General features: G+C 40.7%; 4 protein-coding genes and 2 long non-coding RNA genes across 13 annotated transcripts; 5 read left to right on the top strand and 1 right to left on the bottom strand.

The window, feature by feature from the left end:
* The first annotated feature begins 16,032 nt into the window (after window positions 1–16,032).
* On the top strand, window positions 16,033–74,467 carry LOC124279776 (AT-rich interactive domain-containing protein 1A-like). Its single transcript, XM_046715656.1, is given in 21 exon segments — window positions 16,033–17,305; window positions 26,159–26,347; window positions 27,072–27,374; window positions 32,356–32,421; window positions 46,298–46,442; window positions 55,390–55,482; window positions 55,966–56,131; window positions 57,647–58,698; window positions 58,701–59,039; window positions 59,844–60,013; window positions 60,811–60,906; window positions 62,433–62,630; window positions 63,144–63,363; window positions 64,032–65,142; window positions 65,463–65,821; window positions 66,425–66,529; window positions 68,567–68,769; window positions 69,655–69,729; window positions 70,464–70,529; window positions 70,531–70,594; window positions 71,269–74,467. Coding segments are annotated over 21 exon segments (8,037 nt in total). The 5' UTR covers window positions 16,033–16,543; the 3' UTR covers window positions 73,524–74,467.
* A 5,988-nt stretch (window positions 74,468–80,455) lies between these two features.
* On the top strand, window positions 80,456–122,051 carry LOC124279740 (zinc finger protein 879-like). Of its 5 annotated transcripts, XR_006899464.1 has the most exons (3): window positions 101,873–101,983; window positions 105,418–106,785; window positions 121,402–122,051. XR_006899464.1 is itself a non-coding variant. In XM_046715603.1 (2 exons), exon 2 carries the CDS (start codon window positions 105,584–105,586, stop codon window positions 106,622–106,624), a length of 1,041 nt encoding a protein of 346 aa, XP_046571559.1. In that variant the 5' UTR covers window positions 80,456–80,516; window positions 105,418–105,583; the 3' UTR covers window positions 106,625–107,356. The 5 variants fall into 5 exon arrangements, 4 of the variants coding, with proteins under 4 accessions (XP_046571559.1, XP_046571560.1, XP_046571558.1 ...); XM_046715603.1 differs by lacking the exons at window positions 101,873–101,983; window positions 121,402–122,051 and adding an exon at window positions 80,456–80,516 and having other exon boundaries at window positions 105,418–107,356; XM_046715604.1 differs by lacking the exons at window positions 101,873–101,983; window positions 121,402–122,051 and adding an exon at window positions 101,186–101,196 and having other exon boundaries at window positions 105,418–107,356.
* On the top strand, window positions 108,358–121,386 carry LOC124279742 (zinc finger protein 546-like). Of its 2 annotated transcripts, none has more exons than XM_046715609.1 (2): window positions 108,358–108,392; window positions 120,127–121,386. In XM_046715609.1, exon 2 carries the CDS (start codon window positions 120,293–120,295, stop codon window positions 121,331–121,333), a length of 1,041 nt encoding a protein of 346 aa, XP_046571565.1. In that variant the 5' UTR covers window positions 108,358–108,392; window positions 120,127–120,292; the 3' UTR covers window positions 121,334–121,386. The 2 variants fall into 2 exon arrangements, with proteins under 2 accessions (XP_046571565.1, XP_046571564.1); XM_046715608.1 differs by lacking the exon at window positions 108,358–108,392 and adding an exon at window positions 112,789–113,052.
* Window positions 121,455–142,458, bottom strand: LOC124279744. The gene is made up of 2 exons (XR_006899468.1): window positions 142,347–142,458; window positions 121,455–121,486 (listed from the first exon to the last, which is right to left on the bottom strand). It is a non-coding gene; the product is annotated as an uncharacterized LOC124279744 (long non-coding RNA).
* LOC124279743 lies at window positions 122,564–143,823 on the top strand. The gene is made up of 2 exons (XR_006899467.1): window positions 122,564–122,607; window positions 143,168–143,823. It is a non-coding gene; the product is annotated as an uncharacterized LOC124279743 (long non-coding RNA).
* On the top strand, window positions 139,203–142,532 carry LOC124279741 (zinc finger protein 267-like). 3 transcript variants are annotated; one of them, XM_046715605.1, is made up of 2 exons: window positions 139,203–139,341; window positions 141,080–142,532. In XM_046715605.1, exon 2 carries the CDS (start codon window positions 141,246–141,248, stop codon window positions 142,284–142,286), a length of 1,041 nt encoding a protein of 346 aa, XP_046571561.1. In that variant the 5' UTR covers window positions 139,203–139,341; window positions 141,080–141,245; the 3' UTR covers window positions 142,287–142,532. The 3 variants fall into 3 exon arrangements, with proteins under 3 accessions (XP_046571561.1, XP_046571562.1, XP_046571563.1); XM_046715606.1 differs by having other exon boundaries at window positions 139,203–139,365; XM_046715607.1 differs by having other exon boundaries at window positions 139,203–139,469.
* Window positions 143,824–144,179: the final 356 nt, after the last annotated feature.

The raw sequence follows: 144,179 nt of genomic DNA, 5'->3' as shown, positions 1-144,179 counted from the left end.
TGAGCGTTCATGATGAATATAACGATTTATCAGATTTTAAACATGTGATGTTTAAGCTCTTGAAAAGGTAACAGAGAGCCAGCATTAAAATGTTGTATTCCCTAATACCTGCCAGCTTCGCTTTCGTATTTCATCGATCGATTATTGGGATTGTTTTTATTAATTGTCTGAGATGTTCTGCGGGTTAATCGTACTGAAATATTGGTCGGCTATCAACATATTCGTTAACCTACTGAAAAATTAATCCAAACATTGTGTACATCTCAATCATAGGTACACACAGAGTGGTTCAGGTGGGGATGTCTTAACGCTAATTCATTACTTATTATAATTGTTATCGATTGTGGCTGATGGACACGTGGGGTACTGGCCCAGCACAGTTCGACTGGGATGGATAATATATACTGCTCACACTTTGCTAAGGATCACAAAAATTCACAACTTTACTTAAATGTAGATTCATAATTTGAAATTGTATTGATTTAAAACTAGATAAATAGAGGATATATATATGAGTGCCCATGTCATACTATGTTTACGACACGAGTGTCTAAATGTGTATTTCCCGAGCTAGAGCGAGGGATATACCGATATAGAGGCACGAGTGTCGTAAACATAGTATGATATGGGCACGAATATAATATTCTGTTTATTACCGAAGTCGTCAAATTGAGGAAAATAAACCTAAATCTCCTTTCAAACACAGGCTGGCTACCCGCCGTCGCCGCATGTAGAACGCAACGTCACAGAAGAAACGAGACGTCATAGCATTGTTCATGACGTCACGTCACATGACAAAGTGATTTTTGCCCTAGGGCATCGTATGAAAAATATATACCCCGATATTTTCGCCCTCGTAGGTAATAAATAACAATATGTTAACCCCTCTTTAGGCAAACAGTCACTTTAATCTAACCTTATGCTCTTGATACATGAGTAACCATAAAAATGGTTTTCTTGTCACCAATCAACCATTTTGCAAATCATGGAACGAGTCATTGACAAGTACACAACACCTGTCAGTAGCAGGTGTGGGTTCCACAAGATGAAAGGACATACTGGAACCTAGGGTCCATGCTTACAATAAGCTTAGATATTTAAACCAAATTAGACCCCACATCATAGTTTTCTGTTGAATCCATGATTTGATCCTTAGCAAAGTGTGAATAGTATATATGGCCTATACGTGGACAAAAGTCAGTTCTTATTCTTGTGTGGCCCAAAAGAGATGTCTCTGGATGCGGAATACATATGGTCTATACGTGGACAAAAGTCCGTTCTTATTCTTGTGTGGCCCAAAAGAAATGTCTCTGGATGCGGAATACATATGGCCTATTCGTGGACAAAAGTCAGTTCTTATTCTTGTGTGGCCGAAAAGAGATGTCTCTGGATGCGGGATACATATGGTCTATACGTGGACATAAGTCAGCTCTTATTCTTGTGTGGCCCAAAAGAGATGTCTCTGGATGCGGAATACACATGGTCTATACGTGGACATTCGATTCGTATTCTTGAGTAGGTCTACGGTGACCGAGATGTCGAAGAATGGGTAATAGGCATGGCTAATATTTGAATGTAAGTCAGTTGATATTCTGATATTCAGGCATCTCAGATGGCGACATGAGACGTCCTTTCTCAACGGATTCAGTACACTACCTAGCATGCCAGTGTCAACTGACAGTGTCGCACGCACGCACGCACACACACACACACACACACACACACACACTCAGAGGCCAGGTTCTGCTTTCCCAGAAACGTTGGCAACGAAGAAAGTATCAGCTCATTTGGTTCCAAACCTTCTGACATCAGATCTATAACGCACTGCTCACAACACGACTTGCCATAAATCAGACCTGTTTGATGATAATCCAGAAAGGTTCTTGCAACTGTTTGTTACTATGGGTGAAACCTGTGCTTGTAACTTCCAGTCTGTCCAAACAGTGGAAGCATTTGACATCACCACCACCAGGAAGGCCTAGACTGCCCCGTCAGCTGCAAAGGCTATGGCCTCATGCTGAGTTGTCAGGGTGTACCATTTTCCCAAATGTTGACTTTTGATGCAATTGCTGAATGAAATCAAACCCTAAAGACTCGTGAGGAAGAAAACAAAACGTTTAGAGTCGCATCAGGACAAGGAACTATGCACAGACACGTCGCTGCCAACGGAAACAACTCACGGATATTCCTAGACTTGCACAAGTCTCTACGGTAAAAATTAATAATTTAAATGATAATTTCTAAAAAATAATAAATAACAGACTGGGGTCCTTAGACTGTACTGTCCGCTTATCTAGACTTGCCTCTTTGAAGGGCTCAACATTCAGTACAGCCTTGGAGCAAGGCTAGGATATTCCGTATGAGACGTGTAAGTAAACTGCGGGCCATTACATAAACCCAACGATATGTGTGGTGGTGAGCTTGTTTCGCATCTACTATTCTTACTTTAATCCCACTCAGCATCAATGCACTTAGCTGCCCCCTCCTATGTTCCACGCATCTTGCTGACAGATCATCTTGACTGTGTTCAGGAGACGACAGAAAATAACCCAAGCCTACGTATTGAAGAAAATATATCTTTTAACTAAAAAGTAATAGCTGTCGTCAAAAGATGTATTTACTACGGGAATTGGGTTACGCATCGCCTGTTATATATTTCTAAATAAAATACTTTTTTTGTGAATCATTCGATTTTCTGTGGATTTGTTTTTGTTTTTACAAGGGCATGCTCATGTTAAAAAATATAAACAGATCGATTATATAGACATATGTTTTGTACACTTTCAGGCTTTCAGCTGCATCCTCTTTCCATTCCTACATTATGTCTCTGTTACAAAATAAGGTAATCTGATTCAATATTCCGAACTCTGTTGCAATGTTGTAATAACGAGTCCATGCACTCTTCACTACTGTTGACATGATGCAAAGATCTGCTGACTCAACCGTGATATTTTGTAATGTGACAGAAATAACTTTATAATTGCTAGTGTACTCCGGTACAGTGGCACAAGTAAAATCACTTGCCCTGATAATTTTTCCACTAGACCGGCCGTTTTCTTGTTGATTTTTTAAATAAACAACATAATTAACATTGGAATATCAACTGGACACCGCTACAGTGTGATATACAAATTTGCTTGCCCGACAGATAAAAACACTGGACTCGGACGTCGGGCAATGGGTTATTTCCACCCCTGAGACTGATTATGTCATGTGTAATGACGTCACAGTGATAGTACCATTACATCATACCATTGAAGGACGCATACATTTAATTATTAATTAGCCGCACTGTTTTCAATATAGAATATATAACATTTATATCATTACGCGCTGTTGATATAGCAGTTGTATTATGAGGTGTGGTTTGACATAACAGTTATACCATGAGGTGTTATTTGACATAACAGTTATACCATGAGGTGTTATTTGATATAACAGTTACACATGAGGTGTTATTTGACATAACAGTTATATCATGATGTGTTATTTGATATAACAGTTATACCATGAGGTGTTATTTGATATAACAGTTATATCATGAGGTGTGGTTTGACATATCAGTTATACAATGAGGTGTTATTTGATATACCAGTTATACCATGAGGTGTGGTTTGACATATCAGTTATACCATGAGGTGTTATTTGACATAACAGTTATACAACGAGGTGTTATTTGACATAACAGTTATACCATGAGGTGTTATTTGATATAACAGTTATACCATGAGGTGTTATTTGATATAAGTTATACCCTGAGTGTATTTGATCATGAGGTGTGGTTTGACATAACAGTTATACCATGAGGTGTTATTTGATATACCAGTTATACCATGAGGTGTGGTTTGACATAACAGTTATACCATGAGGTGTTATTTGACATAACAGTTATACAATGAGGTGTTATTTGACATAACAGTTATACCATGAGGTGTTATTTGATATAACAGTTATACCATGAGGTGTTATTTGATATAACAGTTATACCATGAGGTGTTATTTGATATAACAGTTATACCATGAGGTGTTATTTGACATAACAGTTATACCATGAGGTGTTATTTGACATAACAGTTATACCATGAGGTGTTATTTGATATAACAGTTGTATCATGAGGTGTTAAATGGCATACGGTTTAACTCCGTGTTCAAGATTAATGAACAAATAGCGATGCTGTAGAATTGGGCGTATACATTAAACTCAAGCAGTGGTATATATCACACTATTATACCAGTGATCGATAGCACGAACAACTTCCTATCCGGCCGGGATACGAAGACAAGGAGTCAGCCTTTCAAGCCCACACCTGACAAACAACTCACTTAGTTTCCCGTTTAGTATTGGTTGTTGGGAACATATTGTAGGCCTTACCTCCGGAGGGTTGGTACCATAGTGAAGGACACTCTCACTATAACAGAAACATTTAGACAATCGGGTAATCTTCACACAAGAAAAATAACTTTGAATTACCTCTGACACTGGCAATACACTATACATTGTATATATAATTCTGAACAAACTAATGTTTCAAACAATATATTAAGCCTCCCTCTCTCTCTCTCTCTCTCTCTCTCTCTCTCTCTCTTTCTCTCTCTCTCTCTCTCTCTCTCTCTCTCTCTCTCTCAAGAATTGTTCAGGTATATTATCATGTAAATCTCTCGCTCTCTCTCTCTTGCTCTCTCTCTCACACACACACTCACTCACTCAATCGGGGTTTTTGGTGACATCGGAACACAGGATGATACCACGGTGGTCACCGTAACGCGTTGACAGTGAAACGACGGTCTATAAATATATACGATATATATAACAGTATACTAAATGAACAGACACAGACAACATTTGACACATGGGCTTGGTTATCTGAGCTCGAGGCCGATATTCGTAGCATTCAAGATGTACTTTTGAAACTGACAGTGTATATTCAGTGCAGTGAAAATGTAGTCCACGTGTGACAAATTTGTAACGCGAAGAAAATAATCTAGAAATCAATAGCATCTACAGCCCTAAACAGATTGCAAATAGAATCCTTTGGGAAATTCATTTAATAAACAGGATATTAAACTATCGTGTCGAGATATCCAAACATCTGTTGCTTATAGACATGAGACCGGGTACTCCGTGCAGACGCTAAATCTAAATAAAGATAGTTTAATAAAGTGTCTTTGCGCCTGTTTTTGTAACAATTTTTCATAATAAAAGGCAATTATTCTAAGCAGAGTTGATTTTGGCTTGTGGGTGAATGAGTGGATTAAACGCCGAATTCAGCGGTATTTCAATTATATCACAATCTCTCAGTTCCATGCAGCCCGTGACGTTTACCGCTATATGGTAAGACCCACGAGGACGGATGTGGTACCGATAAGGTCCAATCAGGGAGAGTCTGAGCTTCGACCAAGTACAGGATCCTGACATGGCAAAAGGAAGACAAATATAAACGACCAGGTTTCCTGGTCACCCTGGTAAAACAGTTTGACTTTATGTTGGTCTCTCAGACCTCAGAGCATATGTCTGATGAACCAATCACCCCACGCCCGTCCTCATCCCATCCTTGTGCCCTTCTCCATTTCTTAACCATCACCAGCAACCTATACCCTTCCCTTCCATCTCTAGTATGATACACCCTCCCCCTTCCCATCTCTAGCAGCCTATACCCTTCCCTTCCCATCTCTAGCAGCCTATACCCTTCCCTTCCCATCTCTAGCAGCCTATACCCTTCCCTTCCCATCTCTAGCAGCCTATACCCTTCCCTTCCCATCTCTAGCAGCCTATACTCTTTCCCTTCCCATCTCTAGCAGCCTATACCCTTCCCTTCCCATCTTTAGCAGCCTATACTTTTCTTTCCCTTCCCATCTCTTGCAGCCTATACCATTCCCTTCCCATTTCTAGCAGCCTATACCCTTCCTCCCATCTCTAGCAGCCTATACCATTCCCTTCCCATCTCTAGCAGCCTATACCCCTTCCCTCCCATCTCTAGCAGCCTATACCCTTCCCTTCCCTCTCTAGCAGCCTATACCCTTCCCTTCCCATCTCTAGCAGCCTATACCCTTCCCTTCCCATCTCTAGCAGCCTATACCCTTCCCTTCCCATCTCCAGCAGCCTATACCCTTCCCTTCCCATCTCTAGCAGCCTATACCCTTCCCTTCCCATCTCTAGCAGCCTATACCCTTCCCTCCTCCAGCCTCTTCTAGCAGCCTATACCCTTTTCCCTTCCCATCTCTAGCAGCCTATACCATTCCCTTCCCATCTCTAGCAGCCTATACCCTTCCCCTTCCCCTATCTCTAGCAGCCTATACCCTTCCCTTCCCATCTCTAGCAGCCTATACCCTTCCCTCTCCAGCATCCTATACTCTAGCAGCCTATACCATTTCCCTTCCCATCTCTAGCAGCCTATACCCTTCCCATCTCTAGCAGCCTATACCCTTCCCTTCCCCATCTCCCATCTCTAGCAGCCTATACCATTCCCTTCCCATCTCTAGCAGCCTATACCTTCCCTCCCCATCTCTAGCAGCCTATACCCTTCCCTTCCCATCTCTAGCAGCCTATACCCTTCCCTTCCCATCTCCCTTCCAGCAGCCTATACCCTTTTCCCTTCCCATCTCTAGCAGCCTATATCTCTAGCCCTTCCCCTTCCCATCTCTAGTAGCCTAGCCTATACTCATTCCCTTCCCATTTCTAAACAGCCTATACCCTTCTTCCCTCCCATCTCTAGCAGCCTATACCATTCTAGTAGCCTTCTTCCCATCTCTAGCAGCCTATACCCTTTCCCCTCCCATCTCTAGCAAGCAGCCTATACCCTTCCCTTCCCATCTCTAGCAGCCTATACCCTTCCCTTCCCTCTCCAGCCTTATCCCTTTTCCCTTCTATACCCTTCCCTTCCCATCTCCAGCAGCCTATACCCATTCCCTTCCCATCTCTAGCAGCCTATACCATTCCCCTTCCTATCTCTAGCAGCCTATACCCTTCCCTTCCCATCTCTAGCAGCCTATACCCTTCCCTTCCCATCTCTAGCAGCCTATACCCTTCCCTTCCCATCTCTAGCAGCCTATACCCTCTCCCCTTCCCATTTCTAGCAGCCTATACCTCCTTCCCTTCCCATCTCTAGCAGCCTATACCCTTCCCCTTCCCATCTCTAGCAGCCTATACCCTTCCCTTCCCATCTCTAGCAGCCTATACCCTTCCCTTCCCATCTCTAGCAGCCTATACCCTTCCCTTCCCATCTCTAGCAGCCTATACCCTTCCCTTCCCATCTCTAGCAGCCTATACCCTTCCCCTCCCATCTCTAGCAGCCTATACTCTTCCCCTTCCCATCTCTAGCAGCCTATACCCTTCCCTTCCCATCTCTAGCAGCCTATACTCTTCCCTTCCCATCTCTAGCAGCCTATACCCTTCCCTTCCCATCTCTAGCAGCCTATACTCTTCCCTTCCCATCTCTAGCATGCCTATACCCTTCCCTTCCCATCTCTAGCAGCCTATACCCTTCCCTTCCCATCTCTAGCAGCCTATACCCTTCCCTTCCCATCTCTAGCAGCCTATACCCCTTCCCTTCCCATCTCCTAGCAGCCTATACCCTTCCCTTCCCATCTCTAGCAGCCTATACCCTTCCCTCCCATTCTAGCAGCCTATACCCTCTAGCAGCCCTTCCCATTCTAGCAGCCTATACCTTCCCTTCCCATCTCTAGCAGCCTATACCCTTCCCTTCCCATCTCTAGCAGCCTATACCCTTTCCCCTTCCCATCTCTAGCAGCCTATACCCTTCCCTTCCCATCTCTAGCAGCCTATACTCTTCCCTTCCCATCTCTAGCAGCCTATACTCTTCCTTCCTTCCCATCTCTAGCAGCCTATACCCTTCCCTTCCCATCTCTAGCAGCCTATACTCTTCCCTTCCCATCTCTAGCAGCCTATACCCTTCCCTTCCCATCTCTAGCAGCCTATACCCTTCCCTTCCCATCTCTAGCAGCCTATACCCTTCCCTTCCCATCTCTAGCAGCCTATACCCTTCCCCTTCCCATCTCTAGCAGCCTATACCCTTCCCTTCCCATCTCTAGCAGCCTATACCCTTCCCTTCCCATCTCTAGCAGCCTATACCCTTCCCTTCCCATCTCTAGCAGCCTATACCCTTCCCTTCTGCAGCCTATCCCATCTCTAGCAGCCTATACCCCTTCCCTTCCCATCTCTAGCAGCCTATACCCTTCCCTTCCCATCTCTAGCAGCCTATACCCTTCCCTTCCCATCTCTAGCAGCCTATACCCTTCCCTTCCCATCTCTAGCAGCCTATACCCTTCCCTTCCCATCTCTAGCAGCCTATACCCTTCCCTTCCCATCTCTAGCAGCCTATACCCTTTCCCTTCCCATCTCTAGCAGCCTATACCCTTCCCTTCCCATCTCTAGCAGCCTATACCCTTCCCTTCCCATCTCTAGCAGCCTATACCCTTCCCTTCCCATCTCTAGCAGCCTATACTGATGAAACCCATGACAAAGGACATTTCGAATCCACAATTACCGGATCCTGTCATGACAAAGGCCCTTTAGGGCCACATGTGTTACGAACGTAACAATACAACATAACTACATCATATGTATCAAAACTATAAATTGTAGAGTGGAGTAATGAGGAACTATACTTTTACCTTGCTACATGCACGCCTTATATTTTTGTATAATTTTGTCTGAGTCTGACAAATCCATGCACATCTCCCTGGTTATGTCCAGATTACTGTTTCAATGTAGTTTTCTTCCACTCGCACAAATACATTAGCATCATATTAACACCGTTGTATAACTCTGGTGCAACCAAAGTAGTCTAGAGATAACCGTTTGTCGGGACGTTCTTTGTTGAATCCCTTACGTCTGGTTAAGCGAGGGTAACGTATAAGGTTATCAAATACTTTTCCTTGCTAAGGCCATATATATAAAAATGTTCTTGTTTCTCATCAAATTACCGCCCGACCCAAAATTTCAACCCGACCCTAAGATTTTATATATATATTTTTACTCTATAGAAAATGCAACTCTGACTCTCAAAATGTGCTTGGATATTTCACATTTCTAAGTTTGTATATTCTATCGGAGAAAAGGTGTAAATTTCCACAGAAATCAATTGGTTTGGGACATAAAATAAAATAAAATGTAAAAATAAAATCCACCCGCTCGACTCATATTCATTTGAAAAAGTGACGAGAAACACGAATATTTTTTATGTGGCCTAACAACGATCATTACAGGTTTGATAGATTAACATTAAGAAAATGCATGGTTAACACGTTACAAGTGATCAGCGGAGAACTATGAATAAAAATACAAAATTGTAAACCTGCGTCCGCCTTCCTGTGCTTTGACAACTCGTTAAAGAACACCCCCGACCCAGCTAGATGCCATTTTTGTGTCGGAAATTACTCTTAATGTGATGACGCTAACAGATGTCACACAGCAGCATTCTTTGGTCTTTAATTTGAAAAATTCATTTTGGTTTTTACCATCTTGACGCAGCTACGAAACAAATAACTGAAAATCACAGATCGATAATATACATGAACAAGTATATTTTATGACAGTTAAACTCAACTTTGGTGATATTGTACGGTTTTATCAAAATGACGTCATGCATACGTGAGAGAATCACTGATTATCCGAGACGCCATTGCTCTGGCCAGCTAATTGCGGCGCCTCACGGCTACATGCCCCACGTAGTACACATATACTGGTGAGGCATTGACGCACTCAACCTTCTGTTTTTAAACATAACAACAATTCGCCCACGACCCTGACAGAAAACAGATTCGTGTTCAGAAAGAAACAAGTGTTGTAAGTGGCTGGATATATTGGGGAGCATTTACCACAAGAAAACGCAGTATGTAGATCTGCACTTGCTTATGACTAACCAACAAACATGGCACCAATTCGAGTCTTTTAGTTGTAAGCCGGTTTAATAGATAATTAAAACACATTTTGTTTCAAATGGGGCCAGTCGTAAATACCCCAAAAGCGTGAACCAAACACAAAAATAACATGTTTATTTTTAATGTACGACTCACCATGGGGATAACTTGGGTGTCAATGTCGGGGTAAATTCGCCTAGTTGTTTGAAGATGTTGTACGAAGAGGATGGAGTTAGTGCTGAGCCTGACGCATGTTCACCTTCATTTCAAACAACAATAAACAAAAGTAAATATTTACACTCTCTCGACTCTCGTAAGCGTGGGAACTAGCACAATATCCCCACCAGGAATTGGGTGGATGGATGGGTTGGTGGATGGATCATGGATGAATGAATGGTTAGGTGGATGGATGGATGGATGGATGGATGACGCCGCACTCAGCAATCTACCAGATATATGTCTTTAAATTATCGAGTATGGACCGTGGAAGGATAACAATACATGTATATGGATGAACAACTTCTTAATTGCTGTGAGAGCGACGTTTCGGTGTAGGTTCTAACACCGTTATCAAGCAAGTATTCGCAGACATTCTCAGCTCAGGACAAAAAATTACATTAAAAATAACCCGGCATCTTCATAACCATGACAATTCACCTCTACAACTGACCACGCATTGATGCATGCAGGTATTCTGATTTCTCAACTAAACGTCGACTAATGGATACAAAATCATATCATATTGCATATGCGATGTATATCGTGTAGTTATATAATTAAACCGCCTCCGTGGTGTAGTGGTTAGAGCGTCCGCCCGGAGAGCGGAAGGTCGCGGGTTCGATCCCCGACCCCGTCATACCCAAAGACGTTAAAATATGGTACTTGTTGGTCCCTGCCTGGCGCTCGGCATTAATGGGTACAACAAGGACTGGTCGGCTCGGAGTCAATATAATGTGTCTGAGTGGGGTATTCGTGCTTCACTGCGGCATGGTATCTCAGTGGGCTAGCACTATAAAGCAAACTTCAGTCTGGGCTAGTACAAGCAGCCGCACATACACATACACATGCATGCACGTCGTCATATGAGCGAAATATTCTCAAGTACGACGTTAAACCCAATTTCACATCACACACATATATAATTAAAGTTGATCCCCACCCAATCCCAACCCGTTGTGATCCCGACCATGGTGCCATATGTGTGCAAAACAACCTTATAATTCATGGTACACGAAAGTTGTAACATTTAGACAGATTAAATAAGGCAGCTTGGCGTTGACCTTGTACGAGTCTAATTAATTTATACATATAGGTTTCCGGTAATACAAATCATCCAAATATCGTTGGTTGTATATATTGTATTTAGGACAAATAAAGTCAATACGACATCCATCTTCAACATCGTCTACACAAACGCAGTGGATACAAATTGCGTTAGTGCTACTGTCCCGGAAACAATGACCTTACTAGCTATTACAAACTAACATAGACCCCAGAATGTTATGTAAAAAGGTTAAATATAACTAGCTCTATAAATAATTACATCATGAAGGAATCCCCGCGAGATGAAAAAACAAAGTTTAGAATGGGCTATTAAAGCTGAGAATAGGTTAATATTTTCTGGAATACACGACTTGTTTTATCTACACGACAGGAGGGGTATAACACCATATTGGAAATGATTGCACTGATTGCACGTAAGTCTCAAAGAGGGACTGGTCTGCCGAAATTGCTACCTCTTAAAAATATAAAGCAATAACACGGCACTGATTTAGCGACGTGTGTGTGTGTGTGCGTGCGTGTGGGTGGGGGCGGAGGGGTGGGGGCTTTATGGAGGCAGCTCACTGATATACTTCACGCAAGGTGAGGTGAGGTGAAATGAGATTTAACGTCGTACTTAAGACTATTTCGCTCAGATGACGACGTGCATGCGTATGCATGTATGGCTGCTTGTACTAGCCCAGACTTAAACTGGTTTTATAGTGCTAGATCACTGAGGTACCATGCCGCAGTTAAGGATGAATACCCCACTCAGACACATTATACTGACTCCCAGCCAACCAGTTCTTGTTGTACCCATTAATGCCGAGCGCCAGGCAGGGACCAACAAGTACCACATTTCAACGTCTTTCGGTATGACGCGACGAGGATCGAACCTGCGACCTTCCGCTCTCCGGGCGGATACTTCACTCAAACAAGGGGCAGTGGGGTAGCCTATAGTGGTTTAAGCGTCCGCACGGGTTCAATTCCCCACATGGGTACAATGTAAAGCCCATTTCTGGTGTCCCCCGTTTTCATATTGCTGGAATATTGCTAAAGGTGGTTAAAAACCATACTTACTCACTCACTAAGACACAGTTGTCAATCAATATGTTTTATTCCCATAATGCAGTGCGCCATGCACCTTAGTCTGTCTCACAGTCCCTGAACCACATTATTTTCCCTACTGCCAAGCCTTCTCTGCAGTGCTAAAGCCCTAAATATAGCAAGTCTAGATTTCCTCTGAATCTCTGGTCTCCTTAGGGATCCATTTCAATTTAGATGGGCTTGTTTGTTACTATCAAAATTATATATAGTCAGAGACTAAGCATTAGTCTACATGCACCTTTAAACGTCTTTTAGTATAGCGGGTCACGACCATTGGCTCCCCTAGCTGATGTCTAACCCACAAGACCAAGGAGGCGGTCTGTAAGAGAGGATGCCACTAGTGCAGTAGTGCCAAGGCAGAATTATCAATGTTCATCGCCGCTATAAAATATTCCAGCAAATATCAATGCACGGGAAACCATAAATGCATGGGCATCACATAAAGGTGCCCAAACGGGGAATCGAACCCAGGCCTTCGGCGTGACGAGCATACGTCACTGGGCAAGTCCAAGTAGAAGACAAGTAGCAACACACTCTCTCTCCTACTTAAGAAATACACCAATTTACGAAGAATGTATATGAGTGAGTATGGTTTTACGCCGCTTTTAGCAATATTACAGCAATATCACGGCGGGGGACTGAATGTATATGAAAATGAATATGTATATATATAACATGTACGTAGTACCCTAACCTGGCACTGAACCATCACCTTTGTGCACCTGCCTTGTTAAACTTAAGCACGGCCAAAACTATCTATTTTTGCATCCTAAGAAAACCCATTGAAACTGAGCAAATGTCAGCTGTCCCAAACACCTCGTCATGACGCAAACCCATCTTGAGCATCACATACAATTGCCACTTGGTCATCACTGTCTCTGTTCGCAACAAGCTAACGAGCGTGCAGTGCACGCCCAGTCCATTCAACATGCATTAACACGTGAGCAGGTGCGCGAAATATATCACTACGGCGGATACGTTTCTAATGACCAAGCTGTGAGATGTGTCGCTGACAGCTCGTGCTGGCCAGCAAGAAGCTGTCTGAGTGTCCACACTGACTTGTAATTGTCAGAGTAGAAATACCCGAATGTTGGATTCCACAGTGAGGTGAGATTATTTCCACGTTAGGCTGTCTCTCAGCCCCTGAACCATATTATGTTCCCTTCCGTCCAGTCGTTTTGGTGTGCCAAAGCCCTAAATGAAGCAAATCTAGATTTTCTCAGGTTCTGAATCCCCTATCTTACTGTGGCTCCTTTTCATTTATCAAGAATTATATGTTTCTGTCGAAATTGTATGTATTCAGAGACTAAGGGACCGTTCATAATTTATGGCTAGGGGGGTGATGATGATTTTTATGGAGAAGCATGTACAATGTAAATGCCCCCCAAAAAAAAAAAAATAAAAAAAAAAAAAAAATAAATAAATAAAATAAAATGAAATTATGTACAAAATAAGTGACCCCCTGCATGTCATGTACAAAATCAATAAAAAAACCTCCCCTTCCAATAATTTCTTAGCACAACTTTAAATATAATTTTATGTACAAAATTGCTGACACTCCCCACCCCTAATACGTGTGTACAAAATTGACGACCCCCCGAACAAACTGGGTGATCCTCTCCCTAACATCACCATATCTTTCTTTTCCCCCCAAAAAAATAATAACAAATAAATAAATTAAAAAATCCATAAATTATTAACAGTCCCTGAGCGTTAGTCTACATCCATGTGAACTCTAGCACCCCCAAACGGTTCGGTTTGAGGGTAATGACTACAGTTGACTTTCTTTCAAGAGTTACTTTCATATAAACTGACATTTATTTTGGACATTTTCTGAGTAAATCGAAGTAAACATATATTTTATATCGCATCCGTGTATGTTGGTATAGTTCAAGTCAATGCATATGTTCTAGGGTGTATAATAAATTCATGTTGGAACTATTTTTAAAACAACCATGATTTAAATAAAGAAAACAAAAATGCCTGCCTAGGATTACCTCCCTTGTCATATCCGAAACGCATGGTCGGATATTGATAGTAGGCCGGAAAAGCGAGGTAAAATATGCTTATGATAACATACAAGCACTTTCACCAATGGAGACGCATGCCGTTGGACAAATTATTTTATCAACTGATCAAAATTCACCATCAGAGAATTCCCAGTTACATATGTTGAAGATTTTAAATAATTCACTCAATATTGAATTCATATCAGTGGCATATACACTGACGCGTCGGCTGCTGTTGGTTGTTATATTTTCACAAATATATTCACATTCGTGTTCTTTCTAATGAACGCAGCTATACATGTGCTGATCTGAGCATAACGTACGTCAGTATGTGCTACTTCAAGCCCCCTGCAAGTCTAGAAGGCGGAGACGACTGTATATACGCGATATTACCGCGAGTAAACATGTCCTGATTTACAGTCTGGGGTATTAGAGAACGTCAAGGAAATAGAAACGCTGACTTATATACCACGTCCTAAATCTCCGCACGTTAACACCATGCTAAGCTAATAAAATATTATTTAAACTGAAACGCTTTATTTGAAAAGTATCATACCTGAATTTGATATAAAATATGGGAAATTATTCAGTATAGAATGTACCGAAATATACATATGTTTTAATAGAACGCATCTCTCTGAAAATACCAATTGTTGGTCAAGGCAGTTTAAAATAAACGTATATATACCTCTGATATTTGCGTCGAATTGATTTTGGAAACTGCGAATACACAAATTGGTAAAAAGCCTCTATTTATTTTTCATGTCAACGCCACAGTTAATTTTCAAATACCAAGTCGCTGTTAAAGGAATCCGCGCGACCTCCTAAATAAAATAATTCAGCCCATCACAAAGCCTTCCAATTGCGATAACGATATTTTTCTTCTGAGATAATGAAATAAACAATACATGAGCTCTTTTTCTCATAGAATAACACAGATATAGCCGACTGTAGCGAATATCTACTGATCAATGTTTCTCGTTTATAACGCGACCCTATTTTCCTCGAGCGCTGCACGTGGTTCGCACGGAATAACAAATCAAGAAAAATCGTCTGCTTTCATTTCCCCAATAACCTCTTCACATCAATATAAATGCGCGTAAATTCTATCCACGCTACCATGATTACCTCCCTTGTTAGTTCCATTTCTAACGTGCCTACCGACCTTTCCTCTTGCTTTGCACAGTTGAGCTAGATTCGCTCGCTGTTATCGACGTTACGAGGGGAGACGTTTTATAACGGGAACAGCCTCGATATCTTTGACTCGTGTACTTGCTTATTTCACCAACTTACAGGATTTTTTTCCTGAATTTTCTTTCTGTTTTAGATATATAAATTTTTAGTGTATGTAATGCGTTGAATAAACGCCCAGTATCGGCTGCAGTATCTCCCTCACGACCGGCGTCAAGAAAAAATGAATAACAACAATTGCGTGCCCAATAATATGAGACTTGGCCTCCGGTTGACGTCAGTGCGAAAGCCCTTTGGCAACTCTGGCTGGTGTAGTCACCTCCCCTGGAACTCAGAAATAAATACGCGCCTCGCCAAGAATAGTCATTTTGTACTTTTCTTTACTATACTTTGCCTTTTTAGGTAGAATAAAACAGAAAACCTCTGCAAAAAATGAGAATAACCTTTTTGCAAGTATTTTCTTTGGTTTTATCTGGTATTACTCATCCGAGGGAGGTGAAAAGATCAGCTAATTGAAACGGCAGAATTGAAAAGAATGCCTCGGACGCGTCACAACTCGAAATTTGTGGTCATCCGCTCAGTAGAGGGAGAGTAGAAAAGAATTCTAAGGTACTTTTCAGCGGATGCTGCGTGCCAAAACCGCGCGATATAGTCTACTTTATTACAGATGTTTGACAGGGCCAATATGAGTCGAGTAAAAGGAAAGGAGAAATAGCGCGTTATGTTTTGTCCGGAAACACGCCATTGCGCATGAATCTATTGGCAAAATCTCTCCTATTCCCGCTTATTGAAGTGTACCATATAATAGCCGAGTGTATGATAAGACCATGCTGCTATCCGAGACTGTTTTCCCCTACTGTTTCCAAACCTCATCTTCACACACGTGTGTAACATAAACTTGAGGTAGGGACAGGAGGGGACCAACATCATAAGCGTTCATCTGCAACAAGATTGGAGTCTGTTCCCGTGAATTTCGACTCAGGGTGTGTGCTCTTGGCATTATGCTTGATCAAGTTTGCAGCGTGAACAAAAAAGGCAGGGATATAGGACTATCCGAATCACCGGGGTTGGTACCAACGAATCGGTGAGTACCTACTATGGATAATATTTCTCCCGATGATGGCGGAGACAGAATGATCGTGAATAATAAGCTGCGTTCTCCCAACCAGATGAGTGAACCAAACACAATGGACTCTTTTCAAGATGGAGGCCAGCAAAACATGAACAACTCCGAACAGAGTGAATATCCTCCGATGGAGGGGGCTCACATGAACACCGATATGAATAATTTCCCACCAACATCAGGAGAACATGGAATGGGCCCTGAGAACTATAGCAGAATGAATGATAATATGCACCATGGTCAGATGCAAAACTACCCTTATAACAGAGGGGGCTATGGCCTGGGTTCGGAACAACATGGCGGTATGCCGGCATTGGCAGGAAGTACTGAATTTGGGACTCAGGGTTCACAATTTCATGGACAGTATTCACAATCACAGGTGAGACCAGGGTATCCAGGAATGGATAAACCTGGTATGAGTCCATCCAGACCGGGTATGGCACCCCCTGGAATGGCAATGATGTCGCCCCCTGGATACAACCCTAGTGCTCAAAGAATGATGTCTGGACAAAGTATATCTCAGCAAGGTGGTCCCACACCTACACTAAATCAGTTGCTACAGACTCCTAACTCTACCCAAAGATACCCTAATAATTACAGTGAATATCCAGGGGGGTCGGGCAAGGGAAATGACTTGGGATCTGGGAACATGCCATACAATATGCAAGGTCCTTGGAACGCAAGAGCTTCATATCCCCCTGGGCCTATGGGAGGGACATCTCCTTACAGAAATCAAGTGAGTGTCTGGATATTGTTGTGAAATAAATTTTACATATAGTTCTGAAATTTCTTTTCAGAAATGTTACATTTGTTTTGTTTTGATTGATTGTTTTGATAAGCCCAAGCCTTGCCTTGTGGGTGTAATGCTATTGATCTAGGACATGATTCATTGGAAAACTGATAGAAAAAGATTGCTGTGCATTAGACTAGCCAGAAAGGTGCTGGAAAGCAAAATTTAGTGACCAGAAACCAAATACTACTGCTGTCAGTCATTCATAAGTCATGCATGCATCCAGCATGGTGACTGACTGATATTTAAATTTGGAGGCAAAATTAGCGCTTCACAAGACAGCTGGATGAATGTGGCATTGCCCTGAGATGATTGGTTGATGGCCTTTGTCAAACAATCAATTAATCATGCGTCGCATAATGATAGCACTTTACTTCCAGCAGCCTATCATAGTATTTGCCATGCTTTCATTGATTACTTTTTTCACAGCCAAAGCTTCCCCTGTTGCCATGGAGAACATAAACTGAAATTGTGTCAGCTGAAAAGCAGATGTGTGTATTGCGTATACACACCAGTTCAGGGTCATGTCACAGTGCCAGATCACTTCATGCAGCCTAAAGCTTTATTTTTCTCTGTTGATGTCCTACCTTGGCCTTCACATTCCTTACTAGTAAACATGAAATCGTGTTAATTTTTTTTTTTATTATACTTTTAAGGTAACTTAAACACATGTGAATAACTGTTTTTTTTACAAGTTTTCCACGTTCTGCAGATGGTGCATGGAGGAACATGTTAATGCATAATTACTTTTCTCTCAAATATTGCAATTTGGGTTACCAAATTAAGTTGATATTGAAATATGGACATTGGTTTTCAGCAATGGTGGAGAATACATGATGGGTTTGAAGCTTTCATTTTTTGATGCTTCATGTACCTTATCTTTATCCTGCTCCCTCCCCCTTTCTTCAACTGTAATGAAATTAATTTGATTAATCCCTTTCCCTTCAACCATTTGAATCCAAGGATTGCAGACAATTACGCATATATTTTAACAGCATAAACATAGCTTAAACAGCATAACATTCATTGTTCCACTAAACGATTTTTACATAATACCATGAGCAACTGTTTCCGAGTTGTATGAGTTGATTCGTAATGAAGTGATACTGGTCAGATCCCTTCATCAGTGTACCACTAGAGGAAGTGTAGGAAATGCTGGTTATCAGTAAATGATGAGTTGAAATGCACCCCAGTCATGATTTTGATTTGTATCAAAAAAGATTTAGTGTTGGGAGGGGAGAGTATAGGATAGGTTTGGGTTACAGGAAATGGAAATATTTAATTTTTTTTTTGCCTAATGTTAAAGAAAATGTGCTTCTGACCTTCAGAATGTTTTGACTTCAAATTTTGGTATTTCATGTCAATAGCTTAGATGACAAAGCAGCTGAAATTTTTTCCTCTTAATCCAGGAATTTCACTAACTGTTGTGAAGATAACAATCTGATAATTAACATGCGTCTTTGTGAATTCCCAACTCCCTAAGTAGTTAGTGATTTATCATGTTTATAGAGGTGAAATTATCTAAATTAATCCCTTCAATCTAAATATTGCATTATCTAAATTATCCCTTCAATTTTTAGTCAAATTGTAACATTAAATTCTTGCTAATGGGTAATTTCAATTTGTTAATGTCGACAGATAGGTATGTCACTTACAAAGAATGTTGTTGTTTTTTTGTGATTATTTGCCAAACGTAGAGTAAATGTACATGACCACTAGTAAGATGTTAACATAGATCCAAGATCACTGAATTATGTTCCAGGTATCGTTAGGTCAAGACACCAAATTGAGCAGGTTGAATATTGGGGTTTAATCTGTGTAAGCCTGGATTACCCGTAGAACTGTGAACTCAGTTTTGTCTAAAATGGGGGAGTGGGGGGTAGCCTAGTGGTTAAAGCGTTGGCTCGTCATGATGAAGACCCGGGTTCGAATCCCCACATGGGTACAATGTGTGAAGCCCATTTCTGGTGTCCCCCGCCGTGATATTGCTGGAATATTGCTAAAAGCGTCGTAAAACCAAACTCAGTCAGTCTAAAATGGGGGTCTATATGTTGTTGTTTTTTTCAGTTGTATTTTAACGCTGAATACATTGAAAATGATAATAATCATTAGTGCCATCGACCAGGCCATGGGTTGAACTTTATTAACATAAATATGAAATTGTTGGTTCAAATTTGTGAAAATATTGTAACAATTGCTGAAGATGGCCTATGGTGGTTTAGATAAATTCCTCAGAGTTGAAGTAAGCTACTATTTATAATTTCTTTGTTCAACATGTATGTTGTGTCTGAAGAAACCCTAGTTTGAAGGCTAGATTGTTGAGATGCGAGGGGGCAGTTGGGTAGGATAGTGGTTAAAATGTTCGCTCATCACGCCCAAGGCCCGGGTTCAATTCCCTCGTGCACAATATGTGAAGCCCATTTCTTGGGCTTCCATCGCGATATTGCTGGAATATTGCTAAAAGCGGCTTAAAACCCAACTCGCTCACCCTTAGAGGCGAGTGGGTGGATGGATATCTATATCATTGTGGACATGTTCCTGTTCTTTGACAAGTAATCCAGTGGCTGACAGGAGCAATGCTCCCCATACCAGCAGGTTTCAATGAGTGTCACAAATTGTGACCCCACTGGACAGTGAGGTGGTCATTTATACATGACTATGTTTCAGTTCAGTAGTCTGTGACTTCAGCTGCTTGTCTGAAACCCGAGTTTGGTAAAATTCTGTTTGTTCAAGTAAGCTTAGGTGATGAATGTCGATATCAAGATTTCCAGAAATTAATGCAATGAACAGAGTTTGGGCAAGTAGATTTTGAAGTTTTTGTCATGCGATGTTTTGGTTGTTCATGTGTTCACTGTGGTTTATGATAAGTTTGTAGGTCATCACATTGGCAGCACAAATACTGGACATCAAATTTCAGCTGTACATATCAATTTATGATTTTATTAGTGTTATTTTCCATGCATGAACAGCTTTGTCTGCTTGCTGATGCTCACCATACACACTAGTCTTGTGATACAGCCCAGATAATATGAATAATATGGAGATTTTCCCTTTCCCCAAGTTCCTTAGTTAGACCTACATCTGTATGACTTCTTTATTAAGAAAATTCACCTGTGTAAGAAAATTGTGGGGTCAGACTCTGGTTAGGTGGACACCCTGGTGTGTGATGTTGCTCATGACATCAGTGACTGTTTGATCGAGCCCACACTTGCTTATCGAAATGCAGATGTTGTGGTGTTGCACATGACATCAGTGACTAGTTCATCGAGCCCACACTTTCTTATCGAAATGTAGGTGTTGTGGTGTTGCACATGACATCAGTGACTAGTTCATCGAGCCCACACTTGCTTATCGAAATGCAGATGTTGTGGTGTTGCACATGACATCAGTGACTGTTTGATCGAGCCCACACTTGCTTATCGAAATGCAGATGTTGTGGTGTTGCACATGACATCAGTGACTGTTTGATCGAGCCCACACTTGCTTATCGAAATGCAGATGTTGTGGTGTTGCACATGACATCAGTGACTGTTTGATCGAGCCCACACTTGCTTATCGAAATGCAGATGTTGTGGTGTTGCTCATGACATTAGTGACTGTTTGATCGAGCCCACACTTGCTTATCGAAATGCAGATGTTGTGGTGTTGCACATGACATCAGTGACTGTTTCGAGCCCACACTTGCTTATCGAAATGCAGATGTTGTGGTGTTGCACATGACATCAGTGACTGTTTGATCGAGCCCACACTTGCTTATCGAAATGCAGATGTTGTGGTGTTGCACATGACATCAGTGACTGTTTGATCGGTTCCACTTACTTATCGAAATGCAGATGTTGTGGTGTTGCACATGACATCAGTGACTGTTTGATCGAGCCCACACTTGCTTATCGAAATGCAGATGTTGTGGTGTTGCACATGACATTAGTGACTGTTTGATCGAGCCCACACTTGCTTATCGAAATGCAGATGTTGTGGTGTTGCTCATGACATTAGTGACTGTTTGATCGAGCCCACACTTGCCTATCGAAATGCAGATGTTGTGGTGTTGCTCATGACATTAGTGACTGTTTGATCGAACACTTGCATCGATGCAGATGTTGTGGTGTTGCTCATGACATTAGTGACTGTTTGATCGAGCCCACACTTGCTTATCGAAATGCAGATGTTGTGGTGTTGCACATGACATCAGTGACTGTTTGATCGAGCCCACACTTGCCTATCGAAATGCAGATGTTACTGTAATGATGCAGAATGTTGCAGAAAACAAAGCAAAGAAAAATACTTAAAAGTATGAAAATATGAAGAAGTGAAATAATTTCACAACCTCAGTGATATGTCAGGTTATAATAGTTTTTTTCGATTGGATAATTAACTTTTAGCAGCAACTTCCAAAAAATCAAATCCTTCAGAGACAGTGCAAAATGTTTTTGTTTCTTGAATTAGTGATCTCATCCTCTTTATTGCTTAGGGGAAAAAATATGACCTTAAGCTTTTTCTACAAGGCTCCTTTTGGCATTGAAATGACCATTATTAGAGCAAGCATTTCTTCTGATTTTGCCTGTATAATCAGGGACAATTACTTCAGATGCGTGGACATTTTTTATCAGAATTACTTTAGCGTCAGTAGGCTGTCACAGTGGATATCCTTGGTAATTGGCTAGTGCAGCAGCCTATGCAGGACTCAAGAGGTGGCTTAATGGATCAGGTGGTCAAGCTTGGTTTCGTGGTTGTGGAACTTTGCTTCCATTATCAATCACTGGATTGTCTGGTCCTGACTCATTTCTTTGTGGATTACCATCATATATCTTGCATATTGCTGAATGTGGTGCGTAACAATTAAACAAAATATTATTGTTGACTTGGAGGGTATTTCTTTGGAAATTACAACTGTAATAAAATAAGTTTGAGCATTGGCTCACTGAGAGATCTTAGTTTGTAGTTTGTCCATATTTCAGTTTTTTGTTCTGTCTCATGTAGGCATACATACTTTAAGAACCATGGGGACCGTTTTCATGCTTACAAATGCACTCTTACATAGAGAACCTTTAGTTTTCCGTCATCTCATCATAAATCTGATATTTAGGTATTTTTAATGGAAACTTTGAAAAATGTGTACAATAAGTCCAGGCTTTCCGATATGTTGATTTTGTTTGATATTGACTGAATGAGTCTTAAAATTTCAAGAGATTTGTTTTCAGATTTGATACTGAGGAATGTCTGATCAATTGATAAAATTATGAAAATGTGCAAATGCTATTTATTAGCTGTATCACTGCATTTTAGTCAAAAAGCCAGGTGTGGAGAGCCAAGAGCTTGTTCATGCCAAAGACCCAGGTTAGATTCTCTTCATGGGTACAATGTGAGAAGCCAAATCCTGGTGTCCCCTGTAATCATAATGCTGGAATATTATGTGAATCAGTGTAAAATCATGCTTCTTCATTAACCAGCTCAGGTAGTAAATTGCAATATATGCTTAGTGGTTGGTTCTATCCCTTGACTCTTGTTCTGTGGAACTTAGTAATTCTCCTTTATATCTAGGTTGTGACACGTGGCTGACTCTATAATTGTGTACACAAGTAAATCATTAGTAAGCAATCTGCAGCTTTTATCAATAGTTGAAGCCAGTCAGTAAAATCATGTTTATCTTGTAAGCCTTAGCAAGTAACCATCCACATAATAACACTGAAACCTACTGAAGATGATAAAAGCCATATTTGTGAGAACAGACTCGAAAGCCTGTGACCAAGACTGGATAACGTTGGTGAATGTTTTGGAACTTGCACACAGCCGTTGTGAATGGTTCACTTTTGTGATCATTGGTTGAGTTTCATCTCAGCTGTCATACATATGGGTCAATTCCTGAATTCCAGAAAGCCATTTGGAGAACCCTTTTCCCAAACTGGAAGTGAGAAACGTCAAACTCTATATTGGGAGATAACGAGATATAATGGCACACTTACTGGTAATAATGTTTCTATCAGTATTCAGAAAGATATGAATTTTCATCTTTTACTCTTGCAGCACTGATTTTACAGGGGTAGAAATAACTTTAAAATTGCTAGTGTACTCCGGTACTGTGGCACATGTAAAATCACTTGCCCTGATAATTTTTCCACTATACCGGACTATTTTCTTGTCGATTTCTTAAATAAACAGCATAATTAACATTGGAAAGTCAACTGGACACCGGTACAGCATGATATACAAATTTGCTTGCCTGACAGAAAAATACACTGGACTCGGATGTTGGGCAATGGGTTATTTCCACCCCTGTTTTAATATTTTAACTTTGGAAAATATGAAATCTGTTGGACGTCCATAATGAACACCTAACATTATGGTGGCCACATGTTTGAAAGGAAGAAAAATACCTGAGAATTTTAGTGGACATGGATAATTCTTGAGATTTCTTTGTTAGAGCGGACATTACTCAGAGTTATGGTTTCATCTTAAGCTGGTCGTTTTGAAAATGTTTTAAAGAAATTTTTATGTTGATCTGAAGATGATAAAGATGTCCTCACCTTCCAGATCAGAAACTAACCATGAAAAAGTTGAAGAATAATTGTGGAGAGGTAACAATTGCAGATAAAGGTCAATAATACACAAAACTTGAGATAAATTTTCAAGCAGAAATCATGGAAATAGCTGTAGAAAGGTATGGCTTGTAGTCCCTTTCTATTCTTGTTAATGTTGCATTTGTTGGTATGGTGGTGTAACTTGTACTAGTTGTAGCTATTAATAGTGTAAACCCTCAATTGTGAGGGGAACTCGGGCACCTGGGGTCAGCAGTCTATCTATCTCCCATGTTTCAGCCATGTGCCAATGTTTACTCATTATGCTGATTAGCCATGTGCTGTTTTGGCGCCTTCCCCTGTCAGTGACACTGTAAACAGAAGGTGGAAATCTCCCAGTTGAGCCTGTTGTTGGGAGTGTGTAGAGGCAGGAATAATGCCTTCTCGCGTCAGCTGGGGACCCCTCTGTCGAGGAATGGGATTGCTTTACATGGACTCCTTACAAGTTGATCCTTGCCTTTGTCATCGAGAGAACCAACTGCCTGAGGATGTGTCGTGGCCTTTTGATTGCCCAATCATAGCTTTATGAATGAAATAAGCTGCAGACACCTTTGACATTTCTTGCGTGGTAGTAATTCCTTTCACTCAATCACATTGAAGAGAATACGATTTCAGTTCAAGATTACCGACAGTCAAGTGTTATACTCAGCTTCCATGTTTGTGATATGATATATTTCTTTGTTTCTCCTGTCAGTGTAAATGATTTATAATTTGACTGGTTTCAATCTGTGCCTCATTTACAAGCAAATAATCTTGATATGCTTTTTAGAATTAATTTTTTAAGAGCTTTTCTTATAAAATGTTAAGTAGGATTTTAAGACATTAATGAAGATTGAAAAGTCAACAGCATGCTGACATTTAATGGGGTTGTAAATTTGTCAAATGCGGAATATATTGATTTTTATTTCAAATTTTTCTCCATATCAGAACTGTGATAAGCTGAGAACTTCACTGAGATCTGTGTTTAACTGATGGCTAGCAATCTCACAATGGGCTGCAACTGATTGACAATGCTATTATAATAGATATTACCCTCAATTTGTGTTATTAGAAATTCAATACATTTTCAAATAATGCAGTGATACTCTTTCCCATTTATTGTAATATCTGTTATATAAATATATTTTTATGGGAGGGATCGTCTAAATCATTAATAAAGTTAAGTGGTCTTGTCACAACATTGATGTATTTGTTGTCAATATTACTTGTGATTACCAGTAATAGTGGGAGTTTTTCACTAAATATTTAAAGGGCATGAATGTATATGTTAGGTACTACAGAATTCTCACTTCAAATGTCACATGGGCACTTTATTTGGTTGCAAAGAGCATCTTATTTGAATGATAATATCTGTAGTAAAGATAAACTGAAGAGACATTTGATGAAACTATTTCATTACAATCTTAAAACGTATGGCTATCCTTCAAAATCCAATTGTATGTAATTGTAAATGCATCTGTTTCAATACCAAGCATTGAGGTGTGTTTGTCACTCCATTCTGCTTGTCAACAGTGATAATGTATGTGAGGAGCAGGTGCTTTCTACAACAGCTGATGAAAAATGATACTTTGTTAACAGTAGAAAGAACTCTTGTGTGATCAGTTTCTGCAAAGGCATTGTTCATACTTCAGTTGTAATAGGGGGCGGTGGGGTAGCCTAGTGGTTAAAGCATTGGCTCGTCACGCCGAAGACCTGGGTTTGAATCTCCACATGGGCACAATGTGTGAAGCCCATTTCTGGTGTCCCCCTGCCGTGATGTTGCTGGAATATTGCTAAAAGCGGCGTAAAACCAAACTCAGTCAGTCAGTCACTTGTAATAGACTGTTTTCTCTCGATATCTAGTTGTGTTACGTCTACAACTGGTCTCAAACGAGACACCTACCAGTTAGATATGACCAGTGGTATCCCTTTTGCCGATGATCATTTGCCTTGTTCATATTGGTTCAAATTATCCAAGATTTGTGATTGGATCATTGGAAACTTTGAATGTACCACTGTTATCATCGCTGACTGTTTTGTATTGCTTTTGATTCTTTTGCATTTTGCTATGAAAGTAGCATTTGCTGGTTGGTATGTAAACCAATTTCATTTATATAACAGATTTTTTTCTGTTATTTTCAGGTTGAGTAGCTATTGGCAAGCACCTGTTCTAGTTTGGTCCTCTGCATTAGTCCCTGTCTTTTGTATGTGACCATCTTGTAAGTTCCTTTATTTTTTGTTTTAGACTGGTTCAATACCAGGGGAGATGAACCAGCCACGCCGTCCGACATCCATGTCCCCATCCAACTACCAGAATGCTCCTGGGCAGTACGTGGGCGGGCCCCACCAGTTCTCCCCAGGCTCACAGAGGTATGGCAGGAGCCCAGGGGCACAGATGGCTGGTGGCATGGGCAGCACCCCTTATAATCCACAGGTAGGCCCTTGGACAATTTAATCAAGATATTATCTTGAACTTCACTGGAGAGTTTGTAGTTTTCGGTTTGTTCCATTTGTTTGGTGTCTTGTGTTTAGAAAAATATTCATTGTTTTGGTATTCATGAAAAAAGCTTTTATTTCTCCTTACCTCGGTGTGATAACTGCTGTGCAATTGATTTGGTATTCTTTCTTACACGTTTATCCTCAAAATAAGTGTTGTGCTTGTGGTTACATGGGCAGAAAGATGATTTGTAATGACAAAATGCTGTGATATCTTTAAGAACACAGTTGTGCCTCATTAGTATATTAGTCAGTTTAGCACTTGTAACCAGAACATTTATTTGATTCCTTTCTTTTCCAATAATGTATAATTTTGGTCCACTTTCAGTGTTGTGTGCAGTGACCATTCGGAATTCGACATTCTTTGTTTTAGACCTATTATGACATGAAATAATGCTTTGCTTACGTAAATGATTAATCAGTATACCATACAGAAAGGGCTGTAGGGTAGACTATGATTGCAAGTTCACTGCAAAGAAAGCCCAAGTTTTATACTCCACATCAGTACAATTTGTGAAGCCCAACTATGATGTCCCTTGTAAAACCCTTCTCACCTGTTCCAACTGAAACTTTTGCCTCTAAATTGTGGAATATGCTGTTCCTTAAATTTCCTTTAGACTATTTCAGTCAGTAGTCCTTTGAGGCTGACTTGACCATTTCAGATGCATCCACACTTTAGCCAACAACAGCAGCAGCAGCAGCAACAACAACATCCAGCTAGCAACGCAAACAGCCCAGTGCCCGGATACAGTCAGAGCATGCCCTCTTCTCAACAGCAAACTTTCCTATCTCAACAGCTTCAGCCGTCATCACAGCCCCAGCCCCCAGGGCCGTCCCCTCCCTGTCCGCCGGCCAGTCAGTCCTCGCCCCTACACACCCCCACTACCCCTATTCAGGCTCTCCAACATCAAACATCACAGATGAAGGGGTCCCCAGTCCACAACAACTCCGAACAATCACAACAGGTCAGTGAGCTACAGTTTTTGTTTGCTTCTGACAATTTTTCCTTTATATGCTTCTGATCTTGCGACACATTTAGTAAAGTAAAGGGCGGTTGGGTAACCTTGTGGTTAAAGCATTCGCTTGTCATGCTGAAGACCAGGTTCAATCCCCCACATCGCCTCCGTGGTGTAGTGGTTAGAGCGTCCACCCAGAGAGCGGAAGGTCGCAGGTTCGATCCCCGACCGCGTCATACCAAAAGACGTTAAAATATGGTACTTGTTGGTCCCTGCCTGGCGCTCGGCATTCATGGGTACAAGGACTGGTCGGCTCGGAGTCAGTATACTGTGTCTTAGTGGGGTATTCATGCTTCACTGCAGCATGGTATCTCAGTGGGCTAGCACTATAAAACCAGCTTAAGTCTGGGCTGGTACAAGCAGTCGCACATACACATACTCACGCATGCACGTCGTCATATGAGCGAAATATTCTCAAGCACAAGGTTAAACCCAATTTCACCTCACCTCACCTCAATTCCCCACATGGGTACTATTTCTGGTGTTACCGCTGTGATATTCCTGGAATATTGCTAAAAAGCGGCATAAAACCATGCTCACTTACTCAGTAGTGAGGTGAGGTGAAATTGGGTTTAACGTCGTACTTGAGAATATTTTGCTCATATGACGATGTGCATGCGTGTGTATGTGTATGTGCGGCTGCTTGTACTATGTTTTATAGTGCTAGCACACTGAGATACCATGCCGCAGTGAAGCATGAATACCCCACTCAGACACATTATGCTGACTCCGAGCTGACCAGTCCTTGACCTTGTACCCATCAATGCCGGGCGACCAGGCAGGGACCAAAAAGTACCATATTTTAACGTCTTTTGGTACGACGCGGTCGGGACTCGGTAGTGAAGTGAAAAGGGCCAGCATTTAGTTAGATAGTGGGTCAATAGAGTCCTTTAACCTCCAAGAAATCTGGTTATGTACATTCATTTTCAAAGAGATGAAATTGAAGCTGATCAATTTGTGTATTTATAAACCCTTGATTTGTATGTAAAATGTTTTAGTTTATTTTGTTGTTGAAGGGATTAAAATTTCTAAAATCTTTCATTGTATCATGCTTGAAATGGAACAGTTTTATCAGAAGTTCAAGCAAGGATGATAGTTGATAACTGTTGATTGTATACTCAAGTTCTATTTTATGAGGGGCGGTGGGGTAGTCTAGTGGTTAAAGCGTTGGCTTGTCACGCCGAAGACCTGGGTTCGAATCCCCACATGGGTACAATGAGTGAATCCCATTTCTGGTGTCCCCCGCCGTGATATTGCTGGAATATTGCTAAAAGCGGCGTAAAACCAAACTCACTCAGTCTGTTTTATGAAGGATTAAAATAGTAGAATAAGTGCATCACAGTTAGTTTTTATGACATACCTATTGTGACAAAATTGTATTTGGAATGTGACATCTTGTGCAAAACGTAATATTTAAAACTGTAGTTTCTACAGCAGATAAGGATATATGATATGTTGTATTTTCACCTAAGATCAGTGATTTATAAATCATGCCATTACATCCCAGCTATAGATAGAGAGATACTCCGTCCTGTATTACACCTACGTATTACACTCTTATATCAGTAATGTATGTTATTCATGCAATCCCAGTGTTGATGCCTTAAATATTGAAACTTGCCATGCTGATGCAGTCTCAGGTATTGTAAACTGACAAACACTGACAAAGACTTGCACTCATTTGCAACACTTTCAGATGTAGATTCATGATTGGTAATCTCAATAGAATTACAGCTGCTGTGATGCATCATGTTGAACTGCAGAGAGTGAACTTGGTAGTGCTTTGTTTTTCTTAAGTTATTTTCAAGGAAGGCATTCAATAAAAAAAATTTAAACAAAAGCAATTGAAAACATGGATAGAATTCATTTATTTGAAAGGTCACTTCTATGCATATGTGAACAAGGTGGGATTGATATTACCTTTAAAATATTATTTTTAAATATTTGAGTGTTATTTGTTTGTCTAGATTTGAAGTTTTTGGCACGTAAAACTTTGGTGGACAAGTGGAGTTTCCTAATTATAACATGACACAAAGATTTAGGACAAAATGAAACCAAATATGCTCTTTTCTTTAATCAGATACAATTAGGATGAGATGAATTTGATATTTTGGTAAGCTTGTACATGCAGAGTTTTGTCAGAAACTCATAAAATGATATACTTGTAGTGCTGAATATTGCGAGGCTATGTAAATCCCAATACAAACAGTGCACACTGTTCTGTTGAAAGTAGTTCCGGCAGCATGCTTCAAGCTTGAGAGATCTATATATTTCAGCTACACATAAAGTAGTCCTCAGCATAGAAAAAGTTTATGGCACTAAGAATCACTGAATTGATTCAAAGTTTTTGTTTAAATTTTATGCAACTACAGTGATTTTGACACTTACATAAACAACTGGATCAGGACATATATTATGAGAAAGTAGTTCCGGCATGTAGCAGTCAACCATATGAATGCCCAGTGAGCGTTACAGCTGTATTTTCATCAAAGAGATATGTATGTTACATAGTGTGTAAGTAATAAATGGAAAGTGTTTTCAGTAACTAGTTCAATGGTTTGAAACAATTAAATTTTATTTTATTTTTATAAAAAAAAAAATTCCCCATTCATGTCCAAGAAATCTAAAGTGAGGGGTTTTGAAAGTTTGTTTGTGAAAGGCAGTTGATGTTAAAGTTTTATGTTGAAATAAATATTTAACTCAAAAAGATCCCCCCTCTCTCTTCTTTCTTTCCCCCTCCTCTCATCTCTCCCTCCCCCCCTTGCTACATTTTAGGCTATTTCACTTTTTAGTTTTTTCCCATAAAAGTAGACATTGTTTCATATGCAGTGGTTAAAATGTTATGACTGAACAGGATTTGTGTACATTGTCGAATGCACAAACTCAGAATAGCATTCATCTGTCCAAACATTTGCTGCCTGAATTACTAGTTATTAATATGTAAAATGTCAAGTGTATATCTGAATTATTTTTAATGCAAAAATTAGAAGAAATCTGAAACAGATATTGGAGTAAATCAAATATCGTGCTATTGTTGTTGCAGTCTTTGATTTTTATATTATATATAGAACAGTTTGATGATAAACCATATTTGTGGCTTCCCATATTTTGAGTTTTTCAATTGTAAAACAATATATTGACCTAACAAAGTAAACAACAAGTATGACATATGACTTTTATTGGGTCAATTTTGGGCATTTGTAATATATAAGATTTGTTTTAAGTAATATCCGATATCTGATACTGTTTGCTGTCAATAACATTCAGTTCTGTGATCTTAATGGTTTATGCATAATTTCACTAAATTAAAATTGTGGTTGATAATAAAGTAATTGAATTTAAGAAATGGATTACAGGCATGAGGCGAGATACACTATGATCATTAACTGTTTCCAGATAGTTTATTGGCAGGCTCCCCTTGCTTAGTTCTGTTAGGATTAGTTGTTAAATTAATTGTGGTAATCAACTCATTGTGTGTGTAATGGCCCCCTCAAGATGTTAGCCACAAGTCTTTTTCTTTCCTTTAATTTTACATTGCTTAAGAAAATATGGTTATTAAATTTATGGAAAATTGGAGTGTAAAATTAGAAAATTGAAAAAGTTCCAAGCAGATTTGTATAATCTTTACAAAAATGGAAATGGATCCTTTTACCTGATCAAGTCAGTTTTAGTTCCTTAAGGTCAAAGCAACACAAATTCAAAATGCATGTGGGTTCAGTGCAGATATTTACCAAAAATAAATTAATTGTTAATAACAGATTCTTGTGGCTGATGTCACTAAGATGAATCTATTTTGTATCCATTTGAGGCCATATGGTTGATATTTGAGTGCATATACGTCACTGTCATTGTATGAAGGTTTTACATACTATGAGACATTTGAAGGTTCCAATCTTCAAACTGCATTTACTCATGGTTATGCAGACATTTGTTTTCGCATCCACATTTGTCTGTTTACATATTTCTAAAGGTTCTAATGTTTTTGGTCGCCGTGTTTGTGAAAATATAACTTATGAAAAAGAAAAATAGACAAATGGCTTCTTCAGCATGCCAGGTTCGCTCAGTATATGTCAATTCACTTAAATTCACGATATAACCTCAGTATATAACAATTCACTTTGATTTTCTAAACAATAGACTTCACCAAAGAAGTAAAGTCTGAGACCTGTGCCAACGAAGTGATTGTAATATTAAGGTGGTCCTAACTTCATACTTCACCATAGGCTTGTGACATCCATAATGTAATTATCACGTTGTGGAACTGGTCAATTATGGCTTTACTCCCACATGACGTGCCGGGATATAACTAGAGTTCTGTTTGTAGTGACTATTGTATATCAATTGTTATAGCCCTGTGACTACATAATGGAATATACTTCAGGAAATGAAGTATGAACTTTTTCTTCATGTCAGAACTTACTTATCATGGGAGGCAGTGGGGTAGCCTAGTGGTTAAAGCATTCGCTCGTTACGCCGAATACCCAGGGTCGATTCCTTACATGGGTACGATGTATGAAGCCCATTTCTGGTGTTCTTCGCCGTGATATTGCTGGAATATTGCTAAAAGCGGCATAATAGAAAACTTACTATCATTGTTACAAATCTTTTCTTCACCTGGTAATGATCTTTGACACCATACCCATGTGGAATACCTGGTTTTGTTTTAGTACGTGTCCCTACCATCCACTACATGGCTCAATTCCATGAAAATTATTAGCGCTGAGATAATTGTACCTTGCTTACTTTACAATAATAATAAAATCGCTGTAATGGCATTTAACTTGAATCTGGTATGATCATGTTTCACATGCTGATGGCACAGATTGTTGCTCATGTAACCAATGCTTTGATTTTTATAGCTTTGAAATGGGGCTCACTTGTACGGATATAGTTAGACTTGTCAAATAAGTATATTATTGTTATTTTGCAGGGTATAACAGAAAACAACAGAACGAGTCAAAATAAGAGGTCAGAAAGCGAAGAGGAGTCAAAAGGGGTAAGTAATAACAGTCTCTATGTGTTTAAAAATGTGTTCCACATGTGGTGGCCAGTAAGTGTCAGCCAATTGGGTTCACTTGTCAAGCTTGGTGGGGCAGTCTAGTGGCTGAAGCGTCTGCTCGTCATGCTGAAGACCAGGGTTCGATTCCCCACATGGGCACAATTTATGAAGCCCATTTCTGGTGTCCCCGTCGTGATATTGCTGGAATATTGCTAGAAGCGGCGTTAAACCAAACTGAATCACACTCACTCACTTGTCAAGCTTGGTGACTTGATCAGTGTAATGTTATTATACCCCTACAGCATTGGCTGATGTTGATAATATCAGTCGCTGGTTTGATCCACACAAATTGCCATGTTGGAGCTTGCACATTGCTGAGTAGTTAGTTTGAAACATCAAACAAACTTGATCCTGTGTGCTACATCTGGATACAGCTGAAACTGATCTTTTCAAACAGATGGTGGAGCCTGAGAATTAAGTGATAAAGTTTAAGAGTAGAGTTTGAAACAGGATCATATCTCAGATCATCGAGTGTCTTAATGAACTTTGTTTTTGTGTTTATCATCTACAACCAATGCAGGGGCAGGGGGGTAGCCCAGTGGTGAAAGTGTTCGCTGATCACGCTGAAGACCTGGGTTCGATTTGAAACATGGGTACAATGTGTGAAGCCCATTTCTGGTGTCCCCCACCTTAATATTGCTGGAATATTGCTAAAAGCGACAGAAAACCATACTCACTCACACTACAATCTATGCGTGATAAGAGAAAGCTTACTGGAGTTGTGATTAAGCTTTGTGACAGCATCTGCTGAAAGGGTGTGAACATTCATGTTATCAATCACTGGATTGACTGGTCCAGGTCAGCACAATATTACTGAAATATTGCTTATTACAGTGAAAATCAGGACTTTTAAAAGGGTGGTTGGATATCTAAGACTTTGTCTTGTGTATATGACATGTTTGTATGGAAGATGCATGAATGCATTAACGCTTCCAAAGTATAATGAGACTGTGTTATTACTCCGTGTAACCTAAGTTGCTCGCATGTATTGTCTTACAAATCTATATTTACTGATTGAATGCACGTATCACATGCATGAACAGTGAATAATGCACAGAGGTGTGTTAAATGCAACACAGACATATACAGTAGCAAGTTTATGCAACCAAGAACACAACTAGGCGATCACATGAACAGATGCATATAAGAAGTCACTTAAAACTGCATTTAAAGCAGAATTATTCATTCTTTTAATGTCTACTGTTTGGTTTATATAATACAGGAATGAAAATATGTTGTCTACTGGATGAAATGTAAATGCCCATTAAAAATGATATCATGTGAAAAAGCTAAATGGCTCTAAAGATCATCTGGTGTTCTGGTATTTATGTTGATTTGTTTTTCTCCCACTTTCAACTTTTCACGATAATGTTAAGTGAAATATTAAGTAATTTGAAAGTCAAAAACAAATTCTTTTGATTGTCAATGTTAATCAGTAAAACAGAGCATATTACTGATGACTCAGCAGATCTCCCTGTCCAGTCAGAACACAGTTCAATCAGAACCCATTAGATCCTGTTTAATGTTCAGGGCAAGTGTAGATTGAATGTCAATTTTAAAAAGTAGCCAAAGTTCTTCATGTCTGAAATGTGAATTGACATTAAATTTATTGAAAGACAGTACCTCCTCAGCTGTGAATAAAAATCAATGATGATTTGTCCCGGTACACAGAAAGATACTTGGACAATTGAATTACTCGTTTTGCCTTGTTTTATCTGATATGTGATTACTGAAGGGATACTGGAGTAATGGGGCACAGGTCACAAATATTGTTTTTCTCTTCACGAAGTAATCAACATTTAACGATCTTATGCTGAAGATTACATATGCAGATATTGATATTTTGAAGCTTTTGCAAGCATAAAATATACTTGACAAAAATAGTTAGGGATATATGTAAATTTTGAAATTATGAACAATGGTCTAGTTATTCATTGACACACTGATAAAATATCAATCATAAAAATACCAATATACCTAACTTATTTTGTCCAGTATATATAATTTAAAGCTCTATATTGCATTTGAGGTTGACAATTTTTTCTTCATTCTACTCGACCGCCTCCGTGGTGTAGTGGTAAGAGCGTCTGCCCGAGAGCGGAGAGTCTCGGGTTCGATCCCCGACCGCGTCATACCAAAAGACGTTTAAAATATGGTACTTGTTGGTCCCTGCCTGGCACTCGGCTCGGAGTCAGTATAATGCGTCTGAGTGGGGTATTCATGCTTCACTGCGTCATCGTATCTCAGTGGGCTAGCACTATTAAACCAGCTTAAGTCTGGGCTAGTACAAGCAGCCGTACATACACATACACACGCATGCACGTCGTCATATGAGTGAAATATTCTCAAGCACGACGTTGAACCCAATTTCACCTCACCTCACCTCATCTTCTACTCGAATATTATTGTCCCCGATGAATACAGCTGGTTCAAAACTTGCAGTACCCTTTGGAAACAGTTCAGTTTACTGTTTATTAGTCAGTTGTAGCTGTTTTGACCAGCAACTGCGATTTCACATCAGTCTTGAACAATCCATCTGCATGAAATTTGTGAATACTATATGATGAATGTTGAAAATATGAACACTGTTGACCTACCATATCTGATGGGTTTATGTCAGCTTAAACAAGTATTTTTATTCAATTTGGCCTGATGTATAGGCATATAGTTTTGGTAGCATTGAAATCCACACTGTATCAGCATTCAACTTTTTGATTTTGCTAGAAACAAACACAATTGACTTAATCCTGATTTTGTAGTCTGTCTATATACTGAATTTGAAAAGTATCTTTAAGACATTTGGGATGACAGTTTCCTATGAAGTGATAAGACCTGAAACCCTGACTTCTACACTTGATGCTGTTGTACAATAATGAAGGCATAATCTCTCCAAGTTATATATATATATATATATATATATATATATTATACTTTAGATTACTGTGGTTTATATAGGTTTGTTAGGGTTATTACACATAAGACTAATGCAGGAAAATATGAATATTTTTGTCTATTGAATGATTCATGAAAATATGAAGGGAAAAAACAAATGAAAGCAACTCTTTACATTAACTGGCTTTCGCCATTAGTTTTCCAAACATTTAATAGATTTTGTTGTATATGCATTACACCCCTGCCCACAAAAAGTACCGTATATTGGCATGGTTTTTGTAGCTAGAATTTGAGTTTGAAGGGGTCGCCTTATGCACTAGGTTAAATAGTGATAGAGCATGGTTTTACGCCACCTTTAGCAATAATTCTTACAGTCACCAATTTTGGTATCGCACTGTGTCAACATAAAATGGTGCCATGTGCTTGATTTCTATGCCGCATATTAAAAATACTAGAACACAAACATGTTTTTATTAAAAATCTAATGACGTGATGTACTTTGTGCAAAAATAGATATAAATAAACCTTGATTTTGTCACGTTTACATTGGGGTCGCTATATATTTGGCAATGTACAGTAATACTCAATATTGTTGTTTTCATCATAGTATGTAGTAGGGGTGTCGCGATACGCGAATGTATCGATGCATCGATACATTTTTACATTTTTACTGACGATACGATACGCGATACATGCTTGCGTGTATTGATTCCTATTTTAAAACTTTATCGATTCAAATTTTTATGCTATATCCATCTCCTTCAAAGTCTTGATAGTAAAATTATACGAGACCGCTCCGATAAATAGATGTAGCTAGCTTTACTTAAAAAATAGGTTGGAAACTAACAGCTTTTGTGATTGGCTAGACTATTTTGATGGACCAATCAGCGAGCGCGTACGTTGCCGGTAAGGTAATGCTATGAAAAGGCGCGAAAATTATGCATCGCGATACGTATCGTATCGTGACCTTAAAATTGTGATACGTATCGTATCGTGAGATTGGTGTATCGTGACACCCCTAGTATGTAGTAGTAGTGGCCGAGTGGATTAGGCGGCTGATTTTGTGTGCTGGCGATTAGGTGATTGACTCTGAGTGTGGGTTTGAATCCAGGATTGGACTCGACCCAACAAAAGTACTAGAATCTGTACTTTACTGAGAAAGTGTAATCCCAAATAGAACATATTTTACATTTGACCACTTTCTAAATTGCATTGTGTATTCATAGTATGTAGTAGTTAATTCTTCCCAAAATGGTTTCCTGCGACATATGAAAAATGAGCGTTGTAATACAGGAGTTACTTGAAACTGTTTGGAGCATCTGTCTGACATCTTACCAGAGACTGTCTTGGCTTAGATTTATGTTCTTGGTGGCTCTTTGTAGATGACGTTTGCCTGATGACATGCTGTATATAATATCTGTCATACATACAGTAACGTGTGAAAGAACAGCTACGTATTGTATTAAATCAAAGGTTACATCAACACAGAGATAGACCTTACAGTTGACTGCACATCTTCAGTTCCAGTTCCAGAGAAATATGTTGCCACTGAAACAAGAAATCAGAGAAAAGATAAAAACTTTGAAAGGTGTGGCATCATTTTAAGGTGATAAATGAACAGCCCTTAGACTGGCCGCCGTATAACTCAGAGCAGAAAAAAAAATTTTATTTTGTAAAAACTAAAAAAATTGTCTTTGTAAACTGGTAAGCTTTCTTTTAAATACCACTGTTTTAGAATTTTATATCCACAATATAAATTACACAGAAGTTGAAGAACACTGTTTCATATCACATGACATGTGTTCTTAAGCTATGTGGAATAGTACATATTTGTCCTTTTGTTTTTCCAACAAAAGTTTCGAACAAAAGTATTATCATTGATGGTAATATTACATTCCTAATCTTGGGTCAGAACTATTACAATGTTTTGAACCATTTTTCCAACACAATTATCTGTAATTTTGGATTTAACAAATGATTCAAAACTATTAATATTGCTCTCATTATTTTGAGAAATTGTATTAAAAATCAAATTTTATAGTTTCATGGGATCTGAGATAAGATGTGCTACTAAAATACAATCTTAGTGGTATATTTTTATCTTAGTACAATTTATGGCATGTAAAGCATGCCATATTGTCACTTACACAGGCAACCATCAATTGTGAATTGTAGTAGGTGTACATTTTAACTTAAATGTTTTGGGTTATTTTAGCCAATATACTGGTTCTCTGACAAATATTTCAATAGGTATTGTTTGACAATCATTGTGGTATACCGGGAATACTGTGCAGTCCTAATACTTCCAGCAAGGCTCCATGTTTGATTCAGGGGATTGAACATCTCATGATGATCTTGTGTGTGATGCTAAACACAAGGAGTCACGCGTCCACTGTATATTTACAATGGCAAGGTTTTTGCTCAAGCCAACAGCATGCAAATTCTATCATTAATTTTAGTATCTTGCCAGTTCCCTTGACAGCTTAAATTGACAAGTTCCCAGAATGAGGACACCCAACCTGACATATGTTAGATCCTCAATAATTCTAATGCAAATCTTTATGTTGAGAAATCGCAGCTATTAATAATTGGTGTTCACTTAGTGAGTGCTACTTGTTCCTTGAAAGGTTACTGAAAAGGCGTGTATTTGTTACGGTTGGAAACATTGCTTGGGAAAGAGTGAAAACATAGGTCTTTGAGTGGCATTTGTTGTGGTTTATTAACTAAGAAACAAGAATCTAGACTAATCTAGTCACACAAGGTGACTCCCATACACCTCCATGTGATTTATATCTCATCATGACTGTTACCTATGTGAGATTAAGACAGCAATCATGAGATATTTACAGCGACATCACTAGAAATGGCCTTGTTTAATGGACTTTCTTTGCCATTGTTTCTGAAAGAAAATCAGATTTGAAAAATTTAGGACATGGGAAGAAAGCAGTATAGCAATTTATCTAAGTTGTTTGAGGTTCCCTCTTTTGTTAAAAGAATATTTTCAATATACAGCCCTCCTAACAATGCTTATTGTTTTGCTTGAGATGAATGTCACCAGGTCATGTTTTAAGAAGTCAGCACATTTTTATAGGACAGAGAATCTCACCGGAGTGTCTTTTGATATCAAATATATCACCACGAGTTGATAAAGTTACAAATACCCGAGGCTTGCCGACTTCTAAGACACACGTCATCGGTTCCCAATTTCGCAGATCTTTGCTCAAGCTGTTGATCACTGGATTGTCTGGTCCAGACTTGATTGTTTACAGACCGCCGCCATATAGCTGGAATATTGCTGAGTGCGGTGTAAAACTAAACTCACTCCCATTCACTCTCTTTATACCATTATGGAGCATCCATTTGATTTGTATTGCAAGTGGAAGTGTATTCAAACAATATATGTCTTGCACAGGCCTTTTCCAGCAAACTGTTTTATATAGTGAGCACCATCTAACTATGTGTTCATTTTCTGCATTAACACTAACGTTTTGACATTGTTTTTTTTCCACACAAATTATTCATTTGATCCTGCACTGGCAACAAAATATTCATTTTAAATATATTTCTGAAGAAAACAATCATTTTAAACCTATTAAACCTTTCTCCCTCTCCATTCAGTGGAAATATAGTAGTGTAATTATCCCTATTGTCATTACTTGACTGGAGAAAATCAAAGTATCTTACACATACCATTAACATTTGACTAACTCACTGAATGTGACCATGAGATGTATCACAGTGTTCAAACTTCAGGATAATAGTCCAGGGGTTCTTATGTTGAATCTTCATATAACATGACAGTAGATCATTCTTCAGTGACAACAGGTTCTTTCTAAATTTTATGTATTCTCCCATTTCAGTCTGGATAAAACTGTTTATTGTGGAAAACTTATTCAGTGAAATGGTCCCAATAGTTAATAGTGTTTCCAATTTACTTGTTTGGTTAGATATTGATTCATTAATTTCCACATTTAAAGAATGTTAGTAACATAAAAAATTGTGCAATCATTGTTTTTAATTTTGAAAGGAAAACAATTCTAATGTAATTAAATTGATCAGGTTGATGCATGATAATATCATTCCTTTGCTTAATAAGTCTGAGCAGTTGGGAAATTATTCACTTTACAGAAAAAAAAGGAGGTACTTTTTATTTGAACTATACAGAAATTAATCATTGATGAAACAATGCATGTTTTGACAATGCAAAAGGATTATCCATAGAAATACATATTCCATGTAGACTGAATTAGAATAAATAAATTATATTATTCAGATGATAATGGAACTATTGTAGTTGCTAATTGAAGCGATAATGAATTGCCTTGGGGACATAGGTGTTGTAAAATAGGTAAATAATTGAATGTTCCTTGTGACATGGTGTAGACCCCCACTAACATGAAGAGGGTTTTCTTTATTATCCTACTACGTCATTATAGATGGAGTTCTGCCTTGATGGAATCCCCTTCAGAGCGAATACTCCTTTGTTGCGATAGAAAAATCGCCTCTATTTATAGCCAGGACACATGTAGAGCCAAGCCAAGCTGGAGCGAGATTCTACACTGCATCTGGTCTAAGTTTCCACTGCCTATAGCCTGTTTCAACAAGCATGATTGCTTACTTTATGAATTATGTATTTGGTGGCGTTTCTTTGTTGACGCTCAGGCCAGATGTGCACTTTTTGTTCGTTGGAATTACAGGATAGGTATGGGTGTATTGAGGAATGTTTGTTCTAAGGTTTTTTTTAATATTCAAGGATTTTCTTTTGTTGGTCCAGTTTTCTGTTTGGTTAATTGTTATTTTAGGTTTACTATGGAGGTTTTGGTGATTATCGACGTAATACTCACAAGCTTTATAATATCAATTTCAGTACCCAGTGTTGTCCATTAAGGATGAAAGTGTAAAAGAAAATAATGATATCTGCGTGGTTTCAAGTGACACTGCATATATATGATTTGAATATCCCTCATGTTCATGAAATTACTTATTGTTATTAGAAAAAATTTCCCCATGTATCTGTATATTTTGTTTTCAGTAATCAAATTTAAGCAGAGATATAAATTAACTTGACTGTCAATATCTGTCACATGATACTTGTTGTAATTATTGCATTTTCTATTTATTAGACTTTAAAGATCTCAAATGTCAGTTATTGATCAAACTATTGGGAAAATTCCATAGTGAGGAAATTTTTCCTGAAGTGATCATTTTGCAGATAAAATATCAATAGTTAATAGTTCTAAGTGGAGTTTGGTGTTCAAATCAATAATTTATATTACTGAAAAAATATCAGAAGTGAAGATCCAACTTGTGAAAACTATTATAAAATATGTGTATGTAATTTATTGTAGCATTAAGGATAAAATGTGTGCAAAAACAATCTAGTATGACAGAGAATATCTGTACAATATTGAAACAGACTATAACTTTGTGGAGAGATAAGCACCCTAGCTCCAAGCCTGTATTGATTTTCGGCTATAGCTATAGATTACACTCAGTAGAAAGACTGGGAGATCGGGTCGGAGTTGACAAGCGAGTGAGCCAGCCAGCCACAGCGCAGAGAAAATAACCACACAAGAGTGGCCTATAAACCACACCACTTTGCTTAAAAACTTGAGAAAAAATATTCACACACTTGTGTTGATATAAAACACTTTTGGAAAAAAGGTTGTGAGAATATTAGACTATTATAAAATGAAGCTTATATGAAGTTAGTTTGCCTTGCTTTGTGGAGCCATTACGGTTGCCGGGACTACTTTATGCAAATATGGCCGCCGTATAAATAAACCATTATATGGGCTAGTGAAATGGAACATGTTACAATGAGAGCATACAGAGAGATCCAAATTCAATTAAATGAAGGAGATTGAAAACCTTAGGTGTAGGGTCCTTGTGTTGAAAAAAATCGGGGAGGGGAAGTATATTTTAGGGAGAAATCCTCTGTTGAATATTCGAGTCTAGTAGTGCAGCCAGTGAGACAGCAGCCAGCTAGCAAGCGGGAGCGGAGCGCTAGTCAGATAGCTTAACTGCTGCGTAGGCTACACCAGGCTGTGTAGGCCTGACATAGCTTGATAAATGGGCACTGCTGTATTGTCCCTTACAGCTTATTCAACCATGGGCAGAATGTAAATTGGACCAGTCTATTTGTGAAAGGATAGGGAGAGGAGCAAGCAGGCTTCAATTAGGAGGCTTTTCCCTTGAACCCACTAAGTGGAACATGTTGTAAAAGCAACTGAAGAGTGGGGACAGGCAAGGGGAATCTTTGAGCCCGAGAAAAAGCAAACTTGTGCTAGTTGAGCGAGCGGAGGCTTGACTAAGGGGGTTTTCACATTGGTATATCCTGTTTCTGTTCTCAACCGGGGATATTTTTAGTGGCTTTAGCTGAACTGTGAGAGACAGCCTGACTGCCTGTTCATCTGAGGGCTGATTGTTCAGAGATTCACCCAAGTAAGTAGTAGCAGTAGATACTGGAAACAAAGGGAATTAATTCTTTTGTGTTGAGAGACTGGCCTATTCAACCAGGAAGGATAATTAAGGTGGAGTGGATAGCACAGCTTGTAGATATATTTAGCACAGCCAGGTCTGAGCTGGTGGAAGCGAACTAGTTCATTTAACCTTCCTATTTAACTAGTTTTCTCAACTGGTTTCAGTGTTTTATAACAAAATAATGTTTGAGTAATATGTGTTTACGTTGAAAGAATTCATCAAGGTGTGCACACAAGGTAATGCTTGTGTTATCTAGGAAGACCGGTGACCTTTGCTTTGTTTGAACATTGAGCGGTCAGGCAAAACCTTTGTTTGCTGGTAGGAAGGAAAAAAGATTCAAGTGAAATAGACAGGGGACGGACAAATGAAGGCTGTACTAGGTACGCTAGTGTTGTAATAGGTGAGCATTGTATGGCAAGGCCTTCGTTACGTGAGTATCCTGCTTGTGGGAGAGCAGGCCCATCCAGCACATAGTGCTATGTGAATATGGCTGCCTTCCTTTAGCTTGCTAGGCTGTGTTGTACTTGGAGTCCTCCGTTTGCTAGCTCTCTGTTCACAGACGAATAAATGGAATTTTGTTTAGAGGAGTTTGAGCCTGGGTTTTATTTGTAGTTTGAATTAAGGATTTTGGGCGTAACAGTTTGATATTTTTTATATTGATTGTTTGAAACATTTTTGTTTGGATTGATTTTTGTAGCTTGGTGAAACATCTGTTTGAAAACTTGACTGAAACTTGTTAAGCTGTTGTTTTTCCACCCCATTTTTGTTAAGACATTAATATTATTTTTAAGTAATGTGAAATGTAAATACAAGTGTTCTGAAAAATGATCATGGAATGTTGGAATGTGTTACCTCAAAATAACACACTGATTATATTACCATTTTCCAGTGTACACTTTTTCTCTCCTGTATTTTGTTCCAATTAATTTCACTTTAATTTGCAATTTATTGCTCATATTTTTCTGTTAATGTTCTTGCTGATGTCAATAAACGTTTTTGAGATTTGTCGAGATTTACTTTAAGTTCCATTTGTTTATGTCTTGAATAATTGTGGGGATATTTAGTAAAATGAGATACAGAAAATAAAATGTGTTCTGGATTATTTACATCTAAATGTAAGTCCTTTAAAACATTGAGAATGTTAACTTAAATAACACAAATACAGCTCTGTTTGATAATAAATTTGAAACTGAAATAGCAGTTTCAGTATTGTTAATTGTATTTAATTCCTCTCCCCGAGGCATTGGAGGATTATTTGACATAATATTGATCTATGATAAGTACGAAATGCAAGTGCAATAATTGATTTTTCATGACAATTAGAAGGTTCCCCCAGATCAACTAGTGTCATTGATAGCATCCATCACATTGTGTTTATACAAGTCATCATTCTCCATTTCAAATTCATTTTAGTGATAAAGGAGTCACTCTGTATTAACACACTTCATGCTAAATGGTTCTTTTATTCAATTATTTTTCCATATTAGTTTTCATGATTGGTAAAGGCGACATTTAGAGTTGTCTACAGAATAAAATGCAGACTGTCCTATATGCTGTAAGTAAAGGAAATTTATTTAGGCACATTAAAGATGGAACATCAACAAATCAGAGGCCCAGATAAGCTGCGTATCCGGGTAAAATACCCATAGAAAATTTCAAATTACGCTTTGAAAATAATTTGTTGCATACCAATTACAGCATTTAAGATGTTAGATAGGCAAAAAGTTTAAAACAAATGGGTACGGAATATATTTATAAAAATCGCTTGCGTAATGAAAAAGACATCGATTGCTATCAAGTTGTACTGTTAGTATAGGACAAGTGTACTGTCAGTATAGGATGAGTGATTTTTTATGAAATCATTTCCATTATGTTTAAGTTGGTTTTGATTAGGTATGACATAAGGCAGAACATACCTGTTTAGTAAACTTACTCAATGACATAATACTTAGGTGAGTAAAATGACTGAAATACGCACATATTTGAAAGCAGTGGGTAACGGAAAATGAAATACTCCACTCAACATTCATAATACCCAAAATACAGTGGGTACAGTACCCACATGAGCTAAATCTTATCTGGAGCTCTGACAAAGCTTTCATAATTTACATATAATTTGTAGGAATACTCTGTGTACCACTGTCACCCTGATATCAGCTCTATGTACATAGCAGCCTCGAAATATAATATTGCTGAAAGTCATGGATACAGTAATACCAAGTTGTTTTTGTCATTTTTACTTTTCAGTGACTAAACTTCACTCGCAGAATAAGTAGAAGGGAGTGAAGCAATACTTTTATGAACTGTCGTTGGTCTTAATGTAACAATATGATACACAACACTTATTCTGTATCGATTCACTTCCTACAGTGGATTACTTGCTTCTCTTGCATGACTCCACCCAGAATATGAAATACAAAGTGTGACACATGTCATCGTTATCCAATTACGCATCTTGATGCTCATGCTGTTGATCACTGGATTGTCAGGTCAAGACTCGATTATTTACAGACCTCCGCCATATAGCGGGAATATTGTTGAGTGTGGCGTAAAACTAAACTCACTCACTCACTAAAATAATAATTGTGGGCAGTTTACTCACTGAAGATGTTTGATTGTTGTTATTAACTAATAATGGTGAGATGCGAAAAGAAATGTCGTTCTGTACAATTGTAGCTTCCATCTGCTGTAATATGCTCAAATAATTTTCCTGTGATTGAGATATTTTATTCACATGGAATGCTTGATTATAATTGACTAATTGCTGGAAGATGCTTGTTTACCAATCAAAGTAGTGTAGGGTAAATGTTATCAATTGATTTTAGGACGTGCTTACTTTTTTCATCAACACCTGGTGTTGTCCATACAAATACGTTTCAGTGCTATTTCTTTTTATGCCCAATTGAAAAACCAAGACTGCTTATTGTCTTGGGGTGACATTTTATGTTTGCTGGGCTAAAATGCTACGTAAATTGCATGTTAACATCTGTTTGTAATGAAAATTGTTCCAGGTTGCCTCCCTTGTGTTATAAAAACCAAGTAATGAAGACTGATGTATGAACACGGCGTATCACATACCTAATCAGATGAAAGAAAACTAGGGCAGTGTTACACAATGTACAATAACCTTGTCAGCATATGCTGTTATGTAACCAAACAGGAGGCCGTGATATGTGATATAATAGATTAAAAGAGTGTGGGAGACCTCTATTGTCAGTATATGTCACATGGGACTATATTTCACACTTCATTACTTCCTCTGGAATGTTAGTGCAATTGTTGCGTATTTGTTCAACTGAAGTGAATGAACCTACTTGTATGTACTTAGCTTGCTTTCATAGTGTCATCAACCTTCAGGTTTTCAAGGAACTAGATCTGTTTATCCAGGACTAGCTGAAGGTAGTCCAGTGTTAGAATGAAATGAAGTACCCTTGAAATATATAAACTGCATTGATGTCCTAATGGTCATTATTCTCTTCTTGTGGCTGTGGCTTGCAATGGAAGTTTTTGTGATATGTGGGCTACTACAGTCTTTGTCCTAGCCAGAATGTGTCTTGTCAGGTTTGTTTTGTCGTTGGATCTGTCTGCCTGACAAAGTTATGTCAGTTCATTAAAAGTGTTGGCTTCTGACGTAATGACCAGTCGGATACCTAGTCAGATATAGGGACTAGTTTTTTACTGTGACATGATCAACTGGTTTAAGTCAATGAAGAAAATGTTATGAGTTTTAACACAACTAATTGTCGAGGACTTGTCAAATAGATAGATTTTTAATAGTTGTGTTTACTACAGAATGCAATTTTAACATAGTGTTAAACCACCTCTGAAATGTTCACAATATAAGAATCTTTAAAGTAAAATCCCAATTTTTTAACAAAATAACCCTGAGTAACCATTGAACTTTGAAGAGCTGATTACTGTGACATTGCTGTCCATGGCAAGAGGCAATATGCATTCACTATCATTAGTATGAGGGGTTCATGTTTCAGTAAAGTAATGTTTATTGTAATGAATAGGGTAGTATATTAAAAGATGGAGTACATTGATTGTTGCAGTGTCAACAGAATAAGCGTTTCCTGATGGTGTAGAAGTCGGCATGTTAGACCGATGTCATGAGGGATAGCAGCTTGCTCAGTTATTATCCTGACTAGACAAGTTCACGTGGCATTTTAGTACGGTGCAAGCATGCAAATGTTATGATTATCAATTCAGAGGATTCAGATTGATTCAAATAGGAGGACATGGACCAATTGTTATCCACGATCACAAAGTTTCGCAAAATGTCCTTAGGGGCACAGACAGTGTGTGAAGCATATTCTTGGTATTACTGCTGAAAAAATAATGAATAATGTTTATAAGTGGCACTGCTCTTGCATTCACTCTTGATTTAAACTGTGATGATGATGATGATGATGATGATGGTGGTTTTATATTTCAGGAACAAGGAGGAGGTGACGATACTGATTCGCGGACAACGCCAACATCTACTGGGGTGCCACACCCGGCAGTCTCCTCCCTCCGCCCGGTGCCATCACCCTCGGGGTCAGCAGGGTCAAGGTCAAACACGCCAGCCTCTCTTCCAGGTAGGCCAACAAGACAGTACTCGTGTATGATTGTTGCAGTGATGGCAATCCATAACAGTTTCTGCTGGAGCAGTAGCAAGGTCATTCAGTGATCATTGGGTACAACAGAAAACAATTATTCTGCCTGTTTGGGTTTTTTTTCCTCCAATTTTGCCCAAATAGTTCATTTCGCATATTTTCCTCAATTGTTGGAAGAATAAAAGGATAATGATTGGCAATGTTTGATGCATTTGTGTGCTGCTGGTTTGAGAATAGATTGAAAATGGTGAATACATCAGTGTGGATGTTGTGTGTAGCGATTGTCCAAGAGCTTAAAATAACAACATGCATATTGTAATATTTACTTTACCAATACATTTTATTATCCTCACTCCTGTGGAGATCAACCTGTTTAAGTGTGATCCAGTTTGGAAATCTTAATTGCAATTAACTGGAATTCTCACTTAATGTTCAAGACTCGGGTTCAGATTTTGTAGGTGTCCTTGTTTTACGTGGGGCGGTGGGGAAGCCTCGTGGTTAAAGCGGTTGCTTGTCTCGCTGATTCGTATGTTCGATTCTCCACATGAGTACAGTGTGTGAAGCCCATTTCTGGTGTCCCCTGCCGTGATGTTGCTGGAATATTGCTAAAAGCGATGTAAAACCATACTCACTCACTCTTGTTTTACGTGACATATGATAGTTGATTTAACAGACTTCAGGGAAATGATTGTCATTGATTCCCTCTACATACCTTAAAGACCATGCTGACAAGGCATTTGCTCCTTTTAGCAGTAATGTAGCAATGTAGAGAACACAGCTACAACCTGCACAAATTGTATCCATGTGGGGAATTAACTTTGGTCTTTCTGCTTTCATTAGAGGAAACTAACCAATTTGCTATCCTCTGTCTCTTGCTTAGTCAATATAATAACATTATTTTTTGTCATTATTGCTGGGATTTACCTGAAAAAATTCAAGTATTTGATAATGTCGAGTCTTCTCTTTGTATTATGTCCTCAGTCACACATTAGCGAAATTGAGACTTCCCTGTGAAGAACTTTATCCTTTGAATATATTGTACAAAATTTGAGCAGTACACAAAAAGCTATTTATTCATTTTATTAGGTTCACAAATTAGCAATTTATTTCACTTTCCAGAGATGTCATTATTTTGATGTGTGCACTAAGCCAACTGTTAAACAGACTGATGGAGTTATAAATGATTTAGGTTTTTTAAGTTGACAATCAAACGTAATTTTACTACTCCTAAAATAATTCATAACAAGTTGTATGAAGAAGGAAGTTACAAGCAAAAATTGTTTTGCATTCAATAAATGAATAATGACTATTAAATGGATTATATTAAGGGGACACATTTCACCTTATTGAAATTTCAGCCAATATTTGAGAAAACTATTAAGTTTGTTATTGAATTGAGTACAACTGAAGCTTAATATTTTCATCTACTTTCAACATTACAGTTTCTAATGAAATATCTCCTTTCGGGCATGGAACGTTTAATGGATATAGATGCATGGTTGGTTGAACACAGGAGAACCTTGTTTGAATTAAAGAATGCTCTGTGGATTCAAAAAGTAATCAATTAGAAAGCATCTTCCTGTGGCTAGCCTGGAACCGTGTCATGTTCAACTTCTGCATGACATGATCAACATGGGCTTCATTCGACGGGATGATGGTTTATGAATCCTAATGAGAGATAAGCCACTATGTGTAAAAAAAACCTGTTGCTTGATGGCTCAGAACATTGTATAGTGCCATTTAATTTGTTTATGTTTAGAAAATCCTGCAAAATTCCATATATATTTTTTATGTCGTTACGGGAAAATCCAGTTTTGTTGAATTAATCTCTTTAGAAAATATGGAAGTTATTCAGCTGTGTGTGCATTGATACACAATCAGAATAGGCTGAAATTGTTCAATGTTCAATATTTGTCACTTTGGAGGTGTAACCCCAATAGTCGTGAATGACAATGGAGCACTCTGTGACAAGAAAACCTGATGAATATTTGGTTGTCACACATTCAATGTCATACAAAATGCTGTGTGTCTTAAACCTTTAAAAAGGATGGGTAGCCGAGTGGTTAAAGCATTCACTCGTCATGCCAAAGGCCCGGGTTCGATGCCCCATATGGGTACAATGTGTGAAGCCCATATCTAGTGTCCCCTGCCATGATATTGCTGGAATATTGCTAAATGCGGCATGAAAACTCAACTCACGCACTATACGTTTAAAAACAATCTCAGTAGATGCAGTGTTGCTACACGAAATCAGTACCATGGAAACCACTTGCACATTTCGCATGATTTTTGTTTCGTAAACAATTTATCTGTGTAAGTCGATTTTTGTGTGAACACGTCCTAATGACAGGCAGTGGAGAGGCAGTATAGCATGTTCTGAACAAATAAATCCTGTTTGATTTGCTTCTGCCTTGAAATACAACAAGTGCAGGAATCCTGTACATTTGACACTATCTGACGAAGTCAAACTTGCTGCATCATTCATGAAGCAAATACGGTTGTGTGGAAATGTGAATAGTGTTTTATGCCTCTTACTTTAGTAACTGCACAGAGTAAACCCAGCAGGTTGCATCGGCGGAAGTGTTCTGCTAAAATCTTGGCTCCATTTTGCAATAGAATTTTCTCCGAATATATTTGTGGAAGTTTTACTTGTAAAAGCTTTTGATATATTTACTCGATTCTGATGTCAGACAAGTGAATATAGTTGTGCAATGCTCTCACAATATCACAAATTTCTCGTGACAAAGTCACAGAATTGTCTTGTCAATCCTTGACTTGCTTCAGCTATTAGAACTTGCCTGGGTGCTTAGGGTCTGTAAAGAATAGAACATGGATTTGAAAAAAGCCACTATGATATCACAATGCCTGTGCGGTCTATGTGTCTATTTGAGAAAACCTTTGAGGTGATGTTGATATATGATCTAGTAGCCCTTATAACATGAAGGTAGTGTTGACATGTACAATTTGGCTATGGCTGCCATTGCTCCTATAGGACATGCTTCTGTTCAAACAAGCCATTCTTATCAGCCTAGTATCAATGCTCAAGCAAATATTAGTGGAGCATATGAATTACTGCTAATCGACAAGTCAGATGGCATCATAATGAGGTCGGCATGTGATCCGGACCTACGCTGATCTTTGAAATACAAGCAGTAATTATTCTGTCAGGCTTGTGTTGAAATTTAAGGGCATTTGAATAAAAAAATTACAAAAGAAATTCCCGGCCAAGGTGTAAGCTCACACTGGCAGATGCTAGGGGTAGTTGAAGAATTATCACCACATGGACGACACATGCTTCTCCTTACGTTTTCATAAAGAGCATGAATGATATTCACAGCGTGTTTGCCATTATGATGTAATAGTGTAATGGCTTTGTTTATCTGTGTCGGGGAAAAAGCCTAGCGGGGAAAGAAAGGGGAAAACCCACTCTGGAACCACCTTGAAGCATTGCATACTTGCAATTACACAAGTGGCTTTGCAAATGGGGAGTGTGAAGACATTCATTTTGCTTCATTGCACCGTCGTCAGCTGGTCAATTACTGGGGAGGCTCGCTACCATGCGTTGTCAAGAGTGGAGGGCACCACAAACTGAAATCTATATGGTGCTTAGAGAAAGTATAAATAAAACAGGATGTCCATACATTAATAAAAAACCCAGCTAAATTTCAAATTTGTGTATTTATTACGAAAAACAAAATGCATGTATATTTTATGAGTGCCCAAGGAACTGAAAAATGATATGCCTTCATTTAAGTAAAATATTGAGTAGATTAAAGAAAGGTAGCAAACTTTAATTTTCACATTCAGTAAGATTTTCAAGATTTTCCATTTCTGCTGTAAAATAGTTTTACGTGTTTTCAGATGAGATCATATTTTTAATGGAAATGGTTAAAGTGAAAACAGATCAAACCTGTTCCAGTCCAATAAAAAATATATAAGATACATTTTGTTGTCCATACAAACTTCTGGGGTCCCCCACCATATTGCTGGAATAATGCTAAAAGCGTCGAAATATTTTAACTCATTCAGTGTCACCTATTGTTACACAAACCAACTTGGTCCCAGGTGCAAAAACTTACTATACTTTATGAAATTTAGCAGTATCGTAATAAAGAAATAATGTCCAAAGTATATATAAACAGCACTGTGGTGTGTACATAGAACTGATGGACTGGTTTAGTGTAAACACAATTATATCTACTGAGCAAGATTTGCCCAACGGCTGTGGTATGCAAGTAGGTGTGCTAGTTGCATTCATTGCCAGGAAGGTAGATTGGTTATTGCATAAACATATTTACAGAAGTGACATCTGGTCCAAATGACATTTTATGGAGGGGATTTCCCAAGATGAGTGGTTTTGAGCCTCTCACCACAAGGGGTTTTCCATGCTCAGCAGCTTAATCTCGGGTCACTAATTATAGCCATCAAATTGCTTCTCAACAAGAGGAATGAGCATCGGACACCTGGTGGGAGATATTTATTGCAGCTGCCCCTCTATAACACCTTGCCTGGGGATAGCCTTCAGATTCATTGTTTTGGCGTGGGAGGGAAATTGCCACGGCAAGATACAATGTTGATAAGTCATTAGCACATAGTGTGGCAGTAGGTCAGAGGAGTACAGTGTCACCTATTGTTACACAATGTTGCCAATCACTGTGCTATAGGAGGGACATGACCTTTGTTGGAAGGCAGAGTGGTGAGGAAGTAGGTCTGTCTGCCAATCATCTTTTATCCATGCCCTTTTTGTTTGGCTGTGTTCATTGAGAGTGCCTCTCCTGGAGGGGGATGAGTAGGGTGGGGGGGGTTGAGCAGAGATGTGATATCCATCACAGAGGTTTACATTTGGAGCAATGCTTGCACTGAATGACCTTATCGACAAGTGTTAAAGACGGCAGAGTATATAGACGGAGGGATTGTCTTGTTACAGCAGTAGTGATGAGCAGGCTAGCCCTGCAGACCCTCAGGTCAATAGCTTATCCCCCAAGTCCTCATGTATTGATAGTATTCTATCTATGTCTTCCCCATTCAAAGCTTAACTCTACGCCATTGCAAAGTAGGGGTTTTCCAAACTAGATCTTAAAATACAATTGCCCAAAGTGCACTTGCGTAGCATTTCTGTTTTTGATGTGCCACTCAATTTCATTTCATTTTGCAGTGGGAAGATATAGAGGTTGAGCCAGGATTTTACGAGCCTCCTGTTCAATTATTTTTGGCTCTTTTATCTGAGCTTTTAAGGAAATATTTCTGTGAATAAGCCATGTTCCATTAGTTACAGATGCTAACATAATTTCCAATGGTTCAAATTTAGCTGTTCATTTTAAAGGCCATCAATAAATATCACTAACTTCTTTATGTGGTGAAGCTAAGTGGAGTTTTACCCTTTTATACCCTTTAAAAATTGTTAGGCACTTTTTTTGTACCTTGGCCCTGCACATATAATGAGAACTGTCATCACAAGCCATTTAATCTTTTGTAGTTGTATGTAAGTTGTCATTTGGAAACACATTAAATCATTCTTTCAATTCCCCTTACCGCAACATTGTCATTGATAACATGGTAGCCAGTTCTTTTTATATTCTCTCTTTGAATACATTTACTTGTGAGTGTAGCTGGCCGTGAGCAGTCCAGTGATACACTTATTGTTGAATGAGAAGTTAAGTGAGTCAGTTTCTTTTATTATACTCAACTAGGTTTATTTACATTGCGGTTGCTCTTGACCCAGTCTCTTATCTACTTGCATTTGGCACAAGAAGATAGCCATCTCTTGTTATACCATAACAGTGTATTAAAAATAATCCCCGCTGGAGAATCTCACCCGAGTGTCTTTTGATATCAAATACATCACCACGAGTTGATAAAGTTACAAATATCCCACGCTTGCTGAGTATATTTTTACTTTTATCAAGGAGTGTTGATATATTTAATATCAGAAGACACGAGGATGAGATTCTATTTAAGATAAAAAATCACTCTTCATTAGTTTTCAATGAAAAATGTACATCTCTGAACACAGTACTGCCATTAGACTTGCAGTGCAGCCAAGTCATAGCATTATGACGTCATCAGGATTTTGACGTCGTAGCATTGTGAGTCATGTAAATGATGTCAGGGCATTGTTCAAAATATACTTTCAAAAAGATCTCTCCTTGGAGATATCGTTTGATCTCACACAAGCAATATGTCCTGTGGAACACAGTTTTTAATGATAAAGTGTAATATTGTCGTTGCATAAAAAGTACAGATATTTTAGATGATCTAAGCTAAACAAATAAATCACCACATATTTATAATTTCCCCAAAGTAGAATGTGTCACTTGAATGGTTCTGTGAAACCTGTTAAAAATAGCATGCAAAATTATCCCTTGTCAGGCTGCCCCCAGTTGAATTCTCTTGTATAATGGATTGAAATATATCACCTCATTCTGATTTTAATGTTCCTTGATTATTTGTCTTAAAAGTTCAGATCACATAATGCAACATTTCGATCCAGCCTCAAGTGTTTTGAAATATTTTATGTATGACCTCACACTTGTCATACCCATTCCTATGTTGCAATTTCCAATGATGGTCATTATGTTTATTCTTTATTCGGTACATATGTAGGTCATCGCCCCCGCGATACAGCTTATTACATGATGATGATCATTATTACAATAAGAGCAGTAAACACGTTTTTCTTCAACAGGTGACATGGCCATGTTTTGTATCAAAGAATTTGACCTCAATTTGAGAATAATTGACTGTCTAAAACCTCTGTAACAGAAAGATGAAAATTGAGTTGTCGGACAGGTTAATGGTAATGATGACAATCAGAGACTGGCTGCACAAACTCTGCTAAGGTGCCTATTGATGGATATAATCCATTCAGAAGTAAAGCGGGAAAAATTTCCAAGCCAACCACCGATTTTCCATTACCTTGCCTGGCTCACCTGCAGTTTGAGAGACGGCCATGGCTCGAGCTGACTCACTGGTTCTCTTGCTTCTGTGCGATCAATGGCACAAATCTTGATAAGAGAATATTCCTAGTTCAGGCTCCAACATGCCACCACCAATCCTTCTCTCTGTCAGAAGAGTGCAGGACATTTTTCTCTTTTTGTAAACTGGTCCTGAATTTCATATTGAATGTGTCAATAGGACCTGTAAAATTGATATTTAGCTTTGAGAATATTCTTTGTGATCGAAAATATTTATGGATTTGACCTGCTTTTTCAAGTTGATAAATATTTCATGAAATAATTTTGCATTAAATTAAGTTTGTGTCACTGAATAGGCCAATTCTGTTTAGCCAGTTTCCAGTTGGGTTAGATTCTCAAGTGTGGAAAAATTATGTTCAATCACGTTTTAATCAAAAGTGGATCCAGGGTATCAATATGGTATCACTTGTTTCTATTCCCTGTACTTCATCAAAGTTATATATAATAAATACTATATGTCACATTAAAACATTAATGAATGCTATTGAATTATCAGTAAACCTCTGGTATTCTGAGAGAGCAGTGACAGCTGTTAGCCCAGTTGGGAGTATATTCAATAATATGTGTAAGTTTCTATTTTTGTAGATTTATGTAGTCTCAGGCATGAATAATGATGTCAAAAGTTTTATTCCATTCATTTAAAATATTTATCCCTCATATTTCCTTATTGAAATATCACACTAAACAAATAAACTGGTTTGTTATTTCATCTTCACTTCAGCAAGGCAATAAATGAAACTGAAAGTGACACATTTTTTACAGCCATTGTGAAACAAGAACAGTTATTACTTCGAGGGGAAAACAAAGGGACAGGGGAGCATATAACCTATATTGTACGTCCGGATGGTTGTTTACGCTGCAATAATTCCCTACACAGAATAGGTGCATGGAATCCCTCCCCTCGGGAGCCTCTCCAGCAATGTGTTGCTACGCCATTGATCATCTCTACAACATGTGTTCCCCTCCCTCGAGAAGCCTACTGTGATCAATTGCACAACATAGTAGTACATTTACTGAATCATTTATTGCCATTCAACTCAGCTGATTCTAATTGTCATCACTTGAAACCATGCTACACTTCTCTTCTCTTTTACACATACATTAAACAATGGCTGAAAGGACCGATAAAAATGAGCTTTTTCTTCTTTGGTGCAGTTATAAAAGATGTGTTAAGCGTTTTCCTTGTTTAGATAACTGATTAAAATGGAAAGAGTCAATCTAGTACGTATTGTTTTTGAGTATTTGTCAGTTGAGCAGAATGTTTGGGACAGGTGAAATGTTCAGCTGCATTCCATGATAGAAAGCAACTCACGGTTTAAAACTTTTGTTCTGTTTCATCTGCTGTAAAGTAACATCTATTAGTGGAAGTACTTCAGGAAAATGTTGTTAGCCCTGTTGTTAATATTGCAAACCTAGTCAGGTGCGTGTCTTTTTATTGTGTGCAGTAACTGTTTAAGAAGACATAACTCTTTATAATCTGATGCCAAAGGTGCTTCCTAAAAGAAACAAAAACGTGTGAATTGCAAGGTTTAGTTCCTGTTGACAGTGCAGGAAGCACCAAAAGGCTAATGCTGCAGTATCGAAATGAGTAGCCTGAAATGTTTTCAATACCTCACCCACTATGAGCATCAAGGCTCAGGGCCAAATATGTGATGAAATTGGCTGCTGTGATACCTACTCATCATTCTGCTGAGGATTCATGATGTATTTCATGGTGTGATATTTATGGAATGATATAATACTTTTTTCTGATTATCTCTACATGTAAACTGATCACAGCCTGAAAGTCTTTCTCAGAATACTTATCTACAGGTCAGGTTTCATGTTTGTGGAGAATATTTGGTTTCATCTGTAAATGCATTTTTGTGATACTGCAGAAATGAATCAGCTGGAATCCCAGTAGAAACCTGTGCTTGATTCTGAATTTTCCTGACAAGATGTTGATTATTTTTCAGGAAATCAAGCTGGCAGTCCTATGCCTCCACGACCGCCGTCCAGTCAGTTGGAAGGTCAAGGTCGCATGAGTCAGTCACCAATGGCAACGCAAGGTATGAATGTGCAGTATGATGAGAAAGGATGGAGAAAAATACTTTGCAATGTGTAAATTGTCACACTAAAATATCCCTATCATAAACAAGAATCATTTTTAGCTTTGAGTACCTGAATTATGATGTTGAAAGGTATTGTTATAAAGAATAATAATTAACGTTTCCAACTTTACAAAGTCATTACTTGGCAGAAATAACATTCCTGTTTCCTTGATGCAAAATTACACAATATCCATTTAATGTGCAGAAAACCCAAAACAGTTCCAATAGTTATAAGGAAAGTGATTTCTCTTGGCAAGATCATATTGCTGGCCACTGTTTCCTGCAGTGCAAGGGAGGCAACTGCTGAATGACTATGGGTTGTAGATCCCATTGGATCCCAGCAGTTTGTTCAAGCAGGTTTGTTTGGTATTGCACAGGTTTAACTGTGAATTTTTATTAAATATTTATTATTTCATTCTGTGTTTGCTTAACTTGATTCAGGCTACAACCAACAAATGATGCCGCCACCTATCGGGCCTAACCAAATGGGGTTTGTGCCTGGGGGGAACAAGATGGGAGGGGCACCAGGACAAATGGGGCCCGGGCAACTCGGTCACTATGGTCAGTACAACAACCAGTATCCTCCCGGTCCCGGCCCAGGCCCAGGTGAGACCATCTATCCCTTTAGTATCGTGTCTGCACAACCTTCTGAATGCAAACAGCTCTACCTATTGTACTACATACATGTTTGAAAAGTTGTGATGTGAGAACATTTACAAAAGCTTTTTGTGACTACATCAATTTAGGAAAAATTGGCAATTAATTTCACAAAATCCACAAGAATATTTGATTTAAATGTTAGATGTTTTGAAATTTAGCATTAGAAGGTTGTGCAATTGTAGTGCTTCTATTGTCTCTCTCTGTTCTATCCAGGTTTGTTATATGTTGTTCTTGTTGTTTTGTTGTTGTGTTGAGCAACCCTGCATTAACCGTTGTTCCCATCTCCCCAGCTTCTGACTGATTTGTAGTATGTAGTTGTAGACTTACTGTTGTCAAACCACACAAATATAGTGACGAAAGGAATGTTTTGAGAGGATGTAAATTTCATTGCAACGAAAGTATAATGTAGTTGTGAAATAGTGCATGGATGTCTCTGGAAGCTTCAGACATTTATGCTTGCTGATACAAGTACAATGGTGATGAATGAACTGATTTTTGTTTAGAAATTTAAAAAAAATAAATTCTTTTTCTTTTTTGATTCTTTTTTTAAAGGGTATACAATATGTTTTGATCTTATTGTGAATATTGTATCATGTCAATGTTAAAAATCGATAATTGCATGAAGAATTGTAGCCCATATGTAGGTTTAATGTGCAGTTGGTACTTAAATGTGTCGGTATGCATGCTGTGAATATGTCTAACCAAAATAAAATACAAATCTAGTTTTAGTATTTCGGTCTGCATGCTGTATTTGGTTTGACTAAATTATTTTGTGCATAATGTAAAACTGAAGTGGTAAAGTGAATGTCATTTTTGAAGTTGATTTTGAGTTAAGTATTTTTGGTTTATATTGTTGCATTTGACACTACTGTGCAAATCCGCAACCAAACCTTGTCTTTATGACAGGGCTGCCAAATTATTCACCAGTCAATCCAAACCATAGAATCGCAACAGAATCCAGCTTGATGGCTACCTGACAATACTGAAGTGAACATAACTGATAGGAAAGGCCTGCATTGGCATTGAACTAGAAATCTGACAAGTCTTTCTTTAGATGTAGTTTGTAGTTGCAATTTAATTGCTTCACTTTCATAAATTTGAATTAACCTTTGGATAATTAATTAATCATAGTGTTCTTGTAGTCGGTGATGAATGAAGAAAAGTTTGGTTTGAAAACTATAAAAATGCATTGGTTTACTACTAGTGAAATTGCTCCCGTAGCTTTAACACTGACTTTAGACATAGCCTATGTAAGTAGGACTGTATCGTGTGTTAAGCGGTAAAGGAGTTTCCAACCCATGTTATCCTGTTCCACCACCTATGTTGGCTTTTCCTGATCACAGTCTCTGTCACTTCATGGTGAACGGCAATTGGGCAGCCCTGTCAATCATGTACTTCACACTGATTCTCATCCAGGAGTTCTGTCTCATCATGCAGAATAAAAGATGATCATGAATTGTCTTTCAGGGAACTACGGACGTCAGCATAACGTTCCGGGCATGCAGAATGCCTCTGGAATGTCCAACTATCCCTCTCAGAATATGTATAACGGGCCAAATCCAATGGGACAGGGAGGTCCAATGTACAACAACATGCCCTTAAACAGAGGAATGGGCAATTCCAGCTACAATAATGCATATAGTGGACAAGGCAATGTTAGCATGGGACAGATTGGGGGAATGAACAATCAGTATAGTGGATTTAACAACCACATGGGTCCAGGCCCAGGTCCGGGTCCGGGTCCTGGCCCAGGTTCGGGTCCAGGGCCGGGTCAGCAAGGGCCTGGTATGAATCCCAACATGCCGAGTCATTCCTCCATAAACTCTGTGGGTCCACCTGGTCAGACGGTACAACCAGGCATGGGAATGCACACCTCTCCCCCTGCAGGGCCACCCATGCCGGGCCCAGGGGGCGTGAAAGGGGCTCAGGCCGCTGCCCAGGCTGCCATGATTGCTGCTGCCAACAGCGCTGTTGGGAGGGGAGCACAGATGAGATCGGTACCGGCTGTGCCAATGGGGATAGCAGGACAACCACGTATGTTTGGCCCACAGTCGGCCAATCAGATGCCACCCAATCAGATGGCTCACATGAACCACATGGGTCCCATGAACCCAAATATGAACAGTATGGGAAGCATGAACCCAAACATGAACAATATGTCAAATTCTATGAATCAAATGCCTAACAGTATGTCCCATAGTCCAGTGACCAACAGTATGGGGCCAGGTTCATTGGGACCATCCGGTCCTGTTCCTTCACATAAAGGTGGCAAGTCCAACAGTACTGCCTTGCCTCCTCAACTGTGTCTGGGCAATCCAACAGTCTGCCTACAAGTGCAGCAGAGAATTCCACAACTGCTGCCTTTACGACATCCACAAGTTCGGTATCCCCAATGCCCAACTCACAACCTTCACCACCAACAGTTCAGCCCAAATCCCCTGCAGCTGTTAGTCAAATGGAAACAAAGGTTGCAAACTCGGAACCAGCCGATAGCAAGACTTCAATGTCGGAAACACCATCAGCAGTAAACAGTGGTTCAAACTCCTCAGATTCCATGCCAGCCTCTTCGACAGACACAAAACCTGCTGATCCACCCGCAGAGTTACCCGAGCCTCCTCCAACCACAACTGCTGCTACGCCCCCGACGTTAGTAGCCACCACCACCCAATCAAACTCGGACACTGTGAGCAGCTGTGGTGGTGACAGCACCTCCCCCAACCTGACCCAGGCTCCAGCACCTCCGACCACAGAGTCTAGTCGAGGAGAGGTGAAAATGGAAGGAGCTATGACCACACCCTCTTCATCCTCTTCCCCTGAACACCAGAATATCACTACTACAGCTATCACAACTATGGGTAAGTCACACGAGACGGGAGTCAAAACTGCCAGTCAGTGCACAAGTAGCTACAGAACTGTGTCCCGCACCAGATTTGCCTCTGCACTGGCATCTCTTAACCTTGCTTTGACTCTCTCATGGATCATAGTATTTGTTCAGTGTCAGTGCTGCCAAATTGCCTCACCATGCTTGTGATGGGATTCTACCTGTCATGTGTTCATTTCTGTTTCCTTTCCTGCACCTTTTTGTTTCCTTCCTTTTCACCCATTTTGACCTGGCAGCAATCCCAACTGCCTTTTACAAGCATTTGTTTTGGATGAGGAAATGCAAACTTTGTTGGTCCTTTGTAAAAATGTATCGCAATAAAATATATTTTTACGTTAATTCTGACATTTCTATCCCTTCCCACTTCTCCTGATTTTGTTTTCGATGCCAATTAGGCCATGTTCTTGTGTGGTATTTGGTTTATGATCCACATTTTTATAAAAAGTATAAGTTAATGAACAGTATTTCTTGTACATATTTGATCCATTCGCTCTCAAAATTTTCTGAATTGAGACCAACAAGGTATGTCGTATCCTTTAGTTCATAATCTTTACAAACTAACAGAACGTAAGTTCGTATTTTAAGAAGAAAAAATGTAGTTGAGCTCTCTGAAGTTGTAGTTCATTCCTAACCATAGTTATTTTGTTTGTAGTTCTCCATTGGCTATGCTGGTCTGCATCATAGCCCATCAAGCTGCTTGAGTAGTCTCCCTTGGTTTTCTTGCACTGACAAGAGGTGGATGTTTGTTGTGAGTAACCTCTGTTGATGTGCCTTTCAGTCAGCACCACTACTGTAGTGACCCAGAGCATCACTTGTCCTGTGACCTGCATCGCAGAGACGACCATGTGCAACTCACAAATGGGAATTGACAGCATCCCGAGCATGCCAGTGATGAACTGCATCCCTATGCCAACGTTTCCGGAAGAGCCTCCGGAGAAGAAGAAAAAGGTTTGTGCTCCAAGATGCAGTTGGGCTTTGTAGAAGTTTATCTTGTGCTGTGTTTATTAATGATTGTTTGCAGGTTTGAGATTATGTTAGTATTAGTGCATAGTTAGCTGTAGACTCATTTTATATTAGTTTCAAGCAGTTCTTCAAATGTGCTTTTGATAAATGTTTGTAGAGATTACAGGTGCAGAAGCAATGAAAGAACTTGTCAAGGGGAGATAATTCTTATTCACATGAGATATTCTCTTCAGTCTCATGGCCGACATTCATGTCTTATGCTTTTTCCCTACCAAAAAATTAATAAGGCTTTTAATTTTTTCATGCCAGTGTTTTTATTTGCTTATGATCCAGCTCCATACAATCATCGCGTCCTCATCAGTATTTGCAGATTTGATTTGCTGTAACAACTACTATAGCGCATCATCTTTAGTTGTAGAGTTAGCATGATAGGTTAGCTTTTTTTTAGATTTGTTGATGTTAGTCGTGATCCCTTGTCTCTCTTTGATATTTGTCACCAATGTAATTAGATCATTCTGAAAACTTCAGGAACCAAAAAAAAGTAAATTGATCTTATTTTATCTCATTCCTCTTATTAAATGGTATTAATTTTGAGCGCCAGACACTTAATCATGAACCTTGTAATTGTACAGTCATCAAACTATTGCAGCTTGGGAAAAAAGCATGCAAAATGATTGACAGAAAACCTATATTATGTTCTCTTGTAACAATGAACTGGCCTGACATAAGAAGCACTGATAGATCCATGTTACTCAACTGAGGTGCCAGTGATTTTATTCTAGGACAATGTGGTGGTTGGAGCGCCCTCTCCTGGCGCACCCAATCTTTCCTCTGCTCAGGACGACATGAGCAGTAGCCCCAGTTTGCCCGGAACGCCCGTAAGTCGATTGGAACGATATGAATGGCTCGCTCGTTAATCAGCTCGGGAACTGGCTCCGCCTATCCTTTTCCCCACTGCTTGGGCCCTGGTGAAAGGGTCGGGTACTTAATTCGTAACGTCCGATTATACTCACACGTCCCCGCCGACCAACCAACCATCTGATTAGTTCGTCCGTTCTTCGTCTGTGCGCCCCTGTCTGTCTGTGAATCCCTCCCGATCACCAGGTACCCTTTCCTTATCGCCTTCCTGTACGGTGTCTGGTGACAACGTGGTCTCTCTAATCGACTAACGTTACTGACAGGTGTCTGTGAAGTTCTCATTCCTTCCACGTGGGGGTGTCAGTGTTGGCTTTTCAGCCATGGTGGTCATCAACTTAGCAAGCATTTTTTGTTTTATTTTGTGTTTTCAGTGAAGCATGAAGTATTATTTCCCTTCACATTTTATACACATCATCAAAGTCATCTTTTCACATCACTTTGGTTTCACCAGAATATTTTGTGAAAAATATCTGATCAGATTCTCCTGATCATATGAATTTCATTGAACTTTTTGTCTCAAAAACAATATACTACTTACTATTTGATAGAACATTTCTGTACAAGGCCAGACCAAGTTTATTTCTTGTTTTACGGATCCGCCGTTCATATGTTTTCAAGAATAAGGGAAAGAAAAAATAACTCCCTGCACAAAAAATAAAATTGTAATGTTTTTATTGGCCTAAAATGAAAACTTGCAAGAAATATTTTTTAGATTGTTTTTGCCCCATGTACACTTCATAAATTGCCAAAAGTAAAATACTTTTAGTATTAAAAGGAATATTACTTTGGTGATTTTTATAATAATAAAAATTCATCCTGCATTTAGTTTTTCTGAGGACAAAAATCCATAAAACAAGAAATAAAATTGGTCTGACCTAAAGAGAAATAACAAAAATGTCCCTGTCAAATGTTGTAGTATACAGTTTAATATTACCCATAAGGTAACCTGTTTTAATTCACAAAATGTGCATGCTCTGTCTGTTGTGTTAGATGTTGTTAGGGATACGCTTTGATGATGTGCAGATGAATGCTGGATATTATGTTGTTTGGTCAGGGTTTGTATCTGTTTTTTCAGTTCAGGCTCTAGCTCACAATGACTTCCGTTTTGTTTCTTGTCTTTAGCAAATATTCTTGACGCATGGGATATTAAAATGTCGTCTGCCACAATTGGAATGTGTGAAGAGAAGGAATGAGATTAACAACATAAAACAGACTCCTTGATAAACAAAATTAATTTTTAGGTTTCCCTGAAAACAGATGTTGCTGATGCATCTAATTCCCTTAACCAATATTAACCACATATAGCCATCATGTATTTTCTTAACTCACTAAAATACTGAGCATATATAGTAACAGTTGAGGACTGATTACCTCAAACCCTGTTGTACAAAAGTTGATCTGCAAAACAATTTGTTTGGAGTCTGTTTTGTGATCTGGCATGTTTGTGCTTCTTCTATATTTTCATGTTCATGTTATATCCTTACAGAAATCTGGTGGTCCTGCTGATTTGGGAAAACTGTACGAGATGGGCATGGAGCCTGAACGACGACCATTCCTGGATAAAATGTTGATGTTTTTAGAGGATAAAGGAACTCCTGTAACGTCAATGCCTTCCATCAGTAAACAGCCTCTTGATCTCTATAAACTATATCTATGTGTGAAGGAGAAAGGAGGAATGGTCGAGGTGAGTGCTACACTTCGCTGTTTGGTGTGTGTGTTCGAAAATATGTAGAACAATTGTTCTTGGAGTCTCACGTGGAATGAAGCAGCCCTAACTTATAATATTGACATTATTGTTTTCCATCATTTTCTACTCTTCGTGCTTAATTAACAGTAAAGAATTGTATGACAAAATGAGGCAGGTGATAATTTTCTTCAACACAAACACCTGTATATATAATAGCACTTACTTGCCGACAGTATCTTCAGCGGGTTAGTTAGTCCATTTAGATCATTTATTTCTCGTTTAAAACATTTGGCAGAGATTTAAAGGTGTAACAGCTACTTTTTGCAGAGTTACATCCCTTTGTTTTCAGTAATCTTTGTCAGAGTTAGAACTCTAGTTACATGACATTCCATCACAGTAAACATTGACTTTCCCCTCATTTGGCTGAGACACCTTTAACTAGTTAAATTATCATGATCTGGATATGTTTTTGTATAAATGATTTTGGTAACTGTTGTGTTTTTCTTGCAGGTTAATAAGACGAAAAAATGGAAAGAAATTTGTGGTTTTGTGAACATTGGATCATCAGCTAGTGCTGCTTTCACATTAAAAAAGAACTATATTAAGTACCTGTTTGCTTATGAGTGCCAGTTTGATAAAGGAGGCATTGATCCTCAGCCTATCCTTAACCAAATGGAACAAGCTTTAGCTCAGAAACGAGAACAGAAACAGAAGCGAGCTCCTTCACCAGGTAATTCATTCATTCTATTGAATCTCGTTTTGCTGGGCAAGCAGAGAGCTTTCTTACTACCTAGTGGTGGTTGGGCGTATATCTAGCCACCCAGATTATGTGTTCTAATAAGCAAGCATGAAACTGCCACTCTTATGAATTTTAAGGCATGCTTTGTTCATAAAATGAGAAGTCGTAAATTCATTGTAACCATCATAGAATATTTTGTGTAATGTTCATACACTTCCCGGATAATATTAGTGTAAGTATTACCACTAGTAGAGAATAGACTTATTGAAAGTGCAATTCCACTAAGCTGCAAGCTGCTGAAGTGTAAAGGATATGGTTTGAATGTAGCAATCAATTAATGGTGGATTTTGCAGCCTTACAGAGAATAGCTTACGTTTCACTATTTACCTCGTGATCATGCTTCCAAGAACATCAGTATGTTAGCCTTCCAGGTTATGTTCATGCCAGTCTTTTGCTCAGACCAATAATGCATTATATTTTTGCCCTTCTTACATCAAACAGAACTACTTAATTTTATCGATATCAATCTCTGTAGTCATTGGTTACCATTCAGTACTTCATTCAGTCTCTTCACCGACATGCATCATAGTTGTAATTTACATGTGGTAATTTACATGTGACCCTTGGAATTATGCAGCTCACTTTTCTATCCTTTTCAGCTGGATCTCAAGGTTCATCATCCCAGGATGCATTCCGCCCGCCCAGTACCCCAAACAGCCAGGGGATGGACCCCTTCTCCCCAAGCATGCCTCCCCCATACATGCAGAACTCTGACGGGGGAATGGGGCACATGGGAGGAGGTGCGGGCATGATGCCACCCAACAACATGATGAACCCAAACACAATGATGCCTCCGCAGTCCAACATGCCCCACCCTTCTGCTATGGGTGGTGGTCATAGCAACATGCCTAACAGTATGATAGGGGGCCCAGGTGGAATGGTGCCAAACAGCATGATGCAGGGCAATATGGGTCAGAGTAATATGATGGGGAATAATATGCCACCCAACAGTATGATGGGGGGCAGCGTGCCTTCGAGTGGAATGATGGGGGCGTCAATGCCCAATAATGCTATGATGCCAGGGAATATGCCAAACAACAGTATGCTAGGGGGCAGTAGTTTTAACCCCCAACAGAACAATATGCTAGGAGGCAACGTGCCTCCAAACAGTGTGATGGGAAATTCCATGATGCCCACCTCCAGTGCAATGGCCCCAAGTGCTGGCACAACCATGCCTTCAACATCAGACAGTATAAGTGTTCAGGATCCGTTTGCTGATGAGCCCACGTCTACTAATTCCCAATTTTCTCCTCGACAAAGTGTCAGTTCTCAGATGCCGCCATATTCAAGTATGCAGCAGCAACAACAATCCGCGCCCCCGCCACAACAGCAACCCCCTCAACAGCAGCAGTCCCAGCAGCAGCCAACACCTTCTCAACAACAGCAACAGCAGCCGCCAAACCAGCAACATAACAGCAACTTTAACTACAATGCTCGATCAGGAGTGCCCCCAAATATGCCCCAATATTCCAGTAACATGAACCAGTCCAATATGAACAGTTATGGGGATGGTGTTCCCAGTCGTATCCCCTCTCAAGGAGAGCAATTCAACGAGTCATCAACGTACCCACGACCAGGAATGGAATCCTACCCACCTGGAACTGCACGGCCTGGTGAATCCTATGTTCCTGGTCAAAGTCAGTACATTGCCAGGCCTCCAAGCGCACCAAATCGATTTCCCTTTGGACAGCAGTTTGAACGACCAGAAAGGTGAGAATATGTGCCTTACTACAAGGGTCCAAAAAACAAATTATGCAAAAACAGCGGACGCTGGCATGTTCTCTATTCAGAAATGTAATGAGTGATTTGGTAATCTGAAAGAAAATGTATAATGATATGGGTGAATCATTTTATTTCTCACAACATCCACAATTCCTTTTCTATATCTTGGATTGATGCAAGTGTTATACAGATGATTTTAAATATGTCCATTCCCCCGAATTGTAATTTCTTATCCTATTTTAATGTCTGTTTGTTACACTATATTTGTATTTTACTATTGCATGCATTAAAGTATTGTTTTGTCTCAGGTATGAACAGCAACCTGGCCCCACCCACCCCAGCCAACAGTATCGCCCTACATCCCAAGCAGGGATGATGGCCCCAAACCAGCCTGGCCCCGAGCAGATGTTGGGAGCCCGTTACCCGGGGCAACAGATACCAGGGATGAGGCCGCCTCATGGGGGCCCACAGGATCAGTACCCTGCACAGTCGTACCCAGCACAGGGCCCTGGATACACAGGACCCCGGCCCATGATGAGTCAGGAAGGATACCCCGGGTACAACGGTCAACAGGGCTCCTTTCCTGGGCCCCGCCCGCCTATGGCCAGGGACATGACGGGCGGGATATACCGCACCCCTAACAAACACTACGCAGAGATGCCACCAGGTAAGAACACATTCTCTGGTTTTGTGGTCTGTTAGTGTATATATCGGTCTTATATTATTGACGAAATGTCATTTTGCTGTATTATGAGAAATCTTCAACAAAAACCAGTATTTTAAAGAAAAAACTGACACACTAACATTCAATATTTTGAAGTATGATTGGCTACTCTAAAATATTTAAAGCACGCGTTTGATTGTTTTGAGGTTAGGGTTTTGTTTTGGGTGGGATTTTTTCAAGTTCTTTACTGATCACCAACTTTGAAAAGAGTGGTTTCATATTCAAATGGTTAAATCATTGGCTTCACCTGCCTCAGGCTGGGGTTCGAAATTCCCACATGGGTACAATGTGTGAAGCCCATGTCCCCTTCTGTGATCTTGCTGGAATATTGCTAAAAGTGACATAAAACCATACAGAAACGTGTAATCTTGACCAGATGTCCTTGACATCCTTGAACAGATAAAAAGATTATCAATGCACAGTCTAGTGGACAGTGGCTCGAGTTTTCTTATCAATGTCAAAACTTGTTCGTTCTTCTGAGAAGTGTCTGTAGCTTTAGATATTTGCCAGATAGTTAAGGGGGCCATTTGTTGTCTTTTTTGACAGCGTTTGGCCATTCATCGCCATATACCGAGCGAGGTATGCCTGTCCCCAGTCATGGGGGATACCCTCACGAGGGTATGATTTCACATCATGAAGGTCACATGACTGGTAGGAGCTCAGTAATTGGTTTAAGCTTTTACTAACTTTGACTCTGTCGATTCCCTGGACCAAAGGTCCAAGTGATCATATGCCAAGGCTTGTTGTCCCTGCGTCCATCTTGTTTCTTCCTTTTGTTTCCTGTTTAACTGCTCAATTTCAATGCGAAGTTTTGTGTGGCTTATAAAAGCAATGGTTATTGTGATTGTGTACCGAAATCATGTATCTAATAACATCCAGGACTTTCAAACTGTTTGTATTTCAGTTACGGTTATCATTTTGGATATCCTTGAACCCTAATTTCCCTGAAAGTTAAATATCAAATCAGTACAGAATTAAATTTAATTAGCTATCTGGCAACATTTGTGATTTAAATTCTGACTTTTCATTGTTATATCTGTTTTTATATCCTACTTAAAAGGAGGTAGTATCATAGTTTATCTCGCAAGCAATGACAGATTAACTAAAATAAAGATTTAGAATTTAGTTTTCTTTTTCTTTAGAGTAGTTGTATCTCATGATATGATTTCTTGCTTTGAATCTGTTTCTTCCAGTAGTTATAATTTAACAAGCAATGTATATGTTAGCATTTTGACAACTTAAGTCCTCCAAGATATTTTTATGGATTAAACTTCTTTTTTAATTTCTCTCACGATGTTTCGAGACCATTCCAGGTCCCTTCATCAGGTGAACAGGACCTGGAATGGTCTCGAAACGTCGTGAGAGAAATTAAAAAAGAAGTTTAATCCATAAAAATATCTTGGACATCAATGTACAACTTCTAAATGCCACTGAAAGACAACTTAAGTCCTGCCTTGATATCAAACATGGCAGTTATGTTGGCCATATTGAAAAGATATTTTTATTCATCACTTGTTTCATTATTCTTTACATGTTACTATTATTACCTCCCGATGTTTCTCTCATAAATCAACTTGGCACAGTTAGTCTTGAGCTTGATTTTAATTCACTTTGAATTTAAACGCTTTGTTTGATTTGACATTGCAAATACACACAAATCTTGGTGACCTACAGATCTGATGGCTGATTCATACATTCTGACTTGTTTTGCATTGTGGAAGGGAAATGTATTAAGAAGGTTCAATCAATTAAAATAAATGAAAAAATGTAATATCCTATGAACTGTTTTTGCAGTTTGAATTTTGAAATCCAGTTCATGAAACATAATTTGTTATGTTGTGATGCTATGAGGCACACAAGCTGAATTCATCCATGAAGATATGTGTTAGAACTGATCTGTCAGCAACCAGTGGTTACTGTGAGGGGCGACAGACCATAGAGTGGTCAGACTTCGTGACTCCTTCATTCACGCCGTCGTATCCAAACTGCACACATCATGATGTCACTCACAACATATTCTAGTCCAGACTGGATTATTTATTGACTGCTAGCATATAGCTGAAATATTTCTGTGTGCGACGTTTAACCAAAAACATGGGTTGAATTCAGCTGTTTTTTCTGGAAATTGAAGTCTTCCAACTTAATGCAAAATAATTCAGCAATGTGAAGAAGAATGGGATTGTCCAGTTATGATCAACTGTGGATATGTGGGATGACTACTACCATCTTAATATTTGTCTTAGACGGATAGTTAGATATTATCATTTACTGAGCAAGTCTTGTGGTTTTGACTAACCATTTCGTCTGATATGGTATATCGCATACAAGTGTGTACTAATTGTTACTGACACGTTTGTTTGTCATTTCTAGTTTACTTGTCAGATGTCATCAAAATAGTGGCTTTTACAAACGTTTTTAACTGCAAAATATAGCAAGAAGTATAACAAGGAGTTGGATTTTGAAAATAATTTTTTGAACACTTTCAGCTCACCGTAATTCCATAAATATTGATTAAACTTAAAATTTAATGTTAAAAATGTATGTATTTAAACTTTAAACAAGTTAAATAGATGTATATGAAGAATTTAAAAATATAATCGATTAGATTTTGATTATTTCTAGACACAACAACAAATACTTCAATGCAGTTTGGCAATGTATCCATAACACCATTGTGTAATATTTCAGATCCTCGACGAGGTGACGTTGGACAGTGGTCTCCAATGGCTTCAAGGTACCCCTCCCAACAAGGCCCAAACTACATGCCTCACGCTATGGGAGGCATGCCTCCGGTCGCACCAGGCACACCACCAATGGGGCCATACAGCAGGGCTGGACCCCGAGGATCTCCACACGCCAGAGAAAACAAACCATACATGACCAAGGCACAGGTAAAAACTTCCTACATAGCAGCCATTGGTAGAACCACATAGTCTTCATGTCCACATCAACTATATTCTAATTGGGAAAGCAGTAATTTGTTTATGCAATGATTTTAGTTTTGAAGTGGGTATGGAAATGAAGATGCTCTTGTGTTGAAGCAATTAAAGATGTTAAAAGAAGTAGATGTGTGCTGTTTGTGCTAAGCATGGGGTGTTGCCAACAGCCTTCAATTTGAAACGTGTCTTGTGACTCCCACATCAGAGACTCTGACACTCAGTTTCACTTTCAAATCGAGGAAAGTATTTCAGATTTAAATTTAAACAACCATTGAACACTTGCTTTTGTCGTAGCTTGCCCCATTTTTTACTTTTATGTGTTAATTTGATTTAAAGTTTAGCCACTCTTGAGCTTTTGTGCTAATAGACATTCTGATTTTGCATGCAGCTTTATAGTGCTAGTTGTAGAAATGTAGCTTCTCAATCTTTCTCAATATTAACAAATTTTCTTGACATACTCGTCATATGCTGGTTTCTAGGTACCAGAAGGCATACAGCAACATTATCAGACAAAGCTAAGACAGTTGTTTCGTTGGGCCAGATTTGGGGTGAAAAATTAGATATGAAAGCAAAACACCTTGTAATGTGTATGAAACACTAGAAAATAATTGACTCTGCATGCACTTTTATAATCGCAATGAAAGTTACAGAACACACTTTTCACATGAATGAGTATTATTTGATGTTTCCAGTGAGTAGCCATTAACAGGTGAACGATGCTCTGTAGTGGAATATAGGATGCCAGTTGTTTTCTTTCTCAAAAGCAGCTTTCACCAGATGGCTGACGATGAGCCTTAAGGTAATGGGACACAGCTTCTTTGTGTTGCTGCTTTGCAGCGGCCTTCTCCGCGTAATCCAACACACGAGGTAGCTCGTGCCCGAGGGTCAGCTCGCTTGTCGGTCAGCACCAAGGTCGGCACATGTGACAAATATGGCTACTGCATATATCCCAGGAACTGTCCCACCTGTCCTCTGTCTCTCTCCCCAGCTTATGTTAATACTGTGTAGTTCAGTAATAGCTTTTTAGATGTCTATATGTGGTCACCTGACAAAACATTGGGGTTCATTGTAAGTGTAACGAAAGTTCTGAATCAAAAAAGCCATCCTGAAATATTTGGAAATCTACCTTTCTTTTCTTTTCAATGATTGGCTGAACACAAGCTTAAACAGTGTTTTTTTTCTTTCTTGCTTCTTTCTTTTTATTTTAGTGTTTTAAGAAATTAAATTACATTTTGTTAGCTAAAAACTGCAAGCTTTTGAATGTTGATTTTTGCAGCTTTGAATGGGATTTATTTGAAAACAAAAACTAGATACCCATTTAATTTCCTTTTGGTACAAAACTATTTTCGTTTTCACACCACATCACAGATGTTTATGAGTATTTTGTCTGTTCAGATGATGAAACTGTTGCTTCATTACAATTGGAAGTGAATTAAAACATTCCTCCGAAAATTATTTTTCATGTACTAATTGTTTCATGAGGAGTTAACTGAGTTTTGTGATGGTGTCAGGGAATTGTGATGTTGGCAAGATGATCAGTGAGGTGTTACAAGAGGAAGCCCAATGTTTTGTAGTGGGTACCCATGCTAGCTTGGTTCTCGTGTGTTGAGCTACAGCTCTGTTACACTCTGCTGATTCTTTTGCAGCAGAAGCCGGGTACTCTGTTTCCAAATGCTCAGTTCCCTCCTAAGAAGGAGATAGTGTTCCCCCCATGACAGCGTTGAGGCCACACTACCGCTTCTCAATAAGAGGCGACGTCTGTCCAGCAAAGATATAGGTCGGTAACACCTGACTACGTTCGTCTGTACGTCCGTCTCTCGTTCGTACTTTCGTGCGTGTCAATCCTTCAATTTGTCCAAGTATTTGTAAAGATTTTTAAAAATCTCCGAACTCCGAGTTCACGACATGTTTTTTACTTAATTGTTCATTGTTTCACGTTTCGTGACTTTTTCGTCTGTAAACATGGAGGTGGTGACCGCTGACCTTTATGTCATATCAACCAAAATAATGGACTTCGGAATTTGAATATTTTGTGAGGCTGCGTCTAGTAAGTGGTACCTAGTACCAATGAGAACCAGAAAATTGCTTTGTGCTGCAAAGGAAAAGCAAATTTAGGTTTACAGCTTGTGTTTTTGGCAATATTTTATTTATTTTGTTTATACATGATTTTTTTCATCATTACATAAATAGACTGTGCTGATTTATTTTTTTTGGTCTAAACAATTGGGCTTCAAGAAAATGGCATAGTGCTTATCATGTCCGAAGCCCATTACCTTGTACATTCAGGTAGCCACTCCATTTAACGTAGATATCCTCTTCATTTTCAAATCATTGTGTTACCCCTTTATATGTTCTATAATTATCTCGATATTCTGTAGATCCTATGGTAGTTAATGTTTGTCCCCACGACTAATGCTGTTTACTCACGACGCTTCTCTTTCTCATCAACAGGATCCTTGGAAGCCTGGAGATTAATGATGGCTCTGAAATCAGGTTTGCTGGCGGAGAGCACATGGGCTCTGGACACTCTCAACGTTCTGTTATTTGATGACAGCACTGTAGCTTATTTTAACCTTGTACATCTGCCTGGCTTACTTGAAGTGTTAATAGAACATTTCCGCAAGTGTTTGATGGAGATATTTGGCATATTTGAAGATTCCGATCTTGGGTATGATCACAAGCTGGAAAAGTGTGCAGAAGTTGAGTCAGACTGTGAGGATGATGGTCCTGATCCCGATAACCTTAAAAATATTCATGTTACGTGGAATGGCAAGACTGTCAAGGTTGAGGAGGACTCCCCTGAAAGTTGGGTGGCTGATAGAAAGAAATGGGACGTGTATAGTGGTTATAGTGGCAGGCGGAATCATTGGCAGCTAGGGGGCGGGGACCTCACTCATCACATTGTTACACATATGGAAAGTGGCAAGACACATGAAATGTTTACCAGGTTATTTTCCAACAGGAAAAGGACTAGAGAAGAACGTGATAGCATAGTTAATGGCCCTGTGAGTGACCACGGTGAGAACGTTGAGAGTGAGGAGGTGGCAGAAAAGTTAGACAAGCCATGTTTGGATACGTCAGAGGAGTGTGTGTCGCACGAGGAAACAATCTCAATTAAAGTTGATCATTCTGCTGTGTGTGACAAGACGAAAATTAGAAACAATTTCATCAAATCTGTGCACATGAAGACTGAGCCTCGTGACTCAGGTCTTGACAGTGTAGACTCAAACGATTCATCATCAAATGAGGCAGCGGTGAAGGAAAAAGCTGCTGCAGAAAAGTGTGCTGAGGAGTGCAAGGATTCAGAGAAGTGTGTGAATCATATAGACAAGTGTGAAAATTCATCTGATTCAGATCAGGAAGCTCCATGCCTCACAAAGGAGGAACCATTTGATCTGAACTCAAAGCCTGAAGTGGAAAAGAACACAGTAAAGGAAGAAAACGGGAAAGAAGAAATAACAAAAATGGAGACTGATGACGTTTCGAAAGAAGCTCCTGAAACAAAGGTTGAATCTGACGTAACACAAGACGAGGATACCCAAACAGAACCTTCATCAGAGACCAAGCCAGTGGATTCCAAGACAGGAGTTCTGAATTCCAGCATCTCGAGTCGAGATGATTTGGCAGAGATCAGTCTGTCTGAGCAGTCTCTGTTGAATTTGTCCCACCAGGAGAGTGAGCTGGAGGAGGAGGCGTACCACCGGGACGAACCACCACTGTGCCTGTCCACAGAAGCCCAGGAGGAGCTGGGACGGCGCTGTGTCTGCATCTCCAACATCTTGCGCAGCCTCTCCTGCATTCCGGGCAATGACGTGGAGATGTCGAAACATGCCGCACTGATGAAGGTGATGGGGAGGTTGCTGCTGCTTCATCACAAACACCTACCTCGCTCAAAGTGTCATCGGAAACTGGTAGAGAAGGATGTGGACACAGACATCACCGAGCCAGACTTGATGGGAGACATATGTGAAGGCAATGGGGAATGGTTCTGGAGCTACTTAGATGCTCTGCGTGAGAATACATTAGTGATATTTGCCAACATCTGTGGACATCTAAACTTATCGGCCTACTCTGAGAAAATCTGCTTCCCTATTCTGGACGGACTTTTGCACTGGGCAGTGTGTCCGTCATCGTGTGCTAGAGACCCCCTGCCTAGCATGTCCCCCCAGTCCGTCCTCTCACCTCAGCGACTCGTGCTCGAAGCTTTGTGCAAATTGTGCATACATGACTATAATGTAGATTTACTGTTGGCAACTCCTCCTTTTGAACGGATTGTGGACCTGTTTTCAAATTTGTGCAAATTGGTTTCAAATAGGAAGGACCAAGTTCCACGGGAATTTGCTCTAGTTCTCTTATCAGAGTTAGTTCAAGGTGACAGTAACGCTGCTCGGGCCATTGCTCTACAACACCCCTGTATATCATTACTTGTAGACTTTCTGGAAACAGCTGAACAGAATGCATTGCAGGTGGCAAATACCCAGGGCATAGGAGCTCTTCAGAACAACCCGGAGGTTATGGGTACTAGTCTTGACATGTTACGGAGGGCTGCCACCATCCTCTTGTGCTTAGCTAGAATTGAGGAAAATCGCAAGCTGTTTGTTCATCATCAAAGTAGGTTGTTAGCCTTAGTCATGTCGCAGATTCTGGATCAGAGTGTTGCTCAGATTCTGTCAGACGTTCTGTTTGAATGTTCCCTGTTTTCATAGTGAACAGAAGATTGCATCACGTGAAAGTGGATCCACACAGACAATTTCATGTTACTCTTAACTTTTCTAAAGTTTTTAAGAAACTTTAATTGGAATTCTAGAATGGATATATATCAAATAATTTTTACAAGAAAATTGAAATTTGAAAATAACTGAATCTGATTCTACTGCCATTGGTAGGTATGTTAACGTTGCACAGCTTCCTATGCCTGCCAAGGCTTCTGTTGTAATGCTTGTGCTGTTTAAGCATGGGAAAAACCCTATAAACAGACAATTGCCATATCATAAGCAACACTGACATTTCCCAAACTTACATTGATATCTGTTTTTCACTGCTCATAGAATTGGGTTTCTCATGTACCCTATGTTCAAGATGTATAAAATATTCACTTACATTTGTTTATAGAACATCCGTTTTCATATCATGTTTTCATGCTGTTTCATTGGATGCCTTTGAAGGGAAGCCATGTTTTGATTGGCTCATTTATCATGTTGCTACGGAAACAGAACTGGAGCCATTTTCTCCTGAAATCATTTGACTTCATATTGGTGTCGCGTTCGGACGAATGGACTATTATGTTGTGTTATACCCAGTGAGGAAGCCATATACTCTCTGTATCTCTTCCTGCGTTTTGTACAGTATGTGTAGATACAATTTCATGTCACAATTCTTATTCAAATAAAATTGGTTTTGTGATTGCACCTGGCACCTGTGGCTTGTCCTCATCCCCTGACCAAGAGCTGTTGGGCGTCGACCATCATCACACCTTCACCACTTCGCCAACGCTCATTGGTGCCCAATTGCTGTCAGGTGCTGACAACGTCCTCACGTCACCATGGTTACCTTCATCGGTGCATCCCAACATCAGTCAGTGGTCATCGTGCAAAGGCTTAATAATCCATGTCAGAATTGAGAAATAAATGTATATAGATAACAAAGATAACTCAACTGCCTTGGTCTTGAATAAGCATCAGGAACCTGATAAAAGACTACCCAATATATGGAACCTGATAAAAGACTACCCAATATATACTACTCTGAGAAGTTAAAGAACACCTGATTCCATCATTTTAAGAAATGTTATCTGTTGTGGCGAGACAGATTCGCTATATAGTCATATGAAAGAAATGGGTGTTTTTTAACTTGCTCTTAGTAGTGTATGTTACTTGTAGTGAACTGTGTTTACACATAGGGAATACACAACCCGTGAAGGTCTGGGTTAGAATATTGATCTTCAGCAACCCATGCTTGTGAAGGTCTGGGTTAGAATATTGATCTTCAGCAACCCATGCTTGTCGTAAGAGGTGACTAACGGGATAGGATCGGGTGGTCAGGCTTGTTGACTTGGTTGACACATGTCATCCGTTCCCAATTGCGCAGATCGATGCTCATGCTGTTGATCACTGGATTGTCCGGTCCTGACTCGATTATTCACAGACTGCTGGAATATTGCTGAGTACGGCGTAAAACTGAACTCGCTCAATCACTAAGGGAATACACCTGTCATAGCATCACCATATTGTGTTGGGATAAAACACTTCCACTTAGTTTCTTTGCCATTTTCAAGTAAATGGTATTGACACATAGTTGTAATGAATTAATCCAACGATACTGTCAGATAATAGATTTCTGTATACTAGTACACATGGGGGGAAATGTTATGGGCCACCCTTTAGTTTCATATGTAAATAATATAGTAATAGTCCGTATATGGCGCTCATATCCAGGCACAAGGACTGCTCACGGCGCTACGTACATTACTATACCCGGTCATAGGACACTGTCGTACTTCCATACTTTTTCAACTCCCTGGGGAGTATACAGCCATGCTGTGTGTTAGGCGCAATGAACTAAACACTCAAACTGTCAACACATCACGGGTACCCATTTTACAGCTGGGTGAACTGAGACGATGTGGATCTAAGTATCTTGTCCAAGTACACTACGCAAATGTACCCACCTCGGACCGAACCTAGGTGCCTGCATTACTGCTCCACATACTGCTCCATACTGAATATGGACGTTGACCTGATTTTGGCATGAGAAACAATACCTGCTGGAAATTGTTGATACATAACACTGTTCATCAGCATGATTTTATTAATACAAAGATGCTGTAAACATGTCAATTAAGTTAAAGGGTAGTAGGATGGAACAGATTTTTAAAAAACAACCATTTTGTATGAGTACGTAACTTTGTAAATGTTTAGTCAGAAAATTTATTCTGGATAACGGGGCTTGGGGGTGGGGTAGCCCAGTGGTTAAAGCGTTCGCTCGTCACGCGGAAGAACCGGGTTCGATTCCCCACGTTGGTACCATGTGTGAAGCCCATTTCTGGCGTCCCCTTGCCGTGATATTGCTGGAATATTGCTAAATGCGGCGTAAAACTAAACTCACTCGCACAGTTCTGGATAACATTTCTCAATATGGTTATGTAGAAACGTGGATGCGACATTTTACAAGTGTTTGTGTTGTGTCCAGGCTGTTAGGAGGCTGTAGGCACCTTAAACTGAGTCCACAGTGTCATCATTCCTTATAACACTGCTTCAATTTGGGCACAATGGGGAAGCAATACAGAAACTTATCAAAAAGTTCCACTAGTTTCAAACCAAGCATCCAGTACTGGTAATACACAGCTACAAAGAGAATTTGGTGGATACAAGGGGAGATCTACTTTGTGTATTATACGTGGGTTTTTGCTGATAAATTAACCATAGGTTTGCCAAACTCGGACTGTATTATTAATGGGCCACCAGGAGAATAATCTGATCTTAACACCAAGCATCACCTACATGCTCACTGAACAGTTTACTAAGGACATCACCTTGTTCAGATGGGAATGTCCAACAATATTTATATGTCTAACACTTAAACTTTCCTCTTGGGTTGACCGCCTCCGTGGTGTTGTGGTTAGAGCGTCCGCCCGGAGAGCGGAAGGTCGCGGGTTGATCCCCGACGGCGTCATACCAAAAGACGTTAAAATATGGTACTTGTTGGTCCCTGCCTGGGGCTCGGCATCAATGGGTACAACAAGGACTGGTCGGCTCGGAGTCAGTATAATGTGTCTGAGTGGGGTATCCATGCTTCACTGCGGCATGGTATCTCAGTGGGCTAGCACTATAAAACCAGCTTAAGTCCGCGCTAGTACAAGCAGCCGCACATACACACACATGCATGCACGTCGTCATATGAGCGAAATATTCTCAAGCACGACGTTAAATCCAATTTCACCTCGCCTCTTGGGTTATTTTAGAAACTGAACGCAAGGTTGTATTTAAGGTATCTACTTGACAACATCGAACACTACCTGTAAATTGAAAATAGGTTAATTATGGACGCAGGATGTGACGTTTAGTATCTGCAATTAACATATTTTACACAAATAAAGTTGATAAATTATAGTAAAACATAAGGTGACGACAGATATTTCATTTTCTGAAGCTGCAGTCGACATACCAACTTTTAGACCTGTGACAGACTAGAACAGGACCTCAGGCTCTGAAAGGACAGGCCATGTTTTAATTAACAAATTCAAATGAATGACAAACTGGCATCCGATTTTACTTCAGCTAATGCAATAACACTAATTGCTGGTTACCGGTGCGTGGATGTTGCTACGTATATAGTTACAGCATGTGTTCTTGTCAAACGTGATACTCTTGCTGAGTCCTCTCCTTGTTATAAATACACATTGAGCTTTTATAACCTCATCAAAAATGTTGCTTGAACCATTTTAATTACTTATATTAACAATTAAAGTCATTGATGTGTGACTGTTGCCGACCAGTTTCTCATCACAATAATAAAATACCATCAAAGGGGACGATATTCAGTCTTCTGAAATTTTCATGAATTGAAAGAGAACGTGTATGCTGTGTTGGCCACGTTTAAGGAGCGTTCCCCCATTGAGTGTGGACCCGGGAATACTCGGTGTACTGGTTCAACTTGGCACTGTTCGAATTTTAACAAAGGAAGCAGCATGCGGCACAAACTTCGCTCCATCCAATAAAGAGAAACTCGACAACTGACTGAGGACTTGTGTAGTTTGTTTTTCTTATTTGTTGGTTCAGGCATATTTGGGCTTCAAATTAAGGGTAGGTGATCAATAAAAAAAATTGTCCAGGTTACCACTCCCACCGGTGTACGTAATACAAGTTTTAACAGAGATATTACATGGACCATGTGTTACCAACAGCGGAAATAGAATGTGTATTGCACCTTATTGTGGAACAGTTTCAGGCCTACCAAAGAAAACTTTCCCACTGTGCAGAAAAACGCTGAATAGTCCACATAAATCGTGGAAATAGCAACATAAACATATTACCTCGCTCCTGAAACAGTAAAAACTGCAACATTTTTATCAGCCAACTTTGATCATAGGAAAGTTCTTTGGTAGGCCTGGGTCTGTCCAAAATCTATCGTCGGCCTAACACAGACATTGCTAATACTTGGATAATGTCTTGAGCATGGGCGGATCCATGAATTTTGAAAGGGTGTTCAGGGGTTTCGAAACCACCACCACCCCCGCGCGTGGGTTCGCACAGTGATTACGTAGACGGTAAAACATGTTCCCTCATCGCTCAGCACTCGTGGTACTGTTACTGAACGCGCCTCTCGAACTGATTACCAAGAAACCAGTCGGCCCTTCGCTAAATTCCAAGAAAAGCTAATGGGTGCTACTAAAATGGAATGGATTTTCCGATTCTGCAATTCGAAATTTTGCACCGATCTAGTACAAGTGCTCTATTACGTGTAAACTTGTTTTGAATTGAAAGTGTAACAGTTTATTAACGTTTTCGCTGAGAAAAAACAGAGCATGTGTTTAAATTAGAGATTTATAGAAAACTCGATTTCCACATTTACGTATGACGTAAAGCGGGATAATTATTTCGGATTACCCACATGGTCACGTGACTCCTAATTTTGTCACAGCTATGTTCACTGGTCATTTGGAATTGCCAAAATACACAGAGACAAAGTATCACAACTTTATTTATATCGTAAAGACATATGTAGTCTAGTGGAACAAGCACCAGTCAGGAGAGCGGAAGGATGGAGGTTCGATCCCAGTCTTATCAAAAGATGGTTTATGTTACCTTGCCTTGCGCTCGGCTTTATGAGATAAAACAAAGAGCGATTGAAAAGAATGTAATGTAAAGAGATACGGGTGCTCCACACAGTGACTTGAAAAGGTCCCGTACAAGCCAATCTTTGAGGAAGGGAAGTAACTCTGCTATAATAGCTTGTTTTTTCCCCACAAGTGCTCACCGTTTTTGTCAACCTCTCAACCCAAACCAGATAACCGCTGCATGGAAATAAGACAATGTATGGTTTTCTAGGATAAACTACTTACCGTGAGGTGATCTTTAAATGTTAAACAGCTGATCCTTTGGACCATGTATATTTTAATGAAATAGCGGCCAAGTAATGGCGTTAATATACGTTAAAAGAATTGAAAGATCACACGCTCTTTTCAGATAAATATTACAGATTCAGCTATATGCAATGATAAGGAAATTCGATTGTACGCATCACACGCAGACACGCGGACTCGACACGCAAGGGCACCTCCACCAACACACCCACATAAATAAATCCCCACATGGGTACAATGTGTGAAGCCCATTTTTTGTGTCTCCCATCGTAAAGTTGGTGGAATGTTGCTAAAAGCGGCGTAAAACCATACCCACTCACTCTTTCATAAATCAATACAGAACGAGAGGGATCAGTATTATCAACCCTGAAACCTGGATGTCAATGTTACCAAAACGTGTTCAGTAAACTCAGGGTCAGAACGGCGCTATTTGTGATTCTTCTTTGCAGGTACATCGACGGTGAAGTAGCCTGGTGTTTGAGCGTCCGCTCGTCACGTCGTTCGAAGACTCAGGTTCGTATCCACACATGAGAACAATGTGTGACGCCCATTTCTGGTGTCCCCAGCTGAGATATTTGCTATATGTTGCTATAAGTGGCGTAACTCACTCACTCTTTCGACTGACTCTTTCGAAAAATATCACGGCGGGGACACCAGAAATTGCATGTGCCGATGTGGGAATCGAACAGGGCCTTCGGCGTGACGAGCCAACGCTTTAACCACTAGGCACTCTTTCGAAAAGGATATTGCATGTCCGATACACACAGTAGTGATGAGTGATGTACATGTATATAACAATTGGTAATTGTACTACTATTGTTTTTACAATCTTATAATTTAAGAGCAGAGGTAAAGGTGAGTCTGGGGATGTCATAGGTTAAGCTTGGAATTTACTACTAGAACAAACAGGTGCCTGATAGTAATTGTCCAACAACCCTTTCCCTTCATCATGATTGTTTTGGGTGTCTTGGGGTTTTGTTTAATTGTTGGTTGTTGTTTTCTTTTGTTGTCTATATTATATATGGGTTATTTATTCAAAGAATTATGTGACGTATGTTTCCCCTTCGAAGAAAACGTACTAAATCATATTCCCTATATATACCTCACTATGCGTTTTTGTCTTATTGCAGGTGGTAGGGTAGGTAAGCTGGGCCCCGTCTCGCATGTCGCAAGGTTACGCACGCAAAGGGAGCCGGGAACCAGCTTAGTTCCTGTGTACCTTTGCGCTACATCAACTTGCGATATGAGAGACGGGACCCAACTTATCGGTTTGTTGTACGAAATGTGGACTAGCTGTATAGTAAACTTCTGGTCACTAAACACGTATTTTGAATTGCATAGTCTTCTTGAAAAGTGACACACGATGTAGTTATGCCACTAGCTTGGTCAAAAGTGTTTTGTTTTTTTATCACAACCAAATCTGCCCCTGTTTGGATGGTCATCGACTACTACTCGTGTCATTCCGGTAAGCTTCTTGTAGGTCACGGAAAGAGGCGAGTAGTTACGAATGGCAGTTATTTCAAGGGAGGTAACTGTAGATGCTGTTTACATTTATAATGTACTCGGATGCACGAGGCTGTTGTCGGACATTATGTAAAAACTGTTGTTTTGTATGTGGGTACGTGCTTTAAATGGTATGCAACAAGTAAAGATACAGAATGAGGACAATTGTTTATGGATACAAGTTCTATATTCTGTATATAGTCGTCATTTCTACTTAGATTCTAATGCCGTTGTCGTTGCTTGATAACGACATTAAATCCATGTCGAAACGTCCCCATTCTTCATCCTCAACTTCTAGAATGCCAATAAAAAAGTAAAGATACATAGAGCTGTGCCAATTTACACTTCTCAGGGTCACAGAAAGCTGGTGGTGTTCCTACTAAACGTTTTAAAGAGGGAAGTAAATTATGTTCAGTGCATTTTCCAGACTCGCTTTACAATTTCTGTATTGTTCAAAATGTGAATCAAACTTCACACGGGTCTCAGTGCTAATTAAAATCTGGAAAAAAAACCTGCCCAGTAAAGTGCCCTACTCTTGATACTTTATACCTTGAATTCTCTACTACATGCAGTCAACAACTTTTATCTTGAAATTTTATCGGTGATTAGCCCTTGAATTGTGTTAAGTAGCACAGTCAGTGAACCTGTGTCTACAAAGTGTTTCTTCTTTTGCTTAAATTGTCACATCTTCCAAAATGTTCCAGAGCTGTCTTTATTATCAACATAAGATTGTTCTCATTGTCATCATAATCATTCATATACATAAGCCATCTGACACTGACAGTGTTTTTTGTCAACTGCTACATCCCATAGGTAGACTCTTTTGTGACCACATCATGTTAACCTGTGTTCATCTCTTTGACAAATGAGGGCTGGCTAGTGCATCAAGCACTCACTCACTCACATGAAATGTTCCAAAAGTTTCTATAAAAGTAGGAGGAAATGATACCTACATTACAGCATTATTCATTACTATCAACATCTGCGCCGGAATATACCCCCAGGAATTGTGTTGTTGTTACATAGTGTGTGATGTTCCACATTCTGTTTCAGAGAGCACACAGTAGCTGACAGATGCCAAGGTTGCTCTAACCATGATGTCCGACTCTACCCCTACCACTGGAATATGTACTTACATCGAGGACAAATGTTGAGGATATGAATTGCATCTACAATGGAACATAGTATCTTCTCACTGGTCTGACAAACACTAGATGACTGTGTTTACATCCTCAGAGATGCAGGCTCCAAACGTCCCCACCACGGACAGTGCTGCATGTTCACCAGCACCATTGTGTAATATTGATGCGGAGAAACATAGTCCTCAAAAGAAGGAACACAAGTGGCACAAATGTATAGTGTGTTTGAAAGAGTTCAAATGCCAACTTGGAACTTAAAGATCATATGTCCATACACACCGGGGTGCTTACTAATAGACTGAAGAGAAAACGAGAACTTCGTCATAAATGTATAGTATGTGAGAAAAGGTTCAAGTCGCCATGTGCAATGAAAGAACATATGAATGTACACACAGGAATGTATAACTATGAATGCCAAATTTGTGGGAAGAAATTCTTTCAGCATAGGGGTTTGCAGTTACACAGTTTGATCCACTCCACAGACAGGCCATATGAATGCAAGCTCTGTACAAGTGCATTTAAGAGGTCCTGCAATTTGACACATCATATGTTATTTGTACATGAGAGAAAGCGGAAAATAAAGTGTAGTGATTGCAATAGATACTACTTTCCATATGAAGGGAGTGATGTGAGACATGCAATGAAATATCACGTGGGTGAGAACTACCGAATTGATGAAAAGCCATTCAAGTGTAAACTTTGTGATGCACAGTTTATACAATGTTGGTCTCTCCGCCTCCATGTCGACACTGTACATTCAGATAAGAGACCATATTTATGTACTGTTTGTGGCAAAACATTTAAATCAAATGGTACATTGCAGACTCATTCTGTCATTCATATGGAAGCTGGGAAAGTCAGTGCTGAATGTAATGTATGTCAGAAGATGGTGAAAATAAACGCCATGTATATTCACATGAAATCCCACGAGGAGAAGAAGTTTTTGTGTAATTTTTGTGGGAAAACGTTTAGTTTGAAACACCAACTTACCAATCACGAGAAGAGCCACCTAGGACTGAAAGCACATGCCTGTGAACTGTGTGACAAGAGATTCACTCTCCCTCATCAGCTGAGGGCCCACAGAAAGACCCACTCAGAATCCAAGAAGCAGAAATGACAAGGCTACCTCTTACTCCAAACTGCACAGAGAACCCTATTTACAGTTGGCTTTCCATACTTTCTTAGGTCCATTGTTGCAGTAATGCCATAACCATTACACCAGGAGACACTTTGTTTTTCTTCAAGGCTACATTGAATACTTACTCTATACCTCCAAGTACCGCCTCCGTGGTGTAGTGGTTAGAGCGTCCGCCCTGAGAGCGGAAGGTCGCAGGTTTGATCCCCGACCGCGTCATACCAAAAGATGTTAAAATATGGCAGTTGTTGGTCCCTGCCTGGCGCTCGGCATTAATGGGTACAACAAGGACTGGTCGGCTCGGAGTCAGTATAATGTGTCTGAGTGGGGTATTCATGCTTCACTGCGGCATGGTATCTCAGTGGGCTAGCACTATAAAACCAGCTTCAGTCTGGGCTAGTACAAGCAGCCGCACATACACAAGCATGCACATCGTCATATGAGCGAAATATTCTCAAGCACGACGTAAAACCCAATTTCACCTCACCTCACCTCCAAGTATTCATTGGTGGACATACAGTACACCTTGTGCCAGAAGAGCCAGCCACCTCATTTCTCTGCATGGCTATAATGAATACCTATGGAATGGAACCAGATACAAACATGACCATGCCAGATCATGTCTCATGAGTTCGGACATGGCTACCAAATCCACCAAATAAATCCAACATGGGTCATGCAACTGATGATACCATGTATTTGTTATCTTTGTCATTTCTGTGTTACCTCCCTTTCTAGTGACACATACTTATTCTAATGTGAAAAAGATCAGCTCCCTAACTACCTTATGTTGTTATTATTCTATCAGTTATTTATAAAATTGTTTCAGCATATTACTGTAGGTGAATCGTAAATAATGTTTTACTGCAAAATAATGAATCATTTAAAAGTCATTGGATGGTTGATACATTTATGGGAGAGAACTATTATTCAAATTTGTTGTTAATAATACTTATGTATTATGAATAGTTTTTAGGAAACATGTAGATCTACTTTCATGAATAAGTAAAATTTCATGTATGATAATATCATTTGATTGTCATGTTTTTCTTGTTAATATTTAGTGAACGTGTAGTTGTATACTGGGTTTACCATAAGACACCTGTTTATTTGTTGCACCTCACTCAGCAATATTCCAGCTATGGTGGCGGTTTGTAAATAATCGAGTCTGGACCAGACAATCCAGTGATCAACAGCATGAGCATTGATGTATGCAATTGGGATACGATGTCATTTGTCAACCAAGTCAGCAAGCCAGATCACTCGATCCTGTTAGTAGACTCACATGGGTTACTGAAGACCAATTCTAAGTTTCTAACCCAGATCTATACAGGTAATTCTAAGATGAACCTTTCATCCTAAGATGTACCCATCTCAGTTCGGTCAATCATAGTCAGATAAAGTCACAATATGGCTGAAATACTGCTGATGTGACTTTAAATTTTACCTCACTCACTCATTATTAAACAATTAACAATTTGCAATGTGCTTATGCAATACCACATAAGGTCATAAGGTCAAGAGCAATATCACAGCACAGCACATTATCAGTGGTTTCAATCCATTAACCCTCTGTGTTGTCCTGAAACCTGTATCACAATTTACTTCATCTTTACGCATGCTGAATGGGAACTCATTGGTTAGTTTCTCTATCTGATCATGCATTACAAGGATCAAACTATTGAGATTTGTTTTCTTTGTACAAAAAGATTAATCCCAAGTAAGACATGTTACATTTTGCATGCATGGCTTTCCTGCCTCATAAAATTCCAAGTCTCTTCATACTTGAAATACTGTTCAAGGTGATGTAAAACCCTACTCGATTTTCCCCTGCCAATATACGACAGTGCAATAGCAGTAAAATATTTCCGACGGACTTGCCAAAATGAGGTAATTATGCCCATCCATATGCCATAGGTCTTCGATAATAAGTTCAGTATATGATCATGCTTAGATCTGATATGTTGCCTGTAGTGTCGGGACAGTGCTATATCTTGAGATTCTAAATGTGTACGGGAGCCAGCCGATAACTGTTGTGGGAGGCATGCAATTCTTCAGGATAGTCCAAGTCCACTACGAATAGGAATCCCATCTCAAAGTTTTCGGGGATACCCATAATGTTTTTCATATTAAAATGTCGAACCCGCCCGTGGGTAAAGTTTGATTCATAGCCCAGCCGTACAAATTGTTTGCGTTGAGATGGAGGAGATGATTGGTGGGTTTACTTGAGTCGTAGCCTTCCTCGTATTTATTGTTTCGTGTTATTATTCGTGTAGCGTTTTGATACCATGGAAATCCCACCGCGCATTCGTTTCTCGATAAACAGGTGCATATCGCAAGGTCTAGACCGTACTGTTTCAAACACATTTTTTCTGAAAGTCTCGAACATGTTGGCCACCAGCAGTATGTCAGTTCTTAAATACAGGTGGTGATAATCACCTAAATTCTTAAGCCTAGTTTCTCCCTCACGTTAAGGGCGTGCACGTGATCGTCCTGGGAAATGTTCGAGTCGGTTAAGGGACTATAAAAACTGTCGATGGGAGGTAATTTCGTTTCCATGAATCGAGACCAATCGTCCATGTACTCGTATGGGTACACATCCTTTTTTAACAGCAAAGACCGAGTCGCCGCATTGGTGTATCGATTGGTTATAGCAAAGGTATCGTTGGCCTTTACCAAACTGTTGAGGGACGACAGGAGAAACTGGGTGCTGTCGATAAATCTCAGATTGTTTAACGAGAAGGAGTTGTATTTTTCCATGTTTTTGGAGATGCACTTTAAGTCGCCATCGATTTTCGAGATGGCCTGCATGATAACGTGGGCATCGTACCAGTGAAGGTTGTGAAACACCATGGGGATAGGTATCTTTTGGGTATCGATATTAAGCTTTAAGTTGCACGCGTTGTGGGCGGCGTCTCTGTATTGACCAGTGATGTGGCAATGATCTCTTACGGAATTGTCTTTAAGGAGTCCCCAGCATACATGACAATATCTAGCTTGTTGATGAGCAAACTCATTCTTTGGTGTCATACGCATGGGGGTAGGGTCCGACAAAGCTTCCCTGATTTTTTTCGCTTCGTTTTGTAAAGACTTAAGAAATATTTCGTCTGTGTCGGGACCTCGGTAGATTACGGGGCGTTTGTTTCCCCGTTGCATCGGACTGACCACTTACCCGAACCTGCTTTAATGCAATTTTACGCTCAAACTTTGTTCAGTCGTGTCGTCGGGGGTCATGGTCGACTGTTTAATGGGCTTATAACGAGGGTTACATATGATGTTTTATGATTTTAGCGTGTTTTATGTTTCTTCGGGCATGTCGATTCTAACAGCAGTCCCTCCCACACCTCAACAGTCCTCTCTGTGCCCTTCCAGCAGGTCTTCTCAACTGTACCCGTGCAGACATCGTTCGCAGAAATGTTTCTTTCTGGCGTGGTTCGATTGGTCGTACAACAGTCGGCTCAAACTTTTGATCACTGCGTAGTGATACTTGCCCTCTTTTTCGATCAGAAATAAATTGATTCTGTGCACATCATTGGACATGGAGCTGATTCGGTGTACGATGGTTTTATTGCCATGGTGACCGAACACGTTGACGGCTAAATGGTTTGCTTTTCGAATCTCGTCCAGTAGGAGCTGGGTGTGAGGCATTCTACATCTGTGAAGTCAAACCCAGATGCCTCCAGTGTGGGGTAGCTGGAATGCCTGCACGGATTACCTTTCGGTTCATGCGAGGCAGCTATGACTGCCACCACCGCACAATAATTATTAACATCATCATCCCCTTTGGTTTCGGGGTTGAGGATGGCGTGTTTATCTCTGAAATGCTTCGGCACCGGGAGGTAAGATCCGCCTTTGAGTGGTTTGTACTTGGCTATATCCAAATAGATGGTGTCAATACGATCTACACATTTTTTCTGAAAGTCTCGAACGTTGGCCAGCAGCAGTATGTCAGTTCTTAAATACAGGTCGTGATAATCACCTAAATTCTTCCGGAGCCCATGTGCGTATATTTTTCTAACGATTCTTGTATTTTTTGTAACGAGGTGTCGATGGTCGAAGGGATGGAGTCGGATTGAAGTATGACTTCCTGTTTGCCTCTGAAATAAGGTTTGGTGTACTCGGTACTACCATCTGTCTGCTCTTTGTTAAGCAACATTTTAATTATCAGCTGGTATTTTATACTTCCCAGATCATTAAACTCTTCGTCGACTTTGTCGGCGATCAGAGGTTTGATGCTGCTGATGTCGATGTTAGACTGGATGGTCATCTGCTAGCCTCTCAGATTCTTACCCACATCGTGTGGTAATTGCAGTTCGACCGACCGACCGGTGTCTTCCATCAAGGTTAGCAGTTGGGCTTTCCTCATGCCAAAATAACCCTTCAACCCACATTCTTTAGCTTGAACTTTGAGTTCTCGTACAGTAGGGAGCTTGACATGTTTAATGTCGAGCAATGTCAACAATTTGGCTTTCCTCATGCGAGAATAACCAGTCGGTTCACGACTTTTCACGAGAGCTTTCAGTTCTCGTACAGTACTCATGTTGTATACCCTGAGTATTTTTTATCACTAATAGAACTTTCATTGCTCATCATGTTGATATGCAAACCGCTTTTAAATAATAGCAATGTACTTATTCGCCGCTATTTAGCGATGCATGATATCATAGTCAAACTTAAAAAATGTCCGGTTGAAATTACGATGATCATTCGGAATTGGGATGCTATTGATCTAATGCTAATCTCGATTCCCGAACTATGGACAGGAATATAATGACAAAAACCTTTTTTTTTTCTAGTCCATGTGGAAGGGGTGCCTGGGTTTTCGTCGTGGGAACTGGTTTTCTCAACAACTGGTCTGTCGGCCGGTGTGCTGTGCTTCCAGGTCTTGTGGATGACCTTCCAGAGAAACACGGCGGCTAGCGAAAGGAAGGTCCACTTTTGGGCCAATTCTACCATCTGCCGCACCTTCTCGATATCCAGACGAGTCTCTTCTTGTTCCTCCTCTATTTCCTCCCAGAGTTCTTCGTCGTCGTCCTTGTCCAGCCCAGACAAGATGTCAACCAACAAATTTTTGGTTTGCTCTGCACGAGCCAACAACATCGTCATGTTTTGCTCCACACGAGCCTGGATCTTCCCCAAGCGGTCATAGAAGTCCTGGATGGTCAGATTTGGAAGGGGGCAAGAGGGTCGACTATTCTCCAGCAGGCAGTACGGTTGTGCTGGAGGTTGGTTCTATCAGCAAGAGGGTCGGCGGTTCTGCAGCAGGCAGTACCGTTGTGCTGGAGGTCGGAGCTATCTGCGCCCGGGCGGGCAAGGGGTCGGGGTTCTGCAGCAGGCAGAGGGTCGACGGTTCTTGCGGTTGGATTTGTAGCTGTTTGCATATCTTCTGTATTCTATATTTTGCGTAGTCGATTGGAACCGATTCCAAATCGTTGTTTCATTTCTTGTGCAGAGATTTTTCCACGCATCTTGTGAATCTCTTCCACTTGGTCTGGCGATAGGTGTCTTCGGAGGCATTTTGTTTGTACTATATATCTACACCATTGTCTATATGGAAAACTAGGCAGAACCTAGGCAAATTAGGTAGAAACTAGGCAGAACCTAGACAAACTAAGTTGAAATTAGGTGCAAACTAGGAAGAAACTAGTTTCATATTCCAACTTCGAAGCAAAAATCAAGCAAACTGCAAGCAAAGCATAGCCTGGCAAACACCAAAGCATGGCTCGATATCTGTACAATGCTGTGTGTGTGGACTTGAGTCAGCTCAGTGGTTAAACATTCCTGTATACAATGCAGTGAATGGAATGTGTGAGTCTGTTTAAACACCCAGTTTGAGATTTGTGGACCTTATGAGCATACAAGTATGTGGACCCTGGGAACTTACAACTGTAAGTGGGTATTGCTGGGCAAGCCCTTGACATGCGGAAAGCACTGTAGGACTGAATATTGTCACAAACATGCCCAATCTACGAGAAGGGGTCATGTCAATTATGTATGCAAAATATGCGGAATAGGGGTCAAAGGTCAGTATTCTTTGTGCAAAGAACATGGGTCTGACAAAGTAAGAATGAAACCTATCAATAAAAGGCATGCAGATTTTATTAGTGAATTTAGGAGACTCAGGAAGATTAACATTTAATAAAGAAAAGAGTGGCGAAGTCCGTTTATAATGCCTAATTTGCAACAGTCCTCTTTCAACCTCTATTCCATTAATCGTCTGTCGGCTAGTAATTTGTCCACCCCCGAACAAATGTGCTCCTTTGATGATGTGCCTTGTAGACAGAAATCGCAAAAAGTACTTCTTGTCGGGTGGAATCGAATAGAAAACGGTTTAAGTTTTTAGTCCACGTGTAATGAAATTTTCCGCCCTTCTCGACTAGGAATAAATGAATGCATGGAATCGTTGTGTTTTGCTCTTCTACTTGGGTGATTTGCAAAAGCGGTGTTGGTGTTTTCATTCCCACAAATTTTAAACCATCATTTTTACTATAAGAGGAAGGTCTGGCAGCAATTTTTAATGATACTGGGTTTAGGGCAGATCTTAACGCCCATCTAAAGTAGTTGTCGTCTCTGTTTTTTACGTTGATGATGGCGTTCTTTCTCGAATAATAAGCGGGTAGTGCGAGGTAATATCCACTACGTAGTGGAGATGCATTGACTACGTCGATGTAAACACCCTGACTTCGTTTAAGGACCATTTCACATCAGGTTTAACCCAATCGTGTAGTTTTGCCTCTATCGTTTTTATCGATGCATCAATGCTTTCCTTTAACAACGCGGGGGGGTGGGGAAGCCTAGTGGTTAAAGCGTTCGCTCGTCAAGCCAAAGGACCGGGTTCGATTACCCACATGGATACAATGTGTGAAGCCCATTTCTGGTGTCCCCCGCCTTGATATTGTTTGAATATTGCTAAAAGCGGCGTTAAACCCAACTCACTCACTCACCTTAACCGTCATCTTTTGGGGTTAAAGGCTAGTCTCACGATGTTGAATTGATGAATTGTTTCAGTTTGTCTAGGCAATAATTCTTCGATCGTTTCTAACCCTCCTACTAGAAGTAGTTCAGACCTATCGCACATGTATCCTAAGGATTTCGTGATGGTTAGTTTGACTGAAAGTTGATACTTCACGCTACCCAGATCGAACAATTCCATCCTGGGTTTGTCGTATATAATGGGTTTGACTCTATCCAGTGTTATGTTTTCATTGACTCGCATTCTCCAACTTCTTAGGAAGCCTTGTACTGTAAGATCTGCTGGTGTGAATACGATCTCTCATTCTTTCAAAAGTTCTACAAGTTTTGGTTTAGTCAGATGGGATTAGCCAACTTTTTTTAGCCTCAGATCACAGCTCTTTGACGGTCATCATCGTTATAGTCATATAAAACATAGCTCTAAATGTGACTTTTATTGCTAAATTAGACGAATGGTTGACTTTGAATATATTAACATCGTTTTGAATAAGTGTTCTTACGTGCTTCCCGGTACCACAGATTTGTGTAGGAAGAACTGTAGAGGCCCTCGATGCTCTAAGCACATGAAACTTGTAAAAAGAGGTAGCGTGAACTATGTTTGCAATATATGCGGAAAAGGTGTGAGAACTCCTTTGAAGTTATGCAAGGAGCATGGAAGTGTGGCAATTTGTATTAAAAGAATAAAGAACAGTCAACAAAAAAGTCCTCGACGGCCACAAAATCTACGGGATCACTATAAATAAAACATCGCTGTCGCCCATGGACTCGAAACGATGAATCGCCATCGACGGTGTAAATACTTATATGTATGGACACATGCGCATAAAGTAGAAAACAAATAGTTCAACCCGACCCTTGGTAGTCAGCTGCTGTCTACAGCGTGTCCAAAACCAACTTATTTATCAGGCTCCAACCGGCGTTGCTAGGTTGGGCGGCCACTTAGCAGCGGTGTTTCGGCTGAGCACGGCGTTACCAAGCTCGGCGGCCATCTTGTTTGGCTTAGCAACGGTGTGCTCGGCCTTCACACCGTTGTTGGGTTGGGTGGACATCTTGATTGGCCTAGCAACGTCGTGTCGAGACGAGTATGTACATCATTGTTAGGTTCAGTGGCCATCTTGTTTGGCTTAGCAACAGGGTTCTTGGCCAGAGCGCCGTTGCCAAGCTGATGACGTCACACTGTATACCTTGGTAACCGCGTTTGGTGTAGGAACACTCGCTGTCTGGGTCCTCATTCGCAAAAGTTTTCACCGCTCGCCCGACTCAAACTCCACTCGCTGGATTCTGAGGCCAACGCTCTACCATTATGCTGTCGGGGCGGGCTGTCAAACACGAGGCAAATTAAACCCTGCCTATACTGGCGAGCTAGTCTGTTCATCAAACGATGTCTCCCTCTCGAAAATCTGGGAACGCTGGGAGCAGAATTAAGTCAAAATAAGCCATTAGGGTACCCTGTAATAGAACCATCATTATATACTACTTTTGTCAACAACAACGCTCGGAAATATTCCAGTTGTGTGATAAATAAATGTGTTCAATTCATGTGTACCATAGGCTGATTCAGAGGGGGGGTGCAGGGATGTGCACCCCCCACCCCATCTTTATCCTGAAAGTTATTAAATGACCATTGAAACTCTCGTGATAACTGGGGTGCACCCCACCCCCAACCCCTTTCCAAAGTTTGTGGTGGACCTATGATCGGTATCTCAGACTAAGATGATTATGAAAAGAAAAAACGCCAATTTATCTCAACAGTTAACTGTAATTTCTGAATACACCAGTCTATAATGTGGTATCATCTATTCTAGTATGAACTGTACAACCCTAAATGGTCCTCTATCCCCAACAGGGCCCCAGTGCTTTTTATAGTGTAAGGGGGAATAACTCTGATTGCCCTTGTTCTAGTCAGTTGAGAGCACATGGCCACTGCCTTGCCATGCTTGTTATGTAAGCCCATCTTGAGCTAGAATAAACCCACATACTTCAGGATAGTTGTCCTTCATAACACCACATGGTGTCAGAAGTGGTTCAAAGCTCATCATGGCAAACTTTCAGATCACTCCACCTGAATCTTTTGACTTTTCTAACCCTGAAAGTTGGACTCGTTGGATCAGAAGATTTGAGAGATACCGGATCACTTGCTTCTACTAAGGACTCTACAACTCAGGTGAATCAGTTATTGTATCTAATGGGTGCTGAAGCAGATGATATTCTCCCTACGTTTTCTCTCAGTGAGGATCAAGAAAATGACTATGATACAGTAAAGCAGAAATTTGATGATTATTTCTCAGTGCTTTAGAAATGTGATATTCGAGAGGGCTTAAATTCAATCAGCGATGCCAAAAAGAGGGAGAGCCTGTTAATTCCTTCATCACTGATCTGTATTCTCTTGCTGAAAATTGCAATTATGGTTCTCTTCATGACGAGATGATCCGACACAGAATAGTTGTTGGAATTCGTGATTTGAGCCTCAGAAAAACTCCAGCATGATTCTAATCTCACTCTGCAGTCTGCTGTTAGTCATGTGCGCCAGTCTGAAATTATTCACAAACAGCAACCAGTTATTCGTGGAGCTACAAGTAAGCCTGATGTAACTAGCAATTCCAATGTGGAGGAAGTAGTGTCTCCATCAGCAAAATCCATGAAATCACAGCACAAGCCAAAATCAAAGAAATCTTGTCCATTCATTGATCGCTCCAAGCCTAAACCAACATGCAAATATTGTGGAAAGAATTCTCATCCTAGAAGGGGGCGGTGGGGCAGCCTAGTGGTTAAAGCGTTGGCTCGTCACGCAGAAGATCCAGGTTCGAATCCCCACATGGGTAAAATGTGTGAAGCCCATTTCTGGTGTCCCCCGCCGTGATGTTGCTGGAATATTGCTAAAAGCGGCGTAAAACCAAACTCAGTCAGTCAGTCATCCTAGAAGTGAGTGTCCTGCATCTAATTCTACGTGTCGTAAATGTGGTAAAGCCGGACATTGGGATGTTGTGTGTCGAAGTTCTAAATCTAGACTGTCAAAAGTCAGATCTACTCCGAAGTCTCCTACTACAAATGAGCCTGAGTATGCCTTTGTCGGGATGCTCAGCACAAGTTCATCTCAGCCATGGACTGTAAACCTGAAGATAAATTCATCTGTCACAGAAGAATTCAAGATCGACACAGGGGCTGATGTTACGGTAATTCCGTATGATGTCTACACATCTCAGTATCTTCCCCGTCTACGGAGAAGCGACAAAAGGCTGTATGGTCCCTCAAACTCCTGCTTGAGTGTTGTTAGAAAGTTTCGCGCCAAACTCAAGTGCATAAACAGGGATGTTGAAACAGAACATCAGACATATATGTCGCCAGAGGTCTCAAACGTTCTCTACTTGGTAGACCGGCAATCGAAGGACTGCACCTCATCGAACTCATTGATAGTGTTACAGGTGACAAATGGAAGGAACATTTCCCTGAACTTTTCTGTGGATTAGGGAAAATGGAGGGCGAATACACCATCAAACTCAAGGAGAATGCAAAACCTTTTGCAATTTCTACACCTAGACGTGTACCACTTCCTCTCATGGACCGCGTGAAAAGTGAACTTCAGTCTATGGAAGACAACCGCATCATATCGAAGGTCGATGTTCCTACCGAGTGGAGTGCCGGCATGGTAGTGGTTCCCAAGTCCTCGGAAAGAGTAAGGATTTGTGTTGATCTTACCAAACTAAACGAATCTGTGAGACGTGAAAATCATCCACTCCCAGCTGTAGATCACACTCTCAGTCAGTTGAGCGGAGCAAGAGTATTCACCAAACTTGACGCTAACTCAGGATTCCATCAACTCCTATTGTCTGAAGAATCCAAACCTCTCACTTGTTTCATTACACCTTTTGGTCGATATTGCTTTAATCGACTCCCGTTTGGCATTTCGTCTGCACCTGAACTCTTTCAGAAGAGAATGCAACAAATCTTAGAAGGACTGGATGGTGTCGTTTGTCAAATGGATGACATTCTCACATATGGGCGTGACGACAATGAACACGATCAGCGTGTTGAAGCAGTCTTATGCAGACTTCGGGACGCAGGTGTAACTCTCAATAGTGACAAATGCCAGTTTTCCAAATCACAAGTGAAATTTCTCGGACACATCATCGATCAAAGTGGTATTCGAGCCGACCCAGATAAATCAGCGCTATTTTCGAAATGCCAGAACCACAGAATGTCTCAGATATCCGAAGGTTTGTCGGAATGGTCAACCAACTTGCAAAGTTTGTTCCAAATCTTGCCCCCATCACGCAGCCTCTTCGTTAACTCCTTGTCAAGGACCGACAATGGATATGGGAGGAACCTCAGCGAGCTGCATTTTAGTCAATCAAATCTCAACTCACATGTGCTTCAGTTCTTGGACATTATGACCCAAATGCAGAGACAGTGTTGTCAGCCGACGCATCTTCCTATGGATTGGGTGCGGTAATCTCACAAAGATGTGACAATGGAGTGCACAAACCAATCGCATATTGCTCCCGCTCGATGACAGAGACAGAGAAGCGCTACGCACAAGTAGAAAAGGAAGCACTAGCCATTACTTGGGCATGCGAACGTTTCCAAGATTATCTACTAGGAAAATACTTTCACATCAATACTGACCACAAACCTCTTCTCGCTCTTCTTGGTAACAAGTCTCTTGACAAACTCCCACCAAGAATACAACGATTCAGAATGCGCCTCATGGCATATTCATATGACATTTCTCATGTTCCTGGGAAGCAGTTGTATTCCGCAGATGCGCTCTCCAGAGCTCCTCTTAACTCGCCATTCTCCACTGTGGAATCTTGTCTTCTAGCGGACACAAACATCTACGTTGACTCAGTCTTAGCAAACCTACCTGCTTCTGATCAGCGTCTGGATGAAATTTGTCTCAAGTTGCGCCAAGACCCTGTCTGTTCACTCATCATGAAATACTGTCTCGAGGGATGGCCAATTTATACATTTCTTCCAAACTGCACAAGATCTTACTGGCCTTATCAAGGAGAACTTTCCGTGGTTGAAGGGCTCTTACTGTTCGGAAAAAGGCTAGTAATTCCATCTTGCATGAGAGCAGAAATGCTTGATATCATTCACTCTACTCACCAGGGCATAACCAAGTGTCGTGCTCGTGCAGAAGAATCTGTATGGTGGCCAGGACTTAGTTCTCAGATCGAACAAGTCGTTACGAGTTGTCGTACTTGTGCTCGTAGTCAACCTAACTCTCATGAGCCACTCATCCCGTCAGAAATTCCTACTCGTCCATGGAGTAAGGTATCCACTGACCTGTTTGAAATCAATTCAAGTCCATACCTGCTTGTCATAGACAACTACTCGAAGTACATCGAGATAGCCAAACTCTCCAGTACAACTTCAGCATGTGTTGTAAACCATCTGAAATCCATCTTTGGAAGACATGGAATTCTCTGACAACGGTCCTCAGTACTTGTCGTACATCTTCAAGACGTTCTCAGAGGACTACTGTTTCAATCACATCATGAGCAGTCCGAGATATCCTCAAAGCAACGGAGAAGCCGAAAGAGCTGTCAAAACCATCAAACAGACTTTGAAGAAAGCGACTGACCCATATTTGGCATTGCTAACTTACAGAAGTACGCCTCTGCAATGTGGTTACAGTCCAGGGTGCCATTGTACAAAGTGATCTTAGCGATAAGGCGATCGTAACTCCCATACCTCAACATAGTCTTACGATTGTCGTAGCTCTAAGGTTGCTTTGTACAACGGCACCCAGCGCAGTTGTTGATGGGACGTAATCTACGTACAACGCTTCCTGTTCATCCATCACAACTTGAACCTCATTTGCCTTCTTCACATGAAGTTGATTCATCTTTCAAGCAATCTAAACAGCGACAAAAATCTGACTACGACTCACGTCACAGAAGTCGCAATCTTCCACCAGTAAAGGAGGGAGATAAGGTGTTAGTTGATGATCCTGAAGCAACTCGGGAAGCCGAAGTATACAAGAAAGCAAACACCCCACGTTCTTACTACATGGATTCAGGCGACAATCTCCTGAGAAGAAATCGAAAACATCTTGTATTGTTGCCACCACATCAGCAGTCAACTTCACATCGCTCAGAACTACTTCAATCTCCAGTCTCCACTCAGCCGCAGTCAAGCAGTGACATTCCTCCAAACAGTACAGTCACCAGATCAGGAAGGGTGTCCACCAAGCCAAACAGACTTGACCTGTAGTGCAGTGTAGTGTGTGTCAAGCCAGACCAGTGACTTTTAAAGTCTAGGGTCCTAGGGATAAGATAAATCTATCCTTGTGTTCTTTTTCAGCTTATGGACATTTAAATGTGCATGCCACTTAGCATAAAAGTTATTTTCTTTGATTATTTCATACACAGCCATGTCCACATTAAGTTACTCGTTATTTCTGGATTGTTCACTGATAAGTGTTCTATTCTTACAAAGGGGGATGTGGTATCAGCTATTCTAGTATGAACTGTACAACCCTAAATGGGCCTCTATCCCCAACAGGGCCCCAGTGCTATTTATAGTATAAGGGGGAATAACTCTGATTGCCCTTGTTCTAGTCAGTTGAGAGCACATGGCCACTGCCTTGCCATGCTTGTTATGTAAGCCCATCTTGAGCTAGAATAACCCACATACTTCAGTGATAGTTGTTCTTCATATCACCACATATAACATTGGTTTCAATGGGACAGCAGTGTACACCAACGACAATATCCATACCTGATATTTGGCGCATACCCTAGAGTTTTCAGCTAGTCAGGTGGCTGATTTGCCTTTACACCAGATCGCTTGGTGTGACTTGGTCCATGTCCAGGTGTTGTGCATGCACCAAAAGGTTCGCACTCCAAAGCAGGCATTGTCACTTCTCGCTCGCCTTTCGTTCTGACCAGACGCACCAACACGTCGCTGCTGCGAATAGTAATAACTGGCTACATTCTTTATAACTGGTCTTTCATCTTGGTTTTCGAGCAGTATAGACCTTTCTAGGATTTCTCATCCCAGTGTTGCTAGTTCATAATTTCATGATAAATCAATCATTTTCGGATTTGATTCCATTTTCCATTTTCTAGTTACGTTGCCAAAATAGGGCTTCATACTTCGTTTTCATAGTTGTTATTTTGTTTCAAATACAATTTAGTTTCAGCTTACAGATGGTCAACGTGCTATTGTGTTCAGTCCATGTTTTTTTCCGATTTGCAATAATTTTTGTGTACCTGTTGGTTTTAAATTTATCTTGTTGACTAAGTAAGATTGTTACATGTAGAAATCATTTTATTATGGACGACCAGAAGCGTGTGCTACAATACCAGCGGCTGCATTCAGCATTAGTTAGTGCAGCCAAACAAGGCTGGGAATGTTGGAAGTTTCAGTTTTCTGTATCAAACAGTTCAATTTACCTGACCAAGTACCAAAGTGTGTAAAGTTTGCTCGCGATTCCGTTGCTGTCTTTATCCAGCTGATGCTCCGACATCTCAACATCCAGTTGCATGCATTGGTGATGGAAATTGTCTCCTTCGAGCCTTCTCCCAACATCTTTTGGGTGATGAAACTCACCATCTGGAATGCCGGGTGCGTATCATAAATGAGCTTGTTGTGAACGAGAAGCTATACATCAACCAGTCATCACTTGCTGCTATGTCAGGTGGGAAAGCCAAGGAAAACCAGAAGTTGCTACAGTATGTCGTTATTACCTCAGCAGCTGATGCACCACTTGTAACTTCATCTATGCAACAAACATTTCGGAAAGAGGTACTTAACACTGTAAACAATGGACGGTATTCCTCTCTTATTCACATATACGCGGCAAGCAATGCTTTTCAGCGCACAGTCATATCGGTTTATCCCAATATTCGAGTGTAGCAATTGATCGACAGGCCATGCACCAAACCATCACACCACTCATGCGGGAAATAAAGACCCCACCTATCTGTATCATGTGGACCCACATGACCAGCAGACACAGCGGGATGGAAACCTAACCATTTTGTGGCCTGTATTGAAACTGGCTAGATGGAAAGTAAGTGTGCTTTGCCAGATACTTGTTCAAAAGCAGAGTGACATATACTCAGCTGATAGTGTATGGAAAAAAGCACCTGAAAAGGCTTCACAATGTCTGGTTTCTCACAGTCCGATACCAGGGATATGAAGGACAGCAGCAGTGAACCAGCTAACAAGAAGCCGAAAATGTCTGTGCCTGGCATTGATCCAGTTGAGACAAAGCTGTCTGACTGACTGAGTTTGGTTTTACGCTGCTTTTAGCAATATTCCAGCAACATCACGGCGGGGGACACCAGAAATGGGTTTCACACAATGTACCTATGTGGGGATTCGAAACCGGGTCTTCGGCGTGACGAGCCAACCCTTTACCACTAGGCTACCCAACCGACCCAGTTGAGACAAAGAGCACGACTGTAAGGTATGATGGCATTGACGTTGGGGATATCGTTTCAGGCAAAGTTAACCTCAGTACTTTAAGTAAAGATCAAAAGTACAAATACCTGAAACATCACTTTCATCCCACGTCAGAATATGACGGGTTTGTTTCGCAAACAAGAGCTCGACCACAACAGAAACGAGTAACATGTCTGTTGCATCTTGTATTCCAGCACAGCTGGTTGAATAAGTACAGTTGGCTAGTGTACAGTCCAGCAGCAGGTGGAGGCTTATATAAAATGTATGTTCTGTTTCCGAACCTGGGTGATGAGTGAAAGTGCGCAGGGTCTTTAGTAAAGTATCCTTTCACAAATTTGTCTAAAGCAACTGGGAAAAAAGGTGCATTTGAGACTCACCAGAATACCTTTTTTCACAAACAAGCTGTTCTTGCAGCATTGGACTTCCTACGCATTTACAAAGAACCTGAAAAGTCTTTACCTTATCGGATATCTCAACAGAATAAGGAGATGTACAACTTGAAATGCCACATTCTGAAAGAAATAGTTGACACAGTGATACTCTGTGGCAGACAAGGTTTGTCTCTGAGGGGGCACAGAGATGACAGGACATCAGAACAGCCAAACAAGGGAAACTTTCTGGCCATATTAAATCTACTGGCAGATAGAGATGACAAACTACGTCATCATTTAGAGTTTGGCAGAAGAAACGCCTAATATACCAGCAAAGCAGTTCAAAATGAACTCATTGAAGTAGTTGGTGACCACAATCGCTCAGAGGTGGTCACTCAGCTTCAAACAGAAGTGGCTGTGTTTTCTGTGATTGCAGATGGAAGTCACAGATACGTTTTCCAATGTTGAGGTTCTTGGTCTTTGCCTGAGATATGTTGATCAAAATACAATGACTATCAAAGAGACATTCTTTGATAATGTACATTTAGAAAGAACAACAGGTCAGCACTGAAAGACCAAGGCATTGATATCACCAAATATCGAGGACAAAGCTATGATGGTGCATCCTGCATGTCTTCATCTCGAGTTGGCATTCAGGCTCATATGAAAACATTGGTACACGCATTGCAACAGCCATGTTCTGAAAATCATGCAAAATCCCTCCAATCAGAAACATGATGGACAACATCAACCAAGTTTTTCTTTTCTTTGACAAGTCATCAAAACGCCAGAGGTACTTAGAGAGAGTTCTGAAAGCGTTTTGCACTGATATGACAAGAACTCGTCCTTTGGGATTTTGCAAGACTAGATGGGTGGAGAGGCATGTGTGCTTTGACGTCTTTCAAACGTTGTATAGCCACATTTGCACATGTTTTGAGGCCATCCTATATCATCCTATATACATTTATCGTGATGAGAACTGGGCATGGGACAAAGAGACAACCATAAAAGCACAAGGGCTTTTGACCATTCTGAGAGATAAGCAACACATCATGGCGTTTATGGTGGCCCATTATGCACTTGAAGTTGTTAAACCACTGGCAGTCAAACTTCAAAAAAAGGGACAACGACATCTTCATGGCTTACAAACTTATTGACGAAAGGGTATCAATGATCAAAACCATGAGGGTTGATGTGGATCAAAGGAGTCATAATTGGTATGTGGGAGCTTGTGCTATTGCAGAACAGATTGATACATCTCCCTAGGGTTGTGAAGAGGACGACACAGAAAGCGAATGCACCATCCCAATCTCCCGAAGAACACTTCAAGCTCAATTTGATTATTCCTTTCCTTGACCACCTGCAAGAAGAGATGAACACAAGGTTCAGTCCAGAGAACCGTCCTGGAATTGAACTGTTTGGTCTTCTGCCATGTGCGGTTGTTCAGCAACCAGATCTACTACAGTTGGAAGCAAAACTAATGTTCTGGGAGAATGACTTACCAATGATGTCTTCTCTTCTGGCAGAACTCCGAAGTTACCGCCTTCATTGGTTGTTACAGGAATACCACCCTGAAGGTGCAATCGAAAGTTTGAAATCTGCTGATGAGGATGTTTTCCCTAATATCCGTAAGCTGCTCACAATTGCTGTTACACTTCCAGTTACAAGCACTGAAGCAGAAAGGACATTTTCCAGCCTTAAAAGGCTGAAGATGCATCTGAGGAGTACCATGGGTCAGGAGTGCTGGACTGACTGACACTGATCCACCTGAACCAGGACAAGAAAATAGATTCTGATGGGATAGTTCACAAATATGTGAAAAAGCATCGCAGACGTATGTTTGAGAAATGCATCCTCTATCAGTAGCTTTCTGTGACACCAGTCTTAGTGTAGAGGTAACATACAAGCAACTAATTAATGCATCTGACTGTAACAAACTGTAACACAGCCAAGTCTGTGAAGAGTGTCTGTGTGTTTGAAAGGTAATTGTAGGTAAACAATACAAAGAAAACTGAGTTCATACGAGTTGAGTTAACACATATGCAGATTAATGTCTGCAACTAACACTTGGGTCACAAAGCCACAAGAGGCGGCGTGGAAGACCGTGTATATTTGCCACCTTTTCCCAAACACACATTCTAAGCTTGCCATTTGGTCTCGGGCGAAAATGAACAATGCACACACACACTTTTTTTCAAAACTCTGTATCCGCCCCTGAAGACTGGTAATTTTTACTCTGTTGCGCAAAACTAAACACACTCATTCTTTCGAAATGGGAATTGCATATCCGATACCTGTTCAAACCCACTCGTCATCTTTTCGTAGATGCGTCCCTCGAGGATGGGGCGCTCAGTCTACTCAGTTGTCAGGTGACAGGGCATGATGCTATGTGTACTATTAATTTTGTTTACATATTTCGAATTCAAGAGCAGAGGTAGAGGTGAGACTAAATACTGATTTCTACCCATATGGGAATAAGAGGGTGATCATTTTTATTATTCCTGTGAATGTTATGAAATTTCATTTAAGGAGAAACCGTGTGTTCACCCTTTTACATTGGGCCATGAACAATAGAATATAGCGTTCAGGTTCAGTTATAGCAATAACTAGACCGCCTCCGTGGTGTAGTGGTTAGAGCATCCGCCCGGAGAGCGGAAGGTCGCGGTGTTCGATTCCCCGACCGCGTCATACCAAAAGACGTTAAAATATGGTACTTGTTGGTCCCTGCCTGGCGCTCGGCATTAATGGGTACAACAAGGACTGGTCGGCTCGGAATCAGTATAATGTGTCTGAGTGGGGTATTCCTGCTTCACTGCGGCATGGTATCTCAGTGGGCTAGCACTATAAAACCAGCTTAAGTCTGGGCTAGTACAAGCAGCCGCACATACACACACACATGCATGCACGTCGTCATATGAGCGAAATATTCTCAAGCACGACGTTAAACCCAATTTCACCTCACCTATAGCAATAACTAACTGATTTCGTTGCTGGCTTCACTTCTTCCATTGTAACAATAGAAAACATTTCAGAAACCTCTCACTTTAGCGTTTCTACTACGGTATTGTGATTCTGTGATAGTGCTGTAACCTGTAATCTAGAAATATATTCTTGCTTTCAGATTTTCCCTTTAGAATCACAGAGTAACACTTTAAAACATTAAAACATTTCTTGAAAATGTTATTTGTAAAAATAAATACTTATCATAGAAACAGTAACACTGAATAAGAATTTCCACACAAGTTTATGTGTGATTACCATCTTAAAATATTCGACGAATGGAAAATGAGTAACAAACATTTAAGATGTTTCCAGTTTCTACAGCAGACTTTTATATGGGTTCATTTTTCAAGGAAGTGTGAGATGAATGTTTCCCTCCGAAGAAAAACGTACTAAATCAAATTCCGTATATAACTCAATATGGGTTTTACGTGTTATCGCTGTAAGCTGGTTCCTGTCTACCTTTGCGCATCATCAACTTGCGATATGAGAGACGGGACCCAGCTTATCGGTGAGTTGTGCGGCGACCGGGTTGTGCGAACGTGGACTGGTTAGTAAACTTCTAAACACTTGTTTTGAATTGGAAAAAGTAACACACGATGCAGCTATACTCCTAGTTTGATAACCAAATTACCTGCCACGGTTTGGATGGTCATCGACTTCGGTGTTCGACTGAATGTGAAGAAGATTAAGCAGTGATTTCAAGGGAGGCAACCGTACATCATACACACTAAAATACGTGATATATTGTCCCTTGGTCGTTTCCATTTATTATGGTCTTGTGGGTATGTGTTTTAAATGGTATGCAACAATTATAAGATAAGATAAATTTTATTGTCCCGCAAGGGAAATTTGTCTTGCGTTCAAAGAGCCAATACAATGCGATATATAACTTCGATCACATAAGCAATAAGCTAACATTCGCGGAAAACTAACTGATAAATACCATTCACGGGTATCTTACCTTCATATAGGTTTATTCAAGGTTTTAATGTCCAAAATTGATAGTAATCCATTGTGCGAATCTCGCACGGCGTGCCCACCATTGTCGATGTCAAAACGGTGTCCTCCCATTTGTGAGAACTCCCATTTGTGAGACACATTAATTAATGGTTCACAGCACACAGGTGGTGCTTCCCCATCCCTACGATGAAAGTGGGAACAGCCCTGTTGCTGAAGAGTACCCGCAAGAGGCATGGTTCATTAATGAGTTAATCAACACAGAAGACATTGTTCGTTGAAAAGCATTTATTGTTTTCAATAGATACTGAAATACTGAAAAGGATTATCGTGAACTGGTGATATATGCTACTTGTTGAAGGCCTGCCATAATGGTGATCGGAAAGAGCAGTCAAAGGTTAATAAATACATTTGGATTAATTATAGTTACAACAGTTATTGCTAGATTTTTCAAACATGTAAATCTGAGTAGGTAAATTATTTCCTCTTTCAAATGATCACGAAGTTACCTACACAAAATGTTTATTTTTTAAAGCCATTTATCTGAGTAGGTTAATTACTTTATCTTTTAGAGTTTCATTAAGTTACCTCCACAAGATTCAGTTAAATAGCTAATCCATAATTAGCTGGGGTCAATCCATTCTATCAGATAGGGGAGTAAGGTGTGTGTTCTTTGCTAATTACCTACTCCACAGTCTCACAACTGGGAGTTCTCACAAATGGGAGTAGACCGTCAAAACAGTGTTGCTGGAAGTGATGTCACATAACTTCGATCATCTGATTGGCTAGGCTGCAGCCTTCGCGGATAGGAATGTATGGAAGGCTCTTGTCGTCAGAATTATCAATCACAACGTCCACAGTTATTTCAACTTAATTAAAAATGTGAAATAACAAGTTTTCCAACAGAACGGCAAATAAGTGATGAAAAGTCACAAATTTACATACATGTTTGAACACTGAGAAAATAGTCACTCTTCGATCTCGTCGGTGACGGCTGTAGGTGAATTCGTAGACCAGACTGGTTTGTAGACATGGAAATCCGGTGGATTTGTAGGCGGATTGAGCGGTGGATTCGTAGACGTTAGTAAAATGGTGAAACTTCAACATCATTGATGATGAAAATCGATATTATGACTTTAATGTAAACGAAAAGTATTTGCATTTTGTGAAATAAAATATACTAGGTAAGTATGATCGGTGATGAAAAAAAATATGCTTCACAGTGGGCCACGTCCGACAAATTCTCCTGCCTATGGGACGACTTCCAGGCCACTAATATATGAAATTGAGTTTTGTGAAATGAAAAAATATATACTAGGTAAGTATCATCAGTGACAAAAAAAACATCAATTATCAACATTAAACTGCAGAGCAGCAGAGAGGTAGCAGTAGAGAAGAAGGATAAGATGGGAAACCGACAAAGTAATTAAGAAAACACTTCAGTATACACACAGTATTTCGCAATCAAAACAACTCACCACTTCCTAATTAACATCCACAACAACTCAGTGAAACCTGTTCATCCACCCACAACAGACACTGAAAACAATTTCATTATTTTCTTGATGTCGCGAAATTATGATGAGTTGACTAATTTTGTCCGATCCGCCGACAAAGATTACCTTAACGAACACTTATGGTATATAAACCTCAAGAAGGTAAAAATTAATCATCAAGAACAACACAAACCCTACATTATCACATGATTATTATCCAAATAATCATATATACAAACACAAATCTATTTATACAAATAAACAAGTCTAGACAAGATACAGGAAAATATTCGTTCACTCTTCAATCACACTTTTCTTGTCCTTAGCTGTCCTTAGTTTCGTATCACTGAAAACAAAGCCTAACAACTTCGTTATACACAATCCAAGTGATTATCAAAATTGATATGTTTACAAAATACTATTATTCAATTATTTATACACGTCTACGAAATCACCGTCTACGAACCAGTCTGGGCCAAGAATCCACCGCGTCTACGACTGGTTCAGTCTACGAAAACACCGTCTCCCTTTTGACTCATACTGAAATGATAGAGGTTCGAAATTGGGAAACCCACAAATTTTGCTGGGTATGTTGGCAATTGTGTCATGTTTGTTTTTCTGTGTGAGAGGAAGATTGCCATACCACGCGTGAAAGCAGAAAGTTAAAATACTATTGATGAATGTTTGGTAGAATAATTTAAGATAGTAGTGTCTACATTAAATGATCACAATTTTCGCAGAAAGAAAAGCCTCTATTGTGCTTTCCTATGTACACAATTTGAATTTGATTTCCATGAAATTTTATTATCAATGATAGTAGATATTTATACTCTTCTACTGTTTCTACTTCCTGTCCATCAATACAAACAGGTTCCAATTGTCCTTTTTGCTTCGGAAGTCAATTATCATTTCCTTTGTTTTATTTATGTTCAGGGAGTTTATGCACCATGGAATAAATGCATCAATATTTTTCCTATACTCTAACTCAGATTGACGAATAAACCCAACCAAAGCGGCATCATCAGCAAAATATAGGGAGTGTAGGTAACAATGCATTTTCCTGACTCACATTACTATAACCATATTGTTCAAGAAGTGAATCAAACTTCACATGTCTCAGTGCTATCAGTGATTTAGCCTTTAAATGTCTCAGGTCTCGGTCCAAACTAAAATCTGAAACAGTGCACTACTCTTGAGAATTGTGGATACATTATAACATGAATTCTCTTACTTCATGTAGTCAACAAATTTTATCTTTAAATTTTATCAGTGATTAAGCCCTTGAATTGTGTTAAATATTACAGTCAGTGAACCTGTATCCATAAAGAGTTTGACAATTGAGGGTTGGCTAGTGATTAACGAACTCACTCATTGACTCATGAAATGTTCCAAAAGTTTCTATAAATGTAGGAGGAAACGATACCTACATTACAGCATTATTCATTACTATCAACATCTGCGCCAGAATTTACCCCCCAGGAGTTGTGTTGTTGTTACATAGTGTGTGATGTTCCACGTTCTGTTTCAGAGAGCACACAGTAGCTGACAGATGCCAAGGTTGCTCTAACCATGATGTCCAACTCTACCCCCACCACTGGAACATGTACTTACATCGAGGACAAATGTTAGATTGAGGATATGAATTGCATCTACAATGGAAAATAGTATCTTCTCACTGGTCTGACAAACGCTAGATGACCGTGTTTACATCCTCAGAGATGCAGGCTCCAAACGTCCCCACTACGGACAGTGCTGCATGTTCACCAGCACCATTGTGTAATATTGATGCGGAGAAACATAGTCCTCAAAAGAAGGAACACAAGTGTCACAAATGTATAGTGTGTTTGAAAGAGTTCAAACGCAACGTTAGCCTTAAAGATCATATGTCCATACACACGGGGGTGCTTACTACTAGAGTGAAGACAAAACAAGAACATCGTCACAAATGTATGGTATGTGAGAAAAGGTTCCGGTCGCCATATGCGATGAAACAACATATGAATGTACACACAGGAATGTGTAACTATGCATGCAGAATTTGTGGAAAGAAATTTTTTCAGCGTAGGAATTTGCAGAACCACAGTTTGACCCACTCCACCGACAGGCCACATGAATGCAAGCTGTGTACAAGTACATTTAAGAGGCCACACCATTTGGCGAATCATATGTTTTGTGTACATGAGAGAAAACAGAAAATAAAATATAGTGATTCCAATAGATACTACTTTCCATATGATGGAAGTGACATGAGACATGCAAATAAAAACCATGTTGGAGATATCAACGGAACTGATGAAAAGCCATTCAAGTGTAAACTTTGTGATGCACAATTTATACAATGTTGGTCTCTCAGTGTCCATGTCAACACTGTGCATTTAGATAAGAGACCGTATTTATGTAGCATTTGTGGCAAAACATTTAAATCCAATAGTGCATTGCAGACTCATTCTGTCATTCATATGGAAGCAAGGAAAGTCAGTGCTGAATGTAATGTATGTCAGAAGATGGTGAAAATAAACGCCATGTATATTCACATGAAATCCCATGAGGAGAAAAAGTTTTTGTGTAATTTTTGTGGGAAAAGGTTTAGTTTGAAACACCAACTTAGCAATCACGAGAAGAGCCACCTAGGACTGAAAGCACATGCCTGTGAACTGTGTGACAGGAGATTCACTCTCCCTCATCAGCTGAGGGCCCACAGAAAGACCCACTCAGAATCCAAGAAGGAGAAATGACAAGGCTACCTCTTACTCCAAACTGCACAGAGAACCCTATTTACAGTTGGCTTTCCATACCTCCATGTGTCCATTGATGCAGGAATGCCATAACCATTACACCAGGAGACACATTGTTTTTCTTCAAGGCTACAATGAATGCATACTCCATACCTCCATTTGTCCATTGGTGGACATACACATTGTGGCAGAAGAGCCACCTCATTTCTCTGCATGGCTATAATGAATACGTATGGAATGGAACCAGATACAATCATGACCATGCCAGATCATGTCTCATGAGTTCGGACATGGCTACAAAATCCACCAAATAAATCCAACATTGGTCATGCAACTAATGATACCATGTATTTGTTATCTTTGTCATTTCTGTGTTACCTCCCTTTCTAGTGACACATACTTATTCTAATGTGAAAAAGATAAGCTCCATAACTACCTTATGTTATTATTCTATCAGTTATTTATAAAATTGTTTCAGCACATTACTGTCGGTGAATCGTAAATAATGTTTTGATGGTTGATACATTTATGAGAGAGAATTTATAGATGTCTTCTTTATTATAAGGAACACAACTTTTACAATACATACTTATATTTTTATAGGTGTACAGTTGAACTGAAAAACTATTATTGACACTAGTAGTTAATAGTACTTATGTATTATGAATAGTTTTTAGGAAACATGTAGATCTTCTTTCATGTGTGAGTAAAATTTCATGTATGATATTAACATTTGATTGTCACTTTTTTCTTGGAAATATTTAGAGGTGTAGTTGTATACTCGGTTTACCATAAGACACCCGTTTATTAGTTTATCGTCAACTTGCGAATTGAGAGACGGTACCCAGCTTATCGAGGCTGATGCCGGGCACTTTGTTGACAATACAAAACACTATTGTTTTGTTGCTGTGAGTACGTATTTTTAAATGGTATGCAACAAATATAGATACATAGATGATAGAGCCGTGCCAGCTTATACTTCTAAGATAGGTGCCGGCAGTCCGTGGCCATCATACTAAAACGTTATAAAGAGGGAATGTAGTCGACAATGCATTTTCCAGACTCACGTTACGAAAACCATATTGTTCAAGAAGTGAATCAAACTTCACATGTCTTAGTGCTATCAGTGATTTAGCCCTTAAATAGGTAAATACTACAGTCACTGAACCTGCAATTCAAAGCTCACCTGCATAATTTCCAATTATTATTAATGTAGGAAAACTCTAACTGAACTGGGTTCTGTAGTTTTTCTTCGACTGGGTTCGTAACAGGAATCATGGCCAAGGCCTCACCTCGTATCGCCTGTACCTCATTTCGCCTACACCCTTATCAAAACAAATTTAGGGTTGACTGCACATCACGTAAATGCTGTTATACTTTTAGAAAAGTAGACTGTTCCAATCATGTCAGTAGTAATGAGGTATACTTCCACTAATGAAAATAAACTCTTGCACTGATGATTTACTTTAATAAGGTCATACATTCAATAAGTTAAAATACCAATATCATCACCATGATCAGTCACATAAGTCAATCACATACACCATCAGCAGCAGTGATAAGTAGTATATATACTGGGGTACGAGATAAAGTCTAACTAAAGCTATTGTAAAGCTTTATTTATCAAATAAAGCTTTTATCAGGCCCTTATCTCTTTCCGCTAGTGTGCATACCACTTTTTGTTCGCCCCCAGAACTTCCTGGTCACTATGACCGCAAACCAACACTTTCCTGGTCACGTGACACTATTGCGATCACTCAACAGGGAGGTAAGTGTTAAATATTTTGAATCGCTACTTCTTGGGTGGGGGTAACATTGTGTCGTGAGGTATGATCAATAATTCCTCTCTGACGAAACCTCTCGGTGGCACATCTTTCAAATAGTACAAGTTCGGTTCGTCGTCTTTGATGTCCTCTTTATCTATGTTGTAAGTTTTGATCGACCATGTCGGATCGGTGGCTCGTTTCCGAGTGTCTCCTCCGTGTTCTCCCGGCTGGTAGAGGTACCTCACGAGAACCCGGTCGGGTATTTGTTTCTCTTTTCCTTTACACGATGGTGCAGCCGATTCAGCGTTCACTGATTTCAATTTAATAGCGTCGGCTGTTTTTTTATTGGTGAGACGAGTGATTTCGTGATTGATAGTCCTATTGAATCTCTCGACGATGGCTTGGCTGTGGTGAGCTCCGGCCGCGCCACGCCTGACTTGGCCTGTGGCTGTAGCGACCAAAACTGGGATAAACAGTCCACAATTTCGTAAAACCCTATTTACTGCAGTACTGCTCCCAGTTAACTCTAAAACTTAAGGCGATCTATGCGCGGAACATGATTTAGTTAATGTTTTTGTGAGGAGACACTGAATGAAATTTTTCAGTTACATATTCCATATTCCTCTGCAAATATGTAGCTAACATTTAATTTTCCAATATAGGTTGGAAGCAACTTAAGAGTTTCTAATTATTTTTGTACTCATCAGTTATTCAATCGTTTATATCGTGTGGCAATTCCCATTCAAGCAAACCTCTCATGGTGTACTATTATGCAAGCATCATGTAATTTACATCACGTAATAAATATGATATAATCGGCCACGTTAATGGAAATAGTTCAAACACCCCATTGTGTTCTGAAATAATTCTGATTTTTGTCGTAATTAGCTATGTAACTGTGAAAAAATGTCCGTATTCAGGTGTTTGTGACCGAATTTGCTGCATTTATACATGATCCTTTACTTTAAATTGGTTGCATAGTTCAGCTGTATTGGGTACGGCTCAAAGCTGAAGCAATTTTGTACGTGACAAAATTTAAAAACGATGCTTAAACATTTATGGGAATAGTGGGGGCCGGGGTTGGCGGTCATTGATTTTGTACTTTACATGCTGCATGGGGGGTGTCACTTACTTTGTAAATAAATTGTAAGGGGAGTGGGTCATTCACGTTGCACATGCTTCTCCATAAAGATCAGCATCACACCCCATCAATTATGAACTATCCCTTAGATAAAAGTGTTGAAAACAAAATATTGTAATTATCATTCAACCTAAAGGGGGTGGGGGGGGGGGTTATATATAACTTCCATCACAGAGAATGAAAGGAGGGAAGGGCGTATAGCGGATATATTAATAGAAGAGGCCAAACCTTTTCCACGTCCATAAGTAATCTCTACTTAAAGCAGAGTCGAATGTACAATTCTGACTATATCATGAGCATGTATTTGTTTCAGCAGTATTACAGGTGTTCGATGTTGTTGGTAAACAGTCATTGATTGTCATCATACGACATCACACAGATTGAAAGTCGGGAAGGGTATATCGGATATATAACTTGCACCTCACAGAATGGAAGTCGGGAAGGGTATATCGGATATATAACTTACACCTCACAGAATGAAAGACGGGAAGGGTCTATCGGATGTATAACTTAAAACCTCACAGAATAAAAGGCGGGAAGGGTATATCAGATATAAAACTAACCCCCACAGAATGAAAGACGGGAACGGTATATCGGATAAAAAAAACTAAGCCACACAGAATGAAAGACGGGAACGGTATATCGGATATATAACTTACAGAATAAAAGGCGGGAAGGGTATATCGGATATAAAACTAACCCCAACAGAATGAAAGACGCCGTGCTTGGTTAGCAGTTGTGACATGGCACCTATGAACTCCCGTCAGGGATCGACTTGCAGCTCGGTGGGCCATGTCAGCGGACTGTGCTTATATATGCGCTCGAACGCGTGAGCTACTTGGGTCGAATCTTTCGCGGTTAACGGTTCCACCTCTTTGTAGCGGCTGGCCTCGTCAACGACGGTAAGGGCGTACTTGTATTTGTTGTATGTGTTAGTCTTCCTCTTTCGATCGGACTAGTTTCACGTTCACGCGTTATCTCAAATTCTCCATCGTCTTACCGAACATGAGCTTGTACAGATTTTCTCGAAATCACTGTTGGCCCGCTTTCATAAATCCGTGTTCATTCTAATGTAGGGCTCCATCCACGGATTTTGGTCGAACTTGAGCACCCTATGAATTTTCGTGAGTTTCATTCTCAGCGACAAGTACAGTTGCAGGTTGCGATAGTGAACGATATATTTTTTCTTGTTCATCAAGTTGGGTACGAGTTTTTCAACGTTAGCCGGCTTATTTTTCCCCAGCAACGTTTGTTGATATTCGGACATCCAATCTGGGTTAACTGTCAAACGTTCGGGAGCGAGTGGATAGCTGTTGTGTGATTTGTGTAATTCCACGGGATATTCCAAGTCTACTTCGAGTATGTAGCCTTTTTTCGAATCTGGCACGGTGCTCATGACGTCGATCGTCTCGGATGTCCACTCGAATCCCCCCGGTGGGTAGATACTGGCTCATGGCCCAGCCGTACAGGTTGTTGGCGTCGAGATAGAGGATATGGGTGGTGGGGTGATTCGGCTTATAGTTTTTCACGTAACTTGTTTGAGTGGCATTTTTAGAAGTTGAGACGTACAATAAGGAACACGTTTTTATGGATAACAACTTCTTTATTTCGTGAGTGCGACGTTTCGATACAGATTCTTGTACCGTTGTCAAGCAAGAGTGATACATGAAGTGGAGGAGCTGCATATTTATGCTGTATATAACAATGAAACAACATACATTGTAATCGACAAAGGAAACAACATAATTGCCATAACTGGTTTTTAAGCAGTAAGCTGGTGAAGCCAGTGAGTACACGTTTTTCACGTACTTGTTGTTGGCTTCCGCGTAGCGTTTGGAAGCCATGGAAATCCCACCTCGCAAGCCTTTTTCGATAAACAGGTGCATGTCGTAATCTGTCAATAGTTTGAGTTCCACATCGGTCTTTTTCAACAAGGCATCCCAAGAGAGACCCGGGGAAGAGAAATACCACGCGGGGCCTAGGCCGTACTGTTTCGAGGCCGTTTTTTCTAAATATCTCGAACACGTCGGCCAACAGGAGTACGTCTGTTTTCAAGTACAGGTCGTGGTAATCACCCAGATTCTTGCAGCCCAGTTTATCCCATACGTTAATCCCGTGCGAGTAATCGTCCTGGGTGATGGCCGAGTCGGTCAAGTTGCTGTAAAATCGGTTGATGGGAGGCAGTCGTGCCTCGTTGAACTTGACCCAACTGTCCATGTAGTCATAGGGGTAAACGCCCTTCCTCATCAGCAGAGGTCGAGTCTCGGCGTCGGTGTATCGATTGGTGTTGTGGAAGTCGTTCGGGTCGTTGGCCTTGACCAAACTATCGAGAGACGACAGCAGGAATTGAACGCTGTCGATGAATCTAAGACCGTTTAATGAGGAGATGTATTTTTCCAAGTTGTTGGGGATGCATGTCAGGTTGCCGTCGACCTTCGCGATGGCCTGCATGATCAAGTGAGAGTCGTACCCTCTCAAATTGTGAAACACGACGGGCATTTGGATGGTTTTGGGATTGATTTTGAGTTTGAGGTTACACGCGTTGTGAGCGGCGCCGGTGACGTGGCAGTGATCTCTCACCGAATCGCCGTTCAGCGGTTCGTCACACGGTGTCCTCCCATTTGTGAGAACTCCCAGTTGTGAGACACATTAATTAATGGTTCAGTGCACACAGGAGGTGCTTCCCCATCCCTACGATGAAAGTGGGAACAGCCCTGTTGCTGAAGAGTACCCGCAGGAGGCATAGTTCATTAATGAGTTAATCAACACAGAAGATATTGTTCGTTGAAGAGCATTTATTGTTTTCAATAGATACTGAATTACTGAAAAAGATTATCGTGAACTTGTTGAAGGCCTGCCATAATGGTGATCGGAAAGAGCAGTCAAAGGTTAATAAATAATGGATTAATTATAGTGACAACAGTTATTGCTAGATTTTTCAAACACGTAAATCTGAGTAGATAAATTAATTTCTCTTTCAAATGATCACGAAGTTACCTACACAAAGTGTTTATTTTATAAAGCCATTTATCTGAGTTGGTTAATTATTGTATCTTTTAGAGTTTTATTAAGTTACCTCCACAAGATTCAGTTAAATAGCTAATCCATAATTAGCTGGGGTTAATCCATTCTATCAGATAGGGGAGTAAGGTGTGTTTTCCTTGCTAATTACCTACTCCACTGTCTCACAACTGGGAGTCTCACAAATGGGAGTAGACCCGTCACACACGCGGCACACGTGGCTGCCGTTGCGAGCTCGCTGGTCGGCTTGGGTCATGCGCATGGGAACGACGGTGTACAACTTTTTCCTGATCATTTTCTCTTCCTGCTGCAAACACATGAGAAATGTTTCAGCCGCGTCGGGACCTCTGTACACCACGGGAGCGTTTGTTTTCGGACGACCACGTATCCGAATCCACAGGCCTCGCTCCTGCGTTTTGTGCGTGAAACTTTTGTCCGGGACGGACCTAAGGTGTCAACGTGTTTGATGAGGGCTTCGAAGTCGGCGTAGATGATGTAAGGTACGGGCATTTGATTTTTGTGGTTGGCGAATTTTAAGATGTTGTTGTTTTCGTTGGGCATGTCGATTCGTATGGCTGTCTGTCCCACGCCTAGGCAATCCTCCCGGTGCGTTTCTAATAAATCAGTTCGCGTGAAGCCGTGCAGGCACCGTTCACAAAAGTGTTTTTTCTCTTTGTGTTTCGATTGGTCGTACAACAGTCTGCTGAAGTGTTTTATCCACGCGTAGAGGTACTTGTCACCTCGCTGGATCATGAATATATTGATCATGCGACCCTCGGTCATCGGGCTGATCCTTTTGTTGCCTTCGTGTCCAAAGACGTTGATGGCTATGTGGTTCTGTTTTTCGATTTTGGTGATCTGAGTTGAGTCCGTCGTCTTCGGGATAGCTCGAAGGTATGTTCGAATTAACGTTAGCTGGAAACAATGCCGATCTGATCGCCAACCTCAAACAATTATTACCTCTGTTTTTTATGTTGACCATGGCTTGTTTTTTCTTGTAGTGGGGGCAAGTCTAGGTACGATCCGCCTTTGAACGGTATGTAGTTAGCTACGTCTAGATAGACCTTATCGATTCTGTCCACGACCCACCCGGAACCCCTGTGTGTGTAGCGTTCCGGGTATTCTCGTATGTTTTGCAGCGAGGTGTCTATCGTCTCGGGTTGAGTCTTGACTTCTTGGTTGCCCCTGAAGTAAGGCTGAACGTATTCAACGGCACCGTCCGTCTGCTGTTTATCAAGCCACATTTTCACGTGATTTGAAATTTGAGGCTTCCCAGGTCGTTCAATTCCTTATTGACTTTGACAGCGATCAGAGGTTTGACGTCGTCGATGTCTATATTTTTGTCTACATTCATCCGCCAGCCCCTCAGATAATTACCTATAGCGTGTTCAGTGCGTACGAACTGTAGATCGGCTGTAGGTGAATTCGTAGACCTGACTAGTTCGTAGACGTGGAAATCCGGTGGATTCGTAGACGGATTGAGCGGTGGATTCGTAGACGTTAGTAAAAATGGTGAAACTTCAACATCATTGATGATGAGTATTTCGCAATTAAAACAACTCACCACTTCCTAATTAACATTCACAACAACTCAGTGAAACCTGATAGTCCTCCCACAACAATGAAAACAGTCGGGAAATTATGATGAGTAGACTAATTTTGTCTGATCCGCCGACAAAGTTTACCTGTACAAACACTTTTTGCTTCTTTTTACACTCTTTCAGATGATCTTGTTTAAAACATTATCTGCATTTTATTAGTATAATGATTATGCCTCACATTTTTATAATTTGTTTTCTAGATTCATACAAATACATGTAAAACAAGTCTAGACAAGAGACGGGAAAATATTCGTTCACTCTTCAATCACACTTTGTTGTCCTTAGCTGCCCTTAGTTTCGTATCACTGAAAACAAAGCATAACAACTTTGTTATACACATTCTAAGTACAAATCAAACTTAATATATACTATTATTCAATTATTAATACACGTCTACGAAATCACCGTCTACGAACCAGTCTGGATTACGAATCCACCGCGTCTACGAACTGGTTCAGTCTACGAAATCACCGTATCCCTGTAGATCGACGACTCCGTGTTGATGCAATAGTTCAACGAGCTCGGGTTTCCTCATACGGGAATAACCTACCAGCCCATAGGCGGATCAGAGAGGGCAGGGGTGCGCACCCTTTGTCCTGAAAGTTTATTAAATGACCATTGAAACTCGGGTGAAAATGAAGTGTGCACCCTCCCTTTTCTCAATAGTGTGCACCCCCCTTTCTCAAAACCCTGTATCTGCCCCTGCAGCCCCAGTTCTTTCGCTTGGATTTTGAGTTGTTTGACAGTGGGAGGGGGTGGTATGTTGAATAATCTCAACAGCTGAGGTTCCTTAATCGGTAGTAACCGACTACACCCCGTTCTCGTGCAATCTGTTTAAGCTCTCGGACAGTAGTCATTGTTATACTTAGTTGCAAACCCAATCTCAAATTGGACCACCGGTTATGAAGGGAGGTAACTCTATCAGCCTTATTTACTGAGTAAAAAGAAATGAAGCGCGCATAAAATCTTTTTAAATATTTTACTTTCAACATGTGGAGGGGTGGCAATAATAGGTCCACTTCAGCGTTGTAGTCAGCTATGCTTAGATAGACCGTTTCGATTCTGTACTCAACACGTTCCAGTGGCCGTATGCATATGTCGGGCGTAAATTCTAGTCGTAACATTCTAGGCGTAACATTATACTGGCATGCATATCTTAGGCGTAGCTAAAGTTACGCCAGTCGTAGCGCTCTTTCTAAGATGCCCAGCGGTTAGAACAATCGAAAAAAAAATACATTATCAGACAATAAAGGTATAGTTCTTTGATGACGTAACAATTGAATGACGTTATCCCGTCACTGCGCCATTCTAGTGTGCCCCCTCGTAATCGAACCATTTTACATTACGTCACAATGTAAGCGACGTCGCGATGCATGTCAGTTGTCATCGCCTCGTACGGCTTCCTACAGTAAACTACACCGTTGCATCCAGTTTCTTGGTTTGCTGTTGCTTCACGCAGCTAACATCACTGGTGGAAACATTACGTTTATGTCTTACGACGGTTAAAATGTGTCATTTCGACTCACAAGTTTTCAGCGACACGGTAACGTTCGTAATGTTTACATTCCCAGAATGCAATGTCGCTTGACTACTAAACTTCATCTGGATGTACTGATCTAAACTTACGCTGGTAGTAGAAATGCAACGTTCATATTGCCCCATATGGTTTACGTTGATGACAGATGTAATTAAAATAATTCCGAGAAGATATTTAAGCCGAACGTAAACCGTCATCAAACTGTTTTTTCTTTTCTTTCTGGTAACGTTCGTCTTAACGTAGGGGGCAGACACATCAATAGAACAGCGCGCCAGTTAGCCCTGTGCGAGGATTCTTAATTTAGGTCACCGACACCGTCGTTTGTTTTCTGCCTTAATTAATCGTAATTATCTTTAGAAAGTATTAAATTTGGCATCTTAGAAAAGAAATACACTTCACCCTACCACCATGTATAGTGTAATAAAACACACTTTCGCAAGCAAGCGTCCGTTAGTGCTTTCGGACGCAAGCAATAGTTCTTGGGCAAAATAGTGTGCAAAAGTGTGTTTTATTACACTATACATGGTGGTAGAGCGAAGTGTATTTCTTAAATATTTACGCAACCTAGCAGGCGTAAGCCAGGCGTAGCCCTGTAATGGCGGCACTGGATGCCGAGGTTTGTTTTTTTTAGCCGCACATTTTAAAATGTTTGAAAGGTGAACGTAGTGCGAGAATTGCGCTCTTGTGGTCCTGGATCTGCGTACGGCTATAAAATTACACAGAAATGTAGAATATTTAATTTCCTATCCGTTGGTATAAATATAAGTGCGACTACCTCGGCGGTTTTAGAAACAGGCACTGCTAAATGTTGTCCAAAATTTTGTTACGCGTTAAAAAACTGTCAGTTTCTCCGCTTTTCTCGTGCACCGATAAAAGCACTCTGCTACGAATTTTTAATTTGGCATCTTTACAGAAAGTGTGAGCGAAGAAAATACAGCCTGATATCTGAACGACATAAGTGTATATGAAATGGGTTTATGTGCTAATGCTTAACGTTACACGCTCAACATTAAAAATGATTCGCCAAAAATGGATTTTCTTCTATGACGTCAACCGACGACAGAGAGGTCATACACGTATAAAGATAACGGGGCATAACTCCGCTATGCTTAACACTAGGTCAATGTAACTCAGATCACTTGGAGAAAAGTTGTTGTGGATACGGACGCTATATTTTCGTTATGTTGTGTTCACGGTGAACCAAACTATTCCAATTCAAAGTTCAACAATGTGAGCGGATACGTTTTGGTAGTTTCACAATTTATAAGAAAAGATGGCAATGTACTACTTGAGAAAGCAGGTAATAGCGGTTTGAATGACCCTATCCGATATGTAAGTTAGTTCTTAGATTCCCATGTTCTCCTGTTTGTGTAGATGTATATTGACTAATTTTGCATCATTATTAACGGAGTACTAGCCATATCTTCAAATGTAATGAAATTACTGATAATAATACAACAGTTTAGTTGACGTCATGGCTTATTTTATGCATTTTGCGACGTCGGAAGACGACGACATTGGTTTGCTGATTTAGGAGATAAACATCATGTGTTGGCCAATTTCCGGGTGTTATTGAGTATTTGAAGCACGGGAATTCATTTGGAACCGACGGCGTCATATTTCCACCGCTATCACGGACAGTAAAATCTCAGCGGATGAGTTTCGTTTGGTTCTCTCTTAACTCGCAAAATATCACAAAATGAAACAAGAGATTCGAACCAAGTCTCGTAAAAGCACTGCCATCAGTGAAGACGAGAAAAAAAATACATAAACCAAGGGATACAACAAGCCAAACAAACCTTCATTACGAAAACCAAAGAAATCATAGGAGGTTCACATTAACTTGTTTCGCCGAGATCAACATTATATAGGTTGATCACAATAGTGTCACGTGACCAGGAAAGTGTTGGTTTGCGGTCATATACCAGGAAGTTTTGGGGGCGAACAAAAAGTGGTATGCACACTAGCGGAAAGAGATAAGGGCCTGATAAAGCTTTATTTGGTAAATAAAGCTTTACAATAGCTTTTGTCAGACTTTATCTCGTACCCCCAGTATATATACTGTTATACATAATTCAGTCACAGAACAATTAATGTAATTTCACTAAGTGTCTGACTGCATCTAGTAACTGCATCACAGTTTTTCGTCCAGTTGCAAGGTGTAGCTTTAGTCTCTCAATTCGGGCATCTATGTCCCTGTCAATGCGTGCACAGCGTTTCACAGCACCACCAAGACCTGTCTGTCATCTAAACTGTTTATTTGCTGTCTCGGACCGCCTCCGTGGTGTAGTGGTTAGAGCGTCCGCCCGGACTGCGGAAGGTCGCGGGTTCGATCCCCGACCGCGTCATACCAAAAGACGTTAAAATATGGTACTTGTTGGTCCCTGCCTGGCGCTCGGCATTACTGGGTACATCAAGGACTGGTAGGCTCGAAGTCAGTATAATGTGTCTGAGTGGGGTATTCATGCTTCACTGCGGCATGGTATCACAGTGGGCTAGCACTATAAAACCAGCTTCAGTCTGGGCTAGTACAAGCAGCCGCACATACACATACACACGCATGCACGTCGTCATATGAGCGAAATATTCTAAAGCACGACGTTAAACCCAATTCCACCACCACATTTGCTGTCTCAATCTTCTTGATTTCTTTTATGAACTGGTAAATGTTGGGATGTGACCAGGGCATTCTCTACTTTAGTCAGTTGTGAAACACATCCAGGTGGTTGTTGGAGGGACGTCCAGAATTTCCTGGATGTGATGTGGTCGCCTATGGTGCTACATCTTCCATTGCAGCCAGGAATGACACACTTCCAGTGAACTGCAAGTTGACATTTGACATTCAGTCTGTATCGGTATCCAGCATGAAGCACTTGGAGACCGCCTCTCTGTGAAGTAACAAACTCAGCTTTCTGAAGTTTTGCCATTTTGACGCTGAGTGTGAAACTTGCAGAGGTTTATATACGACATTGCAAAAAAGAATAAGATGGGATGAGCAGGTCTTGCTAACACAGAAAAAACAGCTTAGGTGATCAAAGTAGAAGACGAGTAAGTCATGTTTATACTACAAAACATGTGTATGGTTGATCAAAGTATCCTAATTAAGATGATGAGTGAGTCGCCGGTTGATCAAATGATACAAATGTAAGTAGATAAGTAAGTCATGTCACTCAGACAATGTACAAGATCTAGTTGCTTAATGTTAACACCCAGTTGGGTAATACCCATTATTATGATAGAGGTGGTAGAACTGGCCATTATAATTATTATAGGCGATATGAGGTGTAGGCGATGTGAGGGCAAGCCTATTGGACTTCACCACTAACTGGTCCAGTATGTTTAAGAGAACATTGGTTTAACATGAAACATGATTCCCCATTACATGATTTAGAACTCCTTATAACATTCTTGTACCAAGTCCAACAACAGCACCAGTCACGTGTTATACTGATAGGCCAACCTCTTGATCAAGTCATGTTTGCATGTCACACGTTTTTGTCATACTAATTATCTGGCTTATATCTCACCTACGGAGAGGCGTTGAGGTAGAATAGTGGTTAAAGAATTTGAAGACCTGGGTTTGATTCCTCACACGGGAACAATGTGAAGCCCATTTCTTTTGTCCCCTGATGTCTGGAATGCGATACTCACTGTTTATCATTATCAATATTAGCAAGGGTTTGGATCTGCTTGATATCTTTTGTCAGAAAATGTAATCAGAAAGCTATTCTAGTTAATATATCTTGATACATGAGTGAAAGGTTACCTGTTGACTGATAGCTACAGGTTTTGTAGTACAATAAAGCACAGTGAAATAGTTCATATGTTGTTTAAGCATATATCTTTGTACCACTGTACACCTGAAATACTTCCGTAAAGTGTTTCTTAGTTTGCGTAAATTCTAACATTGTCCAGAATTATTATCAACATATAGGTTCTTTTCTCCTCCTCCTCGTCATCATCATCACCCTCATCATTCATATATAGAACATCTGTCTTTCTATCAGCTGCTACATCCCATAGGTAGACTTCTCTGTTACCATATCATGTTTACCATGTTAATCTCCTTGACAAATGAGCGTGGGTTAGTGGTTAAAGTGTTCACTCATCACGCCTCTCTCTCACTCACAACAATTTCCAACAGATCACACACTCAATAGTGGTGCCATGAAGGATGAAGTGAATTGTAAATTGATCAGGGAACATGTGGGCCTTTATGTCAAACATTATTCCCTTATCTTTGACATGGCTACAGTTGTTGGTGATGTTGGAAAACAATATGTCATTTACAAGAAACAGATGTCACATGAAATGTTCAAAATGATTCTTTAAAAGAAAATGGTGCCTACATAACAGCATTATTCATTACTATCAACATCTGCCCCAGGAGTCGTGTTGTTGTTACATAGTGTGTGATGTTCCACATTCTGTTTCAGAGAGCACACAGTAGCTGACAGATGCCAAGGTTGCTCTAACCATGATGTCCAACTCTACCCCCACCACTGGAACATGTACTTACATCGAGGACAAATGTTAGATTGAGGATATGAATTGCATCTACAATGGAACATAGTATCTTCTCACTGGTCTGACAAACGCTAGATGACTGTCTTTACATCCTCAGAGATGCAGGCTCCACACATCCCCACCACGGACAGTGCCGCATGTTCACCAGCACCATTGTGTAATATTGATGCGGAGAAACATAGTACACAAAAGAAGGAACACAAGTGGCACAAATGTATAGTGTGTTTGAAAGAGTTCAAATGCCACTATTACCTTAAGGATCATATGTCCATACACACCGGGGTGCTTACTAATAGACTGAAGAGAAAACGAGAACTTCGTCACAAATGTATAGTATGTGAGAAAAGGTTCAGTTCGCCATATGCGATGAAACAACATATGAATGTTCACACAGGAATGTATATCTATGAATGCCAAATTTGTGGGGAGAAATTTTTTCAGCTTAGGAGTTGGCAGTTGCACGGTTTGACCCACTCCACAGACAGGCCATATGAATGCAAGCTCTGTACAAGTGCATTTAAGAGGTCCAGCAATTTGACACATCATATGTTATTTGTACATAAGAGAAAGCGGAAAATAAAGTGTAGTGATTGCAATAGATACTACTTTCCATATGAAGGGAGCGATGTGAGACATGCAATGAAATATCACGTGGGAGAGAACTACCGAATTGATGAAAAGCCATTCAAGTGTAAACTTTGTGATGCACAATTTATAGAATATTGGTCTCTCCGCCTCCATGTCAACACTGTACATTCAGACAAGAGACCATATTCATGTACCGTTTGTGGCAAAACATTTAAATCAAATGGTACATTGCAGACTCATTCTATCGTTCATATGGAAGCTGGGAAAGTCAGTGCTGAATGTACAATATGTCAGAAGATGGTGAAAATAAACGCCATGTACATTCACATGAAATCCCACGAGGAGAAGAAGTTTTTGTGTACTTTTTGTGGGAAAACGTTTAGTTTGAAACACCAACTTAGCAATCACGAGAAGAGCCACCTAGGACTGAAAGCACATGCCTGTGAACTGTGTGACAAGAGATTCACTCTCCCTCATCAGCTGAGGGCCCACAGAAAGACCCACTCAGAATCCAAGAAGGAGAAATGACAAGGCTACCTCTTACTCCAAACTGCACAGAGAACCCTATTTACAGTTGGCTTTCCATACTTTCTTAGGTCCATTGTTGCAGTAATGCCATAACCATTACACCAGGAGACACTTTGTTTTTCTTCAAGGCTACAATGAATGCATACTCCATACCTCCATTTGTCCATTGGTGGACATACACATTGTGCCAGAAGAGCCACCTCATTTCTCTGCATGGCTATAATGAATACGTATGGAATGGTACCAGATACAAACATGACCATGCCAGATCATGTCATATGAGTTCGGACATGGCTACCAAATCCACCAAATAAATCCAACATGGGTCATGCAACTGATAATACCATGTATTTGTTATCTTTGTCATTTCTGTGTTACCTCCCCTTCTAGTGACACATATTCTAATGTGAAAAAGATAAGCTCCCAAACTATTTTATTTTGTTATTATTCTATCAGTTATTTATAAAATTGTTTCAGCACATTACTGTCGGTGAATCGTAAATAATGTTTCACTGCAAAATAACAAATCATTTTAAAGTGATTTGATGGTTGATACATTTATGAGAGAGAATATATAGATGTCTTCTTTATTATAAGGAACACAACTTTTACAATATATGCTTATATTTTTATAGGTGTACAGTTGAACTGAAAAACTATTATTGACACTAGTAGTTAATAGTACTTATGTATTATGAATAGTTTTTAGGAAACATGTAGATCTACTTTCATGTGTGAGTAAAATTTCATGTATGATATTAACATTTGATTGTCACTTTTTTCTTGGTAATATTTAGAGGTGTAGTTGTATGCTGGGTTTACAATAAGACACCTGTTTATTTGGTGTAAATACTAATGATTTGGTTCGTCTGTTGTTTAACGCTGAACACAGCAATATTCCAGCTCTATGGTGGCAGTCTGTAAATATTCGAGACTGGACTTGACAATCCAGTGATCAACAGCATGCATCGATCTACGCAATTGGGATACGATGACATGTGTCAACACAGCCAGCGAGTCTGACCACCCGATCCCGTTAGTCACCTCTTACGACAAGCATGGGTTACTGAAGACCAATTCTAACCCAGATCTATACAGGTAATTCTAAGATGAACCTTTCATCCTAAGATGTACCCATCTCAGTTCGGTCAATCATAGTCAGATAAAGTCACAACATGGCTGAAATACTGCTGATGTGACTTTACATTTTACCTCACTCACTCATTATGAAACAATTTGGAATATATTTATCCAACACCACATAAGGTCATAAGGTCAAGCAATATCACCCTGACGACCACGGTAAGACAAGCACAGCAAGCACAGCACAGAAATATCACAGCACAGCAAAGTCACAGCACATTATCAGTGGTTTCAATCCATTAAACCTCTGTGTTGCCTCCCTTGAAACCTGTATCACAATTTACTTCTTTACGCATGCTGAAAGGGAACTCTTTGGTTAGTTTCTCTATCCGATCATGCATTAAGGTAATTAACTGCGGATCAAACTATTGAGATTCGTTTTCTTTGTAAAAAAGATTAATCCCAAGTAAGACATGTTACATTTTGCATGCATGGCTTTCCTGCCTCATAAAATTCCAAGTCTCTTCATACTTGAAATACTGTTCAAGGTGATGTAAAACCCTATTCGATTTTCCCCTGCCAATATACGACAGTGCAATAGCAGTAAAATATTTCCGACGGACTTGCCAAAATGAGATAATTATGCCCATCCATATGCCATAGGTCTTCGATAATAAGTTCAGTATATGATCATGTTTAGATCTGATATGTTGCCTGTAGTGTCGGGACAGTGCTATATCTTGAGATTCTAAATGTGTACAGTTAAGGGTTTCAAACATGGCTAACATGTGCTCAATACTTTAACACGTTTTAACCTGAGTGAGGCATTTAACAAGAAACAAATAACAAACAAACAATCAAACAAACTCACGTTGTGAATTTCAAGTGTCAATGGGGCTCCTATTCTATTTGAGAGTTGTATATATTTCAGAGAGTAATCGTTAGTCTGTCAGAACCCTTACTTCTAGACCCTGAAGACACGCTCTTAATACACTAGGGACAGCAAATCCAGAAACATAATCCAGAACCGGGATTCGAACCCATGATCTCATATTCCTGGCGTGCCAAACGCACGCAACTCAGCACGTCGGGTTGACTGACTGACTGATTGAGTTTGGTTTTACGCCGCTTTTAGCAATATTCCAGCAACATCACGGCGGGGGACACCAGAAAGCACGGTGGGTTGAGGCTCCGTAGATGATGGTCGCCAGTGCGCCATGAGTGAGTGAGTGAGTATGGTTATACACTACGTTTAGCAATATCCCTGCAATATCACGGCGGGGGACACCAGAAGTGGGGAATAGAACCCGGGTCTTCGGCGTGACGAGCGGACGCTTTAACCACGAGGCTACCCCACCGCCCCCAGTGCATCATGAATGTGTTTGGCTTGTTGCTTTGAACCAACTTCGGGTTTACTCTATTGTATTGATTGTAACGGGACCCCATGTCCCTGGCGTGCCCAACGCACGCAACTCTGCACGGCGGGTTGAGGGTCATAGAAGATGGTCGCCAGTAGTCATGAATGCGTTTTTCTTGTTTCTTTGAAACAACTACACTGTGATGTGTATCTCGGCTTCGGGTTTATTATATTGTATTGATTGTAACGGAACTATACACTTCAGTATGACGCTGTGCGTAGCCCTCATTGGAAAATGCATTCTCCTTGTGCCAAATATAACTCAGCGAGTATGGTGTTACTTTGCTTTTAACAATATTCCAGTAATATCGCGGCAGGGGGCACCAGAAATGGGCTTCACACATTGTACCCAGTATTCGTAACTAAGAAAGGTCACATGCAACCAAAAAATCAAACATAATTAAAAACACAATTATCACTTCTTCATGACATATAATATGCATTGCTGATTATGAAAAACAAATAAACAAAAATTATAAGCGTATAATCGCAAATCAAAAGTGCAATATTTTGTACTTGGGTTTACCTCCCCTCGAAACGAAGCAGCCGGGATACCGAACCCAGTCAGAGCGGGTGGGTGTGCACTCAAGTGTAACGGCTGGTTCATTAGCAGATGCCGCCTTCACGGCTCATTGTGTGTGTATATATAGAGATGTTGGGTTTTGTAAATACATGCTCATTTTTTGTGTATAACATTTTGCAATCAACAGACATCATAACATGTCATGTGTTCAAGTATCACACCTGCCTGTCTGTGTAATTACATAATGTGACAGAGACCGAACTCGGGCCATAAATCAATGCGTTTTGTTTATGGTGTATAGCCTGATTGGTGTTAAGTTCAAATTGCATGTGGTCAGTGATCGCAGTTGTGTATTGAATATTGTCATTAGCAGACAGGCAGGCAGACACACAGGTGTCAATAAAACAAGACATTGAGTTTTGTCTGTGACAGCGACATATCTATATCACAGTTAGAAATTGTGTCAACGCTAAATAATGACATTGCTTTTAAGCATCGAACTGAGAAAGTGACTCGGTAAGAAGAACGTGTGGTGAAATAGACAAATGAAATTATATAAACAGCTTTATTTACTGTCATAACATATAAAAAGCTCGCGCCTGTGAGATATCAACAAAACATTATGAAAATAGCTCACACCAAAGCCTTCACCGAGTATTCACCAGACAGCCCGCTTCCAAGTTGCGCGAACCTATTTCACTGCGCACGTGCTATGAGCGCAGCCCAGCTGTTGAAACCCGTATTCCCAGAAAAGTCTGGGGAAAATTAGTGAAACGTTTGAACTCCGATTTCGCGCGTTTTTTTCATCGCGTTATTTTTCAACTTTATAAGTTGAATTTGCATTTTTGACGCTTTGTTTCGGTAAGTCCATACCGAAAGGTATCAGAATCTGCAAAGTTGTGTTTTACGTTGCATGTGACCTTAGCGGGACAGGGGTCAAACGACCATGGCACAAGCTCAATAACGGGTATGTCCACAATCGGCATTGAGAACAGCAGTGCATCGACGACGCATAGAGCCCATCAAACGTGCAAGGAAGGCTTGTGGGATGTCACGCCAGATTCTCTCAAGTTCTGTTGCAAGGTACACTACGTTTAGCAATATCCCTGCAATATCACGGCGGGGGACACCAGAAGTGGGGAATAGAACCCGGGTCTTCGGCGTGACGAGCGGACGCGTTAACCACGAGGCTACCCCACCGCCCCCAGTGCATCATGAATGTGTTTGGCTTGTTTCTATGAACCAACTTCGGGTTTACTCTATTGTATTGATTGTAACGGGACCCCAATGTCCCTGGCGTGCCCAACGCACGCAACTCTGCATGGCGGGTTGAGGGCCATAGAAGACGGTCGCCAGTAGTCATGAATGCGTTTTTCTTGTTTCTTCTGTAAAGCTTTATTTCATAAATAAAGCTTTTATCAGGCCCTAATCTCTTCCGCTATTCTATATACCACTTTTGAATCCACAGCCAACTTCCTGGTCACTATGACCGCGAGCCAACACTTTCCTGGTCACGTGACACTATTGTGATCACTCGACATGGAGGTAAGTGTTAAATATTTGAGAATTGAGAACAGCAGTGCATCGACGACGCATAGAGCCTATCAAACGTGCAAGGAAGGCTTGTGGGATGTCACGCCAGATTCTCTCAAGTTCTGTTGCAAGGTCAAGGACGTTATCTGGCGGATGAGGAAGACGGCGTAGATGTCGATCCATCTCGTCCCAAACATGCTCTATCGGGGAGAGATCCGGTGAATTTGCAGGCCAAGGCAGTAAGTCAACGTTGTGGTGTTGCTAGAAATCCATAGCAACCCTTGCCGTATGAGGGCGGGCATTGTCCTGTTGGAATGTTCACCCAGGGCCATGACGTTGCAGAAAAGGAATTGCCACAGGTCGAAGAATCTGATCCCTGTAGCCCACACCAGTTAAGTTGCCCTGAACAATCACCAAAGGAGTTCTTTGGCGTGCTGGTATTCCACCCCAAATCATCACGGAATCACCACCAAAGCGATTCCTCTCCAAGACACAGGCCTGTGCATAACGTTCTCCCACGCGTCTATTGGCACGTTGACGTCCATCACTATGGGAAATGTAAAACCTGGACTCATCTGTAAAAACAACATTTCTCCATCAAAACAAGGGTCTGCAGGCATGATTCGGCGAGCTTGTCGATGACGTTGGGTCAGGATAGGCCGTATGGCGGGACGTCAAGGTCTGATCCCGTGATGACGTAAACGTTGTCGAACTGTGTTGGGGTGGATACGGCGAAGTCCTGGGATGGTTCCAAAGTGACAGTATTGTGTGGCATTCATTTGCTGTTTCTCTTTCCCGGAATGCACGTGCAACAACGTATTGTACGTCTCAAGGACGAAACCACTGCCGTCACGGAACGTGGCACGTGCATGCATGTTGGATACATGTCACTAATCTCTGTGTTTAAATCCTTATGTGTCTACACAGGTTTGATAAATTTAGATTTTAAATTTTTGTATGCACAGTGTCTTTATGTGCCTAGTATAGTACAAGTTCGGTTCGTCGTCTTTGATGCCCACTTTATCTATGTTGTAAGTTTTGGTCGACCATGTCGGATCGGTGGCTCGTCTCCTTCGTGTTCTCCCGGCTGGTAGAGGTACCTCACGACAACCCGGTCGGGTATTTGCTTCTCTTCTTTCCCGACACACGATGGTGCAGCTGATTCAGCGTTCACTGATTTCAATTTAATAGCGTCAGCTGGTTTTTTATCAGTGAGACGAGTGATTTCGTGATTGATAGCCAACACCACTTGAGGTAGTCACGCGACCCATTTGGTGTTGGGTTCATTTAGACTTATTTCCTGAGCGTACTGATGCCCGAATAAGCGCTCGACCAAGGTCCTATTGAATCTCTCGACGATGGTTTGGCTGCGATGAGCTCCGGCTGTGCCACGTCTGACTTGGATGCCGAGGTTGGACATGCAGTTGTGACATGGCACCCATGAACTCCCGTCCGGGATCGACTTGCAACTCGGTGGGCCATGTCAGCGGACTGCGCTTGTATATGTGAGCTACTTTGGTCGAATCTTTTGCGGTTAAGGGCTCCGCTTCTTTGTAGCGGCTGGCCACGTCAATGATGGTTAGGGCGTACATGTATGTTTTACGTCTCACCCTGTCGTGAGGTAGAAACAGGAGGCCGGCTTGGTGAACGGGCTTGGGCGCGTCGACTCGTCAAATTGTCTTCTAGGTACGTAGCGTGGTGCCGGTAGGTAGATTGCCACAGGGCTTGTTTTTCCAACCACGCTTTGGCTTCGTTTTGTGATATTCTTGCTATCTCGGAAAGTTTGTGTATGGTGCTCGCGCCTTTCCAGTACCCACGCGGGCTGTAATAAATGTTTTCAAAATTTTTGGATTTCGTGACATTACATATATATGTTTATTCTTTCAGTTCAATTTTTCGTGCCCGTACGCGTACAGGTTGAATCCGTCTATGGCTATCCAACTTATCCAACGATGGCTATCCGTCGCTTCTCAGCTTATTCATTTGATGTCTGAATGTGCGAGTCTTGAACAGGGCTTCCTTGAATTTGGCGTGTTTGATGTGTTGTTTCACCACATATTTCTTGACCCCCTTCGCCTTTCGGATCTCGCCGTTGTCGGCTTTCAGGATGGAGTACATCTTGGGCCTCAAGCTGATGTATTCCACGATCGGTGTGACGCCGCATTCGTCCTTCATCTTGCCGAGCACTTTTTTGTTGACTTGGCTGTGCATGGGGTGATCTTTGGGGTAGTCGCTGGTGTCGTACAGGTGCATGTGTTTCTTCATGTCCTCGTACACGTCCTTGGTTCGAATTTCCATCAGCAGGGAGTCCGTGTCCGTGTACAGCACTTCGCACCTGTCACCGTACTGTTTCTTGAGCTCGTTGTGGTAAAAGTCGTACATCATGTGCTTGGAGAGGTCGAGGATGCTCATCCCCACGTAGACAGGCCGGTTAAATTTGATGTGGCTTTTCCTCATGTGCAGGGCCACCAAATCGTCGGTGAATATCTTGCTCCGGTTGAATGCCGGGCTGGCTATCAGTTTCCTGAGCTTGTCTTCCTCTTTGGACCGGACTAGCTTCATGGTCACTCGTTTTCTCAGGTCCTCCATCTTCTTACCGAACACCGAGTTGTTCATGAGCTTGTAGAGGTTCTTCTCGAAGTCACTGGTGGCCCTCTTTCGCAGGTCCGCGTTCATTCTGATGTAGGGCTCCATCCAGGGGCTTTGGTTGAACTTGAGCACCCTATGAATTTAGTCAGCCTCATACCCAGCGACAGGTACAGCTGCAGGTTGCGATAGTGAACGATGTACTTGGTTTTGGTCATCAAGTTGGGTACGAGTTTTCAACGTTGGCCGGCTTATTACCCTTTGGTAGTCAGACATTCAGTCCGGGTCCACCGGCAAATGTTCGACCCGGAGCCAGGGAGTAGCCGTTGTGTGACTTGTGTAATGCTGCTGGATACTCCAAGTCCACTTCCAGTATGTTACCCTTCCACGAATCCGGCGGTATGCTCATGACGTCTATCTGAGGCACCCACTCGAATCCCCCGGTGGGTAGATACTGGCTCATGGCCCAGCTGTACAGGTTGTTGGCATCGAGGTAGAGGATGTGGGTGGTGGGCTTACTAGAGTCGTAGCCCTTTACGTACTTGTTGTTGGCTTTCACGTGGGGTTTGGAGACCATGGAAATCCCACCTCGCAATCCTTTCTCGATGAACAGGTGCATGTTGTAATCGGTGAGGAGTTCTAGTTTAACCCCGGTCTTTTTTCAGCAAGGCATCCCAAGAGAGACCGTCTCAAACAAGTCAGCCAGCAGGAGTTCGTCAGTTCTCAAGTACAGGTCGTGGTAATCACCCAGGTTCCTGCAGCCCAGTTTCTCCCACACATTATAGGCATGGTCGTAAACGTCCTGGGTGATGGACGAGTCGGTCAAGTTGCTGTAAAACCGGCCGATGGGGGGTAGTCGGGTCTCGGCAAACTTGGCCCAGCTGTCCATGTACTCGTAGGGGTAAACACCCTTCCTCATCAGCAGGGGCCGAGTCTCGGCGTCGGTGTATCGATTGGTGATGTGGAAGGTATCGTTGGCCTTGACCAAACTGTCGAGAGATGACAGCAGGAACTGAATCGATGAACCTCAGGCCATTCAGGGAGAAGGAGATGTATGTCTCCATGTCGTTTGGGATGCATGTCAGGTTGCTGTCGACCCTTGCGCTGGCCTGCATGATCAAGTGAGAGTCGTACCCTCTCAAGTTGTGGAAGACCACGGGGATGTTGATTGTTTTGGGGTTGATTCTGAGTTTGAGGTTGCATGCATTGTGGGCTGCGCCTCTGTACTCAACGGTGATGTGACGGTGATCTCTCACCGAATCACTGTCCAGGGGTGAGTCACACACATGGCAGTGAGTGCTGCAGCCGTGAGCTCGCCGGTTGGCTTGGGTCATACGCATGGGAGCGGTGGTATACAGCCTTTTCCTGATGGTTTTCTCTTCCTGTTGCAAGCACATGGGAAACTTTTCAGCCGCGTCGGGACCTCTGTACATCACGGGAGCGTTCGTTTTCCCATCGCATCGGACGACCACGTATCCGAACCCACAGGCCTCATGCTCCTGCGTTTTGTGTGTGAAACTTTTATGGGGTGACGGCCCAATGGTGTCAACGTGTTTGACGAGGGTCCGAAGTCGGCGTAGATGATGTAAGGCACGGCATTTGATTTTTGTGGTTGGCGAATTTTAAGATGTTGTTGTTTTCGTTGGGCATGTCGATTCGTATGGCTGTCTGTCCCGCGCCTAGGCAATCCTCCCGGTGAGATTCTAATAAATCAGCTCAAGTGAAGGCGTGCAGGCACCGTTCGCAAAAGTGTGTTTTCACGTCGTATTTCGATTAGTCGTGCAACAGTCTGCTGAAGTGTTTTATCCACGCTGGATCATGAATATATTGATCCTGCGACCCTCGGTCATCGGGCTGACCCTGTGCACGATCGTTTTGTTGCCTTCGTGTCCAAAGACGTTGATGGCTATGTGGTTCTGTTTTTCGATTTTGGTGATCTGAGATATGGGGGTGGGTTCGTCTATACCGTCCCAGTTGAGTCCGTCGTCTTCGGGATAGCTCGAAGGTCTATTCGAATTAACGTTAGCCGGAAACAATGCGGATCTGATCGCTAACCTCAAAAAATTATTACCTCTGGTTTTGATGTTGACCATGGCTTGTTTTTTCTTGTAGTAGGGGGGTAAGTCTAGGTACGATCCGCCTCTGAACAGTACGTAGTTAGCTATGTCTAGATAGACCTTATCGATTCTGTCCACGACCCACCCGGAACCCCTGTGTGTGTAGCGTTCCAGGTATACTCGTATTTGCTGAAGCGAGGTGTAGATGGATCGTCTATCATCTCGGGTTGAGTCCCGACTTCCTGTTTACCTCTGAAGTAAGGCTGAACATACTCAATGGCACCGTCATTGTTTATCAAGAGACATTTTCACGTGATTTGAAATCTGAGACTTCCCAGCTCGTTCAGTTCCTCATAGACTTTGTCAGCAATCAGGTTTGACGTCATTGATGTCTATATTTTTGTCTACATTCATCCGCCAGCCTCTCAGATAATTACCTATAGCGTGTTCAATGCGCATGAACTGTAGATCGACGACTCTGTGCTGATGCAACAGTTCAACGAGCTCGGGTTTCCTCATACGGGAATAACATACCGACCCCAGCTCTTTCGCTTGGAGTTTGAGTTGTTTCACAGTGGGAGGGGGTTGTATGTCAAGTAATCTAAACAGCTGGGGTTTCCTCAATCGAGAGTAACCGGCTACACCTCGTTCTCTCGCAATCTGTCTGAGCTCCCGAACAGTAGACATTGTTATACTCAGGTGTAAACCCAATCTCTAATTGGGCCACTGGCTGGGAAAGGAGGTAACTCTATCAGCCTTATTTACTGAGTTAAAAAAATGAAGCGAGCATAAAATCCTTAGTGGAATTTTGCCTTGAGCAGGTGGAGGGCTGGCACCAGTAGATCCACTTCAGCGTTGTAATCGGCTATGCTTAGTTAGACCGTTTTGGCCCCGTACTTATCCTGGGGGTAGTGTTTCAGGTGTTCTTGTGTGTAGGTGTTGAAGTACTTATCTAGCCCAGGTTGAGTCGCGATTTTTCGCCCACCTGTGATGGGGAAAGTATACCTGACGCCCCCTTAGCCCATGTCAATTTCAATGTGAACTGAAATTTGAAGGTTTGATGACGGTGACGGGTATGCTTTCGGCTATGTTCATCCGCCAGCTTTTCAGGTAACCTTTCGGGGTTGTGGTAGTTCGCACGAATGCAGGCTCTCGGGTGGTACTCATCATTATACCTAGGTGTACACACTTTTTAATTAGACCTCCATCCTGAGGAGGCGCCTACGTTCGTTTATGTAGTCCTTTTTCTTCTCGTAGATAAGCTGGTGCCGGACTATGTTTGCCCAGTGGGCTTTACATAGGCAGTAGTCGCATTTCACTCCGATGCCGCACACGGAGCACGTGTAGTTCACGAAACTATTTCTGATGCTCGTCATGTGAAAACAGCAGTACCCCTCAGTCCTGCATCTCCTACCGCAGGTCTTGGTTTTCCCCATAAGCACGTACTGACACCAATACGGGGCAGGTCTCATCTTTGGTGTACTCATATGGGTACCTAGTTTAATTGTTTTGCGATTAACACAGTCGCTGCTAGGCCCAGCACGACGAAGGCAAGTTCTCGATCCTTTTGCCCAGGGAAAAGGATCCATTGCCCGTTTTTTTGCATACTCGGTTTGCGCGGCTTGAAATTTCTCCATGGCTATATCGTGGCGTTTTCGTTTCGCATCTACCTCGACCGCGTTCGACTCTCGTAATTTCGATAACAGGTAATTACTCCTGGAAAATGCCAGGGCGTTGACTAAAGCCCCGCCGACCATCATATCGATCGTAGCCATTCTATATATGTTTATATTACTTTAAACTATTTTCCGGTATGATTCCTTGCTTTACGAGAACATCCTTGGTGGCCATCGCCATACCTAAATTCATGATGAGCATGCCCATATCCTGCAGGTCGAAATCGAGCTTAATCGTAGGTTGTTTGAGAACCATTTTTGTTGAACGAGCATACCGTTGTACGTCGTTACAAATGTTTTTCCTTCAGACATTATGTATATAATATATATTTTTAATTATAACATAACATGGGGGTTGACCTCTTATTGTGGTTGTGGTGTGGGTTTTGGTGCTGATTGTGGTTTTTTTATATAACATAAATAATGTTGCCACGGCGGCAGCTGCTGCAGCAATCCACAGAGTATAATTTTTTTCGTGGTGCTTAGCTAAACCACCTTTTCTACCGGCGGCGACTCTTTTAGGATTCTTCTTGGTGACTTGTGTTGGTTTCTGTGCTGGAGTCGGGGTCATTTCTTGCTGGGCAGTTTCCATCTTGTATACTATTATTATTATTTTGTTCCCTCTTTAAATTGACAATGCTTTGCTGTGATGATCGCCGCGGTTACCTGGGCTAAAAACATACCATATTTGTGGTACAACACGCAGCTGACAGCGCCCAAAGCGTGTTCGATGAACAGGTCTTTCTTGAGATCTTTCCACTGGTAAAGTCGACGTTCCGGGGAATGGGAAGGAAGTACGACACTAAACCGGTGTAGATCTGTGTCATGGCCGACCCTATATTTTTTGTCATCTCAGCCCCAAGCTGGGTTTCGTATCTCGCGTACAGCTTATCGATCTCATCGGTGGGCATTTTCTGAATTTTATCTGGAGTGTGGTCACCAAAGTATTTTTTGGCTTTGCTGCTTACCGCCAGCGCAACCAGTCTATCTCGCTTGTCATCGCTTTTATCATCCGTCACCAACTGTTCGAGCAGTTCGTTGCACTCCATCCTATAATGTAACAAACGATTTTTAATTCTAATAATATAATACCCGATGCACGCGAACATAGCGAGATGAAGGTTTAGTTGCACACGATGAGCACTTCAAAAACTGGCATTGTATAGAATTGCTTAGCAATGCTTAGCAAATGCTTAGCAAATGCTTAGCTAAAACACCTGATAGGCAACGGGTTGGTCGGTTTTCAGCACGAGTTTGACGTGTTTCGTTTCGGTGAGCTGCTCTTTCACTCGTTCCCGTTCTAGTTTGCTAGAGATCACGCCGTTTTCTCTCAAGCATTCCTCGAACGAATCCCTGTCCTTGCAGTGAAATAATGCTACCCATCATGTCTGTTCCCTGAGGTCTTTCAACACCGAGTTGAATTTCTGCGTCAGCACCCAAACGCTGTGCTTTGTGTGCCAGCCAGAGAACGCTAAGTACGATAGCATGTGTCTCTTCTTTGTTATCTCTTTATTAGCGCCTCAGTCGTCCAGGATAAACTGCGTCGACTCCCCTTTAAATTTCCCGTGATAAGCTTTCAACCAATCCTGAAGATGTGTTCCCGGGTTGACTTTGTGCACGTCCGGGTCCGTCATCACCCAAGATCTTTCCGTGTACGTTTTGTTTATGTGCAGAGTAGGGCACATAATAACTTAGTTATCAAACACGTCCCGGTACCATGTCGAACTCCAGCGAGATGTTGTCGATGGCATAACTACCAGCATCACCTTTCGGCGTACGCACGACTTTGCTGTAGTCGTTAAACGTGAGTTCGTATTCAAACTGATCGCCCATCGTGGCCTGGTAAAACGGCGTGTGTCCCGTAAGCAACTACGCTTTGACGATGGCTTTTTTGTCCGCCGGGATCTTGTCGAGCTGGTCTTGTGTGAAGCCGACCCGACGTGCAATCGAGTTTTACTGATCCCTTGATACACATCGTTAACGTGTTTGCCCTCGCTTTTCCACAGATCCATGTAACGGAAAAACACGTCGCTATCGTCGATGCTCAACACCTCGTTGCCGCTGATTTTGATGGTGGTCTTCTTGATGATGGTACGACCCACGTTCCGCATGAGTTTGCGTTTGTCGTTGTCGGAAGTCAACACGATGTTAAACGCCAGTCGAACTGTGCCGGGAACGATAAAGTCATTCTCACCAAGGTTCGGGAATCGAACCAACAGCGTTTGGTTTTGATCTATCTTGCTCGGATTATTGGTGAAAGTCACCGACTGACGCATGGCTTTGGTGCCTAGAGGCTCTCTTAATCTTCGGAAAGGATTTAACTTTCTTCCATACTGTGACATTGTTATATACATAAGTATAAAAGTTTAATATAATTAATATAATGGATGAAATTCCGATGGATGATTTGGGTGCTGGTGCGCTCGATGAGGGGGATTACGATGAAGACACTTTGTTTACCAGCAACGCCTTGAGCAACGAACTCGTCAAACAAACCATCACCGATTAACGATTATTACGATGGTTTAAAACGCGATAAATATTGCATCGAGCCGCCATACCGAGACTATTCCAAGTTTGTTATCGATAACAAGGGCACGCTGCGATTGTGAACAACATGGGGAAACTTAACGAAATCGACGAGCACATCACTCCCAAGAAAATAAAACTCAGGCAGGTCCAAGACGACGAGTCTCTGAAAACCATCATCGAAAAACGATTGCGCGACTTGCAAGACGAGAGATGGACCCGATTGGAATCCGCTTCCTCGAATCGAGAACAGCTTCGATCCCAGATCAGCCGCGTGCGGGAAACCATCGATCGAGTCCTGAACGAAGACACCACGCTGGCCGACAGAATCCGAAGTTTGTTCCGAGAGCAAGGGATCACCATCGCCAGCGTTCTTACGGCATTGGGCTTCATCATATTGACTCTGGTCGTATCGCTGACGGGTGGCAGTGGCTTACCAACACCACCACCATGTGGCGGCGATGTCAGAGACTGGGTAAAAAAACTCATCGAAGCCGTGGCTAAACTTGCAGGTAAAGCCGCCAAAGCGCTTCGGGGAATCCTGGGTAGCATCGTCTCGTGGCTACTGAGTACGCTGGCTAAAACTGTCACATGGCTTGGGCAAAACCTGTGGGCAGCCATCGTCGCAGTGGCAGGTCTGGTGTACGTCGCGGCTAAGGAATTTTAAACCAAATGAGGCACAGTCCACACACGCGACACACACACGCGCGCGCACGCGCACACACACACACACACACCACACTAGACCACTAGCGCTGTTTTACTATCGAGGTGTTCTTTATTTTCAACCACCTCGCGTGGTGAAAGGGGCTGTGGTGGTTGTGGTCGAACCCCCCTAGGTTTCGGGGATGATGCCACTATGCCAGTTTCACCGGTCATCGCAGGAGTGATGGTTAAGACGTTGTTACCCGGGTTGATACCCAACTTTTGACCGGTGGTTTGAGGATTTCGTTGTTGTAGCCCACCACTTTATGGATTCTCAGTTGCATGTCGCTTGGAGCCATTTACAATCCCACACCGGAACACGTAGTCAACTTTCGACCGGGCGTATTTCAACACGTTTTTATAGCGCTGGATGGCACTCGGTAGATCAAATGGAGCATTAATAGCATCCTCAACATTGGACACGAACTGTTTCTGCGCATCGCAAGCAGTCGCTTTACCCACAATGCTGGAACGCGTTTGCGCCTGAGTGCCGAGCACGGACCGCATGTACGTTCGAATCGAATCGTTCAAGCGTATTACACCGGCACGAGTAAACCCTTTCGACGTGTCCAGCATGAACATTTTCCAATCGTCAGCAGGTCCCTGCTCAAACATCCAAACGCCGTAATCCTTGCTGTCGTAAAAAGCCATGAGTCATCTCTCCACTCATGACGTAAGCATTCGCATACGTTTTACCAACCCATTCTTTCAACTTCTTGCTGGCTTCTACGAGGGGCATGTTGTGAACAATAGGAATACCCAAACTGCCAATCCGTCTTTGGATCTAGTTTGAATTCGTTGCAAATTTGTTTGTATGCCCGTCGGTTGTACTGGATTGTTCACTGCATCCCATGCTTTGTCCTGTGGAAGCGAGGCTCTGATTTCTTTGAGGATACGTCTGATCTGATAGTACGCGCGTGAAACATAAACACAGACTGACCCAGCAGGCCACGCCAAGTGTTGCTCAACGTCAAGCCGCACCCGTTGTAGCGCACCACACGGCAAAATTGATTTGATTCTGCCAGAACTGCATCGGGTTGTTAAACCAAGCGTGCAACGTTTTCACATTCGTCACCGAAACCCTGTAATTTTAAACACATCAATAAACTGTGCTCTGAAATGTAAACCATCCGCATCGACCACGGTCTTCATGTTCGTGAAATCTATATCCATTTTAGGATAAAACACTCCCAGTTTGTCCATTTTAAAATAATTATATAATGGGTATATATACTTTAATATGTACGTAACACTTCCAGGAATATCGAGCGGTGAGTCCGTTCAACTGATGCATACGATCGATAACACGTCAGGTCAACTCGAAGTCGCACTCTGCGATATCACCTACCTACCGCGATGGACTAACATCAACAGTAGCAACAACAGGCTGTTCGTCAATGACAAACATAACCAAATAATGGACGGCTACTACGGTGTATGCTCGCTCAGCGATGAAGTCTTCGAACCCATGGGAGTCGAACTCAGAATTAACGACTCAAACGGCACGGTCGTGTTAACTAACAACGGAAGAAACGTCTTGAGACTCAGCTGGCTGTTGGCGAGAACACTCGGGTTGCCGTCGAGCGAAATACCCCCGACAAACACCGTCACAGGCATGGGATTACCCGACCTAGTTCCATACCGCGAACTGTGCATTCATCTCTATCAGCTCAGCACGACGGACAACATCCAAGGTGAATGCCCTTCTATGCTGCTGAGAGCCGTACCGGTGAAAACGGAAAAGTACAACAACGGCAGAACCGAATCGTTTTCTTCATCGCAGTACAAGAAATTAACACAAGGTACCATCTCGGAATTAAAAATATGTATTTTAGATATAAAAACCCATCCTATTGATATAGGGTACCTCAGCATAACGCTGCACATACGATAATGACTACCGCCCACGGTCCAGGAACGCGATTGAGAAAATGTTCCAACCTAGCGATCTCCGACCTCGGGGACACTCGTGGATTTGTCGAACCAGGAATCGACGGTAAACTGTACGCCTTGCAACTGAAAAGTAACATTTACAAACGTTGAAGTCCCTGCCGGTGGCAAAATGTTCGACCTCGACGATGTCGAGGCCACGGTCGTTGCTCGAAACAAGCAGTACAGCCTCGTTTTAACCGACGACGACAAATGGGGGTTGGTACAATCTCGAACCGACTGGTTTCTCAACATCACGCTCGGCTCCCCCTACGTGTTCACAGAAAACAAAGACCACTACCTAACCAAAGTCGTGAACAATGGACGGATTCCGTCTGAAACAGTTATGTGACATAAAGCACCAGCTAGAACAAGACCGCGATATGCGGGCGTCATTATACAAGAAATACCATAGAGCTTTCAGCTTCGTGGATGGGGTTGACACCACCCTTATGGCAACCAGCATGGGGTTAGGAGCAGTAGGTGTCGGGTTGTTGACCACCATCGTAGCCGCACCCATAGTGCTAGGTATCGAAATAACAGCTGGGGTGTCAGGGTTGTTGGGGTTGGTGTTCAAGTTTGCATCCTGCAGATTGCATCGTAAAGCGTTGAAACACGACAAGATCAGGGATCTGGCCGAAGCAAAGCTGAACACGATAAGTGAGCGTATTTCCACGGCACTCACTGACAGTAAAGTCTCCGAGGAGGAGTTTCGTTTGGTCCTCTCTGAACTCACCAAGTACCGCAAAATGAAACGAGAGATCCGGTCCAAGTCTTGCAAAAGCACCACAATCAGCTGAAGACGAGAAAAAAAAGTATATAGAACAGGGGGTACAACAGGCCCCACAAGCCTTCATCACGAAAACCAAAGAAATCATAGGAGATTCACATTAAATTGTTTCATCGAGGCCAACATTATATAGGTTATACATAGCCGAGGAAAGTGTTGGTTCGCAGTCATAGTGACCAGAAAGTTGGCTGGGGATTCAGAAGTGGTATATACACAAGCGGAAGAGATAAGGGCCTGATAAAAGCTTTATTTATGAAATAAAGCTTTACAGAGGCTTTTGTCAAAAGTGATCTCCTATCGCTATTCTATATACTACTCTATCATCTTAAAATATTCCACAAATGGAAAATGGCTAACAAACATTTATGATGTTTCCAGTTTCTACAGCATACTTTTATGTGGGGTATTCATTCAAAGAATCATGTGACGTTTCTCTCCGAAGATAAACATACTGAATCATATTCCGTATATAACTCACTATGCGTTTTACGTGTCATCGCATTTAAGTAGGGTAAGCTGGCTCCTGGCTACCTTTGCGCATTGTCAACTTGTGAAATGAGAGACGGTACCCAGCTTATCGAGGCTGATGCCGGGCACTTTGTTGACAATACAAAAACCATAGGCGCCCGACTCTGATATATTTATAAGTATGACCGATATATATAAGATATAAGAAAGGTGTGTCAATAAATCGAAACAAAATGGCGGCCCGGCTCAGCTCGGTTCGGTTTCAGTCTGACAAACGCTTCCATTGCTTTGACAGTTGAATAAACTGCACAATTTATACTCAGTTGACCTCAGTAAATGACCTTGCGTATCACTAACCTGGTGATTTTATTCCCATTTAAAGCTTTCAATAATTTTGCCGTCCATTCTCGAACGAAGTCAGGACATATGCCCGGAAGTATACAAATCTCAGGCTACAGAAGCGCACCGAATAGTAGCGCGAGTCCCCGATTGGATAATATAGTTACACGTGAAAAGAGGTGGGAAATTTCACCAATCAGAGACTCGCTCTACTATTCGGTGCGTGTCTGTAGCCTGAGATTTGTTTACTTCCGGGCATATTGCCAGGGTTAGCAGTATGGTTGTGAGGCTTGTCACTGGGTGTGAAGCTTGTTTCCTTCTGAGTGACAGTAGCAGGACAGCTGTTCTTCTTGTTGCGGACACTACATCTCCAGTTAGTCTGCTTGATGTTGTATATGTGTGTGTCCAGCCTTCACAGTTGTCACAAGAGATTGCTTGGCCTTCACTTACTACCAAAAAACATTTCCTGCAGTTGGTGGTCATCTGGTCATTTACCCTTAAGTTAGTCAAAATCAATTTATACAATGCAGAGCCTCAACATTTCCTTTAACTAAACACAGCATTGAATGTCAATTAGTGAACATGTTTTAATAGTCTGTTTTTATCCACACCTTTTGACAAGAGTAACAAACAAAAGCTCTAAATTGATATTAGATATAATATTAAGATATGATATTAATGTAGGAAAACTCTAACTGAACTGGATTCTGTAGTTTTTCTTCGACTCGGTTCGTAACAGGAATCATGGTCAAGGCCTCACCTCGTATCGCCTGCACCTCATTTCGCCTACACCCTTATCAAAAAGATTTAGGGTTGACTGCACATCACGTAAATGCTGTTATACCTTTACAAAAATAGACACTTCCACTAATCAGCTATACTTCCAGTAATGAAATAAACTCTTGCACGAATGATTTACTTTAATAAGGTCATATATTCAACAAGTTAAAATACCAATAACATCACCATGATCAGTCACATAAGTCAATCACATACACCATCATCAGCAGTGATACATAATTCAGTCACAGAACAATTAATGTAATTTCACTAAGTGTCTGACTGCATCTAGTAACTGCATCACAGTTTTTCGTCCAGTTGCAAGGTGTACCTATAGTCTCTCAATTCGGGCATCTCTGTCCCTGTCAATGCGTGCACATGTTTGCATGTCACACGTTTTTGTCATACTAATTATCTGGCTTATATCTCACCTACGGAGAGGTGTTGGGGTAGAATAGTGGTTAAAGAATTTGAAGACCTGGGTTTGATTCCTCACACGAGAACAATGTGAAGCCCATTTGTTTTGTCCCCTGATGTCTGGAATGCGATACTCACCGTTTATCATTATCAATATTAGCAAGGGTTTGGATCTGCTTGATATCTTTTGTCAGAAAGCTATTCTAGTTAATATATCTTGATACATGAGTGAAAGGTTACCTGCTGATTGATAGCTACAGGTTTTGTAGTACAATAAAGCACAGTGAAATAGTTCATATGTTGTTTAAGCATATATCTTTGTACCACTGTACACATGAAATACTTCCGTATTTCTTAGTTTGCGTAAATTCTTACATTGTCCAGATTGTTCCAGAATTATTATCAACATAAAGGTTCTTTTCTCCTCCTCCTCGTCATCATCATCACCCTCATCATTCATATATAGAACATCTGTCTTTCTATCAGCTGCTACATCCCATAGGTAGACTTCTCTGTTACCATATCATGTTAACCATGTTAATCTCCTTGACAAATGAGCGTGGGTTAGTGGTTAAAGTGTTCACTCATCACGCCTCTCTCTCTCACTCACAACATTTTCCAACAGATCACACACTCAATAGTGGTGCCATGAAGGATGAAGTGAATTGTAAATTGATCAGGGAACATGTGGGCCTTTATGTCAAACATTATTCCCTTATCTTTGACATGGCTACAGTTGTTGGTGATGTTGGAAAACAATATGTCATTTACAAGAAACGGATGTCACAGGAAATGTTCAAAATGATTCTTTAAAAGAAAATGGTGCGTACATAACAGCATTATTCATTACTATCAACATCTGCCCCAGGAGTGTTGTTGTTACATAGTGTGTGATGTTCCACATTCTGTTTCAGAGAGCACACAGTAGCTGACAGATGCCAAGGTTGCTCTAACCATGATGTCCAACTCTACCCCCACCACTGGATCATGTACTTACATCGAGGACAAATGTTAGATTGAGGATATGATTGCATCTACAATGGAACATAGTTATCTTCTCACTGGTCTGACAAACGCTAGATGACAGTCTTTACATCCTCAGAGATGCAGGCTCCACACATCCCCACCACGGACAGTGCTGCATGTTCACCAGCACCATTGTGTAATTTTGATGCGGAGAAACATCGTCCTCAAAAGAAGGAACACAAGTGTCACAAATGTATAGTGTGTTTGAAAGAGTTCAAATGCCACTATTACCTTAAGGATCATATGTCCATACACACTGGGGTGCTTACTAATAGACTGAAGAGAAGACGAGAACTTCGTCACAAATGTATAGTATGTGAGAAAAGGTTCAGTTCGCCATGTGCAATGAAAGAACATATGAATGTACACACAGGAATGTATATCTATGAATGCCAAATTTGTGGGCAGAAATTTTTTCTGCATAGGAGTTGGCAGTTGCACGGTTTGACCCACTCCACAGACAGGCCATATGAATGCAAGCTGTGTACAAGTACATTTAAGAGGTCCAATCATTTGACACGTCATGTGTTATCTATACATGAGAGAAAACGGAAAATAAAATGTAGTGATTGCAATAGATACTACTTTCCATATGCAGGGAGTGATGTGAGACATGCAATGAAATATCACGTGGGAGAGAACTACCGAATTGATGAAAAGCCATTCAAGTGTAAACTTTGTGATGCACAATTTATACAATCTTCGTCTCTCCGCCTCCATGTCGACACTGTACATTCAGATAAGAGACCATATTTATGTACTGTTTGTGGCAAAACATTTAAATCAAATGGTTCATTGCAGACTCATTCTGCCGTTCATATGGAAGCTGGGAAAGTCAGTGCTGAATGTAAAATATGTCAGAAGATGGTGAAAATAAAAGCCATGAATACTCACATGAAATCCCATGAGGAGAAGAAGTTTTTGTGTACTTTTTGTGGGAAAACGTTTAGTTTGAAACACCAACTTAGCAATCACGAGAAGAGCCACCTAGGACTGAAAGCACATGCCTGTGAACTGTGTGACGAGAGATTTACGCTCCCTCATCAGCTGAGGGCCCACAGAAAGACCCACTCAAAATCCAAGAAGCAGAAATGACAAGGCTACCTCTTACTCCAAACTGCACAGAGAACCCTATTCATTGTTGGCTCTCCATACCTCCATGTGTCCATTGATGCAGGAATGCCATAACCATTACATCAGGAGACACATTGTTTTTCTTCAAGGCTACATTGAATGTATACTCCATACCTCCATGTGTTCATTGATGGACATACACCTTGTGGGAATAAGGCACGTCATTTCTCTGCATGGCTATATTGAATATACATGGATAAAACATGACTATGCCATATTGTTTCATATGAGTTCGGACATGTTGTAGAGGTTAAGTGGAAAACTATTATTGAAATTTGTTGTTACTAGTACATATGTGTTAGATATAGTTTATAGGAAACATGTAGATCTACTTTCATGAATAAGTAAATTATCATGCATGATATCATTTGATTATCATATTTTCTTGGTGATATTTAGAGAAGGTGTAGTCTGTACTGGGTTTACCATAAGGCACCTGTTTATTAGTTCTAAATTCTGAGGTGATTTAGTTGTTTTTGTTTAACGGTCTGCAAAAATTTGAATGTAGACCAGACAATCCAGTGATGAGCAGCATGAGCATCAATCTACGCAATTGGGATACGATGACGTGTCAACCAAGTCAGTGAGTCTTACCACCCGATCCTATTTGTCAACTCTTACGACAAGCTTGGGTTACTGAAGACCAATTCTAACCTCTTCATGGATAAGAATTATTCTAAGAGGAACATTTTGCTCTAAGATGACCCATCGCAGCTTGGTCACTCATAGTCAAATATTGTCACAATATGGCTGAAATACTGCTGATGTGACTTTAAATTTACCTCACTCACTCACTCACTCATTATTAAACATTTAACAATTTGGAATGTATGTATCAGAAGGTCAAGAGCAATGTCACCCTGAAGACCAGGGTAAGACAAGCACAGCACAGGACAGCACAACACATTCTATTATCACTCTGCCTAAGGTTTGAACCCTTGGAAGTAAAGTTTGTACATGTATTAAGGTTTTATTTATGAAAAAAGCAATATCACCCTGGCAACCACAGTAAGACAAACAGCATAAATGTTCACTCTGCCCAAGGATTGAATCCTTATAAATAAAGTTGTTTGAAAGTTTTATTTATAAATAGAGCAATATCACCCTGGCGACTACAGGAACAGAAACATGGCACAGTTAAGTACATTCTATTGTCAGCCCAAAAGGTTCACTCAGCCCAAGGACTGAATCCTTATGAATAAATTTCTTATTAAAGTTTAATTTGTAGAAAAAAGAGGTTGCGGAAAAGAGTTATATCAGCCTGGCAACCACAGTAAGACACTGAATCACAGAAAAATGTTGTGTGTTTTTTTTTGTTTTTTTTGTTTTTGTATATTCCATTTCAATTCTCAGATCAATTACATATGACATAAATAGACAATATATATGACACCATTGGGGAATGAAAAAATAGTTGTAAATTGAGGTTATAACAGATATATAGATACATAAAATATCGTTAAATTTTCTGTAGAGGGTAAATAAGAATGAAGGAATAAGGTATTAATAGTGTGATTGTAGTGAGTGGGACTGGAAATATCAACTGATATTTGAAGAGCGCTTCAATCATCAGTACATATAATAAGGTAGATAAATGTTTCCACTAATAAAGGGATCTAAGCTATTGTTTTTCCAAACTATATATTTTTCATTTATACATCTTTTAATAACTTAAAAGTCCCTCAAAAGAAAGTGCATGTTGTTTAATAATTGAAACATAAATGAATCTTTTTGCTAGTAGTAAATTGCGATTTAGTATTTTATTGTTCGAGTTCACTCCAAACATGATAATGAATTTTGTAAATGTGACATTACACTGGAGGTGGGTATTTAGAAATTGTTCTACATTATGCC

This window comes from Haliotis rubra, unplaced genomic scaffold, assembly GCF_003918875.1.
Source record: "Haliotis rubra isolate DU_JTF1 unplaced genomic scaffold, ASM391887v1 Scf256, whole genome shotgun sequence".
In the NCBI taxonomy this organism is placed as follows: domain Eukaryota; kingdom Metazoa; phylum Mollusca; class Gastropoda; order Lepetellida; family Haliotidae; genus Haliotis; species Haliotis rubra.
This window is presented reverse-complemented; position numbering and strand designations above follow the sequence as displayed.

Bases quoted from the DNA above. Each gene is read 5' to 3' on its own strand.
- LOC124279740 (XM_046715603.1), top strand. From the start codon at position 105,584: ATGACCGTGTTTACATCCTCAGAGATGCAGGCTCCAAACGTCCCCACT.
- LOC124279742 (XM_046715609.1), top strand. From the start codon at position 120,293: ATGACTGTCTTTACATCCTCAGAGATGCAGGCTCCACACATCCCCACC.
- LOC124279741 (XM_046715605.1), top strand. From the start codon at position 141,246: ATGACAGTCTTTACATCCTCAGAGATGCAGGCTCCACACATCCCCACC.